General features: G+C 38.2%; 1 protein-coding gene and 2 pseudogenes across 4 annotated transcripts; 2 read left to right on the forward strand and 1 right to left on the reverse strand.

Annotated features, from left to right (window-relative positions):
* The first annotated feature begins 14,964 nt into the window (after positions 1–14,964).
* Positions 14,965–16,095, forward strand: LOC140505474 (glyceraldehyde-3-phosphate dehydrogenase pseudogene; annotated as a pseudogene).
* A 1,486-nt stretch (positions 16,096–17,581) lies between these two features.
* CEMIP2 (cell migration inducing hyaluronidase 2) lies at positions 17,582–121,563 on the reverse strand. Of its 4 annotated transcripts, XM_072611487.1 has the most exons (25): positions 119,894–120,483; positions 115,354–115,417; positions 101,019–101,361; positions 91,478–91,618; positions 90,093–90,654; positions 84,986–85,155; positions 81,048–81,236; positions 78,102–78,271; positions 76,212–76,421; positions 75,626–75,831; positions 75,405–75,474; positions 71,545–71,673; positions 68,875–68,963; positions 61,051–61,182; positions 59,829–59,864; positions 57,510–57,665; positions 53,769–53,946; positions 49,173–49,388; positions 43,163–43,371; positions 41,594–41,776; positions 39,113–39,332; positions 34,739–34,837; positions 23,749–23,903; positions 21,392–21,495; positions 17,582–19,533 (listed from the first exon to the last, which is right to left on the reverse strand). In XM_072611487.1, the coding sequence occupies exons 3-25, from the start codon at positions 101,347–101,349 to the stop codon at positions 19,337–19,339; spliced, it is 4,152 nt and encodes a 1,383-aa protein (XP_072467588.1). In that variant the 5' UTR covers positions 101,350–101,361; positions 115,354–115,417; positions 119,894–120,483; the 3' UTR covers positions 17,582–19,336. The 4 variants fall into 4 exon arrangements, with proteins under 4 accessions (XP_072467588.1, XP_072467578.1, XP_072467568.1 ...); XM_072611477.1 differs by lacking the exons at positions 115,354–115,417; positions 119,894–120,483 and adding an exon at positions 121,398–121,563; XM_072611467.1 differs by lacking the exon at positions 115,354–115,417.
* Positions 19,952–20,046, forward strand: LOC140521799 (U6 spliceosomal RNA; annotated as a pseudogene).
* Positions 121,564–125,611: the final 4,048 nt, after the last annotated feature.

The following is a 125,611-nucleotide window of genomic DNA, read 5'->3' on the forward strand; positions in this document are numbered from 1 at the left end:
TGCTTCCCTTGAGTGAATAATATGTAACTTGATTTCTTTAAGTAAGCCAGATTTGTACTCCTGAACTAAAACAAGTTTGGGGTTTTTGCTTATTTATTTTATGGTTTTAGAAGGAAAAGAGTTCTGGTTCTTTTAAATAAAAGGTGTTTCTTCACAAATACAATTATTTTTACCAGTTTTACCTTTGTTTCTACAAGGTATCTACTGTGTTCAAGGGTCCTTCAACAAAAGTACTAAATTTCTACAAAATGGCTTGTTAAAGAGTAGTTCCATTGGATGTATTGAGCCTTTAAATGAGGCTACTCTTTATAAAATTGTGCTACATAAAGTATTATTATAGTTAACTTTCTGATATCTGTAACAATCAGGGCAATGAGAATCCAGAGAAATTAAATTCATTGGAAAGCCAAGATCTCATTTAATATAGTTTCAATTTCTTTTTCTAATAATTCTCTTATCAAGACTTTTTGTTTAAAAAAAAGAAAAGCTTAGTGATCTAAATTATATTAGTTACCCTGCTTTTTCTTTGGAGGAGTTACCAATGATCAGCCACATAGCAAGTTAGAGAAAGAGAAGAAGCAAGGTCTCTGGATTGTCCTCCAATAATTTATTCTACATTTATCACAACAATTCCAAATTCAATCATTTTTGTGCTTTTCCTTTTATTGAAAAGTAATTGTGCCAGTTGACTTCAGAACAAAAATGTTTGTTTGGAACTCTGAGGAATTCTATTGCTGAAGCAGCTGGAATTTCTTTTCTTGAGTTTCTATGTACTCCTCTGGGTCAGTCCCTATAGAATTGGAAGGAGGGTAGCAGGTCCTCCTTTTGTGCTTCTGGGATAGTTGAGGCCTCTGAGATAAGGATGTGGAACAATAACCTATCTGTGGATGACACAGAAAACAGCAGACTGTATGCATACAGATATATATGCACCTAATATGTACATATATAAATTGCTCATAAATTTTTCTATGTGTACCATACCCATGTGTATATATTATGTACATATTATTGCAATTAAATTACTTACATGTACACTATAAACTTGCATTAAATATACATCTACATTATACATATACTTGTACATATGTGTGTGTGTGTATTCTATTCCCAACCTCCCAATTTATTAGCAGAGAATCAATTTACTGTAATATCATTCCTCAGTTATAAAAAATGACATTAATTCTGGAGCCATTTAGTATCATGGGGAATATGATTACTGTCTCCAATCAGTGAATATACATTTATTAAGCACCTACTGTCTGCTAAACTCTGTGCTAAGCAGTGAGGCTGTAAAGGCAAGCAAAGTAGAATCTTTTGCTGTTCATGTTTTATTAAAAGTGCCTCTAAATGTTGTGATTAAGGAGGATCTCTCTCACCCATTGTTGAACCTGGGAAGATTGGTAGGAAGGTCCGCTTTTCTTAATGAGGCACTGGTTCTCAATGGATGTGATGCCCTCTGGATCTAAAAAGTATATAAAGATTCTGAGGTGATGGTTTTATTTTGTGGCTTACTGACTGAAAGTGTTTGTTTAACCAGACGAGGACTCTGGGAAACCGCTAAGGAGCCCCCAAATTTGAAAACCCAAATCTCAGTACTTCCCGCTCTGGTTACTATGGTCAGATAGTTGGACCTGTCTGTTGATGGTCAGGCAGAGGAAGCCATGTCTGTTGATCTTTGACTTCTCTGTATTTTCTTTGAAGTTCAGGGTGCTGACTCCCCTGAATGAGGTCAATGATATATGTGCTTGATAAAAGGAATGATACATGTACTTGATTAAAATGATTGTTAACCTCTCAAAAGTAGTCTTTCCTTTTAGAAAAGCAGATCAAAGAACCTGTGATAGCACCCTGCCCCCCGTGTATGTTGGGGTGCTTACTGATACAGAGACTACAAAGAAAAATACAAAACCATCTCTGGCCTCAAGGAACTTGAAGTCTGATGGGGAAACAACATGTAAATACTTGTGTAGAAGGCATATAAAGGAAAAACTGGGCATAATTAGCAAAGTAGAATTTGGCAGTAGAATTAAGAGGGATTAAGCAGGTCTTCCTGTAGTAGGAGAGATTTTAACTGGGACTTGAAGGAATCCAGAGAAGCCAGGAGGTAGAAATGAGTTAGGAGAGCATCCTAGTCAAGGGAGACAACCAGAGAAAATGTCCAGAGCCAAGATATAGAGTTTTGTGTCTTGTTATATATGGTATCTTGTTTGAGTAACAACGAGGAGGCCAGAGTCACTGTAAAGTAAGGGGTGGGGTCTAAGGCAGGAGTGGAGAACCTGAGGCCTCAAGACTGCATGTGGCCTTATTACGTCTTTGGGTTTGACCCTTTGACTGAGTGCAAGTTTTACAGAATAAATTCTTTTATCAAGGATAATAAATAGTAATCATAAATTAATAAAAGGATTTATTCTGTAAAACTTGGACTTAGGGGAGCCAAGATGGCATAGTAGAAAGACGCACATACACGTAGCTCCGAACCCACAACCCATAGAACAACTACAAAGAAGTAACTCACGGCGAATTCTGCACCCAGAGGCCACAGAACATTGGAGCGAGGGAGATTTCTGTTCCGGAGAGACCTGCAAACCTCTCGTAAAAGGTCCTTCGTGCTGCGGACTGGGCGCCGGGACTGTGAGCAGAGGGCAGCCCTGCAGCAGCCGCATCGAGAGGAAAAGATCCGAGCGGGCTTCAGGGACGGGATCTCCAGCGGCCGCACAAGTACCTCCACCCACAGGTGACGGGGGTCGGTGAGAGAGGCCCTTTGGCGGGTCGAGGGGGGAGTGGGGTGCCCCCATGGCTCGGGCCCCCTCGGGAGACAGAAGCTGAGGGGCAGCGGCAGACCAGGGCTCTCCAAGCAGGCAGGAGCCTGGATCCATTGTTGAAGGTCTGTGCATAAACTCCCTGAGGGAACTGAGCCTGAGAGGCAGCCCTGCCCTCACCTGAGCATCTGAATTTAATCTCACACTGAATAGCAGCCCTGCCCCCGCCCAAAGCCCTGAGGCTGGAAGCAGCATTTGAATCTCAGACCCCAAACACTGGCTGGGAGGATCAGGAGGTGAGGTGGGTGTGAGGAAAATATTCAGAGGTCAAGTCACTGGCTGGGAAAATGCCCAGAAAAGGGAAAAGAAATAAGACTATAGAAGGTTACTTTCTTGGTGAACAGGCATTTCCTCCCTTCCTTTCTGATGAGGAAGAACAATGCCTACCATCAGGCAAAGACACAGAAATCAAGGCTTCTGTGTCCCAGCCCACTCAATGGGCACAGGCCAGGGAAGAGCTCAAAAAGAATTTTGAAAATCAAGTTAGAGAGGTGGAGGAAAAGCTGGGAAGAGAAATGAGAGACATGAAGTCAAAGCATGAACAGCAAATCAGCTCCCTGCTAAAGGAGACCCAAAAAAATGTTGAAGAAAATAACACCTTGAAAACTAGCCTAACTCAATTGGCAAAAGAGGTTCAAAAAGCCAATGAGGAGAAGAATGCTTTCAAAAGCAGAATTAGCCAAATGGAAAAGGAGGTTCAAAAGCTCACTGAAGAAAATAGTTCTTTCAAAATTAGAATGGAACAGATGGAGGCTAATGACTTTATGAGAAACCAAGAAATCACAAAACAAAACCAAAAGAATGAAAAAATGGAAGATAATGTGAAATATCTCATTGGAAAAACAACTGACCTGGAAAATAGAGCCAGGAGAGACAATTTAAAAATTATGGGCCTACCTGAAAGCCATGATCAGAAAAAGAGCCTAGACATCATCTTTCATGAAATTATCAAGGAAAACTGCCCTGAGATTCTAGAACCAGAGGGCAAAATAAATATTCAAGGAATCCACAGAACACCGCCTGAAAGAGATCCAAAAAGAGAAACTCCTAGGAACATTGTGGCCAAATTCCAGAACTCCCAGGTGAAAGAGAAAATATTGCAAGCAGCTAGAAAGAAACAATTCAAGTATTGTGGAAATACAATCAGGATAACACAAGATCTAGCAGCTTCTACATTAAGGGATCGAAGGGCATGGAATAGGATATTCCAGAAGTCAAAGGAACTAGGACTAAAACCAAGAATCACCTACCCAGCAAAACTGAGTATAATACTTCAGGGGAAAAATTGGTCTTTCAATGAAATAGAGGATTTTCAAGCATTCTTGATGAAAAGACCAGAGCTGAAAAGAAAATTTGACTTCCAAACACAAGAATGAAGAGAACCATGAAAAGGTGAACAGCAAAGAGAAGTCATAAGGGACTTACTAAAGGTGAACTGTTTACATTCCTACATGGAAAGACAATATTTGTAACTCTTGAAACATTTCAGTATCTGGGTACTGGGTGGGATTACACACACACACATGCACACACACCCACACACATAGAGACAGAGTGCACAGAGTGAATTGAAGAGGATGGGATCATATCTTAAAAAAAAAATGAAATCAAGCAGTGAGAGAGAAAGATATTGGGAGGAGAAAGGGAGAATTGAATGGGGCAAATTATCTCTCATAAAAGAGGCAAGCAAAAGACTCATTAGTGGAGGGATAAAGAGGGGAGGTGAGAGAAAAACATGAAGTCTACTCTCATCACATTCCACTAAAGGAAAGAATAAAATGCCTACTCATTTTGGTATGAAAACCTATCTTACAATACAGGAAAGTGGAGGATAAGGGGATAAGCAGAGTGGGGGGGGATGATAGAAGGGAGGGCATGGGGAGGAGAGTGCAATTTGAGGTCAACACTCATGGGGAGGGATAGGATCAAAAGAGAATAGAAGTAATGGGGGACAGGATAGGATGGAGGGAAATATAGTTAGTCCTATACAACACAACTATTATGGAAGTCATTTGCAAAACTACACAGATTTGGCCTATATTGAATTGCTTGCCTTCCAAAGGGAAGGGGTGGAGAGGGAGGGAGCTATAGAAGTTGGAACTCAAAGTGTTAGGATCAACTGTAATGTTCTTACCACTAGGAAATAAGAAATACAGGTAAAGGGGTATAGAAAGCTATCTGGCCCTACAGGACAAAAGAGAAGACAGAGACAAGGGCAGAGAGGGATGATAGAAGAGAGAGCAGATTGGTCATAGGGGCAATTAGAATGCTTGGCGTTTGGGGGGGAGGGGAGAAAAGGGGAAAAATTTGTAACCCAAAATTTTGTGAAAATGAATGTTAAAAGCTAAATAAAAAAAATAAAATTAAATTAAAATAGAAAAAGAAAAAAAACTTGGACTTAGAAGGCTGCATCCAAGGACCTAGAGGGCCACATGTGGCAGCAGGTTCCCTCCCCCTGGTCTAAGATATAAGACTGGAAAGGTAAGGAAGAGGGCAGATTATGAAAGGCTTTGAATGCCAAACAAAGAATTCTATTTTTTATGCTGAAGATGATAGGGAACCACTGGAGTTTAATGACTAAGAGGTGACATGGGCAGATTTGTGTTTTAGGAAGATCACTTTGACAGCTGAGTGGAGAATAGACCAGAGTGGGAAGAAACTAGCAGGCAGACCAACCAGCAGGCTATTGCAATAGTCCAGGTATGAGGTGATGAGGGCCTGCACCAGGGCACAGGGTTCCACTGGGGAGGTGGCAATGTCAGAGGAGAGAAGGAGGCCTAAGTGAGAAGTGTTAGAATAGTAAAACCAACAACCCTTGACAACAGATTGGATACAGGAGATAGAGTGATTAAATAGTTGACAATGATCGCTATGTTGTGAGTCTGGGGGACTGGAAGCATGGTAATCAACAGTAATAGGGAAATTTGGAAGGGGAAGACCCTTTAGGTGGAAAAATAGTGAGTTTAATCTTAGATTTGTTGAGCTGAAGATGTCTATTTAGATGTCTAAAAGACACTTGGAGATATAAGACTGGAAGTGGGCAGAGAGGTTAGGACTGGTTAAATAAAGTTGAAGGGAAGATCTCAAAGTCTACTACGCACACTACTGAGCTATGTTCCTGGTAGATGATAGATCAGCAGGAGACTTGCACTCAGCCCCCAGTCTCTGTTCAGGCTTCTTTGGGGAGTGCCAACCTATTTCTTTCACCCCCCATTCTCCATAAGACCTGAGCTCCTGGAGGACAGGAATTGCTTTGTTTTTATCTGCATAAACGAAGCTCCTAGCATAACACCTTGGATATAAATCTGATATATAAATGCTCAATTAAGTTAAACTTGGTCCCCAATGCTTCATTTCCTCATATAGAAAAAGAGACAGATTCTTGCTCTCATCAGAACTGAAATCTCATCACCACGAAGGTTGACTCAATTTTTGATACTCAACAATTTGTCCTCTGATTTGAGGATGAGAAGGCAAAGCCAAAGACTCCTCCCAAAGCCTTCCTCCATAAAGGTCTTTGAGCTTTTGGAACTTTCCAGGTAACTGTCATTCCTAGTTTCCATCAGCAGCCTCATTTGTTTTCGACTCCACAGAACATCATACCCACTGGTGCTCCCCCTTTCAACTTCCTCAAGTGTGATGTCTTTCTCCATTAGATTATAATAAGTTCCTTGAGGGCAGACTGTCTTTCTTTTTCTTATTTGTATATCCAGCACTTAGCACAGTGCCTGGCACCCCAAAGGCACTTAATAAATGTTTATTGAATTGAATTGAAATTAAATCATGGTGAGACTATCCTCTGGTGAAATCATTTTCTAATAGCTAAGACTCATAAAAGACTAACGGGGCAAGGGAATATGCATTTATATGGCATCTACCATGGGTGCTAAGCACTTTTTGCAAATATTATCTCATTTGATAAGACACCTAAGAATTCTCAGTTCCTTCTACCACCTGGTTGTCTGTTTATGACCACTTCCCTTACATCCACCTGGAAGCTACGAAACAGGAAAACTATAAAGAGGACCAAAAATGGAGAAAAGTAAAATTCAGGTATAAATTGAGAGAACTCAGCTAGTTTCCAGACTACCACAAACCAGCACTTGGTGGTAGTGTCAAAGTTACACAGCCTATTAGAGCCACTCTCCCACAGAACTCCAAACCTAGTCATTGGCATGAGAAATTGAAAGGCTATCTGTGGTTTATCCAATGCCTTATTTTTAAATTCTTATCTAGATGTGGTGTTTAGATCTAGCTGGCTTCTATCCTGTGAACTTTTCCAAACAAAGCTTTTCACATTTTGAGGTTATTTTTTTTCCCCAAGGTCTCCCCATTCTCTGTGTCACATTGACCCAAGGCTCACCAGACCTCAACTACCATGCCCATTCCTTTGCCATTTGTTTGAAATACGGCATGTTGATGTCTGCTAGCCATGACGACAGTGGGTCCTTTCCCAGGAAAATAAAACCCCACAGAAGATCACACAGATAGATCTAGAATCCGACAGCAAATGCTGCTAGGGAAGAGGAAGGATTTACGATACAGGGAGAGGTGGAGGCAATGTTTACTTTACTTGTCTCCTCAGCTGCCATCCTTTCTAACTGTGACCTCTGTGGAACACGAACTGGAAGGCAGCTGGGCTTAACAAATAAGCTATTGAAGCCTCAAGCCCACCTCCTTCAGCACACCATGCACCAAGTTGCTGACGTGAAACAATTAGCATTGTGGGCAGACAAGTGACTCGCAATTCACAAAACTGCTGTGTTCTTTGGAATTCCTTGGGCTTGGTCTGGGCTGCTGGCCACGGCTAGATTCTTTATTCAGAACAAAGAGCATTCCTCTGAGCTGTTTGTTCCTGGTCGTAGAATGCCTATGGAAATTTTCCTAGGAAAATTTGTCAGTGCAGCCAAGTTGTGCAGAGATCTCCCTTTTGAACGATGGTCTCTCCTCAAGTCGGAACAGACGAAAGGGCAGAAAATGCTCAGCTGCAGATTGCACAAGAGAAACTGGGGCCCTGAAGTTCCCATTTAAGGATTATTGTGAGAAACAGTTGCTCTTTCTCAATTACTTTGGGCCTGAGGACTAAATGAATCCAAAACCCTAGTGCTCTCTTTGTCTATCTTGACTTGGCTCAGCATCCTTAACTCAAACCCAGATGTTGATTGTCTCCCAGCTAGCAGGTCTATCTTCTAGCCAGAGGTGGCTGGTGGTATGTGGTGGTATGCATGCACACACACAAAAAGCACACACCTTCTACTCTAAAATCTCCTCAATACTTTGTACAAATGGAAAGTTCAGGCATTTGGTATCACTGCAAAATAAAATGAAGTGTTGAGCGAAATGTACAGTCGATGGGGATAGTGAAAGAGATGAGTGGGGAGGGGGTAAAAGGGGGGATAAGGGAGGGTGGGTGGACAAAATCGCAGCTTAGTAACCATGGAATCCACAACGGACAGCCTTTAAACCAGGGGATAGCAGCTGGATTTATTAGCAGGAGCACTGACTGGTATCCAGGAAATGTGGATTCTAGTCTTAACTTGGCCACTATTTTAGCTATTAAGCTTTAGGAATTAAAACTTAATTTGATTTAACTATTAAGCTTTAGGAAAGCTATTTAGCTTTAGGAAAATCAGTCTCACTGGGTCTCAGTGTTCTCTGTATAAAACAATAGGTTTAAACTTGTTCCAGATCACAAGTTTTCTAAAAACCTATGCTTAAGAACATTTCTAATCATTGAAACTCTGGAAAGTTTCATCTCTTCCATCCTGGGAAAGGAAAGAATGGTAAAAATGAAAGCAGGCTGTAAGTCACCTAGGAGTACTGCTAATGTCCCCTGTCTGGAATTCATTCCCTCACCTCTGCCCTGCAGAATTTCTAACTTCCTACAAAAAGTACCAAGAATCCCTTTGTACAGCTTTGTTGAGATGGGAGGCGAGTAACGAGATTCTGGGCTCACATGGACTTAACTTTGAAATGCAAAGGAAAAAAAAACAGTGTCTAAAGCAGCTAAAGCAGAAGACTGCTTCTCTTCCAATTTCTTAAAGGTCACAAAGGAAAGGGTCCTTCCAATAGAAGTCTAGCCTTATTGGGCCTCAGTTAGGAACAGATCCAGTCACTGGAGACCAGTCAGAGGAGCTCACTACATTCTCCTATTCAAGAAGTTGTCTCTCAGCAAGGCAAGGTTCATTGGCTAATGAAGATCTATGCCCTATAATTTCATCAGGTGAAGAGGAGACTTCCCTCTGATCACATTGTTTTGTATTTTATTTTGCTAATTGCTACATCTGATGGCCTATTGTCAGTCTTTTTCTTTTTTTTTAACTTCTCTGCAGCACCTGACACTGTCAACCACCCTTCTTCTGAATACTCTCTCCTTCCTGAGCATTTAACATACTTCTCTGATCTTAATTCTTCTACTCGTCTGATGGCTCTTAACAGTCTTCTTTTCCGGATAATCTTCCAGGTCCTTCCTCAACCACAAATTTCTCATAGGGTTCTGTCCTGGGCCTTGTTTTCTTTTCATTAGGTTTTCTCTTGTTTGATGATCTCATTAGCTCCCTGCCTAGAGTCAGGAAGACCTGAGTTCAAATCCAGCTTCAGATACTTACTAGCTGTGTGATCCTCTGCAAGTAACTTAACTTCTGTTTGCCTTGGTTTCCTCATCTGTAAAATGGGGATTAGTTATAGCACCTTCCTCCCAGGGTTGTTGTGAGAATCAAATGAGTAAGTTATTGTAAAGCACTTGAGTCAGTGCCATATAAATGTTAGCAAAAAAACTCTCAATTTGCCTCAGTCTCCCCAACTGTAAACTGGGAATAGTAATAGCACCTACCTCCCCAAACTGTGGTGAAGCTCAATTGAGATGATACAGTGACTGGCAGGTTATAAGCACTTAATATTTCCTTCTCTCTTCCTTGCAGCTCTAGGTCTGTGATTCTATAATATAGTCTGCTGATAGAGGAGGAAGGTGTGACACACAGATAGATAATGGTGGTGTATGTAATGGAGGTTTGTTTCTATCTGAGATATAGACTCTATTGATGTGCTTGACTTAGGCAACCTCTCCATGTGGAGGAGGCTAGGGCACAGGAAAATCATGACACCAGGTGGGAGTAGGGGATTAGAGAGGTGATAGACAATGTATGGTTGGCAGGAGCCCTTTGTGACTGGCTGCCTAACCAGAACTGCTGGCATCTTCAAAAAGCCTGAATCAGCTAAATGATCTTCTCTCTTTGTCTCATTAACATGTGGGGGAGTTTTTTGGCTCTTCTGCTCAGGAGACCATGTGGTAAGGGGGAAGCACTTTGGCCTTCTCTACTCTGAGGCCGTATAGCCCCAAGAAGTAAACCTTGGTCCTTTGTCCTTTCTACATTAGGTGAAGAGAGTGGAATGTCTAACTTGGGAGTTTGAAAGGTTAGGAGAGCAACCATAGGAATTTGGAGCTGGAATCCGGACCAAGATTTACAGCCAATGTTGCATAGATGCCCTGAAGAACTCACTTTTGGCATTACAGTCCAAGGGAAAGATTCACCCAACAGGCATGCCATATCTGGACAAAAACTTGGTGAGACAAATTCCATGTAGGAACTGAGCTAAATTATGAGACTTATTCCTCCCAGTCCAGGGGAGATTATGCCTCAGTGTGTTGGGGGAAATGTTCATACTTTTTTTGTTATATCTTTGAAGTAAATATCACCTTGTAAAAGCTAATTGATAGTAAATAGTTAAATGGTATTGGGGTTTTAGTCACAGGCCCCTAACCGTGGGAGAACATAATCAGTAAGGGCTTGAAATGATGACAGTAGAGAAAAGATATCCTTTTCATTTAGTTTTATCCCCAAGAATTCCAAAAGAAGATACAGAAATATGACTCTGGGAGAGAAAAGCCAGAGCACACCTGCTATACACACAAGAGTGCCGATTAACAGAGCACCAATCAGCTTGATCAGATTATAAAAGATAGACCTTTGTCTGGAGGCATCTGAAGGGCACCTCCTATGGAAATAAGCATGCACACTGCACTGTGCTGTGAGGACGCATGAAACTCCTCTGATTGGTTGTCATTGACTAGGCTGCTTCTGGGATAAGTGGCAACTGAGAATGTCTTATTGGAATTACTGCTGATGTCCTGTTAAAGAAAGCTGATCATGCTTCTCTCCCTTCCCCTCTTTCTACAGCTTCCTTCCCTTGTCTTCCCCTCCTCCTGGTCTTTCTCTCTCCCTTCTCACTTTTACTTTCTCTTCTTCCTTTTTCTTCTCCTTTGGGCCAGAGCTAGATAAGAACACAGCAATCAGTGGGGAGAAAAAATTTCTGTAACCATCCCCAGGAGTGGATGAAGGTAGTTGCAGGCAAAGCACATGATAAGTTGTGTGTGCTTACCTAGATAGCATGACTTTCTTCCACCTCAGATTCCTGATGCTTTCTCATGTTCCTACTCTTTTTTCTGAAAAGATAACACATTGGTAAAGTTACTGTAGGAGTACATGGAAAAGGTAGGTATGTGCTTCTGCTTGGCCTTAAAAAAAGAGATCCTGAGTGAACTTTTCCAGTCTTGAGAGTTACTGGAGGACTGGAATCATGAACCATGCCAAGGTGATAAGTGTTGGAGGGTAGGGGGACAGTAGAACTGGAACTTGTTCAGACAGCACCCAGTTGACATGAAAGGGACTGCTTATTCAGCAGTACCAGAGTTGTGTTTACCTTCAGGAGAAATCTAATGGGATATTTGAATGTTTTGTGATTCTATCTCTGTTTCCAGGTGCCTTTGGGTCTTCTGCATTTTCTGTACAGGGAAAATAAAGACTATCCACTGCTGAGGTGACAAATAGAGAGAGAGAGAGAGAGAGAGAGAATATAGATAGGTCTAGTATGCACAGATGTAAGGGATCCTGATATGCACATTTGGGGCACCTATCATCTCTATATCATGAGTATATAAAAACGGTTCCCCAGAGTGAATGGTCCCTTGGGACAAGACTCCTGGATTTGACTGAGTCCATGAGAGCCCAGAATCTTTTGGAAGGAACTTTAGGCCATGCATTGAATGCAACAGTGCCTTAGAGAAATTCAAAATAAAATATTATATGAAATCTGAGAAATTAGGGAAGACTTCATGTAGGAGGTGGCATTTTGTAAAATTCAGAGACAGAAGGGACTGAAGAGGTGACTTCGAAAGTTCCTTTCAGCTCAGAATATATGATCCTATGAGCTTTGGTCCTGTGAGATTCTAGGCTAAGTTAAAACAACTTGCTTAAGGTCATGCATCTAGCAGATAAAAGACCCAAGTCTTCTGCTAACATTTAATCTCTTTCCAGTATGACTTCGTAAGAGCTGGCCTTTAAAGGATACATAGGATATTACTAGACAACAGAGGAGAGAATGCATTCTAGAAAATTCTAGAAACAGAAAACTGAAAAGATCAAGAAATAGGGGATAGAGTACTGCACTTAGGGTCCAGAAGACTAGGGTTTGAATCCTGCCTCAGACAGATGAGTTGCATGACCCCAGGCAAGTCATTTTGATTCTCTGGGCCTCATTTTCCTTATTTGTAAAACTGAACTCCTTAGCTTCAAAAGTCACTTTCAGCTCTAAATTCATGATCCTATGAAATAGAAAAAGGCAAAGAGACGAGATAACCCAGGACATGTTCAAAAGACCGATAAGTCCAGTTTGCCTAAAATTTAAAGTATACCATGTATACAGTATTGTACCATGATATAATACTATAAAAGACTCTATTAAAGGATAACAGATATAAGAAGTCAGTGAAATACGAGAAGATTTGAATGACTTGAATCAGAGTGAAGAAAGCAAAACCAAAAAAATAATACACACAAAGACTATAATGATATAAATAAAGGCAGCCCTAAAAAGGCAGCAACATTCGGATCCAACAGGACAAGCAATGCTGGTACTGACTAAGGTTAAAACACATGTCCATCCTTTCCATTAACAAGGAGTGGAAAGTGACGTGTATCAACAGTCACAATCATTGTCATATAGGCGTTCTCAACCTTTTCTTCGGCAGTCTGGTAAAACCTTTAGGCCCATTCTCAGAATTATATTATTAAAGGTATAAAAAAAATACACAGGGTTACAAAGGAAACCAAGTATATTGAAATATATATTTTTTATAGTTCATGGAACCCAGATTAATAAGTTCTGCAAAGTCCAAAAGGCAATTTTTCCTCCAACATACTTTGTAGGTACCAGGGTAAGGATGTAAGGTATTAGTTCAGATATGGTTACTGGGTCAAAAAAAGTGTAGCCATTTTTAAACTTGAAAAAATAAAACAATTATAAAGATGGGAGCAGGACCTTGTCATGAAGGGTCTTAAATGTCAGGCTAAGGAGATTGAGCTTTACTTGGTCATCATAGGGAACCACTGAAGGATTTTGAGCAAAGGGATGACATGAATGGCAGTATGGGTAAGATGAGTGTCTCAGATACGTTCTTTGTTTGATGAGAAGGTTAGAAAAATAAAATGGAAAATTGGAGTTTCCTTGCCCTGTCTCTCTCCACCCCGCTACATTCTCATTTATTTAGTCTTAAATTTGAGACAGGAAGTTGGCATAAAGACCAAAGAAGACTAATTATTTGGTTTATTAAATAGATCAAATGAAAAGCAAAAGGCTAGATTGGCAATAAGAGCCATTCTTGAGTTACTTTAGTAGATTAGGATGTAATAAACCTAACGATAAGGTTGTTATTGGGATTGGTTATCTTGAGATACAATTTGCCTCACCCCTAGCAGGTGACTCTACCTCTTTATCCCCTTTTCTAAGGAGACACAGCTGCCTGAGCCCTGGGATGATTCCCCTCTGAGGCCAACTCAGTAACTGGTGAGAAATCCCTACCTTGAACCTCCACAGCATGAGAAGGCCCAGGCTCACTGCTCATACTATCGGCTTATCCTCCCACCTGCCCCACCTTCACACCAGATCCCCTGGAGATGACATTAATATAATCTACCTGAACTCGTTGCTCAATGAGGAGCATATGAAATACCCTCTAAAATTCTCTCTGATTTATCTCTCTCCCCTCATATATATAATATATATACATATATATGATATATATATATGTATACACATTGTATATGTATATGTATGTATATATGTGTACACACACACACACACACACACACACACACACACATATATGTGCCCAACTCTTTGTGACCCTATTCAAGGTTTTCTTGACAAAAATACTGGAATGGTTTGCCATTTCTTTCTCCAGTTCATTTGACAGATGAGAAAACTAAGGCAAACAGGGTTAAGCGACTTGTTCAGAGTTACAAAACTAGTGAGAATCTGAGGTCAGATTTGAATTAAGGAAGATGAATCTTCCTGATTCCAGGCCCAACACTGTACCACCTATATGCTACATAACCATGAACAGATCATTTCACCCCTCTCAGCATGTTTCTTCATCTGTAAAATGAGGTTAATGATTTTTGCCCACTGCCCTAGGTTGGTGTGATGGGAAAAAAAAGGTTGAGAGGGAGGAAGAAAATTTGAAACTCATTTTTTTTAATGGCTATTTAAATGGTCTTTACATGTAATTAAGAAAAAATATTTAATTTTTCCTAAAAAAGAAAAAAGGGTCTTGTAAATTGAAAGATGACTATACTAACCATGAAGCCTACAGTCTGAGGGCTCATGGGGTTAACAGGGATAACAGAGATGCGACTTGAGGGAATGGAACATAGGAAGAATACATTTTGAGTGGGGGAAGGAGAAAAAGTAGAAAAGATGCAGTAGTTTGGGGACATGCTTAGCCTATAAAGGAGAGAGGGGACTATTAGCAGAAATAAGGAAGGATAGCAGAGAAAGAAGGATAAGGAATAACTCAAGTCACTCTTCATCCATGTATCAACTTTGCCCTTGACTAGGCTTGCCTCTCCATAATTCTAGCTTATTTTCTGGCAAACTTCCTCTCTATCCACATCTCTTAGAGAAAACAGAGTGCAAAGGGCTAGTAAAAGCAATTAGGGACTGAAAGATAATCTTAAAATGAGTCAGTCCATTTTCAGTTTTTCTCCCAAGCTTGGTGCTATGATATGCTGCTCCTGTCACATCCCCAAAACAAGATGGTGAAGGTCAGAGTCAAGGATTTGGCCATATTGGACACCTGGTGACAAGGGCTGCATTCACCTCAGGTAGAGTAGACATTGTGGTCATCAATGTCCCCTTGACCTCAACCACATGGTTTGTGTGTTTCAATATGATTCCACCCACGGCAAGTTCAAGGGCATTGTCAAGGCTGAGAATGGAAAAGCCATCACCATTTTCCAAGAACAGGATCCTACCCATATTAAATGGAGAGGTGATGGAGCCAAATATATTGTAGAGTCTACTGGAGTCTTTACCACCATGGAAAAGGCTGGAGCTCACTTGAAGGGTGAAACCAAACAGGTCATCATCTCTGCCCCTTCTGCTGATGCCCCAATATTCATGATGAGAGTGAACCATGAGAAATATGATAATTCCCTTAAGCTTGTCAGTAATGTTTTCTGCACTACCAACTGCTTGGCCTCCTTGGCCAAGGTCATTTATGACAGCTTTGGCATTGTGCAAGGACTCATGACTACAGTCCATGCCCTTACTGCTACCCAGAAGGCAGTAGATGACCCCTCTGGTAAGTATGTGGTGTGCTGCTGCCCAAAATATCATCCCTGCTTCCACTGGTGCTGCTAAGGCTATAGGCAAGGTCATATCTGAACTGAATGGGAAGCTCACAGGCACAGCCTTCCATGTTCCTACTGACAATGTATCTGTTGTAGATTTGCCCTGCCACATGGAGAAACCTGCCAAATATGATATCAAGAACGTGGTGAAGCAAGCATCAGAGGGACCCTGAAAGGCATCTTGGGCACAGAGGACCAAGATGTATCCTGTGATTTTAACAGCAACACCCATTCTTCTATTTTTGATGATAGTGCTGGCATTGCCCTCAAAAACCATTTTGTCAAGCTCATTTCTTGGTATGAAAATGAGTATGGTTATAGCAACCATGTAGTAGACCTCATGGTATACATGGTCTCCAAGGAGTAAAGTGGAAAGTCATGGACCTTCATTTATCCCCAGCCAAAAAAAAGGAGATCTACCACTGGGGAGCCTACATTCCTAATCCATGTTCTTATACTGAGGATCCCATATCCCATTTACATCCTTGTCCCAATATACCCCTGTAGTAGAGAGAAGCCTAGAGTCCTCTATTATGTACCATCAATAAAGTCACCACATTCAGTGCAAAAATAAAATGAGTCACACTGGGTCTCAGTTTCCTTATTTGAAAAAAAAAATGTTATGGGGTGGGATGATCTAAGGTCCTGTCTAGCCCTAATACTAATTATGTGAATTTAACATTTTTTTATTAATTTGTTGCAAAACAACCAAAGGGAATAATCAATTGGCTTTAATGAAAATTTTGAGATCGTCCGTGATGTTTTTCTTGAGTCAGAACTAGCAGAGATAACTTGGATTCTGCTATAGCTGCTAACATCTTAGGCGGCACTATTATACTCTTGTTTATGAAAAGACAGAATGCTGTGTATAGTGAGGAAACTAAGGCACAGAGGCATTTAGTGGCTTCTGTGGTCTTTTTCAGGTCTAAATCTATGACCCTACAATCATTTCAGCTGAACTGATACAGATGATGACGATATTTTCTATCTCTTAAGGAATGCCCAATTCAAGATCTATTCTTTCCTACTGCTTGCCTCCAATCCATTTCCTTCTTTCTGAATTAAACATTTCTGGTTAATGGTGTGAGAATGTTCATTTCTGATGAATCAACAGAAAGGGGGCCATAAATACTAGAGAGTCTAAACATCAGCTTTGAGAATGCTTGAGTCCAAATATTACAGGACTGACTTAGCCTTTCATCTCTCATTCAAGGAAACTGAGTTTGATATGTCATCTCTCAGGTGGTAGGAAGGGATCTTTCAACAAAACCTTAAAACATGCTGAGGACACTTAAGATCACCTTGCATTTCTCATTATAGCACCACATTTCTTTTTTTTTATTTTCGGGGGACAGAGAAGCAGGAATGAACCAAATACCTCATCTAGTTGAGAGCTACCATCTGCTTGAAATGCATGGATCAGTTTACATGACTGAACTTGTTTAAAAAAAAAAAAAGCTAACAAGTGGTGCATAAGACTATTCATGTAAAGGTTATCCAAATAAATCGTTATTACACCCTATTTTGATTTATGGCAAGCATTATAAAGCAATGTGAGATGCTCAAATAAAAAAGCATGCCTACAATAATTTCATTTTAATCACAAAGAAATATTTATTGTTAGGGTGCTGGACTAGAGTCCAGGACTAGGGAATTATGGGTATTTTTGTGGTTTAGATCAGATGTGGTTTCCATTATTACCTAATAAAAGTTCTCCTTTCTGGACAGTTGCCTTTCCTTCCTTCTTTCAGTAAAGTCTTTACATTTGCTTTCTTGAAGAAACATCCATGCTACCCTGACTCCTCTCAATGATGATCTAACTTGTGGATTGGTGGCATCAAAAAACTGGGGAAAAGAAAGCTCATGGAGTCTCATTATGAGTGGCTCCTTTTGTCCATCTGGATAAAAAAGCCTACTCCCAAAACAGAGCTGTCAAACTACTTGGATCACAGAGAAGTTCACAAACCTATGTCCCTCTTCCAAGTCCCAATCCACCATGATTCATAGCCAAGTACTTACCTCATCCCCATTCAAGGTAAACTTGATTAAAGAATAAAACTGAGCACAATGTTTTTACAATTGGAAAAGTTTTATTGGTAGCACTTTGAGGTAGCGTACTTTGTAAAATAATAGAAAGAGTCAGAGCTGCTCATCAATTTCCCCTTTACTCAAAGGCACTGTCATGCCCACCCCTGCATATGGTTGAAGAAAGTGAAGTTGTATGTATCAATGCTCAACCCCTTCCCCTAACTCCATCTCCCCTAGCAATCCCAACCCACCCCTACCCTCACTTGTTTTATTTATAAAACCTGATTAACTCAGTGACAAAGAACCCAGCTACCAACCTATTGATTTCTTTTTCCTATTGGATTAGCAGTGTAATATAATGGAAAGAACACTAGATTGGAGGCAGAGGACCTGGGTTTGAATCCTGGCTCTTACACATATGATCTCTGTGACCATGGGCAAGTCACTCTCTCCCTCAGCTTCCTTATTCATGAAATGAAGGGTTTGGATTAGATGATCTCTAAAGTTCCTTCCAGTTCTAAATCTAGTATCCTATAATCTGTTGCGTAAAGGGTCTAGCCACTCTCCTTGCTGAATGGAACCCTCTTTAGCATCCATGAGAATGCCATGCATATAACTGGAGAGTGAAATAGGATAGGGTTACCACTTTGTTCTACTTAATCTCAAAACTGTGATAAATCAAGATAACCTACTCTTTCTAGACTATCAAGAGGTCTAGTTCTACACTTCTTCCATGAGATCTGGGGCTTCAGAACAGATCCAGAAGCTTATTCCTTTACTGTTGGGAATAACCAGGTCAGGAGGTAGCTAGCTTCCTAGGACCCTCAGGCAGATCTGTGAGCGGAAGGCTTAAGCATCACTGGAGCCCAAGCAAGACCCAAGGTTCGAAAAAGTCACAGGTCAGGAAGAGAGCCTGATTATTAAATATGAGTAACAAATGTAAATATCCAACTTAGCACTGCACGTAAGACACAAATATTTATATAGCTAGAGCAGGCTAAGGATTAAAGCTGCAACATGGTCCCAATCAACTTCAAACTTTAATACTGGAATTTTGAAAAGTCGCCTGATGTTCATAGGTTAAGAAATTCTTACCTCAAAAATAGCCCTTTCTTCCCAATTCATTTCACTATTTGAAAACTGAACACACACACACACATGCATACATACACACACAGATACACACACACACACATACACACACCACAAACTCAGTGTAGAAGTGAACAGTGACTCCATCCTGACAAGGACAGAAGCCACGCCTGAGCTGCCACTTTAAAAACTAAGAAGAATAAAGTCAGTCAGTAACACGTAAAATCCTCAAAGTCTGCCTGGAGACAGGCACAAAAGAATCATCTCGACGTGCCACCTGATGAGTTCAAATGGCTACAACACACACAACTGAATGTCAGACTTCAAGTAATCCAAGGTGCACCAAGATGCCCCCAAATAGTCTCAGGCACGTTCTTGTGGACACCCCAGGTTTCTCCAAAATACAAAAAGTAGAAAACTGTGTACAGTAAATACAAACTAGGATGGGGGGGAGAGGGAAAGGCATCAAGGGAAAGGGAGAAGAGACACTCTCTGAATAAACTGACTTTACAAATAGGAATAAATTCTTTAACATTTTGTACGATGAGAAGGTGCACAGACTGGCGCCGAAGCTGTCAATTCATGTTTCTTTCTGTCGCAAACAGTAAAATGATTTCCTCAGGTTTTAACAGTGTCATTTAAAATGCCATAAATTAAATAAGTTAGTTCACATTTTCCCTTAGCGCTTAAGTTCCATTTTAGTCTCTAATGTGCTCTTGAAGCTCTCTTTAAAAGTTCGAAGTCTCTTCTTCGGATACTGTTGAGTTTGTCGCAGCCATACTCTTCCAGTTGTAAAGGTATGTATTTTTCAAGCAGCCCTAGGCCCTGTCCAGCAGGACTGGTAAACAGCTTAGTCCACGCTGGTTTAAAGTTTCTGCTGAATCCCAGAAATACTAGACTCCCTGCAACATAAGAGCCCAGTTATTAGCTACAAAGTTCTATGTAAGGCCAGAGGGTGGTCAAGCCAGAGATAGCCATAAAAACCACATTCACTTATGTCAGCAAAATAACCACCCAGTAGCAAGTAACAAAATACATTCCCATACATTTCTTTTAAAAAGCCCTTTCACTTTTAAATTAAAGCATGTTTGCCCTTATCTGAAGGATACTTCCCTATTTCCTCTGACTTCCCTGTTCAAAACACTCCTCTCTGGCTATTAATCTTCTATATATTTTGTCTTCCTCTATTAGAATATAAGTTCCTCAAGGGCAAGGACTTTCTTCTTGCTTGTATCTATATCAGCCTTGTTGACACATTATCTGATAGGCACATAATAAATGCTTTCAGAAGGTGTAATATCTCATTAATATCCTTTTCATGTGCTTGCTTTGGCAGCACAGATGGAGTGATATAGAGATTAGCACAGCCCTTGTGCAAGGATGACACGCAAATATGTGAAGCATTCCATATTTTTGTAGGAGGGGAAGAGGAGCGGGGGGTGCTCATAGAAAGGAGGGAAGATTTGGGGAGGAGGTAGTCAGAAACAAGACACTTTTGAGGAAGGACAGTAAAGGGAGAGAGAACAGAATAAAAGTGGGGAAACAGGATAGAGGGAAATACAGTTAACAATTATAACTGTGAAAAAAGTTTGGAGCAAGTTTCTCTGAAAAAGGCCCCATCTCTCAAATATATGGAGAAATGAATCAAATTCATAAAAATAATAACCATTTCCCAAATGAAAAGTGATCAAAAAATAGGTTTTTTGATAGAGTGAAAAAATGCTCTAAATCACTATTAATTGGAGAAATGCAAATTAAAATTCTGAGGTACTACCTCACACCTCTTAGATCGGCTAATAGGCTAGAAAAGAAAAAATGACAAATGTTGGAGGAGATATGGGAAAATGGAGATACTAATGGTCTATTGGTGGAGTTGTGAATTGATTCAACTATTATGTAGAACAACTTGGAATTATAAACAAAGACCTATAAAATCACGGATACCCTTTGACCCAGCAATACCAGTACGAGGTCTATATCCCAAAAGAGATTTAAAAAAAAAAAAAAAAGGACCATATGTCCAAAAATATTTATAGCAGCTCTTTTCCGGTGACAAAGAATTGAAAACTGAGGAGATGCCCATCTAGTGGGGAATGGCTGAACAAGTTACATATATGAGTGTGATGGGCTAGATACTCTCAGAAAAACCTAGAAAGACTTACATGAACTGATGCAAAGTGAAACAAGTAGAACCAGGAGAAAATTGTGCAACGATACTGTAAGATGATCAACTATGAATGACTTAGCTATTCTCAGTAATCCAATAATCGAGTACAACTCTGAAGGACTTATGATGAAAAATGCTATCCATCTCTAGAGAAAAAACTGATGGAATGTGAATACAGATTCAACGCATGCTTTTTAAATTTTATTTTTCTTGAGTTTTTTAATTTTGGTCTAGGTTTTCTTTTACAACACTAATATGAAAATGTTTTGTATGACTACACATATATAGCTTACATCAAACTGTTTGTCTTGTAATGAGAAGGGAGGGAGGGAGAGAGAGAATTTGGAACTCAATTTTAAAAATAAATATTAAAAGTTATATTTTTTTACATATGATTGGGGAAAAATAAAATACTAACCAAAAAAAGACCCTTTTCATAAAGAACAGTTAATGATAGAAAAGGCAGGAAAAAAGAGGGTGTATACCTTTTAATTTTTATTACTTACTTTCATTGACAAGTTAAAGTTCCCAGTGAACATATAAAAATACACCTAAGTAAAAGCAACTTATCTACAAAAAATGTAAATACCAACCTTTGTTATGAAGATGAGCTGGTTTGTGTAATCCCAGAGGTATTAATGCTTCAGAAATATTCAGATTTTTAATTTCTCCTCTTGTGCTCAGTAAAACAATTGACCTATATTTTTAAAAATTTAGAATTTTTATTATCATTTAGTGAAATGTATGTATTATATACACACAAATTTCCTTCCATGCCCCTCATCTTTTCCAGTCTCATACCCCTTACCTTCTCATAAACTATCCCCAGCAGAGATAAAATTTAAACTTGGATAAGCCATAGATATTTTAGGTAAACTGAATTAGCGAATGGCTCAGGTTGTAACTCTTTTAATAGGGGATACAGATGCAATGTGTGATAGAAGCAGCCAGAACTCTCTTCCGAAGCTCAAGGAATCTCAGCAGCAGAATGTCTCAAAAACACTGAGTCTTAAGAAATGCTAAAGCTTTGATATGAATAGATGAGAGTTGTCCTGTCCAGGCCCATGGAATGCTTTTCAAGTATCTGCCCAGGAATTCAGTGACTCTAAAAAGGGATTCTTAACCTGAGGTGCATGCCCTCTCCCCCAAGCTATCTTTGGATAAATTTTAGACATTCTGTGAACTTGGATGGGATTATATATTCACACACATATTTTATTGACCTCTAACTGAAGTTTAGAATTATCTTCAATTAGGAATTTTTCCGAAAAAAGCATTATTTTGATATTGACCCCTTGGTCTCACCAGACTGTGAAAGGGGCCAATGGCACAAAAAGGGTTAAGAACTGCTACTCTAGAAGTTAAGCTTGGTAGCCCCAGGAGAGTATTCATGTGTACAGCCAAATCTTACTCCTAAAGAATTTGTATGCAGGATGATTTGTGAGTTTAAAGGATTATCTTGAATATCTGTGTCAAAATTCATATCACAGGCTGAATTCTTGGATGTTTTAGAATTAACTGTTTACAATACAACTTTAAAGAATAAAGCCCAGGAAAAGCTTCCTCCATAAGGGTAGCAATCTAAGACAGGAGAAGGGAGGAAATAGAAAAGGTATTTATCCTGGGGTCGGGATACTGGAGAAAGAAAGAGGGAGAAGGAAGGCTGAGGATAGGGAGAGGAAGGGAGGTAAGAAAACAGAGAGAGAGAGAGAGAAAGAGAGAGAGAAAGAGATCAAATAATCTGCTGAATAATGAAAATCAGAATATGTTAAGACTTGTTTCTGATGTCTACATAAAACATGTAAGATATATTGAGGACAATTCAAAAATGAAAAAGGCTTACAAAATAAAATGTGCATTTTGGGGGCTTTTCTCAACAAAAGCATGTGCACCACACGTGCATCAGCAATGGTTAATAAATTTTTATCACAATCATTGGCTTAAAGAGGACCTTGAGATTTCAAATTCCTGAGAATCTCAACCAAAAAAAAAAAAAAAAAACTTTAGACCATTAGCAAAAGACTGTCCCAGGTGAGGGCAACCAAACAATAATAGAAGTTTGACTTGTCCATCTTATTCAAAATGATGGCCAGATGACTGTCTCTATCCAAAAGAGCTCAGCGTGCTGCTTTCAAAGCTCTGCTCAGTTCTCCCTCACTAGATATTGCCTTGGACCCTCACTTTAGCTATACACTCAGCATCTAAACCTTCAAAAAGAAATCATCCTGTAAGGACCTTTTCAGTCCTTGTGTAGATAGCCCCTACTTACGCCCAAATCTCTATAATGGAGAGTGTTAAGGGTAAGTTTTCAGGGTGTCTTTTCTTCCCCTAAGAGATTCCATACAAATAGATAAACGCCCAAAATTCAAGCCCTCAGAGTCTCCTTTGACTGAGTCGTGGAGAATGAGATAATTATAGTAATAACCAGCCTTTATGTCATGCTTTATGGCTGGAAAGTATCAACATGGATATACCATCTCATCTGCTCCCCTGCAGGTCTGCTGAACTGAAAATAATTCAGGACCACTCCTGAAAGAAAAACAGGAAAAGAAACTGCTCTACAGAGGACAAAAATGGGAGTGGTGGGGGAAATAGCAGTAAAAGAGGCACGGACTGAGTTAAAATGTCAGAGCATGGGGACAACTTAAAGCTCACAGTGTTAACTGTATGTTATCTTATCAGTCCCAGCCTTTAAAATAGCTATTTTTATTCTATGGAAATACAGACAGGTAGCCTCCTATAGTAAATAGAACACTGAATTTAGAAACTGAGGAAAGTTAGTTTTGAATCCGAGCTCTGACAATTATTAGCTGTTTGACCCTGGGCAAGTCACTATCCTAAGCCTGTTTCCTTGCCTGTAAAATAAGATAATAATACTTGATGTGGGGAAAGCACTTTATAAACCTTAAGGTACACTATTATTATTAGCAATATAGAAAAGTTCACATACCTAACAGGAATTGATGTTTTTAAATATTCTTTCAAACGTTCAACTTCAGTAAAAGAGAATAATTTGTTTTCCAGTACTCGGCAAGGAACACTGCAGGCATCCACAACAAGGAGATACAGACCCACACCTGTGATGGGATAGTTGGTGCCATTGACCTGATAATTACAAAGACATTACTGGCTATTAATGCCATTTTTGTGATTTCTCAACCATCCATTACTCTCTTTTCCCATTCCCTTTTGATTTTTTAAAATGCATTTTTAAAATTTTATTTTTTAATTAACAAGCATTTATTTTCTTTCCCTTCTACATACCCTTAATTTAAAAGAAAAAAAAAATCTTTAAACAAATATTCCTCACCACGCAAAAACAAATTCCCACCTTGGCCATGTCTCATTCTGTATCCTAAAACCGTCCTCTTTTAGGGAATGGGTAGTTCATCATCAGTCCTCTGGAATCATGGTTACTCACTGCATTGATCAGCATTCTTCAGTTTTTTCAAAGTTCTTAGTTTTTTTTCTTTGTTTTCATTTTTTGGTAAATAGTATTTTATTTTTTCTAATTTTATGTAAAGATAGTTTTCAAAATTCATTTTTATAAGATTTTGAGTTTCAATTTTTTTCTCCCTTCCACTCCCCTCCCCAAGACAGAAAGCAGCCTGATATAAATTATACATTCACAATCATGTAAAATATTTCCAAATTAATTGTGATGTGAAAAAATTGAACAAAAGGGAAAAGCCTCTGCCCACATACAAAGTGGAAATAGTAAGCTTCGATCTGAATTCAGACTCCACAGTTCTTTCTCTGAAGGTCAGTTAGCATTCTCAATCACGAGTTTTGGAATTATCTTGGATCATTGAATTACTAAGAAGAGCTAAGTCATTCACAGCTGATCTTTGCAGAATGTTGCTATTACCATGCACAATGTTCTCTGGCTTTTGCTCACTTAATTCAGCCTAAGTTCATGTAAGTCTTTCCAGGTTTTTCTGAAATCCACCTGCTCATCATTTCTTATACCACAATAGTATTCCATTACATTCATATACCACAATTTATTCAGCCACTCCCTAATTGATGGGCAGCTCCCCTGTTCTTTGCCACCACAAAAATAGCTGCTATAAATATTTTAGTACATGTAGGTCCTTCTCCCTTTCTTACAATCTCTTTGGGATACAGACTTAGTGGTATTGCCGGATCAAAAGGTATACAGTTTGACTGCCTTTTGGGCATAGCTGCAAATTGCTCTCCAGAATGGTTAGATCACTTCACAACTCCACCAACAATGTCAGTGTCTTAATTTTCTCACATCTTCTCCAACATTTATCATTTTCTTATTGGTCATATTAGCCAATCTGATTTGTGTGAGGTAGTACCTCAGAGATGCTTTAATTTGCATTTCTCTAATCAATAGTGATTTAGAGCATTTTATCATATGACTATGATAGCTTGAACTTTTTCATCTGAAAATTGCCTGTTCATATCTTTTGACCACTTATCAATTCAGGAATTATTTGTATTCTTAAAATTTGACTCAGTTTGCTACATGTTTGAGATATGAGGCACTAACAGGAATCATTGGCTGTAAAAATTGTTTCTTTCTGCTTTCCTTCTAATCTTGGTTGGGTTGGTTTGTGGAAAAACTTAAATTTAATGCAATCAAAATTATCCATTTTGCATTTCATAATGCTCTCTATCTCTTGTTTGGTCATAAATTCTTCCCTTTTCCATAGATCTGTCAGGTAAACAAGTCCTTGCTCTCCTAATTTGTTTATGGTATCACTCTTTATACATAAATCATGTGCTCATTTTGACTTTGGTTTTTACCTAGTTTTGGCTATACTGTCTTCCAATTTTCCCAATAGTTTTCGTCAAATGGTGAGCTCTTATCCCAGAAGTTGGAGTCTTTGGGTTTATTAAACTGTAGATTATTATAATCATTTACTGTTGTGTCTTATGTACCTAATTTATTCCACTAATCCACCACTCTATTTCTTAGTCAGTACCAAATAGCTTTGATGAATGCTGTTTTGTAATATAGTTTTACATCTGGTACAACTAGGCCACCTTCCTTTGCATTTTAAAAATTAATTCCCTTAATATTCTTGACTTCTTGTTCTTCCAGATAAATTGTCATTATTTTTTTCTAGCTCTATAAAATAATTTTTAGGAGTTTGATTGGGATGGTGCTGAATAAGTAAATTAATTTGGGTAAAATTGTCATTTTTATTCTATTAGCTCAGCCTACCCATGGGCAATTGATATTTTTACAATTGCTTAGATCTGATTTGATTTGTGTGAAAAGTGTTTTGTAATTGTGTTCATATCTTTCCTGGGTTTGTCTTGGCAAGTAGACTCCCAACTATTTTATATTTGCAACAGTTAATTTAAGTTAACTTAAATAGAATTTGTCTTTTTATCTCTCCTTGCTGAGCTTTGTTGCCAATATACAGAAATGCTCATTGTTTATATGGATTTATTTTTATATCCTGCCACTATGCTAAAGTTGTTAATTATTTCAAGGAGTTTTTTAATTGATTATCTAGGATTCTCAAAGTATATCATCTGCAAAGAGTGATAGTTTTGTTTCCTCATTGCCTAGTCTAATTCCCTCAATTTTTCCCCCTCATTGATAAAGCTAACATTTCTAGTACAGTATTGAATAGTAGTGGTAATAATGGGCATCCTTATTTTGTCACTGATCTTACTGGGAAGGCTTTTTAGCTTATTCACATTACAGGTAATGCTTGTTGATGGTTTTAGAGAGATACTACTTATTATTTTAAGGAAAGCTCCATTTATTCCTTTGCTCTCTAGTGTTCTTAATAGACACTGGTACTGTATTTTGTCAAAAGCTTTTTCTGCATCTATTGAGATAATCATATAATTACTGTTGGTTTTGTTATTGATATGGTCAATTACGTTAATAGTTTTCCAAATACTGAACCAGCCCTGCATTCCTGGTATAAATCCCATCTGATAATAATGTGCTATCCTCATGATAAATTGCTGCAATCTCTTTACTAATAATATTTTATGTAAATGTTTGCATTAATATGCACTAGGGAAATTGGTCTATAATTTTCATTCTGTGTTTTGGCTCATCCTGGTTTAGGGATCAGCACTATATCTGTGTCATATAAGGAATTTGGTAGGACTTCTTCACTTATTTTTCCAAATAGTTTGGAATTAATTGTTCTTTAAATGTTTGGTAGAATTCACTTGTAAATTCATCTGGTCCTGGAGACTTTTTCTTAAGGATTTCATTTATGGCTTATTAAATTTCTTTTTCTAAAATGGTGTGATTTAAGATTTTATTTCCTCATTTGTTACTCTGGGCAATTTATATTTTTGTAAATATTCTTCTATTTCACTTAGATTCTCAGATTTATTGGCATACAGTTGGGCAAAATAGTTCCTAAATATTGTTTTAATTTCTTTCTCATTGGTGGTGAATTCACCTTTTTCATTTTTGATACTGGTCATTTGGTTTTCTTCTTTTAATCAAATTGATAAGGGTTTACCTATTTTATTGTTTTCTTCATAAAGCTAGCTCTTAGTTTTATTTATTATTTCAATAGTTTCCTTACTTTTAATTTGATTACTCTCTCCTTTGATTTTCAGAATTTCTAATTTGGTATTTAATTGGGTTTTTTTAATTTGTTCTTTTTTTAGCTTTTTTAGTTGCATGTCTAATTTATTGATTTGCTCTTTCTCTATTTTATTCATGTAAGCATTTAAAGATATAAAATTCCCCCCCCCAAGAACTACTTTAGCTGTATCCCATAAATTTTGGTGTGTTGTCTCATTATTGTCATTCTTTTTGATGAAATTATTGATGGTTTCTGTGATTTGTTGTTTGACTCACCTTCTTTAGAATTAAATTATTTAGTTTTCAAATGAGTTTTAGTCTATCTTTCCATGACCCCTTATCATATGTAATTTTTTATTGCATCGTGATCAAAAAAGGATGCATTTAATATGTCTTTCTGCATTTGTTTGTGAGATTTTTATGGCCTAACACATAGTCAGTTTTTGTGTAGGTGTCATGTACTGCCAAAAAAAAGGTATATTCCTTTCTATTCCCATTCAATTTTCTTCAAAGGTTTAGAATATCTAATTTTTCTAAAATTCTATTCACTTCCTTAACTTCTTTCTTGTTTATTTTGTGGTTAGAATTATCTAGTTCTGAAATGGGGAAGTTGAGGTCCCCTACTAGTATAGTTTTGCTTTCTCTGTAACTCACTTAACTTCTCTAAGAATTTGGATGCTATACCACTGAGTGCATATATGTTTAGTATTGACGTTACTTCACTTTTGACAGGATGTAGTTTTCTTCCTTGTCTCTTTTAATTAGATCTATTTTTGCTTTTGCTTTGTCTCATCCCTTCCCTTTTTTCCTCTCTATTTTAATGGGTCTTTCATGCCTCTTCATGTGATATAATTTACCCCATTTTGCCTTCCCCTTTTCTCTTCTCCCAGTACAATGCTTTTATTTTTCTCCCCATAATTATTTTTAATCATCACATCAAAGTCAACTTATACCCACAACCTCTCTCTAAGTATACTCCTTCTAACTGTCCTAATACAGATATCATTCTCAAGAGTTACAAGTATTATATTCCTGTGTAGGAATGTAAACAGTTTAAGCTTATTGAATACCATGGTAGGTTTTTTCTTTCCTGTTTTCTTGTTTGTGCCTCTCTTAAGTCTTATATCTGAAGATCAGGTTTTATGTTCAGTTCTGGTCTTTCATCAGAAAAATTTGAGTCTCCTATTTCTTTGAATTCACATCTTTTCCCTTGAAAGATTATGCTCAGTTTTTCTGGGTAGTTGATTCTTGGCAGTAACACAAGTTCTCTTGCCTTACAGAATATCATATTCTAAGCCCTCTGATTCTTTAATGTAGAAGCTGCTAGATCCTGTGTAATCCTGACTGTGGCTTCTTGATTTCTGAATTCTTTCTGTCTCCTTGCAGTATTTTCTCCTTGATCTAATAGTTCTGGAATTTGGCTACAATAATCATTGGAGTCTGCCTTTTGGGAACTCTTTCAGGAAGTGTTTGATGGATTCTTTCAGTGACTATTTTATCCTCTAGTTCTAGGACAGGGCAATGATAATTTCTTGAAAGATGCAATCTAGGCTCTTTTTTTTTAATCATGGCTTTCAGGTAATCCAGTAATTCTTAAATTATCTCTCCTAGATCTATTTTCCAGGTCAGCTGTTTGGTGTTTTATATTTTCTTTTATTTTTTTCATTCTTTTGATTTTGTTTGACTGATTTTTGATGTCTCATACTCATTAGCTTCCACTTTCCCAATTCTAATTTTTAACGAGTTATTTTCTTTTTCCATTTTAAGGAGTTCTTTTCCTCAACTTTTTTCTTCCTTTTCTAAGCTGTTAACTTTTTTTTCATATTTCTCTTGTATAACTCTTATTTTTTTCCCAAGTTTTCTTCTACCTCTTTTACTTGATTTTAAAAATTCTTTTTAAGCTCTTCCAAGAGGATTTTCTGGACCTGAGACCAATTCATATGTAGACATTTTGACACTGCTGTCCTCTTCTGATTTGTGTTTTGATCTTCCCTGCTGCCACAGTAGCTTTCTATGGTCAGGGCTCTTTTTTTTGCTCATTTTAAAAAGTTGAGCTCTGCTCCTGGGATGTAGGGAGCATGGTCCCAAGGGTCATCGGCTTCCTGTGGCTGGACCTCTGGGGCTGTTGGCTTGCTCACTGTGTTCCAGTGGCCCAACCTGTGCCCTGAGTTCCAGGCTAGCAGTCTGCTTGCTGGAGGCCTCACAGCATGCCTGCTGTGCCACCAGCCTGCTGAACCAGAACCATGATGTCTCAGTTGCTGATCTGTGCTGTGGATAAAAGTCTCCTGCTAGCTTGTCCAGGCTGCGCTGTGCTCCCTTTTTACCCAAGTGAGCCAGACTTTCATTGAAGTTCTGAAAAATTGTTGCATTCCATCTTTTTGTGGATTCTGTCGCTACAGAATTCTTTTAGAGGCTTTATTTATTTAACATTGTTTCCAAGGAAAATTGGGGAGAGCTCAGGAAACTTCCTGGTTTCTCTCTGCCATCTTGGACAATTGTTAGTCTTTTTAACAGTTGTTACCATAACAATTGTTCTCCTAGTTATGCTTACTGCACTCTGCACCAATTCATACAAGTCTTCCCAGGTTTCTCTGAAATTCTCCCTTTCATCATGTCTTTCAAAGCAATAATATCCTATATTTGTTCAGCTGAGTTCCAGTAAGTGGATACCCCTTTAGGATCCAGTTCTTTACTACCACAAAAGAGGTGCCCTAAATATTTTTTTTACATAAAGGTCCTTTTTCTCTTTCTTTGATCTCTTTAAGGTATAGACATAGTCATTCTTTCTGTTGAATGCTAGATTCTCTAGGATTCAAATTGTACATGATTTTTTTCCCACTGAGCTCCTAAAAGACTATGTTCTGAGTGTTAACAACAGAGTGCCTGCTTTGGGGATGCTTTTCTTTTTTCTATCCCCAAGGTTTAGTGCTGTGATTAGTAGGAAGACTCATCTTCCTGAGTTCAAATCTGGCCTTAGACCCTTAGCAGCTGTGTGACTCTGGGAAAGTCACTTAATCCTCAGTTTCCTCATCTGTAAAATGAGTTGGAGAAGGAAATGGAAAACCACTCCAGTGGCTTTGCCAAGAAAACCTCAAATGGAGTCACAGGGAGTTGGATACAACTGAAAAGACTGAATAACAACAAAGCACTTAACAGATACTTGTTGGGTTAAACTGCATTGGAGTCTCTTAGAACCTGGCTAGACTACTCTTCATTGACTAGGAAGGGGTTGATTCTGAGTAAAAGCACAAAACAACCACTACCACCACTCACTGTAACTACTTCTGCTGCTGTGTATGCAGAACACAATTCTTAAGTAAGCTTTGTCTTAAAAAGGGCAAATCTCTCTGCACAATTCATTCACTCCTGACCCTGGTGGGCAGCTTCCATTTCTTAGCTGAAGTAATTTGTTATTTTAGAAGTTCAGGAGAAAGTGTTACACTACAAATCTACCTCTCAGAATACCAACCTCAAGTTCTGAGTTTAATCCCTAAATGCTTATGAGGCCTGCCCAGCTTCATCTCACTAGAATGAAAAGCAAACACTTAATATCTTCCTTTTTGCTTTTGCTTAAAGCTAATACAGGGATGCAATATAACACTGTGGAAAGAGCAGTGGACTGGGAATCAAGAGACCTACATTAAAGCCCTAACTCTGACACTAATTCTCTGTGTGACCTTGAGTAAATCATTTCCCTTTTCCTGTTCCTCAGTTTCCTTTTCATAAGATCAAAAGATAGGACAAGATGTAGATTGCTAAAAATCACTCCTAATTCTAATGTGTTGGTGTCATGTAGCAAATCACCTGCCCCCTCTTCTAAATAAAGAAAAAAATAATGTCCCCCAAATCCTGGCTCCAATATTGTTAATCTCTCTCCAAACATGTGCATACATTGAGAAACTATTTCAATTAATTTAACACACATCAGTTATACTTCTGCTAGAATCTATAGAAAGATGAATTGGACTAAGATCAATAATGTGGTTACAGAAAAGATGAATGCTCTTACTTCAACATCAGGTTTTCATTCATTGTGAAACAGTCATTTTTTGAATGTCTTTCCAATTTCTATTTATATAATAGGCATAAGAATATCCAAATTAATAATGATAATAAGAATAGCTGGCATTTATAGAGCACATTCAGGTTTGCAAAGCTCTCTACAAACATCTCATTTGATCCTTACAACAACCCTGGAAGGTCGATGCTATCATTGTCTCCAACTCTACAGATGGGAAAACTGAGCCAGACAGAGGTTAGGTATCCTGCCCAGGATCACATAGCTAGTAAGTGTCTGAGACAAGATTCGAACTCAAGCCTTCCCGAATATAGGTCCAGAGCTTTATCTACTTTGCCACCAAGCTGGATACTACAGCTACATTCAAGCTTCTCTCATTCAGGCAGCCATTCTAAAACTCACTACACAATTTCATGACAAAGGGGTGAACCATCAGTTACAGAGAGAAGTGTTGTTAACATTTTTATTGGAAATGAAACACCCAGATTTTAAAACCTGGACATTTCAATCAGTTTCTTGCAAACCTGGTGATATCCTTGAAATCTATTTTTTTTTTAAAAATTAGGTGATTAAAAACTCCTGATTATTTTTCAAATGAACTTGCTGAAAAAAGTCTAGAATATACTATATATACTATCTACAAATAAAATACATAAACAGCAAAGCATCATACAAATATAAGACTGTTGCTACTAAGTACTACAAAGGCATTGGTACGTATAAAGAATGTATAGTCACACCTCTAGGCAATGCACAGGTCATAGATAATGTCACTAAATACAAGAACAAGCTCTTGATCACCTAGCCAATCATTTCTGGAGAAGCTAGATTAAATTTGGTTATGGTTAAGTCATCTGATATTAGCATGGCAATTAATTTCATGAAAAAGTTTCACAATTGGACAATACCAACATTAACTGACTTTTGAGAAACCCACACAGAAGATAGCCACAGAATCAGCTGTAATGATCAGATACAGCACTGGACTCACTAAACCCAATTCTGAGTGTATCACTGGAGCTCACAGCTCTAAATCTCTGTGACGTTGCTGATTTAGGCAACTGCACTTTAGCACTGCGGGTCAGTATATTTTTTGCAACTTACAGTTTTGGAGAAATGTTTAACTGACTTGGCTAAGGTCACACAACCAATAACATGTATCAAACATGGGTCTTGACTCAGTTCTTCCTGGCTTTGAGAATAGTTCTATGGGGAGGGTGGGGGTGGGGAGAGCAGCCAAGATGGTGACGGAGTAGAAGGATGGACCTGCTGTAGCTCTGCTCCCATAACCCATAAAACACATGTAAAAAAGGACTCTAAACAAATTCTGGATCAGCAGAAACCAAAAAACAACAGTGAAAGAGATTTTCAGCCCAAGACAGGCTAGAAGGCTGACAGGAAAGGTCTATCACACCAGGCTCAGAGTGGAGCGCAGCACAGTCTTGGCCACCCCACACCACATGGACAGAACTGGAGCAGGCTTCAGAGTGTGGAATCACGGGTAGCAGCTGCAGTTCCCAGATTTCTCAACCCACAAACGCCAAAGAAAGCTTCAAAGGTCAGTGAGAAAGCTCTTTCATCTGGGTGAGAAGGGAACACAATCTGGCCCAGCCCCAGCCCCAGGGTGGCAGCAGCCACTGCCACAGTAGCACCCATCTGGGTCTCAGTCCTGAGTGGCAGTCCTGGGGTGAGGAGGAGCACTGGCGTGGTGGAGCTGGTAGAGGGAATCCTACTCACAGATCCTGGGCAGAAAAGAGTGCTTGTTGCTCCCAGAGCAGAGTGCAGGCCAGGAGAGGAGTAAACTCCTCTCCCTTGATTGTGCCACCTTGGAAGAACTAAGAACATACAGGTCCCTAAAGCATACACTCTGCTTGACAAAGGACTCAAAAGTTAAGTAACTGGATGGGAAAATGTCCAAAAAAGGGGGAAAAAATAATACTATAGAAGATTACTTTCCTGGTGAAAAGGTATTTTCTTCCATCCTTTCGGATGAGGAAGAACAAAGCATACTATCGGAGGAATACATCAAAGTCAAGGCTTCTACATCCAAAATCTCCAAAAAAAGAATATGCAATTGTCTCAGGTCATGGAAGAGCTCAAAAAGGATTTTGAAAATCAAGTAAGAGAGGTGGAGGAAAAATTGGGAAGAGAAATGGGAACGATGCAAGAAAATCATGAAAAGCACAGCTTGCTAAAGGAGACCCAATAAAAAAAATGCTGAAGAAAATAACACCTTTAAAAATTTACTAACCCAAATGACAGAAGAGGTCTGAAAAGCCAAAGAAGAGAAGAATTCTTTAAAAAGCTGAATTAGCCAAAGGGAAAAGGAGGTTCAAAATTCACTGAAGAAAAGAGTTCTTTAAAAATCAGAATGGAGCAGATAGAAGCTAATGACTTTATGAGAAACCAAGAAATTATAAAACAAAAACAAAAAAATGAAAAATAGAAGACAAAGTGAAATATCTCATTGGAAAATCCACTGACCTAGAAAACAAATCCAGGAGAGATAATTTTAAAATTATTGGTCTAGCTGAAAATCAAGATCAAAAAAAGAGCCTAGACATTATTTTCCAAGAAATTATCGAGAATAACTCTATAGCCACTGGGGGCCGCTGGGAAAGACCCTCAAAAAACTGAAAGCTTCCAATTTTGTCATCAGCAAAAATAGAGGAGATGCTAGTTTAATACATGGAAGGATCATCGTGGTTCAAGAGAAAGTATACTGGTTTGGAGTCAGAGAACTTGGGTTAAATAATGCCTAATGTTACAGTAATGCAATATATTCACTTTTCTGGTGAGTTTATTTCCCATACTTTCCGGTACACAAATGCAAAGGTTCCAAGGTTAAGTGCATGTGAGTTTTCCAAGGGAAAATATTATTTTGGTAGCTTTCCCCCAACATTCAGCTGATACCTAAATCACCTATGCTCACCCTCAGTCAATATGTGCTTCGGAAATATAAATTCATCTTAATCTTAGTTCAAACTAAAGGTAATTAGGAAGATAAATCTGCTCTGGCTGCAAGAGAAAAAAAACTTATATAAGTGAAAGCCAACTAATTTGATGGCTCTCTCTGTGACTTTTTCCCCACAGATCACCAAGAATTGATTGCACAACTTATGTTGATAGGCCAAAGATTTGGCTTCAGATCCTACTCCAGACACTTCGTAGCTATAGGCAAACCGCTGAGCTTTTCCAAGTCTCAGTTTCCTCATCTGTAAAATGGGGATAATATTTAGAATACCTATTTTACAAAGTTGTGATGATACTCCAGTGGGATAATGTAGAAAAAATGTTCTGCAAGCTTAAAATGCTACATGAATGACTTTAATGACTATTTTCAAATAAACAAGAGAAGTTCACTAATAAGTGTTTACTTACAGAGATGAAGGATTTATTTCCACGTTGAATGTCTGCTTTACTAGGTGACTGGAATTGTACAGGCAAGTAGAACTTGTGAGGATCACTGGTAAACACCATCTGAGTAATGAAATAAGTCAACACACATCATCTGAATTTGGCTACAAAAATGACCTCCCCCAAATATAGTAAACTTGCTTTGGATGGAGCTCCTACATCAGAGATGTTTCACACTTTCAAGGGTACTGAAAACCCTTCTCAGTTATTTTTCAAGGATCCTGAATCCCTACTTTTGGTGAAGTGTTAAAGCAAAGCCACTAAGTGGCATGCTTTCATCTTTTCACTCCTCGTCAAAAAATGTCAGTGATTCCTTGTTTTCTATTGCCTCAAATGCAAACTGTTATATGTGGCTTTCAAAGCCTTCTAGAACACAGTGTCAAAATCAAACAAGAACAGATTCAGGTGACTGCATACTGACATAGAAAAACAGAAATTAACATTATGTTGTACTGTGGTTTTATTTATTTTGTTAAAGATTTCCCAATTATATTTTAGTCTGGTCTGACCACACTCAGGAGTGGCCAGGAATCTGACATCTCTGCTCTAGAATATGACCTTCACCTTATTTCTCACATACAACGCCATAACATTGACTCTCCTTTCCAGCCATGTTCAGTTCCTCACTGTCTCTTAAATCTATCATGCTCCCTCCCCTCTGGCCCTATACTCACAGTGTTGCCCTTGTCTGGAATGCTGTTTTCTCTTGTCTCTGTCTATCTAAGCCCTGTAAACTTTCAAAACTTATATCAAGTTTCATATTTTCCAAAAAGTAGGTCTACTCCTCTTAAGATCTAAAAAGACTACAATTGATCACTCCATGTAACAGTTTAATTAGCTGTTTGATTTGCTTTCTAATTGTTTCATGTACATTAGATTTATCTCCCAATTGACTTGTAAGCCCCCTTGACAAAAGGGACAATGTTCTTACTCTGGAAAATCCCAACACTAACTTGTTGATTGATTAGTGAGCAAAGAGATACAAATTCAGTAGTTAAGACTTGTCTATACTTTCAGCAGCTAGGTGGGGCAATGGATAGAATGCAGGGCCTGGAGTCAGGAAGACTCATCTTCCTGACTTCAAATCTGGTCTCAGACATTTACTAGCTGTGTGACTCTGGGCAAGTCACTTTGCCCTTGTTTGCCTCAGTTTCCTTATCTGTAAAAGGAGCTGGAGAAGGAAATGACAAACCACTCCAGTATCTTTGCCAAGAAAACCCCAAATGGGGTCACAGAGAGTCAGACATGACTGAGAAAAGCCTGAACAACAAATACTTTCCTTCAATGAACTCCGCTGGTACCAAAACACTGGGGCTCTGGGGAATTATGATAGGAAATAGAATGGTACGAGAGAAATAACACTGAGCCTAGAGTGAGAGGACATGAGTCCATAGATCTGATGCTTATAGTGTGGGTCCTCTGGCAAGTCACCCTCTAGGATCTCAATTTCCTAAGCTGTAAAAGGAGAGGGTTGAACTAAATCGCTGTTGAGATCCCTTTGAGCTCTTAATCTATGATACTATGATAGCAGACCTGACTCTAATCAATACTTCTATTCTAAAATAATTCAACCACTAAATGCTTCATGTGATATTATATTAGCCACTGTCAACCTGAGAACTTGAGTTTTCTCCAAGGGAAAAAAATCCTCTGATTTTTTTCAAGGGTCTTATAAAGTTCCTAAGTCTCTTGGGTCAGAGGAACTCTACAGACAGAGCCAACTGAGGAATTAGAGACATATTACTTGAAGAAGTTATTGTCACTAAAACTAGAGAAGCTGATCAAAGAAAAATGATTAAACAAAATTTAAGACCAAAAAGTGGTTGATGGAAAGTTTTAAAGTGAGGGTGGTACTTTTCTAGAAGAGCACTTATTGTACATTATGGGAAAGCCTAATGTAATCATTTCTGCCTGTTCTAGTTTAGTCTTATAAATGTATCTGGAAGCAGGAAAAAAAAGGAGAGGATGTGGTAAGGGAAGGGTTTTTACTTTTCCCAGACTCCCCTACTGTTGATAAGAAAGAAAAAGAAAGATTAAAGTATATTTTCCCATAGTAGTATGGAATATATTTTGAGTTGATTTCAGCTTTTTTAAAAAAAAAGTCTCACCTATCCTGTAGTTCTCTTTTTTTCAGCCTCAATGCTGCTTTGACAGATGAAAGTGATCTCAAAAAGCTCATCATTAATCTTTGCCTTAAATTTATTTTGTTTTTGTGGTTTACCCAAAATCTTGCCACATGATTTTTAAAAAATTTCTCTTATGAAAGCTTACTACCCTTTTTTTAGGGAGATCAGCATCAAAGGCAGGAAATGTGTGTGTTATTGTACATTGTGGTAGGGAGTTCCTGTGTTATGCATGCAATTTTATCTGCGATGATTCTGTCTTCATTTTGAACCCCTTCTTGTGCATACAATTGTTAGGTCAAATTTCAACTGTTGTCTCTCTGTCCAAGAAGACCTGGATTCAAGTCTAGCCTCCAATGCAGACTGGTTGTGTGACCCTAGGCAAGTCACTTAACTTCTCAGTACTTTAGGCAACAGTCTAAGAATACAAGTTTCAGAAATGGTGGTGATCTGCATTGGTGGAGGGAATTTCCTCATCCAGGAGTTCCCTACACCAATGAAATCACAAATGGTCCCCCATTCTTTTTTTCATAGCAATGGTATTTTCTATTTTTTTTTCTGGTTCCTTGAAATCTTATTTTTCTTTTTTTTTCTTATTTTATTTGTTTTCAGAGTTCTACAATCATTTCCATATAGCTTAGGTTTTTCCCCTCCCTCTCCCACTTCCCCCCTACCTTCCCACTCTCTCCCTGAGACAGCATATGGTTTTATATAGGTTTTACACATACATTTCCATTGAATACATTTTCACCTTAGTCATGCTGCACAGAAGAATTAAAATGAATGGGAGAAATCATAAAACAAACCAAAACATAATACAAACGAAAATGTTCTGCTTCATTCTGTGATCGAATTCCATAGTTCTTTCCCTGGATATGGAAGGCATTTTGCCTTAAAAGACAATTGGACATTCTTTAAGTATAGTAACGACATTTTCTAAAGAGAGTTCATACATAATGAGAAAAAAAGGGAAAGAGTATTTTGAACATCATTAATTATTAACAGAACCATATTAAATATGAAGAAAGGAAGATGGTGGACATGGTAGCACATACTTATAGGCCCAAACAGGGAGGAGTTCTGACATGCAGAAGGGCTAACACCAACCAAGTCTCTACATTGCATCTGGCATCAATATGATGAGCTGCCAGGAAGGGACGACTACCGGGCTGCCAAAGGAAAGGTAAACTAGCTTAGGTTGTAAAAACAGAGCAAATCAAAGCTTCCTTGTTGATCAGTATTGAGATCAAGTCCACAAATGGCTTAAGTACTTCCAGCCTGAGTAAGATAGGAGACCTAGTTACAGAAAAAAAAATGTGCATATGAACTATATTAAAATATATTCTCTACAATGCAAAGTCATATGCCTTGCAAACTCTATTAATGCAATCTACATCAGGAGAGACAAAATTTCTCATTTTTTTGTCTAGTCCAAATTCTACAAATATCAAAAACTTCACCACTGGGCTAAATAAGAGTTAGAATTTATATTTTACTTTAAGGTTTGCAAAGCACTTTACAAATATTGTCACATTTTATTCTCATAACAAGTATAGGAGAGTACTTGGATTATATTCATTTTATAGATGTGGAAACCAAAGCAGAGGTTAAATGACTTGCCCAGGGTCACATAGCTAGCATGTGTCTGAAGCAAGATTTTGAACACAAGTCTCTAATTCCAGGTCCACCAATCTATCCATTATGCCATGTAACTAGCTAAAAATTAAGGGATGCCACTATGAACTCTAACTTGCTAACTTATACTTCAAAGGAGCTGTGATCTCATTTGTTTGGAACCTATCAGGTGGCTAAAAGGTTTTCCTCAGGTTCTTTTTCATTTTTTTTTGTAACCCAATGCAGTATTTAATATGTCCTCTCACCCTTCCTTCCTTCCTTCCTTCTTTCCTTTCTCCCTATCTTCCTTTCTTCCTTCTCTCCTCCCCTCTAATGATTGGCATGGGAGCATTTGATCTGCTCCATTTACATTTTGCCCCTCTTAGAGGTCTGCACCATTTTGGTGCTGGATTTAATGTAGATACTCAATTGGCATGGCCCATCAAAGCCCAGAATTCCTTGGTTCAAGAAATCTACCACTCTCAGCATCACCAGTAGCAGGGATTATAAATGAATACCATCATGCCCAGTCCACTTCCTCCTTAACACAAAGAAATTACATGGGTTTTCTCCCTAACACATAATGTCATCACTCTCCTACCTGATGTGTGCCACAGCCTCGACAGGATCCAGTTAACATTGCTGGCATCTTCCTGGTGACCGATGGTTTCTTGGAGTACTTTGGGTAAGCTTTAGCCATGCAATTACTGATCTCTTTTGAGCTTGTTGTTGCCTGTATCTTGATCCGTTCACATCCCTCAGACGAACAATAACCGTGACCTTCCCTGTTGTTTTTGGCTTTGAGGTACAGAAATAGCAGTCTACACAAAATGGAAACACATTCACTGAGCTAGGATTAACACCAGATAATGACATACTTGAACCATTCTTTAATTATATCTTTTCGGTCAAAATGGACACATCAAGATAAAATTATTACTATGGGGTGACTTTTCGTTTAAAAGGTATTATAAAACATGGTAGAGATAATATGTTTACAATCAAGGAAAGGGGCCAAATGAAATGATCATTTAGAGTACAAGTGTCAAACTTATAGGCCTGAAGGCTATAGACTGCCCCCAAAATTCCCTAGTTTTCTGGGCCAGGCTAGAAACAGGATAAAATGTAATTGGGAAATACTTGACAAAATAAATAACAATACAGTACAACACAGATAATATTAATTTGTGGTTTGCTTTCTAAGTCAAGTCTAAGTCAGGGATCTGTTTCTATATGAGTTTGACACTGCTGATTTGGAGAATACTGAATATCCCTTACACCCCATGAAATTATCTTGGATTCAACTGGTATAACGTTTTATAGGTATTTATACAGAGTGGCTCAAATGTCTTAGTGCAGTTTTAAACTACTAAAGCTTCAAACTGCACTAAGGCTTTTAAAAGTTCATGGACCCCAGCTTAAGAACCCCTCTTCTAAGACTATAAATTGTGGAAAAAGTATCAGTCTGTTTTGGTCAAAGAATTCACCATATTGGGAGTTCCCCATACCAGTGAAATCCCCAAGCAATCCCTAGTCCTTTTTCATAGTGGCAGTATTTTCTAAAAAGTTCATACATCAAGAAAAGCCAAGGCAAAAAAGAAAAAGAAAAAGAAAAAACAAGGAATGAAATTTTTATATATCATTGAAATTTAAAAGGTCATGCTAATGGAGTCCAAACCATTACAAATCCTATTAAAACAGATGCACATTCTAAGCAAAAGTTTTAAGGTAACTCTTACAAGAATCACCATACCAGGAAGGTTTTTTGCTTTGTTTTTAGCTTTCCTTTTACGTCCTTTGAGGAAACGTGACTGAGGTTGTGGCAACTTGGTTACAGACAAAAGTATCACGCTAGATTAGCATAGTGTTTGCTACAATAAAACTGTAAACTACAAAGGAATAGGGACTCTAGATATGTCTTATTTTGGTGGGATTCTGCAAAGCCCGACGTTATCACAAAGGGGTATTGGGTAGGCTAAATATGTAAGGTTTTGTACATCTTCCTTAATCTGCCAACTTTGTACCACTCTCATTTGATTTTTTTGTCTTCTCAAAATATTATAAACATGTTGAGACTTTCCCAGCTCAGTCACGATCTTGGTTATGGCACCTATTGTAATGTCTGTAATCTCATTCTTTCCTTGCATTAATTAAAAATGCCTTGGCCAAATAAGGGAAATTCAGACTATAAAATCAATGTTTCAACAGCTTGTTAAAAGATAAGAATTTTCTATAAGAATAAAATATTTCAATTGAACTTGGTGGATGGTCTAGGGGCTTGAAAAATCAAAAGGCAAAATTAAATATAACCAAAAGTACACAATAAAACCAAAAGCAGCAATGATGGCTGGAACTAGGAAGTTATAACCTGGATGGATGCCATCACAGACTCTAAGCAGGACCTAAGAACCCATCAACAGGATTAAATTAAAGAAGTTAGCTCCAGTACAGAAAAGAGAAAGGAAGAAATAGCTTTGTTCTTCAAGTTGGAACTCACAATTGTAGAGACTTGTATGAGGCTCAGAAAAATGAATCACAACTTGCCAGTGGTCACATAGCTAGTAAAAGCCAAAGGCAGGATTTTAACCCATTTTCCTGTCTCCAACACTCTATACACCATCCTATTTTGCCTGGTGAAATTCTTTTTATATAGTGATAAGTGGTCAGCACAAATGATGATTACAGATACAATGAGAGGTAGAGCAAGGAAGATTTCACTGAAATATCAACTCTGACTACTATTTTAAAAAACATGCCACATTAAAGAACTGTTACCTAAAAGATATTTAATTCTTAAACTTGTCTTCCTGTTATGTTTCCAGTAGAGATACTTTTCCTCCTCTCTCCAACTGCATGCTAATAGGTGAATGGTAAACCTTTCCACTAGACTCTGTCTGCCAACAATTCTAAGCCATTTCGGTTTTCTTCTAAACCTCTAATAGCAGTGTGTAGAGAACTACTCAACTACAGTTGCCTTTCTAAACAGCCATCATACCCTATTCTTAGCCAGTCTGCAGAGATGGTAATTTCACTATTAAAGAAAAACAGTAATAATTCTCATCCCCAAGCTTCAGTGACTTACCCTGTGCCATAATCAAAATAGAACTTTCTGTCAGAAGGCTTCTTCTCCAGCTCTTCCATTGAAAGTACAGGCTCATATTCCTCCACGTTGGTAGAAATGACATTCTGCCTGTGGTATCTGCTAAATGTAACTTGAAAAGTGGTGTTTGATGGATAACAGAGACCAACTCGAATCCAGTCATTCCTGCAAGTACACACAATAGTTTAACTAGTTTAATTTACAAAATGGGCTGCTTATTTCTTCTATCAGCACTAGGCTTGCCAACTTTTTTAGCCATTTTTAGCCTTGAATTTCCCTTGCTTTATTGACTTCTGATTTTTTTTTCTATGTAGATTCCTACTGCTAGTAATGAAAGCACCTAAATCTCAAGATCTTCCCTAGCATTCTTCATCTTTCACACCAAATCCTTTCTAGCAATGACCTTACAGAACGAATATCCTATTGCAACCTCTCTGTTGCACTTCAATTTTTCAATCATGGGCCAGATGTGCTGACATATATTTAGGCCAACATAACCACTGGTTCTTTCCTCATGGTCAAGAAAGACCAATGATAATGCCTACTCTAGGGAATGCCAGCACTTAGTTCTTCAGTTGTTGGGTTTTTTCCTTGTTATATAAGCCAGAAAGATCTTGTATTATGATGATTTGGAATAGGATAAACACAGTCCATACTTTCAGCAGAACTAAAGGCTTGAGGTTGTGCAGTTAAGAATTTTAAAATAATGAAAAGCAGTGGTTTTTATCATGGAAACTTGTGCCTTTACCACACTAAAATACCTGAAAAATCTGTCATTTCATCGATATGGGCCAACCTAGGATCCATAAACTTTTTTTTAGAAATATTTTGATATTTCTATTTCAATATAATTGGAATTCCTTATAATACTATGTATTTTTTAACCTATTTGAAAACATTATTCTGAGAAGAGGTTCATAGGTTTTATCAGATGGAAACAAGGGATCTAGGACTGACACAAAAAATTAGGAAAACCCAGTGTGGGGACCATGTCTACTAATTCACATTGCAATCAGTCTCTGACTTAGTAAGAAAACACTAAGGTGTTGCTTGAGGCAGAATCTGAACCCATGTCTTCTTGACTCCAAACCTAAGCTATGTAAAATATGTCTCTGTCCTGCCTTCATGACGTATCATGTTTACTAAGCAGTTATAGAACTTTACAGTTGTAAGGTACCATAAAGATCATCTAATTCAGTCACTTTACTTTAAAGATGAGGAAACCGAAACCCAGAGAAGTAAGATGAATTATATAAGATCATACAGCTAGATTCTAGAAAGACAAGGACTAGATATAAGAATTTTCAACCTCCAGTTAAGTGCTCCTTCCCCTGCTTTCTCCCATACTTCCAACAGAGAGAGTCTAAATATTACTAAAATTCCCAAATCATATTTGTACCAACTCTTAGAATAGCCTAAAAAATTAAAGTACCAGTCTAATCTACCAACTACTTGCATCAAAATATATAAAAAAAAGCATCTCCCACTAATAAATAGCACAACAAAATAATTATTACTTGGTTTCACAGACTGGGAACACCATAAACATACTTGTTGAAATTGATGAGGTAAAGAAAAGTAGCTCGTGGGGCTGGTCCATTCCAGTGAATGGTGTATCCCTTTTCGAGCATTACTACTGGCTGGTACTGCTGAAATGCAGCCCTCTGGTTAATCCCTCGCAGTACCATGGGGTTAGATGGGTACTCATCCCGTGTGATGGTCATGGTAAGATTTTGCATACTCCATGTCTGCACATAAACCTTTCAAAAGAAAAATTTCAAGAATTACAAGAAATTGGATATTAAAAAACAGTTGAGCAAGAATTTCCATTGAAAAGGTAGACTTCTGTACTTGCAGTAGCCAACTACAACACACTAAGCTGTATTTACATTGCAATTTCTTAAGCTAGAACTGTAAAAGCAGACAGTGTAGTGTTAGCCAACATCTTCTTAGACTATTCCATACTAGCAGGCCAGTTTATTCATCATAACACAAAATCTTTCTGGCATTTATAACAGAGAAGGAAAAAAAATAATTGAAGAAGGAAAGGACAAACCTATGTAAAACGTATACCCTCTAGCCAAACTTTAAAAGGAGTCTCTCAAAAAACAACCTATGGATAATTTAACATCTTGGAATATTCACTCTTCATTTTCCATGATATGTGGAAACTCAGATAGTCATTTTTCAACAACAAAAAAGAAAGCTAAACTAAAAGTCACTGAAAAAATTGGCCAAAAAAAATTCCTATTATTAAAAAACAGAGGCAAATCTGAAAGGTTTGGATTTATTCCACTGTCATTCAAGGCCTCTGCAATGCCAAAACCAAACCTTTTTTTTCAAAATATTAACTACAAAGGAACATCAGAACAACTCTTTAAAACAGAAATAATAACCTGCCCCTAAATTTTTCACTAGTAATAATCACTCCTAGGAATATATTATTAGTAGTATATACATATATGTATGTTATAATACATTATATAAACATATAATATAAACATATAAAACCACCTAATCCACAATTCTCCCTATCTTGACATTTTTCTCATTAGTCACTAGACCATTTTATGGATGCTCAGAGTACCAATGCTGAATCACTCACTGCTAAACAATTTTCCACTTTGTCCTTCCCAATCTTCCAATACTCTACCTTTTCACTGATTTTTTAAAATATTGCTCTTTATCTATGCTTCCTTAATTACATGTTTTTTCCTCTATAAAAATCCCCAGATAATCAGTGGCCAGAATTTAAAGCAGTCTAGCATCTTCCACTGTTAACTCCAGGAAAGCCTTTTCTTGCCACATTTGCTTCTCATTACTCCAATTTCAAATCCTGCCTCACATTATCATCTTTACTCAATACCCTTCATTCTTGAGTCTGAAGTACCATAGAAACTCCAAGAAGAAAATAAAGGAAAAACTAATAAATTTATTTTTTATCTTGGGATCAGGCAGCCTGTAACTTTGGACTATAAAAATCGACTTGGCTCTTTTCAAATAACCATAAAAGGCTAGTGCATCAAGTGGTAGCATCTGAATGGGGAGAGCAAAGGCTGGAAGGAACTGGCAAGAAAGAATGCCATTTCATAAGAAGAATCTCTAGGTACTATTAAAAGGGGCTTGAAATGGAAAAAAGCTCAAATACTCAGAGTAAGTCAACACTTATTTCATGCCCACTCATACTATTCAGGTAAACACCAAAAAGCCAATAGTACAAGTCAACCCTGCACTCATAGTTGCCCAAGTCTATGTTTAGAAGACTTGAGTCTTAGGTTTACCATTCCTACCAACATGCTATAGAGTTTTATGAAGGATTTCACACTTCATACATAAGTTTAAAATAAAATCACATATCAATCCACTAGAATGGGCCAAGTTCAAATTCTAACACATTTTGGAAACCCAATGGGTCTAAACATGATTACCATGCCAGTAATAGTAATAGTAAAGGAGACTTATACAAAACTAAAATTATAATGTCTTATGATGAGATGTATTATGGACTGTTTGCAACAGAAATTCTATCTGTGGCCCAACAATGTGCTAGGACTTAAAGAATATATAACTTTTAACCATACACACTTAACTTTCTCAAAAAAATAAATTCTACAAGTCACATGCCCAGATGGTCCTGGTAAAAAACAAAATAAAACAAACAAAACATTTCACTATAGATTTCAAATGCCAAGATCCCGAAAAAGGGTTGTATTTTTTTTAACTCTTAAAACTAGATCACCTCCAATTAATAGATCAGTTTGGTTGCTTTCATCCATTCTAATGTGAATGGAGGAGAGAAAACATTCTTAAGTTACTACACTCTTTTATATTTTATTATACTGTAGCTAAGACTACCCTCTCCCTCCACTCCTTCTAGTCACAGTCAGTAGTTAAGTTTTAAATTCTGTCTAAGTGAGTAAGAAATACCACAAAGAAGAAAACAAGAACCCATCAAAATCAAACCAGAATGTCTCTGGTCTCTGTTCCCTTAAAGGGCTTGACTTTGCCTACATACTGGATTCCAAGCATAGAAATAAATCAGAGCAGCAGCCACTGACATTTACAAATGCTTTATGGTTTACAAGATATTTGACACTTGAATGTCATAAGAATAATACAACTTAGGATAATAATAGTAGTAGTAATAATAACTGACATGTCTATGGCTCTTACTGTGTGCCAGGCACTGTGCTAAATGCTTTTACAATTATTATCTCATTTTATCTGCACAACAACCGGGAGAGGTAGGTGCTAAGATGAAGAAATGAGGAAGATGTTAAGGGACTGGCCGAAGGTCACACAGCAAATAGCATTTGAAAATGGCAAGATTTTCATTCAGATAAAATGATATCATGATTGTAAAGCATTTAACACAATGCTTTGTGCACAGTAAGAATTATCTACATGTCCTTTGACCCAGCAATATTGCTTCTAGGACTGTATCCCAAAGGGATCATAAAAAGGGGAAAGGGTCCCACATGTACAAAAATATTTATAGCAGTTTTGTGGTGGTCAAAAACTGGAAATCAAGGGGAGGCCCATCAGTTGGGGAATGGCTGAACAAGCTGTGGTGTATGAATGTAATGGAATACTATTGTGCTATGAGAAATGATGAGCAGGAAGACTTCAGAGAGGTCTGGAAGCACTTATATGCACTGATGCTGAGTGAAAGGAGCAGAACCAGGAGAACACTGTACGCAGCAACAACCACAGTGTGCGAGGAATTTTTCTGGTAGACTCAGAACTTCATTGCAATGCAAGGACCTAAAACATTCCCAATGGACTCGAGGCAAAATGCCTTCCACATCCAGAGAAAGAACCATGGAACTGGATCGCAGAATGAAGCAGACCATTTTCTCTTGCATAATGTTTTGTTTTGTTTTATGATTTCTCCCATTCATTTTAATTCTTCTATGCAACATGACTAAGATGAAAATGTATTTAATAGGAATGTATGGGTAGAACCTATATAAGACTGCATGCCATCTTGGGGAGGGAATGGGGAAGGGGAGGAGAAGGAGGGGGAGGAAGTGGAGAAAATCTAAGACATGTGGAAGTGATTGTAAAACACTGAAAACAAGATAATTAGAAAAAGAATTATATACGTTAGCTACTTTTCATTATGATGATGTCCTATAGTCATATACCAATGCAAGTCTGAACAATGAGAAACAAGGTTGCCAGAAGGAATTTTTCTTCCAAGAAAATATATATATACACATATGTACATATACAAATAATGGAACTAAGGAGATATCTAGAAGCGGGCAATCCTTGTCATAGAAGTAGAATCGCAATGGACAAAGGAACCCTGATTTTCTAGCTTGCCAGAGCTTAGATACATTCCATGACAGTTATGCTGCCTGAACTTATATTGTTCTCTTAATTTCAGTAAACTAAAATCTCATTATCACACCCCTGCACAGCTTTGCAAGTTGTCCTCCGTGGCTTCTAAACTTCACCTTCTAAGTTCCACTAGGACCTTCTTTCTGTGTGACACTGTGACGCTGGCCAAGTCAATTCTCCGTTCCCATAAAGGGTTAACCACTGGCTAGGTCAGCCAATGATCATTTCTCTTTGGGCTCTCCTGACTTTTCCAGCTTCAACATCATGCCCCAGCTACTGTCTCACCCTGGAACTTACCTCAGTGCCTGAAACCAGCTTACCCTGGAACATCCATCTACCCCTGAAGCATTCCCCTGGAAGAGCTAGCCTACTTCTCTCATTGATGAGTTCTTCCTGGGGCCTCCAGACTGGGGAAGGATGCAGATTGGCCAGCTTTTATTCCCCTCTTGGCTCTCTTTCTAATTTTTTTTACTTTAACACCATGCCCTAAAAGGGTACCTTCCCCTTCCTAGACCCCATTTCCACCCAAGTTTTTGGTTCCCTTTTGTGCTTTGTCTTTCATCATTGTACACACTTGAGGGCATGGACTGGTTATGTTTTTTATATATGATCCCGTGCTTAGCTTGGTGCCCAGCACATAATAAGTGATTAATAAATGCTTCTTGACTTGCTTTGCTTGGGTCTTGGTGTCTTTATCCATAAAATGATGGGATCTGCCTCCTAGCTCTAAATCCTACGATTTTATGAATATTTTTCTAACTAAATAAACATTCATTTTAACATCCTTTTGCCTGCCATCCAACTCAATAACAAATCCTACCATTTCATTCTGTAAAATATAGTTTTTAACCTCCTTTCCATTTGAAAATACAAATCATCTGGTGCCTGAACTATTAAATTTGCTTTGTTTTACCTCCACAGTCTTTAATCAGTCATGATGACACAATTAAAATCACCTCTCTGCTATCTGATATCCTGTCCCAAATCAGTCTCCCCATCAGTGCTTTACTAAATCTAATTCATGGAAACAATAGGTTTATATGTTGTGGTTTTTAAACAGATTTCACTTGTTTCATTTTTCCTCCGATTCTGCCTCTCAACTAATTGGTCATCTCCTTTGACTCATTTGTCTCACATCTCTTCTCTGCTGTGAAAAGACTGCTAGACTTGGACTCAGGAGATGTGGTTTGATTCTGCCTCATGGGGTTGTCATGAGAAAGGTGCTTTGCAAACTTTAAAGTATTATGTGTGATTTACTACTATTATTATTTCTAGCTCTATACTTTCTTTCCCTCTACCCATTAAACTTGATAATTTTCAAAATACCTAAGTCACTTCCTCAAAATCCCAAAGGCTTCCTCTTCTAAGAAGGCTTCACTGATTAAGGAGAGCTACCCACATTGACACTAAACAATAATGCCATTCCTCTATTTCTCATTTTTTATTTTGCACATGGTACAATAGATTTCAGCTCACTGGACTGAAGATTAGGAGGTAAGGAGTGTAGACTCAGTTTTCCCCTCATTCCCTATGTTACCTTGGTCAAATCACTGCTGCCTCTAGATCTCAGTTTACTAAATCTAAAAGGAAGGGATTGAAACTAGACCATCTTAAAGTTTCCTTTCAATTTCTAACACACATCTACAAAAACTTATTTATAGTTTACTATAATTTTTCCTGCTGAAGAAAGAAATGGCAAAGCACTCCAGTATGTTTGCCAAGAAAATCCCCAAAGGAGTCACAAATACTCAGACATGATTGAAACAACTGAACAACAAATAACAATTTATGCTATTTGTGCAAATGTACTTTAAATACAAATAATAAAAACAGAACTATAATTTTACCTTGAAATACAAATGTGTGTCCTACTATCTCTTTTCTTTCTGCCTTACAGATTAAAAAAAATCAGTGAATCACTTGATACAGCTTCTACCTTTGAGGTATTCTTCAATTCCTGTCCTTCTATTTAACAGTTCATAACTTTTAATAAAATAAAACAAAGTTTAAAAAGCAGAAAGAATGTATCTCATTACAACAGATTGGAGGACACAAAAGAGGGAAGAGCAGTATGGCATTCTATTTTCTAGAATTTTTTTTCTAACACTAAAATCTTCAAAACACAGTCATTTCATGGAAAGAATGAATCTAAAGAGCAAGTGAGGGCTATCGGTCACCTCTTGAACTCCTCTGAGCATGTATATGCTGAACCCACCTGGGCGTAGGTCCCACTGCAGATAATTCCATTCCACTTGATCATGTTAACACAGTCTGGATGTCTGATCAAGTAGTTATCCATTCTACCCACGTAAGTGTCCTTGTATCTTGTTACAGAACCATCAACATCATGGAATATGGAATTCTTATCACCATCCAGGTCACAATCTTCAAACCAGGGTCCAGGTTTACCAAAAAAGACATTCAAAGAAACCTGATTGAAGAAAAAAAAGAAAACAAGAAATTTTGCAATAACAATCAGGTTCTCCAACTGCACAACTGTTTCAATGCCTGCAGGAGCCTTTGAAAAGTTCAGAACAGAGATACGTGAAGCTGGGGTATGCTAGGGAAGACTGGCACCTCTGGGGTGAGGCCAGGGCTGTCCATTCACCTTTGAGGTCTACTCAACTCTCACCTGTGGCTCCAAAAAGCTGGAGTGTGCTTAGTAAACCATCTTGGCAGATGGGCTAAACCAGGTTGAGGGTAGCTGACAGGCCTCAAACCTATGGGTGAGTTAGGTGGATATCTACCCCAGGCCTGTGAAGATTTCCCCCCAATGAAATGGGTGAATGAGAAAAATTTATTCAACAGTCACGGAGACAGTTGAAGAAGGAGGTGTTGTAGAGTGCTTAGAGTTTGGTCAGACATCAAAGGAACCAGTGTCATCCGTCACGCTGGGGCTGTCATCAGTCACCTCGACTTTTGTCCTGCTGCTGGACTCAGGAAAGACAGTAAGACTGACAACTTTCTGCTGCCCTGCCTCACTTAAACTCAATTCACATTCGAGTAAAAGACACCACACCATTGTCCTCTTCTAAAACAAAAGATAAACAGCAACCTTAAAAGCCTGAATGCCAAATTGGAGGAATTTCAGAGTTTGCAAAGGACCTGTCTTTTAACTACCACTAAGTCAAGGGGTCAAATGTTAATCTCCACTTTAGTTTGACTAAAAAACTGATATCTGAACTAGAAAGAGCAGTAGATAAAGGTGAAATATTTAGAAAAGAAAAAACACTGAGCTTGGAAGACAGGAGACCTGCATTCACATTCCAGCTCTGACACTTCTAACTAAGTGACATGAATAATTTTCTTCGGTACTAGACATCTGAGCCATTTTATTCAAAGGGGGAAAAGAGGGAAATAGAATTTAAAAGTGTTCTAAATTCTTTCAGTTTTCATTCAGTTTCTCAAATTGCCTTTAAAGCGACTAACTAGTAGTTGGCACTTTCTATCACCATCTTTCCTAATTCATTCTTTAACGCAGCTAAGATTAAGCTCCAGTAAGGTTAGTTTTTACTGTACTCATTTTAAAAACCTTTATTGATGCCTAATATTACATCACATTAATATCTGAATATATCTCCAAATGTCCACCTCTACCATGAGCCTTCATTTGTGCCAAAATTTTTTTTAAAATTCAGTCAAACATCAATATGAACTGACAACACATACAACATTCCACACCCAAAGCTCCCCTCTTCTCTCAAGGAAGGAGGGATCCATGTTATAGTGTTCACTCGGCACAGAACACACACTTCAGAGTAGAACGCAGCTGAGGGAATGAAGCTTCTGGTCAGACTTAGGGGAACTATCAACGTTTCCTCATTTCCTATAAATTAATACTGCCATCCAAGTCACACAGACACGCCTATAAAAGGTATTTGCACTTTGCATGTAATTTATTTTTTTTAAATAGCTGTAATTTAGCTCATATTGTGACTTGGGGTCATATTGGACTGTTGTTTGTAAACAGCTCTAGATCTCCAGTTCTGAATTTTGGGGTGTGCAACCTTGTGCCTGCAAGTGCAAGCTTGAGGAAAACAGGGTATATTTTAGGCCTCACTAATATGCTGAGGCAATGGAGTGTTCCTGACAGGTGTCACTCTCAGATAAAATACAAGGCTAGATAGACCAGTAAAGCACTTCTTTTAACACTTTAGTCCCATCAGAATTGTGTCTCTTTTACAACTGCATAACACAGTGTTAAGCTTATGCTGGGTCATAACAATTGTTCCATCTGTCCCCTTTATCTCCATCTATACAGTCACCACCCTAGCTCAGGCACTCATCATCTCTTACCTCATTGCCATAGTTTTGTAATTGGTCTCTCTGCCTCATCACTTTCTACCCTAAAATATTCTCTACATGGTTGCCAGTTATTTTCTTAAAGTATAGATATGATGCTGTGACTCCCGTACTCAATTATCTCCAGTGGTTTCCTATTGCCTCTAGGTAATTGTTGTGGGTATTTAAAGAGGTTTCATCTTCCTTAAATACCTGTGCCTTTTTAGCGAAAATATGTGTGTGTGTCAGTGTCTCTCTCTCTCTCACACACACACACACTCACATCTTCCCCCAATGTTACCTTGTGTTGATTTTACAGATACCTTATATATGTACTTGGCACAGTGGACAGAGTGCTGGGCCTGAAATCAGGAAGACTCATCTTCCTGAGTTCAAATCTGGCCTCAGATACTTACCAGCTAGCTATGTGACCCCAGGCAAGTCACTTAATCTTGTTTGCCTCAGGTACTTACCTGTAAAATGAGCTAGAGAAGAAAATGGTAAACCACTCTACTATCTTAACCAAGAAAACCCCAAATGGGGTCACAAAAAGTTAGACACAACTGAAACAACTGAACACAGATGTACATACCTATCCACACTAGATTATAAATTTTTGGACAGGGATTATTTCACTTTTATCTAAGCATGAGGGATATTACTAAGTATTCCTAGTACTTAGCATAACACCTAGAGAGAAGGTATTTAATCAGGGCTTGATTTATTGAATGATTGCCAATAGCATAGTACCTAGTTCCCACTAGAAACCAAAATCTTCAAGCTAAAGGACTGATATATGTAGGACATAAGACCTTTGTTGGTAGTAGAGTGGCTAACGTGGATACCATGGGGTCACATAGAAGTCTTTCTATTTATATGGGATGGTAAGGGATCGTCCAATTCCAAAATCATAACCTAACAATTAATTTAGCCCTTAACTGTTCCACTGGAGATAAATGGCCCAATTAAAAGTTGGATAGGCTAGCACCTGTTAGTCAACATTCTGTGATGTGACTCAGTTGTTCCCATCTGCAGAGTCAGCAGATCTTGACTTTCATTGACCTACCACTGACTTTATTTTAAAGCAAAAATAGCTCGGGTACTTGGGTACACACAAGCCACTGTGATTATCACTGTTACTCACCAGGCAAAGAAAAGATGCTGAGTCACTCTACTCAATTGCCACTGCCAGTAAGTACTAGGAGTAGTATCCCTCATACTTAGATGAAAGTGAAATAATCCCTGTCCAAAAATTTATAATCCAGTGTGGATAGGTATGTACATCTGTGTTCAGTTGTTTCAGTTGTGTCTAACTTTTTGTGAACCCATTTGAGGGGCTATGATATGGTCTTAACCTTTGTTATTCTCCACTTATACCATGACAACTAGAGCTCTAAGTAGGTGTCTGGTTATACTGACAAAAGTGGTATATTTTGAATTATGTCAGGTAGAAGATCAAGGTTGTGAGGATATACATGAAAATGGTGGACAACTGAATTTTACAAACATATGTGGTACTTAACCAAAACTCTATGTAATTTAAATAAGATCTTTCTCATGATCTTTGAGTCATTTTTTAGTCATGTATAACTCTTTGTGACCCCATTTGGGTTTTTTGGCAAAAATACTGGAATGGTGCACCATTTCCTTCTCCAGCTCATTTTACAGATGAGGAAATTGAGGCACTTTTTGTGGTTAAGTGACTTGCCCTGGAGTCACACAGCTACTAAATGTCTAAAGCCAAATTTGAACCCAGGGGGTCATACAGCTACTAAATGTCTAAAGCCAAATTTGAACCCAGGGAGATGAGTCTTTCTGACTTCAGCCCCAGTACTCTATCCTATTTATCCCTGCACTTCCTTGCCCAAAATGAGAAGCTAATTTTTAAACCCCACAACTTTCCTAGGAATACCTGCATTATTCTTCTCCTTCCTGCCTACCTCTCTTTAGTAACACTGACCCCCCAGAGAAAATAAAATATGCATGTGTTTCCTCTCAAGAGAGCCAGTGATTCTGCTTTGGGATGGATACCCCCACCATCTGTTCTGTTAAATGCTCCATGTTATTTTGCAGCCATTTCAGTTGCATCTGACTCTTCATGACTCCATTTGGGATTTTCTTGAAAAAGACAATGGAGTGGTTCCCCATTTTCTTCTCCAGCTCATTTTACAGATGAGGAAACCGAAACAGACAGAACTTGCCCAGCCAGATTTGAACTCAGGAAGATGAGTCTTCCTGATGCCAGGCACAGCATTTATCCATTGCACCCCCAGCTGCCTCTATATCATATCAAAATACCCAAACCGCCATGTTTTAAGCTACTTTCCTCTCCTAGAATGTCAGCTGAATATCAAGAAGTATCCAGAGATGATTTCTTCTATTATCATCTCATTCACGTGGGCAAAAGTACATGGAATCCAGCTCCATTCTCCTTTGCAATCCCACCAACCACAAACTCAACTTGGTTTCCTCCCCTCTCTTTATTTCTTCCTCCACTTGCACTATAAAGAAAGTAGGAGGATGTACTTACATGAGCACCAAACTTCACCAGAGAGATGTTATTCTTGGGGGTTAGCTGCCAGACATTCTTCATTAAGAAACCAATAGCACTGCTGTATCTATCTGCTGTTGGCATGTAGTTTTTGAATGTGCTTTTGCTAAGATGAATAGGTCCATCATAAATCTGAAAACCTCTAATTGGAAATGTCCTGTTGAAATACAAATTAAATCACAGGTAAAAATGGGTACACTTATTAAACATTATGCTTAATAATGTTTAATATTAATTATAATATATAAATATGTATCACATATTATTATTAATTCTAATAATTATAATAAACATATCAATATGTTTAATTTGGAAGAGATGGAGGAAAGACTAGTTCAAGAAAATAATGAAGTAAAAAGTCAAATTCAGCAAAAAAAAATAATTTTTTTAAATAAAACTATTACTAGCTACATTGTGCTAAGCATTAACTACATTTTACACCATTAGATTGCAAGCTGCTTGAGGTCAGAGACTACCTTCTGCTTCTTTTTCTATCCTCGATATTTAGCACAACATCTGGCACATAGAAGGTGCTTAATGAATGCTTACTGATTGATTGGGTGGTTAATAAATACACACATAAAAATACTCAGAATGAGAAAAAATCAATCAATAAACATTTATTAAGTACCTACAATGTGCATATCACTGATAGAGATATAAAGATAAAAGTGAAAGTATCTGTCCTCAAAGGGCTTATACTCTTACATCCATAGAAGCAGAAACGACCTCTTTTTGAGTGGCTAATGAGGTAATGAGGAGCTGTTCTATTAAAAAGAACTAGAATGAGAATCAAGAGACCTGGGATCTAGAACTGATCCCACTCTAGTGTGACCATAAACAAGTACCTTCATCTCTCCGGGTAATGTGTAAAATTAAGTAGTTCAAAGGCAAAAGTCTCTAAGGTCCTTTCCACTCTGAAAGGATATGATTCCATAATTCAAGTGTCAGCATTAGGATAAATGTTCAAGTTTAGAAGAATAGATAAATCTAGGGAAATACTTATACTGAGAAACAGTCCTTCTGTACTCTAAACCTCTTGGTTTGTCATTTCCATAAAATACCAAGAAGCAACACTTCTATTTTAGCCAGGAAAAAAAGTTAGGAATACAATTTATATGCCTTGAGAGCAAAAAACTCTCGATTTCATTTGCCTTTGTATTCCTAGGGCCTGGAATGGTGTCTTGTATATTGACAAGCACTTAACAAATGCCTGATTGAATGAGAGACACTCAAATTAGTCTATTATTCTTCATTGTTTTCCCTAAAATTTCTATAGCAACTGACCAATCTCTAATATGACAGCACTGAACAGCAAAGATTCCTTTTCTTGCTGTCAGAAAATAGCCTATTATATTTCAGACTGTGGCCTATGCACCAAAAAAAGTCCTTCTCCTCACGGGATTCAAGCTGTGACCAACATATTGTCTGAACAGTGCCTGGCACACATGAATACCTAACATGTTTCAGGATGATAATTCCAGAGGGAGAGGAGCCCAGAGTAACCAATAATTCACTGGAGTCAGGTTGGCTTGAGCATCCAGGAAGACCAAGGTAAATAAGTCAAAATCAAGTCAATTAACATTGATTAAGTCCTGACTATGTGTTAGGGTCTGTGTTATGCACCTGAAATACCCCCGAAAAAGGGGGAAAAGGCTCTTGTTCTCAAGGAGCTCACATCTTATGGGGCAGACAACAAGCAAACAACTACGTACAAACAAGATAAAGAAAAGAGATGTCAGAGAAAATCTCTGGGGGAAGACATTTAGATTAAGGAGGCCAAGGAAAGGCTTCTTTAAGAAGGCAGGACTTTAGCTGAGACTTAACGACAGCTAGGGCAGCTCAGAAGCAGAAATGAGGAAGGTGAGAGTTTTAGTCATGAGGGACAGTCAGGAAAAAATGCCCAAGGCTAGGGAAATAGAATGTCTTGTGCAAGGTAAATCAGGGAAACTACTGTCATAGGACTGTAGAATACTTGGAGGAAAGTAAGGTATAAAATGACCGGAAAGGTCACATCATATCTGTTCTGAGCCAGTCTAGAGAGACAATATACCTTTGTGATCATTAGAAAAGGAAATTTTACCATTGATTCTACTATGAAGTCTTTGGGAAGGTTAGTTAACTTATTCACTCTGATTTTCCCCTACATGACATGGGAACGATAATTCTAGCCTGCCTCCATGACTGATAAATAATTGAAGAAATGCCTTTAAGTGCTAAGCTGTACCAAGATGAATCTGCCATTATAAGGAGGGCCGGGGAGGGTGAAAGAGTCAAATTATAATTTCTCATCAAAACTGCGTCTCACATTCAGCTGCTATAGCACTGCAGTGGTTTTCAAGCCCAGCTTCTGCATTAATTTGTTCTCATCTTGAAGAAACTCCCTTTTCTAAAATTAAATTCTGCCCTGGCCATTTCTGAAACCCTGCAAGAGTACAAAGTAAGAAAAAGTGACCTAACACCAGCTCCAAAATATTCTGCAGCTCAACACGCGCACGCACACACACACACACACACACACACACACACATCTAAGTTAGCAGGGGTCTCATGAGGATAGAGAAATTTTAAAGAAACTTTTTTACTTTCAGATATTTTGTAAAAACTATGAAGTCCTCGATAGCTACCAAATTTAGAACTCTGGTTATTTTTTTCCCCCTTAACAACAAGTAAGTAGAGAGAAGGAAGATGAAGAAAAAAAATCCATAATAGGAAATGAACAGCTTCAGAATTCATGCAGAAATTTTCTTTCTTATTTCAAAAAACTCAGTTCTACATGACTTTTGGTCTACATGAACTGATTCAGAAACCCAAACAAGACAAAGAGATTTAGAATCTAATAGTATAACTAGTAAAATACTACTACTAATGACAATAGCTAATAGTTAAATGATTCTTTAAAGATTTATGAATTGGATATTGGATCCTCACAACAGCCCTATAAAGAGGGCTTTTTTTCTAGAGGCAAGAAAAGGAGTAAGGTAAGAAATGGAGAATGAAGTGATGATGATAAAAATAAAAGGGAAAGGGAAAAAAGAAATTTAGAAGGGACAAAGATAAGAATAATGCCCAACTATTGAGTCAAATTTAACATATAAAAGTAAAAATAAAAGTAAGATCTATATAATAAACTTTTGACATGGCAAACATATTTTTCTTTTTTTCTTCATTTAGGTAAAGTGTTTATTTTTATTCATGGTTATAGTGACTAGCATTTATATAGCATTTTAAGGTTTGCAAAACTACAAATATTATCTCATTTGATCCTCACAACAGACCTGGAAGATAAGTGCTCTTGTTAATCCCATTTTACAGATAAGGAAACTGAGGCTAGGAGAGGCTCAATGACTTGCCCAGGGCCATGCAGTCATTAAGTATCTGAGATCAAATTTGAACTCAGGCTTTCGTGACTTCAAGTCCAGTCTATTCACTGAGCCACTACTTTTTTGTAACAACTTTTTATTATTGTTATTGCTGCTGATATGTGACAAGTTCTTAATTAAAAATATATACATTTCTTAAAAACAGTCCTGTAAAGCAGGCACTACAGATATCATTATCCTCATTTTACAGGTAAGGGACTGAGGTTAAGTGGTTTACCCATGGTCACCCTGCTAAGGAGTATCTGAGGTAATATGACAATCCAGCATTTTCTTGATTCAACCAAGTATTCTAGCCACTACAATGCACAGCCTCTCCAAGTCTGAGAAGCAGCCTTACCTGTTCCTAGGCAAAGTCCGAAGTTTCTTGGATATGCCTCCAATGCCCGCATACTTGTTCTGACCACCCTGAAAGCCATAGTTCTGGCTCTCCCCAACAAACAGAGATTCTGATACTTCTTGGCTGGAACCTTCATCATTGGGGAAGCTTCCATCACTGTAAAATAAGAATGACTATTAATCACAGTTTATTATCTACAATTACCCAAACAGAAAGGCAGGCTAAAATCTGCATCATCAAAGGAACCCTTAAATTTGTTTTAAGGTACTGTATTTCAAAGCAGGAATTTTCTTGTTGTTCAAAAGAAAATCAGAACAATACACCTTCAAGTCATGAAATATTAACAGTCTTACAAATTAAACATACACAACTGAAGTTTGGGGAGGGTGGGGTTGGGCAACAATCCGATAGTCCCAGGACAAAATATACCACATTTAATAAAAGAAAAAAAGAGGAGGGCTATCGTTGAATGTAATTATTTTTTCAATTTTATTTATTTTTAGCTTTTAGTTTTCAACAGATTTTGAGTTCCAAATTTTCTCCCCATCTCTCCCCTCCAGCCACCCTAAGAGAGCATGCATTCTGATTACCATTTTCCACAATTTGCCCTCTTTTCTATCACACCCCTCCTTCTCTTATCCCCATCCCCTCTATTTTCTTGGAGGGCAAGGTAGATTTCTATACCTCATTGCCTGTATATCTTATTTCCCAGTTGCATGTAAAAACAATTTTTAACATTTGTTTTTAAAACTTTGAGTTCCAAATTCTCTCCCTTCCTCCCTCCTCACCCATCCCCACTGAAAAGGCAAGCAATTCAATATAGGTTATACATGTGTAGTTATGCAAAACCCTTCCATAACAGTCATATTGTGAAAGATTAACTATATTTCCCTCTATCCTATCTGGCCTCCCATTTGTTTTAGTCTCTTTTTTTACCCTATCCCTCCTCAAAAGTATTTCCTTCTAATTACCCCCTCCTCCCAAGTGCCCTTCCTTCTATCTTCCCCCAACCCCCGCTTATCCCCTTCCCCACTACTTTCCTGTAGTGTAAGATTGATTTTCATAGCAAACTGAGTGTGCATGTTAGCTGAATGTAATTATTAAGTTAACAAACATTTGTTAAGAACCTACTATATGTCAAACGCTATGCTAAGAACTGGGGACACAACCTCCCCCCAAAAAAATTATTAATAGCTAGCATTCATACTGCACTTTAAGGTTGACAAAGCACTTCACAAATATTATCTCATTTTACTTCTATGACAATCCTGTGAGGTAATTATTATCCCCATGTTACAGATGAGGAGGAGAGGCTGAGAGAAGTTAAGTGACTTGTCACAAAAACTGAAAGTTTCTGAGACAGGATTTGAGCTTAGGTCCAAATCCAGCCCTCAATCCCCTATGCCACCTAGCTGCCTCTTGCTTATATAGTAAGAGTCATCTGTAAAGGAAAGTAGCTTCTGGACAAAATAAATAATAATCTTCTCCAAATTATCATATCCTTCCTTTTTTTTATCTCTCAGAGGTCTTTCCTCACCTTTCTAATCTCAATTTTAAATTTTGATCATTTTCTACCAAGTAAGAAATAAAGATACTTCCATTTGCCTGTAAGAATCTAGTAACATTAAAGACTCATTGGTAATAAGAACTCCTTGTTTCTGTTCTTATGGTTAGGATGGTAACTTGTTTCAGTTGCGTCTGACTCTTTGTGACCCATTGGGGGTTTTCTTGGCAAAGACAAGAGAGCTTTGCCATTGCCTTCTCCAGGTCATTTTACAGATGAGGAAAGTTAAGTGTCTGAAGTGTCTGAAGTCGGATTTGAACTAGGGAGATGAGTCTTCCTGATTCCAGACCCAAAATTCTATCCACTGTGCCACCTAACTACCCAAGAACTCCTTACTCAGTATAAGTGAATTTTTGCTTTCTGTTGGCATCAGGCCTAAAGAAATCTCCCTCCTTAAACTCGCTGTACTTCTCTCTCCTATGAACCATTGATATTCATTTTTTAAGTTGTATTTATTCATGGACATGTTATCTCCTCCTTGAGTGGAAGTTTATATAAGCTTCCTGTAGGGAGAAACAGTGCTTGCTTCATCTTTGTACTCCCCAGGGTCTACAACACAATGCTAAATAAAAATTTGCTGAACTGCACAAACATTTCCAGAAAGGACCTTTCCAAGCTGTCCTGTATTATTTTATCTCTGTTTATAAAATCAGTCCAGTGGAATCATTGTGGCAAACCTAAATGTGGAAGGGTGGGGCAAAGAAGGTAGGAAAGAGAAAACAAAGCAATGAAAAGTGCTATAAGCAATGACTAACCTGGCAAAGGTTAAGCCTATCCCATTATCTGCAAATCTGCAAGAAAAATGAGAGAAATTCAATTAATCATGAAAAAAGGCAACTCCTTCATTACTTAAATTCTGAGAAATCTCGATAGGACCAATTATTTTTATTCTCCCCAACACATGAACAGAGTTCAAAGAGACAACTTCCATCAAATAATTTCATGTTATTAACATTGGTTCATCATTATCAAAACCCTTTCAACATGAATCCTCCAATCATTGCTTTTGGTCCATCCATCCATTTTCTTGGATGGCAAAGTCAAAAGGGAATTTAAACTGCCAAAAGCTACAGATGACAATAATGCCATATCCAGTAATAGAATTCAGCAATCCTTGGGCATTAAAATTATGCCCAAAATAGAACACTCCTCTCTTCAAATTATATAGATATTGGGAGTGAAATACATATAAATATATACATACATATATATACATACATATATATATACATATATGCTATATTATATTATAGACACAAACCATGTTAAAAACATAAGTCAAAAAACTATTAAGATAGTGGTGGAAGAGTTTTGTTTTGAATGGCAATGAAATAGTTTTGGGGGGGAACTTTTGATAACCTCTAAGAAAACCTCCATTTTCCCTCATTTTTATTTAGTTTTAGGACATTACCCTTCTCATTCTCATTTCTGTGTAACTCTGGAATTGTCATTCTACCAGACTGGCTTCTTTTAGGGAAAGAAGGAAGATGATGGAAGAAGGAAAAGAAACCATTTGAAAGAGACCAAATAAGTAAAAGATTCTTGTGGTAAGTAAGGAAATCATCATGACAGCCCTGGGGCCAGGCAAGGGAGAAGCCCCTGAAACAGCTGTGGGGTATAAATTATCCCCTACGGACTTCAGCTAAATCCCAGAAATTTTGGTCAAAGACAAAATACTGCAAACAACCAAAAAAAAAAAAAAAAAAAGGAGCCACAGTCAGGATCATCCCAGAACTTGGCAGCTGTATATAAAAGAGAGGAGAGTTTGAAATATAATATTCCAGAAGGCAAAAGATAAAGGCAGAAGCAAAAGGAGATAATTCTTGTTATACTTGGTGAGGTAGCACTTACATGTCATTCCTCCCTTACATTAAGAGGGTAGGATAATTACAGGATACAATACCATCTTTTCCCCCATGTAACATCATGAAAAAAGTTTTCAACTGCCAATTAAGCTATTTTAGTGAGGTCACATACGCTGAATTCTGAATGATAATATCTCCTCCTCGGACCCATGCCCCATGATCATTATTTTTAAAAGTGATGAGTCTGTCAACGAGTGCAGCGACACGGGGTTTTTCTAGGTCTGCATCTTGATGAGGTCGAAACCTTGAGATAAGGAAAGGAAAGTATACATACTGTAAAACAAAAATACTACAGATATGATTTAGGTAGTATATTTATTTTTATCTGTATAACTTAACGGGCTTAAAAAAAACCTTTGATTTAACATTAATGTTACTTTCAATCTATGTCCATATTAAGATTATATTAAATATTTCAAAAATTCAAAGAAATACAAGATTATTTTTTCCCGTTGATACACGATTGTGACAGTGTGGGCCTTTACTCCAATAGTGATCTTTATAAACTTCTGTGTACTTTCATTCTGGGCTTCTTATCCATGCCCTGCTATATACATCCTCCATGATCTACTTATCCAATCCTCTAGAAGCCTTCCTCTCAGATGAGTTACCAGTGTAATGCTCATTCAGGTGGGCCATCCACCAATACTCATTCCTTCTAGCCTCTTTCCTTCCTTTTCTAGCCATACCTGTCATGGATGTTTTCTACACAGATCAGTATATCCACATGGATCCCTCAATTCGGCATCAAAACAAAAGTTCCAATACACACAAAAGTTTTTGTAGCAGAATTTTTGTGTTTTTTATTAAAGGGGAAAAAAACTAACAACCACGTGACTGTCAATAGAAAAATAACTCAATAAACTATTATGTATGGAATGGAATGTTTTTATATAACAAGAAATGGTGAATAAGAAATTCAGAGAAACATGGGAAGACTTATAAGAACTGATACAGAGTAAGAATAAGCCAAACCAGAATAACTAACAGTCTTTATAATGACCATAATCAAAGAAAACAGTAGGAGGAAGACATTCAGAATTTATACAGCACCGACTATGTGTCAGGCACTGTGCTAAACACGTTACAGGTATGATCTCAAGTCTGGGAAGTGGCTATTATTATTATTACCTCCATTTCACAGTTAAAGAAACTAGAGCAAACAGAGTTCTAATGAGTGTCCAAAGCCACACAGCTAATGAGTGTCTGAAGCCTTATTTGAACTCAGGTTTTCCTGACTTCAGGCCCACTGTTCTGTCCACTGCTCGGGGAAAAAAAGGTGAAGTCTGAATAACTAATCACTGATACTGGTCCCAGAGAACCGATAATGAAACTTATTCCCTTCCTCTGGGGAAGAAGGGGGACACAAGAGCAGAATGGCAAATGCATTGTCAGATGTGGCTGTTTCCGTCTCTTCGTTTTCCTTTGCTATAGTCCCCATGCCTGGAATGCTCTGCCCCCTCACCTCCATCTCTTACTTTTGCTGACTTCTTTCAAAACTCAGTTTAAACTCCACCTTCTCCAAGAGACTCCCACCTGCCAAAGCTTTCATATGTGCCAGACAAAAACTGTTTTTGTTTCTCTTTATAGTCTCAGAATTTAGAATGGTGCCAAGGCCCAGAGTAAGTACTCGGTGAATGTGTGTGAATTGACTGATTACAAAGTACCAAGGGGGTAAGGGTAAGGTTCCGTGCCAGGATGGTTAGGGACCTATATCCAGAAATGACTATTTTAAAGGTATCAAACACTTTTTATAAAGACCCCACCCCCAAAAGAAAGATATCCCAGTTTAGATTTGCCTTGTCTATTAGCAGAGATACAGTCACAAACATTCCTTAAGTGATTTAAGATTATACTGAACAGAGATCATTCTCACTCACATATGCATTCTATTCAACCCTTATCCTGACATCAGACACAAATGCAACAAATCTATCCTTCAATTCAATATTATATGTGAGTTTTAATCCAGACCTACTTGCCTTTCCTTGCCTCCAACTTACTCCAAGAACCCTACCCCAGCAGGGACGATTTTTCTGACTCTTAAGTTACCATCAGCCCTCCATGGGATAGGATAATCACAGCTGAGTGGTTTCCTAGTCGTTACATAATGTCAAGCAGATGGAGTATTCTTATAAAGGAAACTGCACAATGTTCTCAATGAGAGCCAAAATAAGATGGAAAAAAAATTGTCCTCAATACCATGCATTGCAACATCAATGCCTCTCTAGCCATTTCTAGAGCTAACTGTAGGCAATCTTTTGCTGCCTGTGCCATGATGGCTCATTAAACTCACAATCTTCTATTTATGCTTTAGAATAGATTTATTCAATTGATTTATTTTCCTTTCAATCACATCTTTTCTCTTTTTTGGCTCTCTTAGTATCTTTTGTATCTTGGTGTCTCTTGGTATCTTTTAAGTTTAGCCCCAAATTTCCAGTTTTTCACCAGACAACTGGCTTTTATGCTCATTTATCTTTCTTTCAAATTCTAGAGTTTGACATCTTGCTGGCATAAAATTCATCTGATTAACTAGTGAGTGAATTTGTATTTCTAAAGAAAGTCTAATATATGCACAGTATACCAAAAAGTCATACATATATGTATATATGTGTGTATGTTTGCATGTGTATATGTACATATATATACAAGTACACATAAACACTATATATACTATATTTTTTTAATGGCAAGGTGATCAGGGTTAAGTGACTTACCCAGGGTCACATAGTAAGTGTCAAGTGTCTGAGGCTGGATTTGAACTCAGGTCCTCCTGACTCCAGGGCCAATGCTCTATCCACTTTGCCACCTTGCTACATATGTGTGTGTATGTGCATATATATATATATATATATATATATATATATATATATATATATGTATTTCATTCATGAATTGGCTTATTACTGATTTAGTTGGCAATTTAGTCATGAGTTCCTATATCTGAATTACCTGAATGCATGGGTGTACATCATGGACATATTTTTGTGTAAAATTAAAGGCCTAAGACTACTTGTCAAAAGGTGCTGTCACTTTTCTTCTACAAAATGAGAGTCTCAATAATTATTTCCAAATGAAATTCCCATTTCTTTTGCTATGAATTATTAATATATGCACATATATGCATATGTACAAGGGTTAGTGGGATCAAAGTGATTTCATGATTAGCCATAACATTACAAACACTAACCTAAATAAAGCATTTCTTATTCTAGTGCATGCAAATAGTTTGATTTATCACATCTGATGATAATTTGTATAGGCTCTTTATTCTGTCTGCCCTTTTGGTTACTGACCTCTCAATTCTATGTATGGATTTCATTGTTTCCCAATACCTTTGGCTACAACATAAATGACAAACACATGTTGACACTATACTTAGCATATTCCTTAGCAATGTAGTAAGCACAAGGTCTCTGATAAATAATCAAATGAGTAGAATAAGGATGCTACGATCTCAAAGTAGATTTCTAAACCTACTCAGCTAGCAACTCTTTCCTTTTTTTATACTTTGATCAACTGTATGGTCTCAAATTTTTATTTATTTCCTTTAACTATCGCTCTTAACTTTTCAAATGCTGTCTGAATCACTTTAAAGTATTTCAGAATACATCTGACCTTTGTAGAATCCTGATGACTAATTTTACCAACTCATATTTTCCAGAACTTTCTCTTAATCCCATGCCTCCCTAATGAACCTCACTTCACACTGAAGTCAGACTTTGTGATCTACAGGAATATTTCTTCTTTCAATCAACTGCTAAAGAGTAGGCCTAGACTTACATTTTGGAAGACCTATCAACCTAAACTATAATATGTCTCAATCTTGGCCAATAGACAAGTCACTTTAGTAACTCATCTATGGTGTATCAGAGATGGAATAAAATTAATCAAGATGCAGGACTTTTTACTGAATATATAATTCCCATTTTTGTACAATTTTCTGAGTTGACCCATCTTGCCCTTTGTTTTCCTGACATTATTTTCAAAATTTTTATTTCCATTTTTGGAGCTATGTTTATCTTGGCTCAAATTATGTAGTTCTGCCTGAAATGCTGCACTATGTATCAACCACAACATATACATAGTGGCTTACCACTTTGGCTGAAAAGGAAAACAATGTTGACTCTGCTTATGTCTTGCAGTCAGGAATGCTAAAGAGAAAACCGGAGCTCGGATGATCACCACATTGTGGAACTCATCACTTCACATTAGCCTGGACAAACATCTCAATAAACATACTGTAAGAAAATGCTATAGTGCTAGAAAATGACAAGATTCACAGAATAAAGGAAAATGTCATTTTAGGCCTATAATATGACTTAGATAATGCCATGGAATAATAGGACAGTGGATAGGGAATAGGACGTGGAATGAGGGAGACCTGGTTTTACATACTGCCTCAGATACTTACTGGCTATTTGACTTTGAGAAAGTAATGTAATTGCTCTGCACTTCAGCTATGAAATGGGGGTGATACCTATAGAGCATACTTCACAGGGCTGTGTGAGGATCACAAGGTTTATATAAAACATTTTAAAAACCTGAAAGCTATTTAAATCTCTGTTCCATTTACAATAATGATCTTTCTCTCCTTCTCCCTCTCTCCTTCTCTCCCTCTTCTCTCATCCTTCTTTTTCTCCCCTTTCCTTTCTTTCTCTCCCTTTTCTTCTCCCTCCTCTCTCTCTCTCACAAACTCTGTAAAATGAGTGTAATACATAGTCATCAGCAATAGAATGAATTCTTTTATTTATGGACAAGAAAATTTCCATGATACAATCCTGATGACCATGCCAATAACCTTCTAGATAGTTAAAATCTTACTATAGGAGAACTTGTTCCTTTCATATAGTCTGTATATGTTTTACCTACATCCCCATTAAAATATAATCTCCTTCAGGGCAGGAACTGCTTTCTCCTTTCTGTGTATTTCCAAAACTTACAGTGCTAACCATGTACAAAGCACTTAATAAATGCTTGTTGACTTGACTTGACCAACCTGGACACCCCTTGAAGGAGACAGTTCTTCATGTCACTACCTAAAAACAGGTTGTAATTCTGGTCAAGAATGCACTGCCTCACCTTCTCAAAGTAGCTGAATTCAGGGTAAGTCAGTGCTTTTTGCAGGCCTCCTCTGGAAACACATTATTATGACACATTCCAATAGTCACTATTGCCTAACTACACTCCTCTCTCTCAATAATCAGGAAGCAACAGCTTTCTGAAACTGTGCAGAAATCTCAAACTGCTGACAAAGAAGGTGATTCTATTCAAGAAGCTTTTATCATGAATCTATGCTGTGCAAAAGTACTCTGCTAGGTACGAGGGAAAAGGAAAAAATTTTAGCTAAGATATGGTCTCATGGAGAGTACAATCTACTAAAGAGTCATCACACATGACTAGAGAGCTGCAATGCATAAATATATTAGAGAGGTGTAAACCAAAGGGCTGCAAGAGACCCAAGCAGAAAAATGATGAAAGATGAGGACGTTCAAGAAAGGCTTCACAGAAAAGGCATCATTTCAGCTGCACTTTAAAGATGGGTTAAGGAGGTGAGCAGAACCGGGAGAACAAGTCAGCAATAACATTATGAAGACAAACAACTTCAAAATACTTAAATCTGATCAATGCAATGACCAGCCATGATGCCAAGGGTCTGATGATAAAACGTGCTATTCTCTGACAGAAAGGTGATATACTCGTGATGCAGAATAAGAGTTACATTGTCAGACAATCAGTCTGGGAAATTGTTTTATTTAACTACATAGATTTGTTACAAGGATTTTGTCTTTTTATTCCACAATGGTAAGGGGATAGGGCAGGGAAAAGAGGATAAGGAGAGGGTAAAAAAAAAAAAAACAAGAAAAGAAATATTAGAAAGGCAATGAAGCATCTTTTTAATGACTTTTTTAGGACTAGGGAAGGCATCGACATATTTATAGGTAGATGAAAAGAAGTCAATAAAAAGGAAGATATTAAAGATGCATGAGAGAGAGAAACAGACACAGAAGGAAGGAGAATTACTGCTGAAACAAAGTCACGAAGAAGGAAGGTGGAGAAAGTAGTCAAGGGCACAGGTAAAGAAATTCCTCTCACTAAGGACTAGATGTCTTTTCTTCTATGGCCAGAAGGAAGAAAGAGAAAATAATTTGGTGATAATTCTAAGAAGCCATGAGGAGTGGAACAGTGTGAGATGAATGAATGAGGGAGCCCACAGCTGATGGCCTCAAGCTTTTTAATTAAGAGGTTAAATCTTCTGTTGAAAGTATAAGGGTTTGATAGGTGGCAAGCGGGGGAGGATGGTTGGATTTATTACTGTGGGAGAAGAGACAAGGAATTAATAAGAGTAAAATAAAAAGTATGTCAAACTACATCAATCAAGGGCTCAGCTGAGATTGTGAATGATAAATTCAATCTCTAAATCAGCTTATTTCATGACTTTTTTTCCCAGTAATGCCTTGAAGCATAAGCAAAGTTGGAATGTCAGCAGAGGGGTGGGAGGATGAAGGTTAGCAAGTCAAGAATGTTAGGTCAGTCAGGCAAGGGATTCTAGAGTAATAGTCAAACACTACAGAGGCAGACCATAAAGTCAAGGTTCAGCATCAAGGCAAGTAAAGACAAACAGGGGAAACTGAGTAGACTAGAGAAGGTCTCAAAGGACTAATGGTTATAAGGAAGGAAAATGTATTTATTGTGAATGAGAGTGGGAGTAGAAAGATAAAAAGTTGCAGAATTAGAATGGAATTTCAAAATTCTAGCTCCTGAAGGAGTGAAGTTGCACGAGTATGGCAGAAGTAGAGTGGCAGAAAAAATGACTGGATCTAGGGGAGTTGAGGAACTAAGTAATCAGGTTGTTAGTTCATCCACATACTAGCTACCAAAGTCCTTGAGGATTATGGCAGGCTACAGGGTAGAAAAGAAGAAGGCAAGCCACATATTAAATTTATTGGGAAAGCAGAAAGAAGGATCTGAAAGAAAGAAGTTCTCTGGCTATCCTCCATGCCTGGAGTGCTCTCCTGACCTTCACTCCTAGTAATGACCTTCCTGGCTTCCTTTAAGTGCCATCTAAAATCTACCTTCTACAGGAAGCCTTCCCCAATATATCTTAACTCTAGTGCTTTCCCTCTTTTAATCATTTAATTTTTAGTTACCTGATGTAATTAAACTTTAATCATCTATTATTTTTCCTGCACATAGCTTGCTTTGAATATATTTGTTTGCATGCTGTCTCGTCCATTAAGTTGTGAGTTCCTCTTATGGAAGGGAGTGTCTTTTGCCCCCTTTTGTATCTCCAGCACTCAGCACAGCTCCCTAGCACCTAGCAGGTACTCAGTAAATGTTTACTAATTGACTAGAGATGGCACCAACAAGAATGGGGAAAGAATGATACAAACAGAAAAGGCACCAGTTACTTCTGTGGTATTTGAAGAAGGTTACATTACTGCATAGATGCCAAAACAGTAAAATGTGTCCTCCACACTCACAAAAAGGATGATTCCAGACTTTCTGAATAATTCACTTTAATTTTTGTTTCCAGTGTCAGCATAGTTCAAATCCAACTAACGCATTTGTTGTGTGACCCTGAGTAAGTCTCTTACCTTCTGTAAAACTGCTTCTTCCAAGTATAAATTGAGGATAACCCAGCCCATAAATGTGACTTATTATTACTATCATCTCCTGAGTCCCCCCATATTAGTAGCCTCTCTCCATAAATCATTATATAATCTTTTTATTTACTTATCTGTGTATACATTATTTCACCACTGCCACTACCACCACCCTATCAGTAAAACATAAGCCCTGACAAGGGAGGAACTGTTTTCATCTTTATCCTTTCAAACCCAGCACAGTTGAATTCTTATCAGTGATTTGATTTGGAAAGTTTCCATTGGCTTAGTATATACACTGAGCAGAATTTTAGAAGTGAAGTGTGTACCTTGCGCTGTTATCCAAACAGAGATACTCTCTTGGATCAGAAGCACTAGCATTGGATGTTTTTACTCCTTTGTCGATAAATAGACCTGCCTGGAAAACATAATTAAGGAGCATGTGCTTAAAGCCGTGACCACATGGACATGAGTTAAGAAACCCCCATTAGCCAATCTTCTTTTACAAATAAACCAGAAAACTAAAAAGAAATTCTAAATATGTTACAAAAGGACCCCTCTTCTTTTTTAAGCTATTTCAAACATTAAGCAGTTCATTCTGTCTTATTTCAGTACAAATCTTTCCCAGGGATATATAAAAGATTAAAACCTGGGGAAACCTCTCAGACATCTGATAGCATCAGATACTGAGACACAAAAACATTGAGCAAAACATTTCTTCTCACTGAGAAACAATGGGTCAAAGTTACTTCAGTCACTAGGGTTCTTGATTGACAAGATGGTCACTGCTCATCGTTCAGATGTGGAAAGGAAATCTTGAAGCCATCTGCTCAAATCACAAGTGTCCCATGTGTATAATACTGGTATTCATATAAATATAATGAATATAATGCAGATGTTGAACAAAATGTCCATGAGTGGATAATCTGTTATTTGTACATGCGCTTAATTTTGATAGTAAAATTGTGTTTGGGAAATGGTCACTATATAGATTTCTTATTTAGGGTGAAAACAAATTAATCACTCACACAATTTTCATTTTAAAATTGTTGTCCAAAATTGAAAAACTAAATATCTTTGTTTATACATTTAGAATACTAAAATTAAAAATAGCATTTTACATTTTGCAACTCCCCTGTCAGGTGAGAACTGTACTTGTAACCACCTACGTGAGAGTTATCAGTCTGAGGTTCAGAGGAGTCCTAACTAGCCTCCAGGTACAGAGCTAGTAAACATTAGAGAAACAAATCAAATCCCAGTATGCTGACCCTTGATCACAGGATCTAGACCTTAAAGGACCCTCGGAGACCAACTGGCCTAATCCTCTGTAGAGAAGAGGAAACAAGGCCCACTGAGTGACTCTCCCATAACATCTCTCAGGAAGCAAAAGTGAAAAATTATATTGAGAACACTTCACTTGCCAAATGTCTTTTGAACGGGAATTTTCACTTTGAAAAAATGCTTTCACATATTATTACTTTGAAATGTCTCTTCATCCCACAAATACCAGGTTGTTCCTGGAATGAAGATAATTTACCCCACAACATGGTAGGGTGAAAAGAATCTCACATTTACAGATGTCAATTAGGTCCTGACTCTGACATTTCTAACTATGTGATCTTGGTTAAAAATACTATATTTCCTCAAGGGATTGCTGCAAGGAAAATGCTTTGTAAACCACAAAGTACTTAAGGCAATGTGAGTTATTACTACTTTTTAGAGGCAGCAAGGAGGCATACTGAACTCGGCCTGGAGTTCAAATTCTACCTCACATACTCACTAACTCTGTGACCCTGAGAAAGTCACTTAACTTTGGTCTGCCTCAGTTTCCTCAACTGTAAAATGAAAATAATAACAGCACTTACCCCCCAGGATTGTTGTGAGTACTAAATAAGATAATGTTTGTTAAGTGCTTAGCATGGTGCCTGGCACATAGTAGTCACTTCATGCCTTTGTTTCTTTCTTTTTTAAATAAATGACTATTTAAATAAAAAATGAATACATAAGTGCACTATTATTACTTTCCTAAGCTCTTCAAAGTACGACACAGTAGAGTTTTTAGGGGAACATGTGACTAGCACCTATATTCATTTAAAACTGACATGAAAACTGACACATTTATTGGCAAATATTCTGTATGACACATAACACAAAAAACAGTATTATTAGAAACTAGATAAATTACTATTTATGTCAGCTTTACATTATGAGGAAATCATCTGTCCATCTTCCTCCAAAAACCAGAGATTCCAGTACATCATAAAACGTTCTACTTGACCTTTTTTCTTTCAAATCAAATTCATTTAGGGAAGAAACATTTCACTCATTCATTTACTCAATCAGTCAAATGTTAATGATCATAATGGTACAGTATTAATCACTGTGATATCACAGAGAGGAGGAAAGAATTCCTTCTTCCTGAAACTTATGTCTAATTTGAACAGGATTAGAAATACATCTAAAAGTTTTAAATAAGGTGTATTCCAAATAAAGTTTTATATATAGAGACATATATTTATATGTCTATATATATTTATATATTATTTATATATACACACACATGTGTGTACACGTATGCATACATGTATGTGTATATATGTATGTGTGTGCATATATATATATGCCCATATGTGAGACCAACCACATATGAAACACATTTCTACCAAATTACACAGTTCAGATATTCCTGCCGCCAACGGGATAAAGAAATGTTCTCATGTTAAAGTTACTGTATTGAGAAACCCTAATGAACCTCAGAACTTATACAGTACAAAAATTCTAAAGCTACTTAACTATATCAGTGAGCTTCTTTCCTCAAAGAAAGCATATGCAATATACACATACAACCATCCTTCACATATTTGTTAGAGTAATTAGCTCAAAAGCACAAAATTAATTTCCCTCATAATTGGTTTTAACTTCCATTCCTCAATTGTGCTCAAATTGTTTCTCCTAGAAAAAAAATTTAGCCATTGGTGCAAGAAACAATAGGAACTAACCTTAAAATTTGAATGAACCCTGTTGTTATAAAAAATGCCCAGTGGTGTAAGTTCTGCCTTGGTTAACCCATGTGATTCACTGGATTCCCCTGTGGCTTCTTTGTGGAATAAATACCATATTCCAGCATCCTAAAATTAAAATGAAGAGCTCATTAGTAAAAACTTATTTTTTAAAAAAAATATTATTGTCCGGAAATATTCTTGTCAGAAAAACCTGGGAATGTTCATATGAAATTCACGCAAAGTGAAATGAGAAGAATTAGGAGAAAATTCTGCATAGCCACACAATATTGTAAGGATAATCAACTGTGAAAGCCTTCGCTAGATCAACACCAAAGGACCCACAATAGAAGAAGCTGCCCACCATCAAAGAGAGAAATAATGAACTCTGAATGCAGACGGAATTCTTACTTTCTTTATTTTTCTCTTTCTTTTTGGTCTGTTTTCTTTTGCAACATAGCTAATATGGAAATGCCTTGATTATATGACTTCACATGTAAAATCAGTATCAAATTGCCTTCTCAAGACAGAGGAAAGTGTGGGAAGCAAGGAGAGAATTTGTAAGTCAAAATTTAAAAAAAAAAAATGAATGTTAAAAAATTTACATGCAATTGGGAAATATTTAATAAAATAAAAATATATTGAAAAAAAGACATTCTCATCCAATCTCTTTCTATATCGATCACTGCATTCCATTTCCCTAAACATTTTTCAGATTAAGAACAAATTACAAAGAACCAAGCTTACAGATAGTACAGCTGAACCCAACCCATTTCATCTTGTTTTTAGATTGGGCAAAAAAATGGAGATGCTGAAATAAGAAGCTTCTACTACCATTTGCTTAAAAAAGTCTTTGGTTATTATCTAGCACTAAAATCAGTCCCAGACATGTTGAAGAAAGGGCCAAGTCAACAGACTCACCACAAAGACAACACACCAAGTCTAAGCAAGAAGGTTTTTGTGTTCAGTCCCCACATGATCAATAATGAGTCACGCACATTAGACAACCATTCAGCCAACATACAGATCTTATTGACTTCTTGCAAAGAGCTCGAATGCCCTTCCTGTCCTGAAACTTTTTTTTTTCCAAAAGAAACAACACAGCATAAATGAATCAGCATCCTGTTTGGCCTTGGAAATGTTGTCAGTTTGAATACTGTGTTACTGCCCTTAACAGGAACACAGGAAAGATTGAGGAATGTTCTGCACTCAAGACATAAAAGTGAAAATAATTTAATCTGTCTTAGTCTACTAACTATTGGCATAGAATATAAGCAAAGCCTCACTACACACAGGACAAAATAGTCTTCTGTCTTACTTTAATGAAACAAACTGATGAAACCTAAGAATACTGAAGAGGAAAACTTTATGTGAATTGAGAATGTAAGAGAATAAAGAATAACTTTTTTTCTTTTGAAAAGGCTATAACTGTACCTCATTAATGAGCTAGTGTGAAAAACGTATATATTTGTTTCTATTGGCATATTTACAAAGATGAGAGATGAAAGAAAGTATACTTGGAGGCCAGGGAGAAGAGCTTTGTACAGACACAACCCAAACCTGCCAGTTAAAACCAAAGGAAAAAACCATCCCAAAATGGTTCTCTGATCCCACAGCTTTTTCTTGTTTAAAAAAAAAAATGTGCTTCATTACTCTCCGTGATCCATGCTTGACTTTCCTGAATTTTTCCACCATTCCACAAGGGGCCTCCTCACTCTAGCCTAGAAATTCATTCTGCAGCTTCCTCATGCTGGAAGCAAACTTTGGCCTTGTAGTTCCTACTAGAATTCATTTTTAAAAACTGCCCAGGCCAGCTGTATTTTCTTTCTTCTCTGGGGTCCCTTCCTGACTCTCCAGATTTTCTCGCGTTATACACATTCCCCTCCTCTACTCCACCCCAACCCTCAACTTTTAGGTTCATTTCATATACTGTCTTCTCTTAGAATGTAAGCTCTTTCTGCTTATATTTCTTTCCCCAGGGCTAAGTACAGTGACTGGCACAAACTAAGTGCTTAATGAATGCTTGCTGCCTGTTGACTGTGCAGTTAAAACAGGTAAAAACTTTGCACAAGAACCATGGAGATGTACACTGAAGAAAGGGCTTCATTTACTTGAAGAGTGAAAGTCCTGCCAAAGGGTGAGCTAGCTTTGCTGAATGAGTTTCCCTGGGAAGAAACAAATGAAGATGAGCATGCTTTTTCATTTTTTCATTCTGAGATGAGAGAGAAAGACAGCGAGAGAGACAGAGAGAGAGAGAGAGAGAGAGAATACACAAAAGGCATGCCTTTTACATTGTATACCACAACGAGAGAATAACATTTCCTTACATTTTGCCATAGAAAATTTCCAAGCATTTTATTCAACATACAGATCCTGAAACAGCTGAAGAAATCTTTATTCTTGATTCTTGTTCTTGAGTTCATACATATCCAAGGACAATGTTAAATGAGACTGATCAGAGATGTGAGAACCTGGCACATAGTAGGCACCTAGTAGAAGTTTACCAGCTGACTGACATTTATCCTCTCCATAAGGGTCCATCTTCAGATCAGAAGTTTCAAAATATAGGTCATTACAAATCATAACACAGAGAAGGGTTGTCTATGGTCCATCCAACAAAAAGCCTAACGGGGCTGTCAGGATTGAGTTAAACTACCTATGTGACCTTGAACAAGTCACAACCTCACTGGACCTCACTCCCCTCATTTGTAAAATGAGGGGGTTGGACAAGGTGTCCCTGAAGTCCCTTCAAGGTCTAGAACTACGGTCTCTGTGAGCTAAGAAATTTACATTCATGAAAAAATTGTCTCAAGAGGACCAAATCAATCAAGCAATCAATAAACTCTTATTAATTGGGTACCATGTGCCAGACACTATACTAAGACTGACTCCTGTATACCAGTTTTCCCAAAAGAGAATACATTTCAGCTAGTCTTTTGATTTAAGCCAGACCCACACAGACCATATTCTCAAATTCTGGAAAGCACTGCACAGTGTTTGTTTCCATTCAAAGCTATTTTCTTTTAATAGTAGTAATATCCAAAATATACACCCTCAACATATTAAGGTAAAAAGGCGAATTTCATAACTCTCTAGCTGTATCTGGCCAACACTGACACTGCTTTAGGGAGACAGCAACTTAAAGTGTTGTGTTTTTGTTTAAACATACCCATTTTTTTGAGGATTTTTACAAGCTCATCACGGGACATCAGTTCTCTCTACCAAGGGAGCTCCATTAGCTACCTAAAATTAGCCTGATGATAAAACTTGTCCTAGTCATGCAAAGCAGCACTCTAGTGCCTGCCAAATCACATGGCTCAACACAGGTGCCTAAACAAAGGAGAGAGAGGGAGAGAGACAGAGAGACAGAGACAGAGAGAGAGAGACAGAGAGAGAGACAGAGAGAGAGAGAGAGAGAGAGCGCACCTAAATTCAATAGAGCCATTTTCTACCTAGTATCAGAAGACTCAACACTTGTTACTACAGCCTCTAAAACAATCCATTCTCAGAAAGGAAAGTAGAAGCAATCCAGCATACAATCATTAAAAACAATGACTCAAATAGCAGCCACTCAGTCCCATTTAACTTAAACAACAGAAGCCAAAAGAGACTGAAGAAAATGGTTATATAGTATACTAATAATACACACTGGAGACAATACTGTTCTTGGGGACAGTATCTGTCCTGTTCTATAGGCTGAAACAATGAAGGGATTCAGAACAGAGAAAAGAATTCTCTGAAAAGCACTGAGTATTTATACCACCACAAAACAGAACTTATACCACATGCATAAAAATGTGGGTGAACCTATATTAAGAATAATTTGATACTATGATGGGAGGCCCATCCATGTGCCTTACCTGTGAGCCAGCAGCTGCATTACTTATCAGATGGTTATTGGGATGAGCAATCCAGAATGTTGAAACAGCCCTGAAATGTATTTTTTTAGAAAGATTACAAATGTCTTCATGAAGAATCTTGACCATTGCAAAACTCTAAGATTTTCTAAAGTCCTAACACCAATATAAACAAATGAGTTGTTTTGCTTTTTTAAAAACTTTCCCAACTGCCAAGCACTCACATGCAGTCTGTAGCAGGCACAGGGACATAATTTCCAAACACTTTCCCTCTAATGCTTGTACACATGGTGTAATTCCTGTCAGTGGGAAGAAGAGTGCCTGGTTTGGTGACAAGCCCAAGGTTGTGGAACAAAATATTCCTTTGCTCAATGCCATCTTCCAAGAAGAAACAATGGCCTAGTGTGTCAAAGCCAATAGTGTCTTTTATCTGCAGAAATACAAGTTCATTATGTCATTAGTAACAAGATTTACTGTAAATTAAGTGCAAATGATACTCAGTCTAACATTCTCAGCACAATTGCAAGAGGAAGCTTCCCTATCCACAGGGGCCGCAAAAAAAGTCAAATGTCAAGTTTAATTTATTCCCCTGGTATTGTAACTGCTTTGGCTGGAAACACTGGCTTATGAGACAAACCTAAATATCTAAAAACACAGCAGAAACAAGATGACCCAGGCATGGAGTGAAAGAAATGATTTAGATACGGTTGAAAGGGCATGGACATTTGACACAATGAACTGATTCTGCAATAGGCTCTAGCCTGCTTTGTTTTCAACAATAACTTAAGTTAGATTTAAGAGTCTACTTACCAGCAGACCATCTGTTCCATGGACAGTAACACATCTAGAGAAGCAGTTATGAATAGACACACCATCCAGGTAAGTCTGAGGTCTGTAACCTCCTTTATCGTCCACATCGCCACATCGGTGAAAATGCACTGGGTATTTCCCTAGATGCTGCTGTCCCATGTGCTTCAGTTCCACATGGGAAAGATGAACCGAGGTGAAATTTTTCTGAATCTACAACACAAAGTACTTGAGTCAACAAATTCTATGCTTTAAGAAACAGAAAAGGGTTTGGTTTTTTTTTTGTTTGTTTGTTATTATAAGAAAACATTGAAGTAAAAGGAAGAAGATACAGGGGAATGTATGAAGTACCCTAATCAATTAAATGGTAAGCAATGAGGGAAATTGGAAGGAAAGAAAAAAGGAGGGAGGGAGGGAGAAAGGAAGGAAGGGAGGAAGGAAAGAAGGAAGGAAAAAAAAAGATAGCGCAAAAACTTTCTCATGTGTTTGTTTCTCTGGATCCTAGACTATCAACAAAAAACTTCTTTCCTCCATCTATGAAATTTTTTAAATAAACAAAATCTCAGAGAGTCTCAGCCAATTCCAAGAGTAAAAATGCATGTGACTTGGACAGCTTTAGGAACTAAATATGCCAGTAAGCTCCGATTGTAACATCTCTTTTTGTCAATTTGTCTTTTCCTTCCATTTCTACACTTAGAAACCTGCTATCAAAGTGGTAAACAGGATTTTACATTGTTAGTGTATTTGTAACCAATCAAGAATTTTTTTTTAAGTTTCTAGATGACCATGAGTTCAAATCCTATTAACAAACACTTTAGTACTTGAAATACACATCTCTTCAATCTCCCTACAAAAGCACAGTTTTGACCAAGTTTTCAGAATTTCACATAATAGAAAAGTTTATAAACTATAACTTTTTCAGTTGTTTTACAAAATGTCACTTAAAAATTAATCCATTTATATGATTCTATTTATCCCACAAATTATGGTATTAAAAATACAACTATTTGATGCAAATAAAAATATTACTGAGAGGCAGCTTGGAGTAAAGGAGTGGTTCTCAAACTTTGTGGTCTCAGGACCCTTTACACCCTTAAAAATGATTGAGGACTTCCTTCCAGTGCTTCTGTTTATTTGGACTAGATCTATCAATATTTACCATCTTCATATTATTATTAAGAAAACTGTTTTGACCACACAGACCCCCTGACAGGGTCTCAGAGATGCCTCAGGTCTCCCCAGACCACACCTTGAGAACCACTGGAGTAGACAGAGAATAGAGAGGCAGTCTTAGAATCAGGAAGACCTGAATTCAAGTCCTTTCTCTTACACATAGAGTGTGACCCTGGACAGGTCACTTAACCAGTCAATGCCCAACAAACTTTCTAAAACTCTAAGTTGTCAAGAAAGTGCCAATCCACATTGGCATACTTTTCTCATTGGGAGCTCTATGTACAAATGAAATCATAGGGCCAGTCCCACCTCCACTTCTCCAAAACGGATTTCTATCAGGGATAGTTTTGCTGTACACAATTTGTGCAGACATTAATATGACAAAATTATAAAATACATAAAACTAATTCTCATAAAAAGGACAAGAACACACATCCAAATCAGAAGCAGATATTTCCTTGTATACCTACTTCTTCCTAATTAATGCATTCAGTTAATCCTTTATGGCATAAATCTTTTTTCAGTTTGATTCCAAGTGTAGATAAGCTAAAAGACAAACACCATTTCTTTTTTTGGTGCCTAAAAATGTCTTTTCATATTAGGCTGAAGAATATCATAACTAGGTATTTTCCTCTATAGAATTAAATCTTCCTTTTGGAAATTGCTACAAACATGTCTTCAGCTAGCCCGATATTGCTTATCAATATCATCAGAACATACCTGGACATGCCCCCCAAAGGTATCGTAGTTGAAGAATTGACACTGGTTGTCAGCATAGCAGGAGGCTTCCATTTCTCCTCTGATCAACACATTTCGGCTAAGAACTCCAACCTCAGCCCGCATATCCACTCCATCAATGATCTCTCCCATGTGCAGAAACTTAGGAGTTTCTATTTGGTGAATCCAATGACAGCAAACAAGAACGAACAAATGATCATTTTTAAAGCACATATTATGTGTTACTGGATTACACAGTGTGTTATCACACTGTGCTACTTGCTGGTGATATAACTAAAAAAAGCAAGATGGCCCTGTACTCAAGGAACTCATACTTTATCTAATTGGGAGAGACAACAACAAAAAATCAGTTGTAGCACAGAGGAAAAGGCTTAGAATTCCTATGAGGACAGTGGTGGATCAGTTGGCTAGGCCCGGGTATACTTGGGTAATTCAGATGATAAGTGCTGAAAGGGAATAGGTGTGATGGCAATCAGATTAGGATCTTTTGCTGTTTTTGTTTTACTAAAAATACCTCTGTTTGAATAATGTGATGAAAGAAGATCTTTCCCACCCAGTGTGGAAGATTTGTAGGAAGGTTCAAGCCTTTTGTCAATGAGGCACTGGTTCTCAAGGGATGTGATGCCCTCTGGCTCTAAAAAGTGTATAAAGACTCTGAGGGTGAAGTTTTACTTTGGGGCTTACAGAGTAGAAGTGTCTGTTCAGCCAGATGAGGACTGTGGGAAGTTACTGAAGACCCCCCTGCTCCAGCTTGGAGGACCCAGATGTCAGTACTTCCCTCTCTGGTAACTATGGTCAGACAGTTGGACCTGTCTGTTGATGGTCAGGCAGAGGAAGCCATGTCTGTTGACTTTTGATTTCTTTGTATTTTCTTTAAAGGTTAGGGTGTTGACTCCCCGAACTAGGTGAATGATATATGTGCTTGGTTAAAGGAATGATACATGTGCTTCATTAAAGTGATTGTTAACCCTGTAAAAATTGTCTTTCCTTTTACAAATGCAGATCTAAGAACCTGTGGTAGCAGGCCCCCCTGTGTATGCTGGGGTGCTTACTTTTAGAATGGAAACAAGCATTTAGTAAGTACCTGTTGTGTGCCAGGCACTATACTAAGTGATTTACAAACATTATCTTGTTTGATCCTCATACAATAATCCTGGGAGGTAGGGGCTATCATGATAGCCATTTGACAGATGAGGAAATGGAGGCAGTCAGAGGTTAAATGTCCTGCCCAGGGTCATGCAGCTACTATGTGTCCGAGGGTGGAGCTGAACTCAGATCTTACTGAATTCAGGTCCAGCTCTCTACCCATTGTACCACCTTGCTGCTTCTATGGGAATAGAGGTAGGATAGACACATGGTCTCAGTGGAAGAAACTAAATTGTCTCCCATCTCATCCGAGCCCTGTGAGTAGTCAAGCAGCCTGGGCTGGGGGAAGGAGGGGAAGGCAAAAAGAGAGAGTCCCTAGTCAAGGTGGGTATTATTCCCACCCAAGCTGCCCTGGATCAACAGAAAACAAGGAAGTGGAATATTAGTTGTCATTTAAATGCTTATAGAATTTTCATCTCCACCTGAAGAGTTAAAATTGCCTGCATCCTTTACTCTCTCCCTCTAGCACAACACTGGATATGCTGTAACGCATGAAACCCAAAACATGCACAGCAGGTATTTCTTTAGATATGGGGGCGTGAGGTTGTTCTGCTTCCATTATTGTGAAAACATAAACAGAGTTCACACAGCATGGTGTATGCTTAACAGCTGATTCCCTGAGATATAAGCCTTCCTGACCATTTGTAACAAATATGGGAAAACCAGGGAGGAAAATTGAAACAAACATGACAGTTTATTATGTTCCTACCACCCCCATCTTAGTATTTTAGCATAGTACTCCTTTCACTTTTCTATCTTGCTAAAAAGTGCTTATCTCTGCTACTCATTTCACAAAATCAGGAAGGAAAAACAAATAAATCATGGAAACTGAGAATACTTTGAATAAGTCATAAGAGTGGGAATTTCCAAAAAATCTACACCAGATGGTACTGTGAATTCTCCCTTTGTGAACTGTTTGCCCTACTTGAAAGCACCATCAAAAAGGAAAAATACAACACTAAAATATGAAAAATAAAAAAGCTACAAATTCATGGTTCTACTATCTTAAAAGGCAGATATACTCCCTTTAAATTAAAAGCTTCAATGGATAGGGTGTCACAGGAAGACTTATCTTCCTGAGTTCAGAGTTAGCCTCAGACACTTAATAGCTGTGTGATTCTAGCCAAGTCAATTATCCCTGTTTGCCTCAGTTTCCTCATCTGTAAAATGAGTTGAAGAAGAAAACGGCAAACCACTCTAGCATCTCTTCCAATAAAATCCCAAATGGTGTCATGAAGAGTCAGTTTAATTTTTAATTAAAATTAAAATTTTAATTGAGTGCTACAACTTCCCCAAGATCACATCATTAGTTACAAAGCTAGCACTAGAATTTAGGTTTCCTGATCAACAATGCAGTGATCTTTTTCCTATACCTCTAGTTTAAAATAATAACAACAACCAAAAAATCTAAACCAAAATCTTAAGGACTCCAGATCAGAAAACCATAGGATCATAGAGGTCATCTAATCCAATTTTCTAATCTTGCTGATGAAGAAACTAAGATTATATTGGGAAGTTACAACTGGGTGGTTAAAGGACTTCCCTAAAAATTGTCCACGTAGTATCAGAGCTGGGAATTCAACCCAGGCCCTCCTCTACCTCAAGGGCCAATGCTGTTTCCATTCTACTACAAAGCCAGAGCTTAATGAATTCTGGGGCAAAGATCTTGTTACTAGGTGAAGTGACTCATAAATACAGAGAAAAATTGCAAAAAAATATAAGGAATTGGGCTAAAAAAAATTCTATGTTTCAAACTAAACAAACCAGGCGTTGATTTTGTACCTCTGACTTTAATCTCATAGTTGTTGCATTCAGGACAAGGAAGAAGAGTAAATTCCTCTGTCTGGTACATTGAATAGTCTGTGCTTGCAACCACAATCTGGTCTCCAGGTTTCCAGCTGCTGACGTCATCCACAAGATGTAGCTTCACTCCATCTATGGCCTCTACCTGGAAACCTGAAAGGGATACCCCTAAAGCAACAAACAGCAAATTTTAAAAGTATATTAGCATGGAATTCTACTTCCTAAAGTCACATCTCCAACACCTGAATTCAAGATAATGTCACTTCAGTAAGTGATTCTTTAATGTCCTTTTATATATTTTTGTACATTACAGTGATATATGTTCCATATTCCTCTACTAGCCTGCAAGGTCTCTAAGGGCAGAAGTCATAGTTGATTTGAACTTTATGTCTACCCTAATGCCCAACAGAGTGTTCTGAACACAAAGTATCTCATGTCTGATATGTTTGCTGAATTATATAATGTATTAGGGGGTTTTCTCCAAAAATCCTTGCTCATCTTCAAAGATGACACTTTCAGTTCCCCTCTGAAAATAAAATGTTATCATCTTAAGATCTAACGTGAATGCATCAAAGCTAAGAAGTTAATTGCCTACTACAGAAAAGCATAATAAATGAGGTGCCAATCTAAATTGGCAAAGATAGTTTCTTAACTCAAAATTCCCTGTGTCAATAAAATGATAGGCCTGGTACTATCACTATCATTTTGCTCATCATCATCAATTTAATATTCTGATTTTAAAGGTGCAAAGTATTTTGAGCCTCATGAAAAATCTGTGGGGTAATTATCACAAGTATTGTTGTCCCTGTTTTACAGATGAGAAGACTGAGGCTCGTAGAACTAAATGATTTGACCAAGATCACTCAGCTAGTGTGAGAGGCAGGATTTGAAGTCAGCTCTCAGTAACTCCAACTCCAACATATTTATTATGATTATCCAGTGTACTACATAAGAATATTCACAGTAAGTGACACTATATCTTATACTACTCAGGAACCTATTTTTTTCTTCATAGATCTCTGAAGATATAAATTAAATGTTTCATAGCCTTACCTGATAATAATGTAATTTGCTCTCTGTAAAGCACTTTAAGGTTTGCAAAGTATTTTTTAAATCCGTTATCTCATTTGATCTTTGCACTAGTGCCATGAAGTCTACATCAGGCGCCTATTTCCTTGTCCTCTTTAAACTAAGGTTTTCCTGAATGAATGGTATGATTCCTACAGGAATTTACATTTCAAGACACAAATTAGAGCAAGCAGCATAAACTCTTCTAGCTGAAATTGTCAAGAGCTTTTAGATCTTTGTGATTATTGCCTAGATCAGAACCCAACCGGAGTGAAAAATATGTCATCTCAAGCAAGTGTGACTCATGAATATTGTCATGGCATACTCATCTCTCTTCTGGTAAATGACAATACGCTGATGTTCTAGGAGGAGGATGCCTGTCAGGGAGGGCGAGTAGACAAATCAGATTCTGAGTGGTTGGAACTATGGAAATCATTTTACATGGCATGAAGGATACAGGTATTCTTAGGCCCAAAAGCAACTCTCTTGGTTACATGTAGTATGTGTGAACTTTGAGGTGTAATCCCTTTAGCTAGGTGCTTCCTTATCTGTCTACTTCATTGAATTTTTGAATTGTTACAGGAGAAACAAGATGAAATTCAAAGTATTTCCTGCCAGTCATACAACATCTATCTGAGACCAAGGGACTGAGTTCCAAGACAGACTTTTTCTTTTTGCCTCAAAGTCAAACCCAACCTGGTGACTGAGAAGGTGGAAAAGAAATTCCATACTAATAAAATAATCACCAGTATTTAATATCCAGATTATGAGTAGGAAAAATGCTCCCTAATCACTCCAAGCTGAGAAACATGAAGGTTCTTTAAAAGGAGTTGGAGGGTCATAGGGTTTAGAGTTCAAAGGGAGCTTAGAAATTATCTAATCGGACCCCCTCATTATATACACGAGGAAATTGAAACTTAAAAAGAGGAAGTGATTTCCCCAATTACAAAATGCTATTTATAACTATTAAGTAGCGGAACTAGAATTCTAACCCAGCATTCTTTCAGCTATACTGCAATTGAACTGGAATGGTCATTTACATTTTTTAGATACCTAGTTTTGGTAGGGAAAAGTGAAAAGTTACCCACTATAAACTGAGGAGTGGGAGGTGTTAGGAAGGGGTAAGGAATAGGGAGAACTGATTGAGGAGGTTTAACATTATTCAGCAGTTTTTCAACCTTCAGCCTTTAGGAGAAAACCCTGCCTGGAACAATCTCCTGTTGGCACCCCAGCAAAGGAAGGAAGGCAGGAAATAGAGTTCATTCTCCCTGTTTCCTGAATAGAGTTTCCACCTCTTCCAGAAAATAAGAGTCATGGAGAATGTGGAAAACAAAACAACACTCAATAATAGATGATGTTTTCACAAACAGAAGCCTTCCAGTACAACCAGGGTTTAAAATCTCTTTGGACTTGACAGAGCAAGATTGCTACCCACAGAAAGGATCATGTGAGTTATGCTTTAGGCATGATTTTATATTCGATTAGGCAAGATGGGAAGCAGGAAAATTCCAGGCTTAAATTGTAGGCGGTCAAATGAACACAGATAGAGTACTCAGAGGACAAGAGGTGGTTACTTTAGCTAGAATATAAAATGCATTCCAGGGACAAGTGATAGCATATGAATATTAGGAGAATATTTTTGTGTCATAATAAATAACAAAATGGATCATTTCAAAGAAACCTGGGCAGATTCATTTGAACTTATACAGAGCTCACAAAGTGGGCAAAACTAGAAGAACAATTTGTACAATAAAAGAATTGGGGGGAGGGAATTCCAAGGGCTAATAGGAAATAAGACCAGAAAGGTTGGGATGCACCAAACTGCAGAAAGCCTTGAGAAAGTCTGAACATAACTGGATAGGCAAAGAGGAACCAGAAAAGATTTTCAAGCAGAGTAGCAACGTGTCAAGATCTACATATAAAGAAAATTAGTCTGGCACCAAACAAAGAACAAATTAGAAGGTATAGAAAGTAGAAGAAGCCATTACAAAACTCTTATTTTGATCTATGAATATGCTAATGTTCGGGTGATAATGAAAAGAGTGGGGAAGGGACAGACACAAGAAGTATCATAAGTTGGCAGATAGTTTTATGAATTATTTTAGTCAAAAGAATTCATCCTCTAACTTTCTAGTGATAAACCTCTCCATGATTAATTAGCTAGGCTTGTTGTCCCGAGCCAGATTCAACAAACCATCAGGTACCATACAGAAGTCTTTCCCAATTAGGAAGACCGGACAAGCTTGTATTCCACTGGTACAATCTGAAAAGACCCAGGGTTGCCTTCCCATCATCATCAGGCATCCTAATCGGCCTTTAGTGGAAGTAAATCAGCCACTAGGCTGTTAAGAATGTGGTTACAGATTAACATGCCACCACACACATTTGCAGACATATTTAAACAAGAGGAGCCCCATATAAGATTGTATTCATTCTTATCATTTGTGCATTACACAGCACTATCTATTCTGGAGATATTCTGAACTCCAGAATCAAATTGCTTGATCAATGGATCTAAATTTCCAAAGAGTTAGCTATCTACTGCAATGTGGGTAAAAGACATAACCCCATACTGCAAGCTCAGATTGGTTTCATTCCCCCTACAACGTGGACCTCTCCTCAGATTCTATTGCACTCAACATATTTGATTTTTCAGGGTGAAAAGACGCCAAGCAATGGCTTGCTCCATTCAGTGCTAGACTCCTCTGACATAAAGTTGCCACCCTAAAAATATCTCTAGTTGTGTGAGTAGCAAAAGTTTCATGTAAGTAAAAAAAAATAGAAAGAAGTGAACCACCTATCACAAGAGTGACCAATATCTCATAAAAGTGTGAGTTGTACTTTCCTACCTTCCTTCCATTCACTATAAGCTGTTACAGCAAATTTCTGACCGTCAACTGTGAAAAATTCTCTTTGGGCAAGAGCCTTCCCTCCACTGCTGTGATTTTCATAATTTCTCACTGATTCGTTGCAAGAGGCACTTCCACCACCAATGACAGCAACCAAAGCCCAAGCTTGCCTGGGAGGAAAAAAAAATATGTTAAAACGGAATGCTGTAGATTAAGATGTACTTTCCACTATCATTAATATTAGCATAATAACCTCCTACCACCACCCCCTCTTTATTACAATATACTCAACCCATCCAAGGTAGGGCAGAATCATGGACTGAGCTCAGACCTGGATTCAAGTCTCACATCTGAGGAAATCATTTTACCTCTCAGTGTCCCCAAGCAATGTCTTAAGGCTATAAATTGCAGAACAGTTGTGGATCTGCATTGGGAGAGAGAGAGAGTTTCTTCACCAAAGAGATGACTCTACCAATGAAATCAGAGGACCAATTTTTTTAAGCTCACATAAGCAAAGAAATGGAAAATAAAGTAGATGCCCACTTTTTACAGGAAGCCTTCCCTAATCCCTCTTAATTCCAAGTGTTTTCCTTCTTTTAATTATTCCTATTTGTTCTGTACATAGCTTGTTCTGTATATATTTGTTTGCATGCTGTTTACCCCTTTAGATTGGAAGTTCCTTGAGGACAGGGACTGTCTTTTGCCTCTTTCTGTATCTCTACTGCACAGCACAGTGGCTGGAACATGGTAGGTACTTAGAAAATGTTAACTGAATTGAACTGGGAAATAACTAAGCAAATTGTGGTACGTGAATGTAAATGAATATTATTGTCCTTTAAAAAATGTATAATGGACATGAAGAAGTATGGGAACTGATGCAAAGTGAAGCGAGACCAGCAAGGAAAATAATATACATAGTAACTGTAAGGCAAATGGTAAAAAAAACCACCATCACAAAATAGCTGAATGTTGTGAAATTGTAAAGAATAAGCTTGTCCCCAAAGAAGAGGATATGAGAAAAAACCTCCTACGCCTCTTTGCAAAGGGCAGTGTGCACAGATATGGAACACTAACTATATTATCAGAATTTTTTTCTTTATGTTAGCTTTACTAAAATAAAATTCTCTTTTTCTTTCTTTCTACAAAGGATTCTTTGTTATAAGGGATGGTTCTCTGAAGAGAGAGGCACAGGGAAAATCTACATGATGTAAAAACACATGTATATGTACATATATATGCAAATATATATTTTTTTTAAACCCACATACACATACATCTATCACCCATGTCTCTTTGCTCAAATGCCTTTGGGTTTGCAATTCCAGACCATAACTAAAGAAACAAAGATGAAAAAAGGAAAGGTATGCTCCTTTGCAGAGTTGTTTGCCTAGGCTGGCAACAAGGAAAACAATCTTGACTGGCTTTTTAGTTAATCATTCTCTCCCCTTCTCAAAACACATCCCATAATATCCCCACCTCACTCCACTCCCTGCCACACACACAACCCGGCAATAAATCACATTCTTTTCTTTGAAAAATAATAAATTAATCTTTCACTAGGATTCCTTGCAATAGTGATCTTTGAATTACTTTTAGACATCTCAAAAGAAGTCAGACATTTCTCTAATCATGGCCCTGTTTTTATACCTTGTATTTACTCTGCACATAAGTGTGCATATGCTGCTTCTTTGAGAAAACATAAAATCCTTGAGAATAGGGGCTTTTTATTTTTTGTTGTTTTTTCAGTCTCTACCATGATGTCTGACATTTTTAAAGACAGGGATTAGACCCTATCTAGACTAACTGTGAGATAAAAAAAACTCCCTCTACCCATATAGATCTTCAAACTATAATCTTAAAGAACTGCCTAGAGAAAGGAGAGGCTTAGTGACTTGCCCACGGTCACACAACTAGTATGTGTCAGGAGGGACCTGAACCCAATTTCTTCTGATTTAGAAGCTGCCACTCCAGCCATTATGCCAGGCTTCCTCTCACCTGGAAACTGGCAGGGATTTAACAAATTCTTGATTACTGACCAATTTATTCCTAGGTTTGTTAGCAAAAGGCTTTTTAAATGGCCCACACTAGAAGTTCATTTAACAAAGAGTTTGTTTTAGCTTATCTCAGGACTGTGCTGTATTTCAGCAGTTCTCTCTGGTATAAAACAAAAATCTTAGCTGCCTCAGTGAAACATGGGGGACAGTTTAGGGGAGGAAAGTGTGTCAGTCTATCAGACTACTGGTTTCAAGAATGAAAAGGAAAACCTCCAACTTCCTTCTTTCAAACATAAAAAAAGCTAAGACAATCCAAACCAGACAGATACTCTCTTTCTCCTGATAAAAGTTAAATCAAATCAACTAGGCACCCACTTTCAAAAATTCCACAGTCCCACCACGGATTAGCTCTGATGCCTGACAATGTGTCACATTTCTATTTCTATCCTTTGATACAAGAGAAAAACTCTTGAAGACTGTATACAATTAATGCCTCCTCTTGGAGAAGGAAGCATCAAAAATCTTTCATTTACTTACCAAAATTGCCTGCAGTCATTGTACAACAATGTTCTGTTCCACCAGTGTTATCTCCACCTTCCTCCCACTCCCCTCCTACATTTGAGGAAAATGTCACTGGACTAGAACATTATCTTCAAAGGGGGCATATGTTTATGTATAAAGGAGATAATGTCAAAGGAAGGGAATACTGACATGGGATCACTACTGGCAACCTGCTTCATCAAGCCCAGTGTGGTTATGGAGAAGGGAGATAAAGAAAGCAGAGTAAACCTTACGAGGAGCCGAGGGGAACTGAGGAGCACAGACCTAGTACCAGAAGGCACCTCAGAAGCCAACCCTCTCATTTCACTGAGGCTCAGAGATCAAATTGTTTGGCCAAAACCACACCATGACAGCATCAGAGATAGGGTTTGAGCCTAAAGCAATTCAAGAATTTCAATCAATTTGTCTAATCACAAGATTGACAGATGATGCCATTTTGGAAACCAGAAGTAGATCATATATTTTTTGGGGGGGGAGGGGGGGAAGGCAGGCAGTCTTGGTTAAATAACTTGCCTAGGGTCACACAGGTATTAGGTGTCTGAGGTTGGATTTGAACTCAGGTCCTCCTGACTCCAGGGCCAAGTGCTCTATCCACTTTGCCACCCAGCTGCCCCTAGATTTTTAAATAACCTATCAAACAAGGATTTATTGAGCATTTACTAGGTGCCAAGCATTATACTAATAGAGACACAAAGGAAAAAACAAAACGAATTCCTGCTCTCAAGGAGCTTAAAATGTAAGTAGTCATCAGATGTGGCTTAGTGGCTTTTGTATCACAATATGTGAAAATGTAAGAATTGTTTCTTTAACATGGGAAATATACAGAAGTATTTGTATATTACATATACTTACAGATGGCATCATTTTTCCCCCTGATTTTGCACCACTTACTATCCATTTTGCCTTTTCTAAGATTTTTGTAGCTGATTCAAGCATACCAAGAGAACCTCACAGGAAAGGAAAATTGGCCCATTTCAGCACTTTGGTTTCCCATTCCTGTTCAGTTGTTGGTTTCCAAAGTAGAACATTTCCTTAACCTAATAAGAAAGTTCCTGGGAGATTTACCCCTACCATTTTTTTAAAACAATTATTGAGGTCAGCTCTGCCTAAAAAAAAAAAAAAAAAAAAAAAATCATGTTCAACTAGAATGTTGGACAAGAACCCATCTGTGTGCTTTCCCCTCTGAACAGGGCTTGTCTCCAATTTCTGTTTTCCTATCACTTTCTACCTCAAATGCCTCAGAGTTTCGAGGAGCTGAGCCAGTCACCTGGTTCTGGTTTGTTTGATATGAAGTAGGATCCAAATTTAGACTACAAAAACAAAAAGTTTCATATATGCCCATCTCAGATCCTCTACTTTCCAAATTAACTTCCAGTTTACCTAGGAACCTTGACTTGACCTTTTAAGACACAACACAATCTACTCCAGATTACTTAGAACAGTTAAACTAAAGAGGTATGAAAAGAGGAAGTATCCATATGCACGATATGCTCAGAATAAATTCTTGAAGTAAAGGCTTTCCAGTGCTGCTGCTGCTACTAGTAGCTAGTCTTTTTTATATGGTGCTTTTATAAAGTGCAAGCAAAAGTGACAATATTTGCAAAAAAAATTTACAAATATTATCTCATGCCCTCACAGATACCTTAGGAGGTAGGTGCTACTATTATTCCTTTTTTCACACATAAGGAAACTTAGACAGGTTAAGTGAATAGTCCACAGTCATATCGTATTTGTAAGTATCTGAGGCTGGATTTGAACTCATCGCTTCCTGACTCCAAGACCATGGCTCTATATATTCCTCTATCTTGTGTTCATCCTTCATTGCTGAAGAAGACTATGCCATCAAAGAAATGATGACATGACTCGCACTTGACTTTGTTTTGAGTGAGGGAGGGGTATCCTCTATCTTAATGGAATTTTGTATAGCAAGCTTCTGGTATACCAATGATCTCGGTAGGACTCTACAAATGAAAAAATCAAAGAAGGCTTGTATGCCAAATCTGTTCTAATAAAGATAGTAAAGGACCCAACCTAGAGTCCTAAACCTGGAGGTCATCTAATTCAGCTTCCTAATTGTACAGATAAGAAAACTGTGGCTTAGAGAGGTTAAATGATTGCCCTGGTCACACAGCTAGCAAAAGGTCAGATTTGAGCCTAGGTCCTCTGACTCCAGAGCTAGTGCCCTTTTGTTGCTGTGCAATCATTTTCAGTTATGTCTAATTCTTTGTGACTTTATTTAGGGTTTTCTTGACAAAGATACTAGAGTGGTTTACCATTTCCTTCTCCGGCTCATTTTACAGATAAGGAAACTGAAGCAAATAGGGTTAAGTGATTTCCCAGGATCACACAACTCGTGTCTGAGGCCAGATCTGAACTCAAAAAGATAAGTCTTCCTGACTTCAGGCCCTGAGCTCTATCCATTACACCACCTAGCTGGCCTTCTATGAAGCTCCAAATTCTTTTTTTCCCCTCCTATCCTTTCATGGGAACAGCTTCTATGTAATATGGCACTAGAACTAGAAAAAAAAATAAGAGAACCAGGTTGCTTTTACCTATAACTCAATCCTTTGATCAGCTTACTTCCCAGAAGATTTTGGATGGTCACAATAGTTTCATCTAGGAGGCTTTTGACAGCTGAATCTCCAACAGCAATTGCAACAACCCGGCCAGGATCCTGGGCTTTTAAAAACTCCTGCAGTCGTCTGCTCTCATTGTGGTACTCGTGGGTATCAAACCTATCGATCGCCAGAACTTCAGCAGTGTCTTGGTCAATGACCCTCACGTTGAGACCTCGGTTAAAGGACTTTTCAAAAGTATAAGAACCAAAGGTCAGCCCTGAGGAATGCAGAGTCTTTGCTAAGAGTGTCCATGATGTTTTCCAAGACCCATGCAACTCCAGCGTCCCACCAGCTTCCACACCAATAAATTTTTTGCCAAATATTGGCATACTGTCACCTTCATTCGATTTGCCAAATAAGGCAATGGTCGCTTTGGATTTATAGCGGCATTTTTCTGCTCCAATATGAAGCGCTCCACCATCCTTGATCAGGATATAACGAGTCCTCAAAGTAATATTTCTGGATCCATCTTTATCATCACCAAAGACAAGTAACCCTGGGAAGGAAAAAGATGGGGAGAAAGGAGAAAAAATACCATTTGTGAGTTGACAATTAAAAGTGCTTCTGTGAATTTCAAAGAAAGAGATTTCATGTTCAAGAAAAAACAAAGCCTCTTCCACCTTTCTGGCAACGGGAAGACAGCTGATTAAGAGTTTCCAAATGATTCAACAAAGGAAATAAGCATTTTACACCTATAGTACACTAAGGTGTCTGGGATACACACATACACACACACACACACACACACACACACATATATAAAACCTCTATTTACTTTAGAGGATACTTGCTTCTTGAACTTCAAAAAGCCTATAAATCTGAAACTCATTTAAATGTAATTTAATACCTATATGTGTTGTGTCATCATTCCTCTTAGAGTTGGGTCTTGCCTCAACCTACTAGTTTCATTATCATCTCTAACAATGATCTACCCCTAAAATCTTCCCTATATTTCATAAGCCTGAGCAGCTAGTCTATTCCTAGATATCATTCCAATGTACCTTAAGCTAATTTCCCACCATTTCTTGAAGAGCTGGGGGACAAGAAGCATAAAAGGTTGTATTAAATAATAATAAATGATTGCTCATCATGATGCTTAGTTTTTCATAACAATATTGTTGGAAGTTTTTGTTTTTTTTCTTACAAGGCAAGGTAGGAGAGACTCTGTCTTTGGAAATGACTCTAATGTAAAAATGAAAGGTATCAATAAAATTTTAATTTTAAAAAAATCACCTCAGTCTAAGAAATACCCTCAGCATATTAATCAACATTGACAAATCCACCAGGAGCAAACGTTTATGGTACAGTTAGTTGTATACCTCCATCCTGGATGACTACAGAGTTCACCGTAACATCTGAGTTTAAACGGAGCCAGTCTCCTTTCTTGATAATGACTTGCTTTTCAGGATCATGTTTTAGATCCCAATTCCTGAGACGAGGGTTTTGATCTGGGCAATTTTCTGCAATAATATTCCACATTAGAATAAAGTGAGAAACAGCAAAATACCAGCATATATTGAGCCAAAAGTCTAACAGTACACTTAATGCCATTTAATGAATATCTGTGATAACCGTAATGAAAAAATACCAGAATAATTCAGAGACCTACAATAGTGATAAAAGGGCCCCCTTTCACCACCTCACTTAAAGGAGGGTAGACAGATTTAGGGAAGCTAAAGTAGAGCAGAAAGGAAGGAGGCAGGTGGAGAGACAACAGCACAGAAACAAAGAGAGAGAGGAAGAAAGAAAGGAAGAAGGGGGGAGGAAAGATAAAAAGGAGAGGAAAGGGAAGGAAAGAGGGGGAAGGTAAGAGAGGGAGTGGGAAGGAAAAAGAGAAGGAAAGGGAGGGAAGGAAAGGGAGGGAAGGAAAGGAAGGGAAGGGAGAGGAAAAGAAAGTGAGAAGGAAAGGGAAGGGAAAGAGGGAAAGGAAAAAGAAGGGTGTAGGAAGGAAGAGAAAGAGGGAAGGGGAGGAGGACAAGAAGGGGAAAAGGAAGATAATACTTAGTGCTTACTAAAACAAGAACTGTGCAAAGCACTGGGGATACAAACAGAAAAGTGGGACAAAGTGAGACTAACATTCCAACTGTTCTCAGTGAGCTCACAGTCTAAACAGAAGAGACAGGCCACATAGGAAGATGCAAATGGCAAGGCCTGGTGGTCATTAGGTTTCAGGAGTAGGGCACCCTTAAGGTCCTCTAGTCCAATTCCTTTGTTTTATAGGTGAGAAGACGGCAGCCTAGAAAGGCTAAGTAATTTGCCCAGCATCACCCAGACAGGAAATGGAAGAACTAACAGAAGATCCCAATCTGTGCACCCTAAACCAATGCTTTTTACTGCATGGTACTCTTTATTTCCTCAAGATATAAAAAGTTTAATTGCTTTTAGTGTCAAGATCAGGCTCAAAATCAAAGTCAAACAGTTACTTGTTATCCTTTCAGCATAAGAATGAAAATGTTCAAAAGGTGAATCAAACATAAAACCTCTGCAGGACTTTTACCTACTTGGTAAAATGGTACCGATATAAAGGTAGATGGGCACCATAGATACCATAGATATCAATTTGCACTGATAAGCTGATGTTTCATAAGAACTTTATTCATGATCATGTCTAAACAAAGGAGACACGTGACTAATAATATTTCATGTTTATATGGAACTCATACAAAATTTTCCGTACGTGTTATCTTCTCATTTGATCCTGACAACAATCGTGTAAGGTAGGCCTGGTATGCACTATTATCTCTATTTTCTAGGTGAAGAAACTAAAAAGATTAAGACTTTCTGAAGGTAACACAGCTAGAACTAGAATCCTGGTCTACTGATTCCTGGTCCATTCCTCTTTGTTCCTCTTTAGGTACTATTATAACTTTCAAAAAGTAATAGATCTTGGTCATGAAAGAAATATAAATGCAGTACCAGTTTGTTTTATTTGGTTTGGTTTGGTGCAAACCTGGTATTTTCTCAGTATGGGAAACTCCAGGGTATGAAAATTTCCCACACTGATACAAATGGCAAATCCTGCATAAAATAAGAGACCCTGAAGACCTAAACATTAGATTGGTGGAGTCCCAGGTACCAGGTATATCAGTCCATGATGTATCACAAGAGAGATATTTTGAGGATATCTTGTTACATCAAGTAGGACTCTTCCTGCTTACAAGCCCAGACTTTATAACAAATTCTATTTTCTAGGAAGCAGGGCTTGACCCTATCATATTAGTATTAAGATGTAGGTATAATTTCAATGTAATTTTAGATTTCTTAGAAAGATTTTAAAAAGCTGTAATGACTCCGCTCTTAAATTCTGGTCAAATATTCCAAGTGCTTTGAAGCAGATGACTTCCCCAGCAAGTGCCCTTGGGTATGATATGGAGTTTCCCTGATGGCAGTCATTACTTCAAATTCACAAAACACCTGATGGGCCCCATGCAAACCTGTCCTCAGACCTCCATCAGCTTTCTGAGGGCATAATCTATTCTGCCTGAGACACAGCCTGAGCTCAAATCAAGCAAGATCTTCCAGGATCGCTGCTCTGATACCTCTTAGGAGTTTTTAATATTTAATTTAGCAAGGAAAGAGCAGATTGGAAAATAAAGTTTTAGTGAACATAGAGATATATGGACTCTATTTCTTCTGGGTACTTTTTAAAATGTTATTTTATACAATATTCTGGCTTCACAAACTTACTACCTGCATGACTATAGGCAAGTCACCTGTTTGCCTCAGTTTCCTCATCTGTAAAATAGGAGTAACAACTGCACCTACCTTCCAGGGTGGTTGTGAGGATCAAATGAAATCATGATTGTAAAGTGTTGCCATAGTCCCTGACCCTACGTTAGCCATCAGCATCATTACTATTAGGAGATCTATCTATCTATAAGGTACTCAAGTGTCCAAGAACATTGTACGTAAACATTGCAGATGTTACATTCTAAAATATTTTAAAATCTTACAATATGGTGTGTGCTTTTAAATAGAAGCAATATCTATCCACCAAAAAGATCTAGTATGAACTGAAAATGGAGTTCTCTGAGCATCAGTCTAAAGGTTCTCTTTCCACTGAGGAGAGGCAGACGAAGTGCGTGCAAATTATCTGAAAAGGGTTACAGGCACAAAGTAGACTGAGATATGGCTAAACAAGCTGGCGCACATTAATAAAATGGAATATTACTACACTGTAAGGAACTAAGTACATAATGAATACAAAGACTTACAGGAAGTGATGCTAGATGAAGTAAATGGAGGCCAGAATATGACCACAAAAAAGGAAATAGAAAGAGAAAATGAATAATGCAAATACACAAAGAATAAGCTTGGCCCCAAAAAAGAGATAAGAGAAAATACTTCCTCCTATTCTTGTCAGAGGAAAGGTATCTAAAAGGGTGCCATAGCTGTTAATGCACTGATTAGTTTGCTGAATTTTTTTCTTTCCTTTTTTATTTTTTAATTCTTTATTATAAAGGATGGCTCTTTGGAAGCAGGTTGGGGAAGGCTATTTGTGTTCACCGAAACTTTATTTTTCAACCTGCTTGGAAGAAGAGAGAACAGGGGGAAATGTAGGCAATGTAAAAACAAAAATTTAAGAGAATTATATGCAAAAAAAGTGAGATTAAGATCCCTTAGCCAGTTTTTAAAAGTATACCCACAGTTGGTAATAATGATAAAATAATCAGCTCAACAATACTAATATAGAGTCAGCTTCATACAGTGGGTAGAGGATTAGATTTTGGAAACAGGAAGACCTGGGCTCTAAATCCATCTCAGATTCTTACTGGAGGATAGTTTCAGCTTCTTAACCTGTAGAATGGAGATAATATCATATTGCAGAGGGATCAAATACAGACTGCTCCTCTCCCAAGTGGCCCAAACTAGATTAAAATGAAATCGAAAAATATTTAAAACAAATAACACAACAGAACATAGATGATTTTTTTCTTTTCTCTTTTTTTCCTTTTCTTTTCCTTTTTTCTCAGATAATGTTAATAGGTGGTTTTCTAAATCAATATGCTACTGAGAGGTATCCTTATATATTGTTTAGTAGCCCTGTTTCTACTTGAGCTTGACCACCACTGACTTACAGGTTTGTTATGAAGATCTAATGAGAGGATATATGTACAATAGTCTGCAAACCTTAAAAAAGGTCAACTATCATCATTATTATTAGCTCATATTTATAAAACACTTTCCCCACAATAATTACGCATTTTTGTTACACTCATTTTATAGGTAAGAATGCAGAATGCAGCTACATAGAATCCCACTAACTCTCCAAATATAAACAAAGAACTCTACAACAATAGAGGCATATAGAATCATTTAGTGTTGGAAGGGTCCTTAGACATTATCCAATCTGACCCCCTCATTTTATAGATGAATAAGCTGAAGCCAGGAAAGGTTGAAAGACTTTTCCAAGGTCACAGAGGTAACAACTGGCAAAGCTGGGATGTGAATCCAGATGCCTTCACTCCAAGTACAGTGATCTTTACCCCATATTCTGCTACCTCCAGAGTGTAAACTCAAGAAAGTACAAAATGAAGCCAGCTGGCAAACACCTTTCAAGATCTTCTGGCAGGCAATACAAACGTCTTTCAACATCTGTCTTCTGTCAGTATGGTCATAAAATTATTTCTATTTGAAATGAGGCTCCTTTGGGAGAAAAGGGGAAGTACTCATCAATGACTGAGTTCAATTCAGTTCCTTCCCTTCCTGAACACTGAAGAATCATCACCGTCTTCCTGGAAATACTGTACGTAACATGTCTCCCAGGAGTAAAACAGACTGCCTCAGGAAGGATGATTAAATATTGTCAGAATCTACAAACTGACCAAGCAATGTTCAGTGTGGTTAGAATTATCACTTACAAAGTAATTCGATTATGTATAAACTAAGCAGAAAATAGAATGGCTTAGAATGTTCAAACAGGACAATAAAAAGTAAACCAAAGGGACAAGCCTGAGAATAGGAAAGTTTCTAGGCTGGATTTCAGGAAACATTTCATAACAATGAAATCTATTAGACTGTGGAATCGCTTCCCTTAGGAAATGGTAAAAAGCCCCATTACTTGAGTCATTTAAAACTAGGTTAAACCAAACAGCAGAAACTATATTGACTTCAGGAAAAGTCTCCAGGGATGAAATGGGATGACTTCAGCAGTCTCTTTCTATATATATTCTGTGAATCAGAAACTGAAGGACCACAAAATAGCCTGTGGCTTCACTGAAACATAAAATTGGTCACTAAAAGAAAGATGATTGCACTCTCAAAGAAAGAAGCTGCTAGACAAAAGTAGTTTCAACAGTAAAACTAAAGGAGGAAAGTTAAAAAAAAAGTTGTAGTTTATCATTTTAGAGATGAGTAAACTCAAGAGATGCTTTATTCCTATTAAGGGAGCCACCATCTCCATCTTTTCAGGCAACCAGGTTCACAACTTCAAAGTAAAGTCAGCTTCAACACCTTCCTCTCCATCTTCCCCTCCCCTATTATCCAATAAGCTGTCAAGTCTTGTCCTTCTGCCTGTCCTCTACTCTTCAAATTGAGTCATGTCAAGTCAAGAAACATTTATTGAGGTCTTACTATGAGCCAGACACTGGGCTAAGAGCCAAGGATATAAGCAAAAAGAAAAGCAGACCTTGAACTCAAGGAGTTTACATGCTAATGTATATGTAAAACCTATATCAGATTGCAGGCCATCTTGGGGAGGGAGAGGAAACATTTTTAAAACTTATGGAAGTAAATGCTGAAAACTAAAAAAAATGTTTTTAAATGAAGATAGGTATCCTACAGGTCTTACTACGATGAAGGTTAAAACAGCACTAAGACTTTGGAACACTACATTTTTCCACACCAAGTCTAGGCATCTTTCAACTACCTAATATTATGTTACTGTGAAGGTTGTGTAAAAGTATAAAGCATGGCCTCTGCCATCACAGAGTCTGCAAACTCTGCGACAACAAAAACAAATTTCTAAATGAAATAATTAGAGAGGAGTTCATTTCTAAACTGTGTGGTATTGATTGTGTCCCAGGAATCTAGGGAACGGAAAAAAACTACGTGGACATGAACAATTGGAGAAGGCTTCATAGAATAGAATGGACTGAATTGGACTGCAGAGAGAAAAGAGACCGTTACAGGCCCAGGAAATAGTATAAACACATATACAAAGGTTGGAATGAGCTTGGCATGTAAAAAGAACCAGTCTGATAAGAGTGAAGGGTGATTGTTTGTACAAACAAGGAGCATGAATTAATTACATGATTTATATGATCCCTTCCAATGCTAACATTCTGTGATTCTGTATTTATATGGTCCCTTCCAATGTTTACATTCTGTATAGGGTGAAATCAGGTCAGATCACTAAAAGATAGAAAAGGAAAATGGAGCACCATGAAAAACAGGAAGAAGAGTTTAGACTTGAACCAGTTGACAAGTAGGCATCATTGTGTGTTGCTGAGCGAGGAAGTGACATTGTGACAACAATATTATAGGAAATTTAGACTAGCGGTGATAGACAGGTCAGTTCGGACAGGAAAGAGACAAGAGGGTGGAAATCCGGCTAGAAAGTTGTTTAAGTGATGGGCTAGGGCAGTGACAGTGGGAATAGAGAAGTAAACCTTTGACAAACAACAGGAATCGTGGGAAATGAAAGGACTAGGCAAGAAATTCCACATAGAAGATGAAATGTAGAGGCTCCAAGGCTACCAGAAAAGGAACCTGGGAAAGAGATGGGGTGAAGTGAAATCAGGTTAGGAAACATGGTAAAAAGGGTTTTTCTTTTAAAACACCAGTATTTTTTGGTAGTCTCTAAACATGACTCTGTACTTGATAAGGAGTAGGGGGGAGGGGGATAGCAGCAAAGCTTCTAATACAAGTAGGAAAACAGGAGCATCTAACCCTTGACCTTTTGTTATGCACATCCTATCCCACTGACAATAGTGATACCATTTTTAGTAATTGGGAGTAGTACAAAGTTTTTCTCTAATATGGGCAAAAATCTGACTCCTCACCCTGAACTTGCATGAATACAACATTCTTTTCTGTTTCTAAGCACCAAGACTGCCTGAAGCTTATTCCTTTTCTTTTAAAGGATAATATCCTGTTATAATTATATTTCACAAAAAGTACCTTTGGCAGCAGCTTTCATGGCATTCTCTTCGCATAAATTTCATGATCCCTGAAGCATTTCCTGCTTTACCATTATGATTATGGTTTTTTAAAATTTCCTAAACTTACCTCCCTTCTAAGAAAGGCAAGCAATTTCTGGAGCTTGATAGCTGATTACCTAGATATCATTGACCTGTCTTCTCCTCATCTCATAAAACACCTGCCTTCAAACAGTAGCAATGAGCATAGAACAAGGCACATGAATGAAAAAACATTTATTAGGTACTTACTATGTGGCACCGTGCTCCACGCTAAGTGTCATGTGGTGGATACTTAATAATGATTGATAGAATGATTGGATCTCTCATTGTCTTTTACAAAACATAAATATAAATGCTAATAATTTTTATAATCACAATTGGGAAAAGAAAAGAAATTAATTACGTGAATTTGTGTGAGCCATGTGACTCTTGTCAGAATCAAAACTTAAACAGGACCTAGGAAGATAGATCTCATTCACAAAAGAATTGGTTGGTCTCTAGCAATCTGCTCTTAATGAGGAAAGAGGCGTGACTCAGGGAAAACACTGGGGAAAACATTAGCCAGACAAGTAAAACCTGTATATCTACCCATTGTATAAAGTTAATGGCAATAGCTATGTGGTTTTTTTTTTCTTTTTGTCCCAGTTCCATTATTTCACTGGCACTTCTGGTGAGGAAACTCTATCAATGAAGATATGCATCTGCAATTTATCATCTTAGAGATGTCTCAGAGATTAAGTGACTTGCCTAGGGTCACACTGCCAACAGGTGTCAGAAGCAGAATCAAACCCAGGTCATCCTTTCTCTCTATCTCTTTCCACTATGCACACTACCTTTCAGGTAAACAATACATGTAACATAATAGATATAACTGTAGCAAATCTTAACCATAAACCTTGCTATATACTAGATTTTTCCATCATGTCCTATACTACTTCTACGAAAATAGGAAATAACTAGCCTTTAGGATGCAAATATTAGCGTCATTTGCTAAAAGGTGCATCTAGAGAATCTTGACATCTACAGGGAATCCCTGCTGTACTTTGACTTTGTGCAACAATTCCTCTTTGCACCTTTCTCCTTTATCCATGGTGAACCATGGGACAAGTAAAAATACAACATGGTCCTCATCGTCCAGCTCCATTTTTAAATGATTATGGCAAGATGGTGGGAAGGGGGACAAGAGATAATGTGCTAAGAAGCTCATTGTTTTAAAAACCATCTACAGACCTTAACTCAACTGTGAGTATTCATTGTGAGATTTTTCACCCAACCAAAGAAACTAAACCATATCCATATTCCTCTTCTTACTACAAATGAAAGGAGAGAACAAAGAAGGTGGACTTAAGTGGCATGGTGGTTGATAAGTTCTCCTCAGAAAAAAAAAATAGAAGAATTGGCATAGCTGGTTTTACTCTATGCCCAAAAGCAACAAGAAACCATTTCATGGCATACTTGGTCACCTCTTCTTGCAGTGATCATCAGAGGAATGAACAGAGAAACCACTATACAGATCAAACTCTAATATTCATTACAGAGAATGAGAGATATTGTCTGAACTCAACAAGATCCTCCAAACAAGTTAATATCTACCTTGATACTCAGCAACTTCAGTGTTACCACGGGCATGGAGAAGGGTAACCAAAAAAAATTTACTGGCAAATAAGGTTCACAATTAATAAATGAAAGAAACTATCAAACTTCTAGATTACTAAAAAGCCACATTCCCATATGTAATGAATACTTTTCTCAAAACAATAATTAAAGAGCATTGGACATCATGCATCAAACTTCACTCCCAAAAATAAATTAAAATTGGCTCTATCTTTACCAGATAGGAAAAGTCTAGTTAACAAATAGTAGTCATTACAGAATCCACTGAGTATGTGTAGTCTAGTTATATTGTGCAAAGGTCATAGTCAATCCCACAACAGAAGAAAGATAAAGATAAGAAGGTAAAGCTGTGTGAAATTCTAATAGCTCCAATCTAACTTATTTAAATTATTATCTTTGAAAAATAGGAAACAGATAAAAGTAAAGACATTAATTCAGATTACTGCCATATGTTAGATAAGCTTAACTAATACACACACACACACACACATATATATATATATATATGATACAGTTAGCACATCAGGAAGTTAAAAGAACCTAGAAACTGTCTCAGTTGAGATGCAATCTGTTTATCAAATAGCCATGGCAGTCAAGTTCGTCTAGCTAATGCTACAGAGGAAGAGGATGGAAAATTATGACAGTATCACCTCACAGATCAGTGAGAAGCAGAAGACACAACATAGCTACAGAAAGCATGGCATGATACTAAATCTAAGTAACATTTATAGATGAAGCTGAAATGGCAACAAATAGACATAAAATACAACAGATTTTCAATAATCTTTATTGAAATCTACATAGAAATGGTATTTTTGTCTGAAGTCTGAGGAATAGCTAGGTCTGGCCCAAGCAAATATTAAAAAAGAAACTGAGGCTAAAGCCAGGTTTTCATCTATAATTGATGTATCCAACCTAAATTTAATTAAATCAGCAATCAAAAGACTGCAAGGCACACGTGCCATCATCTTGATTTTTCCCTCCCATTTACACAAACATAGAAAGAGGGAGAGGGAGAGAGAGAGAAAGAGAGAGAGACAGAGAGAGAGACAGAGAAACAGAGAGAGAGAGATAAGGAGGGAGAGAGAATGAATGAGAATCTTACCATCTGGAGCATATTTTGAGGATATTCCTAAAATGACTGCAAGTGCAACAAAAAATGTAAAGCTGGAAATGGCAAAACAAATGAATGTATTTTTGTGTCTCTTCTGCTTTCGGTCTTCTCTCTGTGAGCGCTGCTCGTCAGAAGAGAATGCAAAGGTTGCCTGGGCTTCTTGTCTGACAGAGGTAAATTTGGCTGAAGCTTGGCTCTTTGGTGGGGGTGGTGGGCGCAATGGAACAACTCTTCCTGGAACATAACCTGAAGATCTATGGCTGTTCCCATTCTGAGGTTGTAGGAAAACAGGGGAGTTTCCCCTGGGATCAGTGGCATGCATGATACAACGTGACTGCAGAAGAAAAAAGAAAAATTAATTATAATCCAGCAAGTATGTGAAATCATTAACAATATGAAAAAACAAAGTTTAGTTTAGATTACTGGCATAATACTATCTTTAGTAACTACAATACACTTTTTAAAATTTAAGGTTCTCATTTCTAAAATATATAGAGACTCTAGTCAAATTTATAAGAACACAAGTCATTCCCTAATTGATAAATGATCAGAGGATATGAACAGGCAGTTTTCAGAGGAAGAAATTAAAGCTATCTTTAGTCATATGAAAAAATGCTCTAAACCACTATTGATTAGAGAAACGTAAATCAAAACAACTCTTTTGTGACGATATCACACCTATCAGATTGGCTAACATGACAAAACAGGACAATGAAAAATGCTGGTGAAGATGTGGGAGAGCTGGAACACTGATGCATTGTTGGTGGAGCTGTGAGCTGAAATCACAGCTGGCTCCTCTGTCAGAGTTCTGTAGTCTTTCTAAGTTATTTTCCTTTACATTTTTTTCAGTCATTCTATAAATTACTCTCCCGACATTCCTCATTTCACCCTTCATTCGTTCACATAAGTCTTCCCAGGTTTCTCTGATTTCTAAGTACTTATCAGAGAAATGAGATGTCCTAATTCTAGTGGACAGAATTTAGAAGGATAATTAGCATATTTAAATATCAATAGCTGCACTTATTGATTCCAAATAGGTCTCCATTCCAGGAACTTCAGGTTCAGATCTCAACCTGTGAGTTTGCTATCTTAGATCTAAAGCCTTAATAGGTTCAGAAAAATCTAAGTATCCCTTTTCTGTCGCTGGTATTTTTATATATGGAAGATGTTGTCTCTGTTATTTTGGAGGAGTGCTGATTTTTTTTTTTACCATATTTTGCTTTTGTGCACCATTTTCCACTGTAGAATGGCTTAAAAACAAGAATAAACTCCCTTTAATTGCTTTAAATCTCAAGTGCTTGAATACAGCCACATGTCTAGGTCTGCATCCATGGAGTTGTTGGAAAACATTTGGAAGAGTTGAAGAAGACTTGTGGGCAGGAACCAACACGCTGTTATGTCAGAAAAGACAAAAAGGCATGTCGTTTTAGCTGGTGCAATTATCAAGTGAAATTTTCCAATTAGGATGTTGTTTGGTGATGTTGCAAGGCAAAAATCATTCATCAGTGGCTTGGTGACTCTATTTCTCCTTTCACTGCCTTTTACTTCATTGTTTGTACATCTGGAGACATACATTATCTCCAACAAAAGAGTACTCCAGTCTGTTCAGTAATAACAACCTTGCTCACCCTGAAATAATGAAGTATTAGATTATTGCAGCCTTCGAAACAAAAGTTCCCTACTCCTTTTCAGAGAAGATTACAGTCACTATTTCAATCCCACCCTGATGAGCCTGGCACTCAAGAATCTTTAGTCGTTCCTTTGTTTGTAGAGGAGCATAGAGGGTCTTTTGTTGCTCTAATCTCTTATTTGTTCCAACAGGGCAAATGAATTATGTTGTTCACTCTTCTGTTTCTTGGCATATGCAACCATGTATGCACAGACACCTTAAACTTGAGAGCTTCTCCTCTTGTCATTAATACCATTTCTCTAAATAATTTTGGTCAGATTTCATGTTCCAGTTTAGATGCCTAAAATATATGACCAGCTAAATGTTCTTGAGATAACATGCTGACTGACCATCCCAGTAGAGAGGTAACAAATCTGGAATTATATTCCCCTCTAGTAACTTTTTAGTTATGAGGTTGGTTGAATCCTAGGAATTCTATCGAAGCGTATTAAATTGGTTTGCTTTAGACCAAGTTGGTCATGGCAGCCCCTGGGACCAAAAGCTCATTCATTGTTTAGGTGTCAGGTGACTCCCATGCTGTGCCACAGCCCTGGAGGTTTAAAGTGAGAAATAGATAGCCAAGGAAGAAGACGAACAAATTTATGCTAAATTAGCCTTGAGGGGATCTCATCTAACTAATCACTATAACAAGGTTAAAACAGATTTCACTCTTTTGCGCTAATACATTAAGAATAAAATTTCATCTAAAATATTCTTAATTGCTCACTAAAAATGGAAAAGAGGGGAAAGAAACTGGTCCGTTTATCTCAACTATTGCAGAGGAACAAATAATGTAGAGTTCATTAGGTTTTAGTACTAAAGAGTAAGGCAAGATGAGTATATCCTTGACATAGCCATGCACTACCTTCCTGTTACATAATTGACTTGTAATTATTTTTAGTTATTGTCATCATCATATTTTGATGCTTCCTTCCCCGTCCCTTCATCATGCCATAACCTATTGTTATGGATTGTGCAAGATGTCGTATGTAAAGAAAGATTCATGATAGTGAGAGACAGTAATACCTTTAAAAACTGTAGTTAGCCAGGACTATTAACTTTTAAAAATACTGAAACAAAGGATAAAAAGATGCATGGCTACCTTGCCATGGGACCTTTTATGAGTACATATTAGTACTTTGTTTTTTAAATTCTAAGACATATGAGCCTTAACTTTCTAAAAAAATTATTTAATTTTAGTTTACAATATTCAGTTCCACAAGCTTTTGAGTTTTAGATTTTCTGAAGTTTGCCTTCTTGTTAAAAAAGTGACCGATTAGAGGTGTGGAATGTGACATACCTTTTCAGACATAATCAATGTGTTGATTTGTTTGGTTTGACTCTATTTAAGGAGTCATAATGATTCTAAAAATTAAAGAAAAAAATTAATAAAACACTAAGAGGGCAGCTAGGTAGTACCAAGTTTGGAGTCAGGAAGACTCATCCATCTTCCTGAGTTCAAATCTGGCTTCAGACATTTACTAACTGTGTGACCCTGGGCAAGTCACTATTTGCCTCAGTTTCCTCATCTGTAAAATGAGCTGGAGAAGGAAATGGCAAACCACTCTAGGATCTATACCAAGAAAACCCCAAATGGGGTCCCAAAGAGTCCAGCAGGACAGAAAAGACTTAAACAATAAAAACATCGAGAAATAAAGAAAACATAAAGATCAAAAGGAGACACAAACAAGAGATCAATTGAGTCACTACCGTTAATATATACTCTAAAATAAAACCAAACAAACTGAGCGTAACAGAATGCCATGGGCTAATTTACAATCTTTTTGTTGTTGTTGTTGTTGTTGTTGTTCTTTGTACATTGAAGTATTTATGGAGGATAATTAAGTCACTGCTGGGATAGGGAGAGAGACTACCTATGACTTCACTGTACAGAGAATACAAGGTGAGGAAACTCCCTTTTACCAGGGCAGGACTATACTTTTTCTACAACTTGTAGCCTTAGAGAGTGATCTGTACTCAAACGCTTCAAGGCTAATGGACAGGTAACATTTGAACTTAGGTCTTCTTAGCTTCCAGATGAGTTCTGTAACCAGTATACCATGCTGCCTACATCCTTCATAAGAAATATTTTTTTAAAAAAGACTCATGAGTACTTAGCATGCTTACTATGTTATAGGGAAGATCTATTTCACACTCCCTACCCATACCCCATTCGATAAACTCCCTTATCACTTATCTACAGGATTTAATATAAAATCCTTTGTTTGGCATTCAAAGCCCTTTACTACCTGGCCCCTTCCTATCTTTTCCATCTTCTTATACCTTGCAGAGGAATGGCAAGGAAGATAGGCTCACTGGATTACAAAGTGTATATGCGTATATACTGCAATCCAGCAAGATTGACCCTCTTTCAGTTCTTCAAACAAGACATACCATCTTCAGATCCAGTCATTTCCACTGGCTGTTCACTATGCTTGTACTCTCTCTCCCTCATCATCTCTGCCTCACAGTTTACTTTAAGTCCCCACTAAAATCTCATCTTCTACAAGAAGCCTTTCCCCAATCTTCTTTTAAAGCCAGTACCTTCCCCCATTGATTATTTCCAATTTTTCCTGTCTATATCTTGTTTGCACATAGTGGTTTTTCATGTTCTCTTCCCATTAGACATATTCTTTTCCCTCATTATTTTATTCTGAATTTAAGAAATAAAGAAATAAAACTTAAATAAAACAAGTATTTCCATAACATAATAGAATGAACAAAGACTGCACATGAAAAAAAGAACAATCTATTATGTAAAACTTGCTATTCCTTTTAAATACATAATAAAGTTATCTTGTAATTTTCATTTTTTTCTGTTGTCCTAGGAAAAAGAGGCAAAATACCACAAAACAACTTGATTTCAATCACTTTCAGAAAAAAACCCACCAAACAGGGTTAGTTCTAAGGCCATTATTCAGACCAATGTGCACATTTTAAATTACATCACCATAATGGTTAGATTTAAGCCGAAAAATGATGACCTTGAGTAATACAAGATTTGAGCAATGTAAGATTTCTGAATCATCATAAACAATCCACTTTTGCGATTTATATTTCACTAATGTAGGTGGGGAAAGCAGTTTCACACAGTTTGGAAAGCTTTTCAAACTTGATTAAAACAAAGAAATTTTTCTAGTTAATTCAGCTAATTTCACTGGCTTTCAAAAATTGAGCTGAAACACTCTACTCTCAAACCATTACAATAAATCAAGTTTTTGCTAGAAAGTCATCTGAAAATAACTTGAAATAAAGTTATTTTACCTACACATATGGATATCTGGAAATCCCAAAATCCCAACCATTCTACCATCTTTACTTTTAATATTGACTTTTCACCTTTTATTCCTTCTCAAAGCATTTTAAACCAAATAAAATGTTTATTCTAATGACTTTCATATATGTGAACTTATATGCAAAACGTTGATAAAAGAGCACATTCCAAAATTAATAAATAACTGCAGTGAGGGCCACTTAAAAACCTTGTTTAAATAAGCTAAACTTGAAAAAAGTGGAAAAAATTTTCCCTTGAACAGGCATTTTAACTAGAGTAAACATTATTCATAGTGACTGCATATGACAGAAAGTATCAAACAAATACAATTGGAAAATATATATGCTTTCTAAATATTTATTCCCATGAAAGAAGTCAATATATTCCAAAATTATAATGCTTGCTTAGCTTGAGCATTTTTAAAAATGCACATCATTCTAAATTCAAGGTATATGCATGAATACATATTCAGTGGCAATCTGTGAAATCAGAGCTTTCCTACACAAAGCTTATTTGAGCTACCTGTTAAGTAGTCTGGAGTGATATCAACGAGACTTCTTTCTCCATCTTAAGCTCTGTGGGAAGTTGACTGCCAGACTTTTTTTTTCATTCTTATATGCTTTTCATTCATGTGATATAAAAAAGAATGAAGTCTTCTATGCTCCTGGTGACAAGAGATTGCCAATTCTATCTTTTTGGGGGATTTTTAAATGCACACGTTAGCAGGGAAGCTTAACCCTAAAGCCGAGATGTCTGACACAGTGAAAAGGTACAGAGAAAAGGTACTTTTATTCTTAATGAAAGTAAAGACTGAAAAGGAAAAAAAAATAAGAGAACTGGTTGTGGGTAGGGGCTGGGGCAGATAAAGGATGACAATGAACAACATCTAAAACCATTAAAGTTCATTTGAAGAAAATTTCAAGGCAGATAAAACAAAATAACCCCCCCAAGACAGAAAAATTGAACAAAAGATGACCAAACTATTAAAAGATTTTTTTTTAATGTAGAAAATTCATTAGGGTGAGGGAGTGTAGAATTCTACCTACCAGTCCTCCTCTCATCCTTTGTCCTTTTCAACCATTCCTCTCTTCTGTTTCCCTTTATTTCAACTGCCATCCCATGGATTCCTTTTTTTCTCCTTTCCCCAATTCTATTATATAGCTGCTCCACCTTCTTTTTTTTTCTTTTCTCTCTCCCCGCCTCCATCCCAACTTCCCCCTATTCTGTCCCTCTACCCTGACCCTCCATCAATCACTAGGTTAAGATGATACAAGAGACTCAGCCAATAGTGAATGATGGGTGTTGCTAAAGCACACAAAGCCAGCTCTGGCATCTAATCAGCAGCGTGACTGGCCCCTCTAAGAAAGAACCAAAAGGCGGGCGTTCCACTGACTTGGAAGAGCCTATTTTAATTAAGGTCACAGCAAAGGGCAGAGCCAATGGGTTCAATGCCATTCTTTTTGGAATACAGAGAAAGATAAGAGATCTATATAGGGAGGAGGAGCACAGAACTAGTTAGAGACTAGACTTCGGCTACTTAAAATTTGTATGACCTTAAGCAAGTCACTTAGCTTCAGTATCCTTGTTTTAACATGAAGGGCTGAACTAGATGATTTTCTAGCTCTAATGTCTATGGATGATTTTAGCTCATTATGCTTTGCATTCAATTCAAATCAACATTTAGTAAGTAAGGCGAGTGATTCAGGGAGGTATATGGAGACAAAGATGCAAAGTACAGGTGACTAGCATAAGGCTGTATATACAAATACATGAAGAATTTTTCAGTTGATCTGATGTATTTTTCTGAACATCTAAAGACAGATACAATAAAGTTGCTGGTAGGTAGTAGGAATGGAAAAACAAATCCAAAAATGAGATTAATAAACTTATCTATACAATAGTTGGATGCCAAAAAGATTCAGGTCTGTTCAGAACCTAGGATCTCAGATCTAGAAGTAAAAGGGACATTGAAGAACATCTAGTCCAGTACCATTATTTCACAAATAAGGAAACGGAGGGTCAAAAACAGTTAAACCAAAGACAACCTTGGATGACATGTACAACAGCCTGAGCTTAGATAAGTCTAACTTCATCAAAGACAGAGAACCCCAACATTCATTTTCAATGCAATTTAAGCACATATTTGAGAACCTTCACTCCAACTTCTGAAAGAGTCACCCCTCCCATCAGAGATGCATAAGCTCAACAAAGGGATGTTATCTTGTAGAGATGAGCCACTTGGCACATTAATATCTCAACATATCAAAGATGCCATTATCATCAACATTCTAAAAGAGAAAGGCAAGGAAATCAACTACGGCAACTATCTACAACAATTCTCTACTATCTATCGCAAGCAAGTTGGCAAGTTCCTGTCCAACATTCTGGACAGGAGTACTGACCAACATCATGAATTAGACATTCTCAGAATTGAAATATGCCTTTAGACCTTACAGTTGACATGGCCTCCACTGCATAACAGATATAAGAAAGCTATCAATATTTCTTGTACTTTATATTCTTCGAGATCATTTGAAACCATGAACAGAGCTGGATCTTAGCTACTAATGATTCTAAGAAATCCATAAACTCTCGAGGATACTTCACTACGCTATCCCTTATATCCAGTTCATTCTAATTCATCCTTGGCTCATCACCAATACACTGGCTGGGCCATCCTGTTATAATTAGCTTTTTTTAAAAGCCATGTTTGAAAATGCAACAGAGAACCTAAGGGCTGATTTCCAAAAACATATTGAGAAACGTATTATTCTTAGTTTCAGTCAAATCATTAATCCTCAGTAGGTTAAAACCATTATCAAAAGACATGGAGAGAGTTAATCCAATTCAACAAGCATTTATCCAGTGCCTACCTTCTACAAGGTGCTATGCTAAGTCTTAATGCTATAAGGACAAAAAACAAAGCCATCCCTGCTATCTAGAAACTTACATTTTATTGGACTCAGTCACCCTACCAACTACTAACTATAGAAATGAGTGAACAATTAAAGGGAAAAGGCAAGAAGATGAAAGTCCTGTGGTCCCATATTAACCTGTTCCAAGGAAAGCCTACAGATTGAATGGTAACCTTCTATAATAGAAAGAGCCATTAAACTGGGAGTAAGGTGGTCTGACTTCTAGTTTCAAATTAACATGAGATATATGTCCTTTGGACAAATTATTTTGTCTTTTGTATGCCTTAACCTAGTCTTTAGTAACATAAGAGTTTAGATGCGCAACTCTTAATTTTGTGTCTTGGCCACTTTGGAAGTCTGGATAAAAGCCTCAGAATAATGTTTTTAAATGCAAAAAACAAAATCCATGCTATTACAAAAGAAACCAATTTCTTTAAATGTATCTATCAAACTACTGAAGGAAAAAAGTTCATGAATCCTGAATTAAGAATTCCTAACATAGATGATCTTCAGAGATCTCTTCCAGTTTGAATCTTCTATGATTTTTATTCATCTTAATTAAACTAAATATTCATGCTAACTTGTATCACTTCAATTACATATTGCCAAAACAATAATAACAATAAATAACTGAGTCAAGGTCAGGGTGTCCTTTGGGGAAATTGGCAGACAATGTAGGAACGGGGTAGCATTAAGATCAAGGCCAAAATAAAGTTGCACAAAGCAGTGAAATGCATTCACATCTTATGGGCTACAAGGTCTGATCTCGCTGTTAGCCTTTCTGGCTATCACATCACCTTGATGATACCAGTTGTCATTCATCACCAGATAATAAAAGCCTATAACTCACTACAAACCTGTTCTCAATGCTGCAAACATGCTTTGAAACTCCAACTCTGGCTACTTCAAAGATAATGTTCTTATGCAGCAGATCAAAGAGCTGGTGTCAGTAGCAAAACCATTATTGGGGTCATTTTTTTAATGGACACTATTCCTCAAGCTGTGCCATCCTTAACACAGCCATTTGTAGTAAGCATCTCTTCTTACCAGAGAATGAAAAGAAATAACTAATGTTAGCAGTGTAATGTGGTGGCCAAAAAAGTTAATGTAATCTGAACTGTATTGAGAAGCATAACTTCCAAGAACAGAGAAGTGATGATCCCACCCTAGCCTGCCCTCATCAGACCTCATCAGGAGTACTGTGTTCAGTTCTTAGCACCACATTGATAAGGACATTGATAAGCTAGAGTGTCCAGAAGAAGCAAACAAGAAGGTAAAGGGTCTTGAGTCCATGTTGAAGGAATCAACTGATGGAATAGTTGAAGACCAGTTGAAAGAACTGGTCATCTTTATCATGGAGAAGAGAAGACACAAGGGGGCGTATTATCTGTCTTCAAGTATCTGATAGGCTGTGATTTACAGAAGGAACTAAATCCATCCTGTTTGGCTCCAGAGGGCATAAGTAGGAGCAGTGCATGAAAGTTGCCAAGAACTCGATTTAGCCTTGATTTCAGGAAAATTTCCTAACAAATTAGAACTATCTAAAAGTTGAATTGACTTCTAATAAAAGGTTATGGAGTAAAGAAGTCTTCTTCCTGAAAGGTCTTCAAGCAGAAATTGGATGGCTACTTGTAGGTATATTTTAGTGGGAAATTGGATGGCTACTTGTGGATATATTTTAGTGGAAAATTTGATAGCTACTTATGGGTATATTTTGGTGGGGTATCCTTCATCTATAGGGTGACTACTGAGGAAACTGCCTTCCAATTCTTAAGTTTTGTGATTTAAAAAACATCACTAGTAGACTTTTCTTTTCCTTACCAACATGATTCTCATTGTTTCCTGGTTCTATTTGCAACAAAATATTGCAAAAAATATATTTTCCACTTAGATATCTTCTATGCTAAAATTCTTCTCTGGTTCCTTATTGTTTTGAGGAGGTGACCCTAGAGTCTCAAAGGCAATGCCAGTTTAGAATAACCTCTGAAGAAAGAATCCAAGTACACATTTAGAAAGAATGTCACACAAGCACCAAGTTTAAAGATTCTCATCACCAAAAAAGCTTGATGATGAGGTCCATGGTCTGCTCTGGAGCTAAGGTATCTTGATAGATGACAAAGTAAATAGGAACTCATCAAAGCTGCTACATCTATCCAGTCCCAGACCAGACCATAATCCATATGCCACCAATCATCTACGCTGGCCATCTTGCCTTTTGTCCAGACAAGAAACACCTATAGCACCTCTCTCCCCTTGGTTTTTTCACCTCCTACTCTAGTCACAGTAATCCAATCAATTTTACCATCACTTTTGGAAAAGAGCATGTCAATCAATGGTCCAACCTGCAATCCTTGTAACTTCCTAAACCAAAAGTCCTTTCCCTGGGGGACTCTCCCTGTAAATATTACCTCTCCCAAATAGACTATAAATTTCTTAATAGCAAAGACTATCTTATCTGCCTTTTCACATTTGTATTCCCAGTGCTTAGCACAGTACCCTTTTGTTCAGTCATTTTTCAGTCATATCCAACTCTTTATGACACCACTTGGAGTTTTCTTGGCAAAGATATTGGAGCTGTTTGCCACTTTCTTCTCCAGTCCATTTTACAGATGAGGAAAATGAGGTAAACAGGGTCAAGTGACTTGCCCAGGGTCACACAGTAGGAAATATCTAAGGCCAGATTTGAACTCAGGGAGATGATTCCTGATTCCAGACCTGGCACTCTATCCATTGTATCACGTAGCTGCCCTTACCAAGCACATTTCATTCATAGCAATCATGTGTTAGCAGAAGGATTAATCACATTGTTGAAATAAAAAAAAGTCTTTTGACTTTTATATGTCGTTTATAACAAGTGTAAGCAGAGCACAGTTGTTTTTCGTATTTGGTCACTTACTTGTGTCAGAAAATTCTTAACAAGGAGGTCAGTCTACAGGACTGGGTGCTCATTGTATGGTGGGGGTGGATGAGAAGGGAAGGGGGCTACAAGTGGATGACATGGTCTGCTCTGCCAACACATAAAGATGCTTACAGTAAGCTCAACTAAAGCTATAAAGACACTTACAGTAAGTTTAAATGCAACTGAATTGGAGAGGGAGCAAATGCCCCAAACACATAACTAAGCTGCTGACAAAAGCCAAGCACTTTTAGGAAATGTTTAAACAACTCCTACTTATGTGCATTAATTAGAAGGCCTTGTCTCCGACAAGTTTAAATTTGTAACAAAAGCCGTTTGCGAAATGGAAAATGAGCTTGCTTTAGAGCAATAAGCAAGCATTCCAAGGTCAATTTGAGTTCCAGTAGTCTGTAATGACGGCTAGAAATCACCTGTAGGGAAGAAAGCACGTTTTACTCTTAAAAGTAAACATGAAAATTACTTTGTTTTTGAAGAAACTAGTCATGAATTAGTCAAACATTCCAAGATGTAACATTCAGTTACATGACTTGGTTTATTGATTTTTTTTTGGTGTATGCTGTCTAGAAGAAAAAATGCAGAATGGGGTGGGGATGGGACAAAGGAAGGCAGATACTTCCCAGTATTTAAATTAACTATCATGGCCTAAATTCAACTGAAGAGAACACTAGTTAAAATGGAAATAAGTGATAAAGACCTGAAAAATGATTAAAAGCAACTTCTACGGGTTTGGGGCAGCTAGGTGCTGCTATGGATAGAATGCAAGGAAGATTCATCTTCCCGAATTCAAATCTGGCCTCAAACACTTAATAGCTAGGCGACCCTGGGCAAGTCACTTAACCTTGTTTGGCTTAGTTCTTCATCTGTAAAAACAACTGAAGAAGGAAATGGCAAACCTCTCCAACATCTTTGCCAAGAAAACCCAAAATAGGGTCATGAAGTCAGACACAAAACAACAAGTCTTTGATACCAAGTTGATCTAGAGTCCTAGAACCATACAACAAGGATGAGTTAGAAATATATTCTGTATCCTATGCTTCTCAATTATTTATTAAATATTTCCAACTTAAAGTCCCATCTCAAACTCACCATGTCCAAAACGGAACTCATTATATTTCACTGCAAACCCCCCTTCATCTAAACTTCCATGTTTCTGCCCAGGGCACCACATTCTTCTAGTCATCTAAGTTCACAGCCTCAAAATTCTGAGGTGTCATCCTTGTCTCCTCACTCTCCTTCATTCCACAATCAGGAGCCAAATCTTGTCAATTCTGCCCTCTACAACATCTCTTACTTGTGATTCCTTTTCCCACCTCATTCACAGATTTCTCTCAGTCAAATTAATTTAGTCTCTGTGTTCCAATTTTACCAACCCATGACACTAAGAAAATTCTATATGAGAGGCAGCGTGACATAGGTACAGAGCTGATCTTGGAATTAAGAAGACTTGGGTTCATATCCTGCCTTTGACATGTACTGCCGCTGTGACCCAGAGCAATTTAAATTTGCAAGGCCCTAAGGAACGCTCTAAAAATCTAAGTTGCAGAAAACATAGTATCAGCCTATATTGGTTGAAGGAGTTTCCTTATCGGGAGTTCCCTCTATTAAATAAATCACAGGTAAAGTAAAAAAATACTTTAGATTATAAATCAAGTCCATATGCAAAGACAAAAAGAGCAAGAATGTTAAATGATTAAATGTTTACTAAGCAGAAGGACACTGTGTTATTTTTCCTGTAAAAGAGAAAATGTAAAACTAAAAGGTCTTTTAGAATCTTTGATTATTATGTTTCATATTCAAAATGAAGGACATAAAATTTGGATAAATTTTGAGACTGTGCTCACTCCCTAATTTTTTCCTTCATCCTCTCATGCGGTTATAACACATAGTGTGGCTGCCATTCCCTCCATCGCAGCCCCATATTCCCTCCAGTCTTTATGTCCTCTACCCATCATTTTCATTGGGCTCTTTGTAATCTTTACTCCATTGTTAAACCCCAGTTTATCCTCAGTCTCTCCTTATCATATTTTTTCCATCTCAACTCATCAAAAGAAACCTGACTTTTCCCTAAGGATTCCACATCTCTAACATCTAACTTCAGCTACATCTTTCTCACTTTCACCCTATAGGTAGAGTTGGTATACTCCCTCACCACCACTTCCAGATTCCTATTCTTCAAACACGATCCTATAATCTCTCCTTTGAAGCACATGCTATCTGTCTATAAACAATGACATCTTGGCTCCATCATCTACTGACTTCCAGAAACTCTCCCACTTTTCTCCAAGTTTATGGCACCTGGATCACAGTCTTCCTCCTGACCCCTTTCTCAGCTGTCATTACTAAAGGTTTCAGTATCCACTGATGACACCTCTAACACCATAATTTCTTGGACTCAACTCCCAAGACGTTCAATACAATTAAATTCAATACAATAAACAATGCAGTCACAGTTTAGACCAGACCAGCATTCAAAACTATTTCACTTTCAAAATTCCAACATTTCTAACCAGGATCTTTCCTTCTGTTCTACTCCCTTAATTTCCCCATACCAGTTCATATTAGCATAGATTTAGATGTGGAAGGTCTCTCAAGTCCAATACCAACATGTTAAAAAATCAGGAAACTGAGACCCAGGTTAAGTGACTTATCAAGGATCACACAGCTTGCAAGTAACAGAGTAACTGTGTGACCCTGGATGAGTCGCAACCCTGTTTGCTTCAGTTTCCTCATCTATAAAATGAGCTGGAGGAGGAAATGGCAGACTACTCCAGTATCTTTGCCAAGAAAACTCCAGATGGGGTCATGAAGAGTTGGGTACAACTGAAACAAGTGAACAACATGTTCAAAGCACTCCATATCCTAGCAATCTGCCAACCATAATCTGATCTTAAAGTACTTTGAATATTATACAAATATGTTAGTATTACTGTTACACTTGCTGAATTTCTTGAGCTTTCATCATTCTCATCCTGCTAACCTTCAGCTTAGTGTAACTCTTATTATCTACTAAGTACACTCCTTGAGGTAGCTATATGGCACAGTGGATGGAGCACCAAGCCTGGAGTCAAGATGACCTCAGTTCAAACCCAGTCTGTCAAATGAGGAAAATAATAGCAGGGTCGATGTGAGGATCAGATGATATTTGTAAAGTATTTATATGTAACACTAGAGATAAAAGCCTTGCCTTGACCATGGAAGGAGAAAGATTTCCTGTCACTGGGGAATGCATATCAGCCCCTCAGCCTTTGCTGTCTTCAGTGTAAAGCTTAAGAAAAAAAGGTCCCTACCACTGTTAGACACTCAGACCTTACTCTCTTTAGTGAAGATAGGAGGTAACCAGCAGAGCTGATGACCTTGCCCTGTTCTTGAAGGTGTGGCTGTCAAGAGTCCTGTTCCTAATCCTAGTAAGAAACATGACTTAAAAGGGGAATACTAGTGGTCCAGACTCAGCTTTATAATCTCTATATGGTAGGGTTAGATTCTGATGGGAATGAACAACTCCAACTCCCAAGAGTCATTTCAAGAAGCATTAGTAATGGGTTAACACTTACCACTACCAGAGGCCAGTGGTGGGTGAAAGAAGAGTCCAGGGGCCAGCAGCACAAGGAGCAAAACCTATAGGAAGGAATATGGCAAAGAGAGGGAAATAATATTGGGGGGAGTGGGGAAGGGAAAGTCCCACTGGAGAGTTAAGTAATACCTATAGGATGGAAGAGCTGGTCTCTGACCACCAGCTGAGATGGGAGACAACCATGAAGTTCAGGAACTAGCAGTGATTTCTTCACTGACTAGAGATTTTAGTGGAGCATTGGGAGTTGGGTGGTAGTAGGGCTCATCTCTAGATAGAGGATAGGTGAATGAGTGCCCAATGTGGACCATCTTGACAGTGATGGCTTTATGCAAAGAAGCAGAATAAGAAATGGTCATTTATCATGATACATAGTCAGAGAAGGTCAAGTCATAGGAATTCAGCAAGGTAGCTAATAAATTTACACAGCAAGTCACACAGAAAACAAGCGAAAATCAAACTTAGAGATGGGTTCTAGGTTACAACATGGAGTCTAAGAAATATCAAAGGATCACACAGGCTCACCACATTCACTACAACTTAGCTGAGTATCTGGAACATAATAGACACTAAATGTTTCCTTTCCCCTTGTGCTTTTTCTAGGGAAAGATATAGGACAATAGCTTGAGGTAATGGTGGTGAATTTTGTTTTGCTTTCTTTTGTTTTAAGGATTAGAGACATCTGTGTACATTTCTAGGGAGAAGGAATTAACCAAAGAATGGGGACAAAATGAAGGTTAAAGTGAGAATGGATAATTGTGCTCTGTCATGCGTTAGCACTATCAAGAGTATCAGTATACGCTTTCAGTGGCTCTCCACTGCCAATTGAATAGAAACTCCTGATCCTAGAATTCAAGCCCTCTACAGTCTGCCTATAATCTACTTTTCCAGCTTTAACATGTACTGTTCCACGTCACTTATTCTATGTTCCAAACACAGTGGACTAGTCTCCATTTCCTATTCTCATGTTGCCTTCTCGTCCTCCTGCCTCTATTGTCCTTTTCCACAGACCTAGAATGAGCTCCATTCTTACCCTCTTCTCTACCCTTTGAAGTCCTTCCCTACAAAATGAGCTGGTTGGACAATATGGTTTTTGAGGTCCTTTCCACCTAGTTGCACCAGGCCTGCAGTCAGGAAGACCTGAGTTCAAATTCAGCCTCAGATACTTATTAGCTGTGTAACCCAAGAGAAGTCCCTTAACTTCACAATCTCAGTTTCCTCATCTGTAAAAATAAAGCTAATAGCATCTGCCTATCAGGGTTGTGATTAGGATGAAATAAGACAACTGTAAAGTACTTAGCATATTGGCTAGCTATCATCATCATTGTCGTCTGTGATCCTTCAAGGTCCAACTCTATTGCCGCTTTCTTCTTCCACACCAGCCATTTTGCTCATCCTTCTCCCACCAGAAGTTAGACTTTATCAACTTTGATATGGATATCTGGACCCTGAGTGCTGATTGTTGAGTTTTTGCTTTTTCTTGCCTAGAACCCAGGTCATCATATAATTTCCATCAATTTCCAAACCAGTGTCTACTCCCCACCCTTTGTCCAAATCTATGTGGCATCTTACCTAATTAGAATGGAAAACTCCTTAGGAGCAGATATTATCCTATTGAATTGTATTTATACATCCAATCTTAGCATGGTGCCTGATATACGTAAGTACTTAGTAAATGATTTTTTATCCATTTATTATATTATTTCCTCTTACTCTGAAAAATGATCTCTCCTCAAATTTCTCAAACCACTTTGTATCTTCCCTTTGAACTTAACACACTCCCCTTCATTTCTTAGTGTCTTCTCTACCCTCACCTCAACCCCAAGAAGTTGACTGAAAGTAGTCTCTTCCATATCCTTGTATGCCCAGAACCTAGCACAGTGCCTTCCTTGCACAACAATCAGAGGACAATTATTTATTAACCACCTACTATGTGCCAAGTGGTATACTAGGGATTGAAGATACAAAGACAAAAGTGACAACAGGCCCAAGGAGATTGTCATCTAGCCAAGAGAGACAGCATGTTCGTATACTTGTTTTTAAATTCGACCTATAATTTCTACTTAACCACTCATGCTCCCAGGCCAACTGATATAACAGCTGGCATTCATATAGTGCTTTAAGGTTTGCAAAACACTTTTACATGTGTTAAATAATTTAATCCTCAAACGAGAACCCAGGGAAGTTGATAGCATTACCTCCATTTTACAGATGAGGTAACTAAGGCTGAGAGTGGAAGAGACTTGCCCAGGGTTATTTAGCGAAGTGTCCAACACAGATTTTGAGCTCAGATTTTCTTGACTCCAAGTCCAGAACTCAGTTCAATGCTATGTAAATGTCATATATAATATATACAAAATAGCTATTTTGTGGGGCAGCTAGGTGGCACAGTAGATAGAGTGCCAGGCCTGGAATCAAGAGGTTGTTGTTCAGCTGTTTCAGTAGTGTTGACAGTTGTAACCCCATTTGGGGTTTTCCTGGCTAAGATAATGGATCCTTCTCCAGATCCATTTCTTTTTACAAATGAGGAAACTGAGGCAAATAGGGTAAATTAACTTGTCCAGAATCATACAGCTAGTAATTGTCTGAGGTCAGATTTAAACTCATTAGCCTTGCTAACTGCAGGCCTGGCACTCTATTTACTTCAGCACCTAGCTGCCTGGAGTCAGGAGGACCCAGATTCAAATCTGAACTCAGACACTTACCAGATATGTGACCTTGGGCAAGTCACTTCACTCTATTTCCTTCAGTTTCCTCATCTCTAAAAAAATGAGCTAGAGAAGGAAATGGCAAGCCAATACAGTATCTTTGCCAAGAAAACCTCAAAAGGAGTCACGGAAGAGTCAACAAAACAAAATAGATACAAGATAATTTTGAAGGGAAAGTACAAAGAAAAGTACAAGAGGGTACAGACATATAGAAAACCTTCACATAGAAGAGCTGGAACTTAGGCTGAGCACTGAAAGAAAGTAGGGATTTTGAGAGATAAAGAGTTGAGAATGGAGGATGTTCCAGGTGTGGGAAAAACAGTCAATGCAAAGACATTGAAGACCTGAGTGATGGAATATCATGCATGGGTAAGAGCATTAGCTGGACCACTCTGATCTACACATGAGAGTGTAGATGAGTAAGGAGAAATCAGGATGTACAGTAGACACCTAACAAATGTTTGTTTATTGAATTTATAGAGGTCTTGAAAACGGCAACTTATTCTAAATGGAAGTTAATGAAAACGCAAATTCCACTCTGTGCTATTAAAGAATCACAAGAATAATATTAGAAATACAGAATTGGGTTTAAGGTTCTACATGTTCAACATAAAGTTTCTTATTGCATTGTAAATTCAGCTATAGAGCAGTTCAGGTCAAGTTGTATCTTCTCTCAATCTCAATTTTTCCCTTTGATGTGAATAATCTATAATGAAGGGGCATCTTAGATACTTATGCTCTCTTGTGCTTTCACTTTCTAGTTAAACTAAGAATGTGGGTCTCAGAAAGTTAGGACATTGTGTCTAGAACAGGCCAAAAAAGACTGGTTTTAATCCATTAGTGTTATAGCAGAATAAGCTAGAGGAACTTGAAGTCAGTCTCTTAAGTCCTGGCCCTGCCACCAGGCTTGACTTGGAAGAAGTCAAGGAATTTCTGAAGACACTAAGAAACAATGTTGCACTCACTCCTCTCTATAAGTTCTTCGATTTGTCAAGTCCTATGATCTAGGCTATTTAGCTTCAATCACATTATGAAATGAAGCCTCCCAGCCTGTTCCCCTAGCCTAACCTATGTAGGAAAGGCTTGTGTGTGATAGATCTCACTGCAGTCCTGAGAGCAGCCCCCTTCAGTACTGAATGCGCAATAAAGCAAAGACTTGGACTTTAAAAATCAGGTAAAAGTAAGCAAGCTACAGTTTTGGTCCCGGTCCTTTCACCCTTATTAGGACCTTCCAACTCCAACAAGGGAAAGCTAAGTCTGCGGCAGGAAAGTGCACAATATATGAGACTGGAATGTTAAATTCTAGAGAATCTTCCAAAATTTAGATCCATTCTATTGAAAACTTACCTCGCTACAAACAAAACAAAAATACCTCCACTGGATAGGACAGAGCCATTAAACACATGTGTGTGTATACACACACAATGCATTCCAACAATCTTTCCCTGAAGCCGGCTTCCTGTGGGGTTTATTTCCATATCCTCCCCCCTCCCCCCCCCCCAGCCCCGAGTTTCAGGCTGTTCACATGAACTTTAAAAGATCCATTGTTTCCTCCCCAGAAAGCTAGAAGAAAACTGTGATCAAGACAAGAGTTCCCCTCTACCCTCTCTCCAGGAGTGGACTGGCTTCAAGGGGAGCCCGACTGCGGCTAATCCCGAAAGGAGGGTACCGGGGGAAGGGGAGGAGGGGGAGGGTTATTCATTCACCCGGAATCCCCAACGTGCAGGCTGAGGCTGGCTGGCCAGGCACCGGCCGATCCCGCCGCCAGGGCTGTCTGTCTACACCGGGGTGAGGCACCCACCGAGGGCTGCTTACCTTCCTCTCCCGTCTGCAGTCGGGCAATCCGGGATCTAAACGGCGGCAGTCAGGGCACCCTGGGCTGTGGTCCTCCTCCCCCTTGCCCGGGTTCTGCTTTCCATGGCAATGGAAACTCGCAGAGCCCCGGCTGATGGGGGCTGAGGCTGCTGCTGCTTTTACGCCACTGGCAGCGGCGGCAGCCTTTGCCCGGTAGGTGAAATACTTTCCTCCCGAGAGTGACGCGCCGCTTCCTCCCTCCTCCCCCTCCTGCCCGCAGCCGGGGCGGGGGGACGGGGGGGGTGTTAGGGGGGACGGGGGGCGGGGGAAGAGAGGAGAAGGGGGGCGGGGGAGAGAGCCAGCAGCGCCCGCCGCTCGGCTCCTTTGCCTCCTCCTTCCCCTGCAAAGGAGGAAGAGGAGAAGGTGCGGCTCAGCTGCGCGGCCCCTCAGCCCCTCGGGGCAAGGACAAAGCCTCGGCGGCCGCTGGGCGGGCACCGCCAGCGCCCAGGGGCACAGCTTCGAGCTCTAAGGCTTCGGCCGCGGAGGTGCCTGCTGCGCTGTGCCAGCCCAGCCAGCCTCTCCGTGCCTGCGGGGCGCCATGGCCCGGGCGAGGCTGGGCCGGGCCGGGAATCGCGGGTGGGGGCGGGAGGGAGGCCGGGAGGAAAGGGGAGAAGGCGGTGCTTGGAGCCCGAAGGGGCGGTGGCAGCTCCGGGCTCCACCCGCGGAGTCGGAGCGCTCGCTAGGTGAGAGCCCAGCGCCGCTCACTGCTCCCGGCGAGGAACAGCTCTACCCCGCCGGCCTTGGTGCCCCGCCAGCCCTGGTGCCCCGCCGGCCGGCGCGGCCCTGGTGCCTCACCCGACAGCTTGCCCCTGGGGTCCGGGAAAAGGAGGCGCTGCTTCCACTTCCCACAGGGAGTTCGCCCTCCTTTCCCATCACCCTTGAGCTGCGTGCAGAAGGAATTGCGGCTGCTCTCCCTGCCATCCCTAGCATTTCCTCCCCTGCTCTGCAGTCTCTATATTGGAAAGGACCAAAGAGACTCGACCTGTACTTGAACTAAAATCCCTGCTACCACACCCCAACCACCGGTCATTTAGCTTTTGCAGAGAGAGAAAGCCCATCAGCTCCAGAAGCAGCCCATTGCCACCTTCTACCAAGTCCTCCGCTCAAAAGGAAGTTTTCCTCCATACATACCGAACCTAAAAATACTTCTGCAACCTTCCCCCCTGGGGCCAAGCAGAACAATCTAGGCCTCCTCAAATATTTGGAGAAAGTTAACATCCGTTCTAAGCCTTCAGTTCATAGATCTGAGGCTGCAGAAATCACTGCTCAAACCCTACTCGTTTTACAGAAGGGGAAACAAAACGAAAGAGGTTAAGTTACTTGCCCAAGGTCACACGGGATAATAAGTAGCAGAACTGGGGCTTGAACTCAGGTCCAAAGACTCCAGATACAGTGCTCCTTTCCCCCATCCCTATCAGAAGGATAATGGACTCTACTTGGCCAGTTGGCCAAGACCCCACCCCACCTTGCGTGCCGCTAGTTTCTCGGGGGTCCCAAATGTCCCTCGAGGCTTAGCTGTGCCTTCTCCTACAGCTCCAGGAGCTGGCTGCTGCTGCAGCTATCGGACTATGCCACTCCCATTGCCGAGGTTCATATATGTAGCGCCTCCCATACCCCCTTCCCTCACAACTGAGGGGCTGGCATCCAAGCCCCGCCCCTACGCACCTAACCTCTCCACCCCCATTTTTCAAACAACGTGCTTCTCGGCCAGCCCCAGGCAGAAGAGTCCCGACCCTCTCTGATTCCTGGTTCATTTTTATTTCCTCATCTCCAAGCTGTCCTTTGAGTCCTCAAATCGTGGACTGCTACATCCCAAGTCCACAACTTTCTTCTCTACCCCCATTCTGCTAGTAGCTGCAGCCAAGAACCAGCTCCCCCTTCCTCTGTTTAGTACTGAATTGGATGTCCTCCCATTAAGGGCATTCGTTCATTTAACACTGTATGTAAAACTTTTAAAGCCTAGTCGTGTAACCATGGTATTTACACAGACGTACACAGCCAGAAAGAAATCCCTTGTGTAAGGTGTTCCAGAAGTAGATGACACTAGAGAAATGTGCTTCTATGATGAATGGATTGACTAAGTAATAAAGAGCTCCCTCCTCAACAGGACCATGAGTCAACACACTATCAAGAAAGGACCTGGTTCATTTCCCCACTGTGTCTCAGGAAGTTCCCAAAAAGAGCAAGCATCAATAAAATATGTATGTCTTGTATGGTACCTAGCAAAAAATAAGGTTAATTCCATGTATACACAATATTTTCATGTAAATTTGATTTTATGAATGTCTCATTTCTATTATGTATGTATTCTCCAATATTTTAAAGTAGAATTAATCCATACAAATTATAGAACCAAGTTTCAAAATTACACAAGATATATTTTCTGTTTCATGTATTATTTGAAAAGGAGAAAAGAGCAAATTTGGAAAGGAGTGACATCTCCAAAAAGATGGAGGAGGATTACCAAAATTATAAGCACAGGCCTTTTTAGGCCACACTATTAAAACAGAATTAGAAACATTTCACTTTTAATTATTATGAGTGCTGGCCTTGCATAGGTATATTATTCCACTGATCAAGGGGGCAGTTTACACTGTTGATGTCTGCCAATCCATACACTCACTCCTCTTCCTCCTCCTTCAGGTAACCTGTAAGCAAAGGCATCTTTCTTGATGGGCATCTGAGCTGGCATGGCAGGTCTCAAGGACTGAGTGCCTTTGAACTGAGGGAAGAAGATTGCCCTGGATGGGTAGGTGTCCAGATAGAAAACCTTCAGTTTGTTATGCCCAAATACACATTTCTAAAATAAGATAAACCAGGTAAAACTATCACTCTCATCTCTCTTTTCACTAGCCTGAAATAGGAGACTTAAAATTACACTAAGATTTTTGGGATTTCTCTGAATGCATATATATACACATGTGTTTATATATCTATATGTGTATATATAGGATATATACATATATGTGTGTTCCTTTCAACATTGCATCTCTGGATTTTTTTCATACATATTTCTGTGTATGTGTGTGTGTGTGTGTGTGTGTGTGTGTGTATGTGTGTGTGTGTGCGTTCAGTCTCCCAAATTCCATTCTCCTTAATGCTTTCCATCCTTACAGGTGACTTGCCTAAAACAATGGTCCATTATACAAATACCTTAGCACATCATCTTTAAATTCTGTTTTTCTGTTCACACTTGTTGAATGCAATCTATAGATTATCTTCAAGGGGTTGGATTTTTCTCTGCTTTCACAAGGAAGTGGTTGATGTGCTAGATTTTACCTTCACAGTAATTAGAAGTCACCAAATAACTTGACTTCAGTCTACTTAATGCAATGAAAAAGAAAAAAAATGATAGTTTGTTCCTTTCGTTCCCGTTAGTCACTTCTGTGTCATCATTGTTTCTGACTTTGTCTCCCTACCGTGCTCATTCTCAAGCCTCCTTGCTTTGTCATGGGATTGTTCAATTTTTCTTTTGATGTTCAACATATTTTTTTTCCTCGGTCACTGGATTCTTTGTTTCAAAAAAATACTGTGTCTCCCTTTCTTTAATCTGCCATATGTAAACGTTTATGTTGCTGAGCCCCATGAGTGCCAAGGCCTATGTATTTGGCATGAGGATATCTCAAGGCAAAATAGACATATCTAGCCTCTTCTCTGCCCCTCCCCTTCTCCAAGAGAGACTTTAATTCCTGCCATGAGGGGAAGTAGGAAGTTGGGTCCAGAGGCCACTCTGCTGTCCTCAAAGAGATGAGGTGCTGGCCTAGAATTATATCTGCCCCCTTAAATAGTGAAGAGGATGGAATTTCCAGATTCAAGCTAATTTCTGATCACAGTTCAGTCTGGGAGAAAATAGGATTTACATACTGCTTTATATCCAAGGCTTGACTTCCTTTCCTACCAAATACCAGTTCCACAATGAACATACACAGTACATTTATCCAAGCTGGAAGCAAAAACAAAAATCAACAAAAGTACGCATATGAGAGTCCCTAGGTCTCGCCCAAGGGGTGAAGTTTCTAGTGCAGTCAACATTGCACACTCTCTTATGTCTTCTTAGTCTTTTCCTTCAGCAATCTAAAAGTAGAGTTGGCTTCCCCCTATCTTCCCTCTTGAAGCTGGAAATCAGAAGTGCCCAAAGTCACTGCAGAACCCAAAGCAACTCCAAACGTGAAGAATACTAACGAAGAGGATGGAACTCTCTCAACAGCTCCACTGCACCTCTTACACAGGGCAGGGCATTCATCTCCAGCAACAAAGAGTCTCATATCAGTGGACTTTGGTACTAGGGATACATTTATAAACTGGTTCCAATCTGTTTTTTTAGATCTATTATATAAGGTGCTCTAAAAAATCTTAGTGCAGTTTTGAGGTTTAATAGTTTATTATGGGCAGCTAAGTGGCACAGTGGATAGAGGGTCAGCCCTGGAATCAAGGAGATGCATCTTCATGAGTTCAAATCTGACCTCAGATACTTACAAGTTGTCTGACCCTAGGCAAATCATTTAACCTCATTTGTATCAGTTTCCTATAAAATGAGCTGGAAAAGGAAATGACAAACCAGTCCAAGAAAACCCAAATGCGGTCACAAAAAGTTGGACACAACTTAAACAAATGAACAATAATGGCTTAAAATTACACTACGACTTTTGGGACAACTTGTACATTATTTCCTCTTTAGGCCAGGCAAACTGGTCTCCTTACCGTTCCTTATACCCAGTTTTCTATTTCCTGTCTTTTGCACAGGCGATCTATCCTCCATGACTAGTTTGCACTTCAGACTCAGAATCCCTAGTTTCTTTTAAATCTCAGCTTAATCACCACATGAAGTTCTCATGACTTCCCTCCACTACTATTTCCTTCTCCCCCTCCAAAAAAACAAACTCTGCATTTATTTTGTACATATTTATTTTCTGTGTACTTGCACACGTACCACATGAACTCCCCCTTTAGAATGAAAGCTGTTTGTGGGCTAGGATTGTTAAATTTTCGTCTTCTTATCCTCGGCACCTAGTACAGTGCCTAGAAAATAGGTGAGTTGTTTTTTTAATTCTTGTTGATTGATTTATATTAATAAATACTTTGGAGACTGAAGTGAATCTATCTTCTTAGAGCAAAAAGAGTGAAAAGTGGATTTGGTTACTTATATTAGGTTGTGTAGAAGCCAAATCTTCCTCCCTCATCATAGAAAAAGCAACTTTTCACAGTGAACTGAAAAAGTGATGGTGGTCTTCTCCCTCGGCACTCAACAACGCTTCTGACAGATGACTCAAGCCCCATTAATGTTCTTTCCAGCACATCCTGTTAAAAGTGCTCATTTATTTTACAGTTTTCTGTATCCTCATGTGGTTTCTGTCTGCCTTGTTCTTTTCATAAAATCATAGATTCTCTGTCTGGAAAGGGACTTGTGAAAAACCTGATCTAATCTCCTCAGCCCCTACTGATCTCTCATCGAAACAAAGAGAAATGTCTCTATCAAGAACTGAGTTTTTAATCTAGAAAGGCTTGCTCTTTTCTCTATGGCCAAGGGTCACACTCCACAACTGTTTCCACAGCCAAATGCACATTTGCTTACTTACTTAAAACTGCACTAAGACTTTTGGGACATCTTGTATAAATAGAAAAAAATTGAAGGTTGCAAAATGGAAAAAAACAAAGTCCTAGAGAAGAAATAACTACACA

This window comes from Notamacropus eugenii, chromosome 1 (assembly GCF_028372415.1).
Source record: "Notamacropus eugenii isolate mMacEug1 chromosome 1, mMacEug1.pri_v2, whole genome shotgun sequence".
NCBI lineage: Eukaryota > Metazoa > Chordata > Mammalia > Diprotodontia > Macropodidae > Notamacropus > Notamacropus eugenii.

Coding starts and splice junctions, on each gene's coding strand:
- CEMIP2 (XM_072611457.1), bottom strand. Junction 75,475..75,625: donor GTGCCTGCTACAGACTGCAT/GTGAGTGCTTGG, acceptor AATACATTTCAG/GGCTGTTTCAACATTCTGGA. Junction 41,777..43,162: donor TACCTCATCAATTTCAACAA/GTATGTTTATGG, acceptor GTGTACTTGCAG/GAATGACTGGATTCGAGTTG.